Source organism: Cryptomeria japonica, chromosome 2 (assembly GCF_030272615.1).
Source record: "Cryptomeria japonica chromosome 2, Sugi_1.0, whole genome shotgun sequence".
In the NCBI taxonomy this organism is placed as follows: domain Eukaryota; kingdom Viridiplantae; phylum Streptophyta; class Pinopsida; order Cupressales; family Cupressaceae; genus Cryptomeria; species Cryptomeria japonica.
In genome coordinates, this window is record NC_081406.1 from 639,064,666 (window position 1) to 639,208,844 (window position 144,179).

Sequence of the window (144,179 nt, forward strand, 5' to 3'; positions counted from 1 at the left end):
ATGATCTTTATCTCTTTGCTGATGTGATAGCTCAACATATGTCATTGTCATAACGTAGAATACCATATCCAATATCAAACCTTGTAATCTTCGTTACCGTTAAATTTTACTCTACTCAAATGACAGCTAAATATTTTAGGTTGTTGTCATTCTAGAAACTCAAGATTTATTTATTCTAAATGTTAATGTCATTAAAGCATATGATTTCCTCAAACCTAACTTTAGTAATTCTTATTGTTATTTTTTTCAATGAATTAGATCGTATATTAAACATCAAACTTAAAAAATAGGTGGTGGCAAGAATTTTACTTTAAAATTAATCCATAAAGTTGGGAGATGAAAGTGAAAATTATAGTTATAAAAAGAAAATAGTCATCAATGTTACATTTTTATTATAAATAGAGAATAATGAAATAATAAGAGCAACAAAATCAATAGGGGTTTTGTTTTTTAATTGTTGAAAGTGGTCACTTTTTTCACTTTGGAGTCTTATGTCAAAAATTCTTGCATACACCTAATAGTCTTGCATATCTAGCCTCACCTAAACAATTGTCTGCAAAGAGATGTTTAATGTCAAGTGAAGTACCTTGCATTGATCTAGACAGACACTGATTTGTGCCTTTCAAAAGACAATAAAGTGGTAATCAAAGGTCAACAATCTATCATAGTGATCATCTAGATGAATCTATTCAAAAAACGGTGGACCAAAACCTCATTATTAATTACAAAAATAATATTAAAAAATGTTTAAAAATACACTATATTCAATAAATAAAATATCATAAAACATACTTTATCATAAAACCAATCTTATTATTTATTTTAACATTATAATATAATCATTATCTAGAAATACTTTTAACATATAGTACGAAATGAATCATACCTCTACAATACAATATAGAAGACTTAACCATCAATCCCACTCTTGAGACATCTTCCTCACCTAAGTTTAGGATATGCATGCTTGAAATAAAAAATTATAATCAAATAGAGAAGAGGTGACACTAGCTTTACTAAAATATAGCTTGTTTCTTAGCAAACACCTATATAAAGCAAGTGGGCTGATATGACTTAATGAAAGGAATGAAAATATCTATCCTCTAACATCATGTTTAAGACTTTAAAAAGTGAAAGTAAATTATAATCAAATCCTTACAAGAGATTATAAAAGTATGATAATAAATTGTATATATGAATTTTAATATTTTTTATATTTTATCTAATGTTATTTCCATTTTATATTTATTTTCTAATATATATTTGGTGATATACAAATTAAGATAGTCATTTGGATTCCTCATATTTTATATTAGCTCTAGAAAAAAGTTATATTTCAAGTATCAAGATTGTTAATTAATTAAAAATATTAAAAATAATAATAACTTGATTAGCATCTTGCTTGAAACTCAACAAATCCTATCTCAAGATAATCATAGAAGAATTACGATCAAAAGCAGTGAATTTTCAACACTTGAGAAACAAAAAGAGCTCCAAATAACAAATTCAAACACAAAACTATAGATATTAACCACTCACTCATTTATAATGTTCCACCATGTGCATTTAATTTTTCATTGTTGCCTCAATTACTACTCTTGGAAACAAACCCATAGTCCTTAACAAAAAACTAATGGGCCTATATACCCCTCAACTTGCTTGATAGCCTCGTGAGAAGATGAAGAGACAAAGGAAAACAAAAATTTAGAGAGATCGAATATTGGAAGGAAACCCTTCTCACCACCTTTAACAACAAAAACCTACAACTTCTCCACCACCTAGCAAAAACTAACAATTTGGCCTCAAGCTCTATGAATGATGCCATGGAAACTCGATCATGAAAGTTCCCCCAACCATAGGCAAATTTTGAATGGAAATAACCTCTAAAAACTCCAACACTACCTCCAATCCTCCTCTGAATTCCTTCCTTCCAAAACACTAATTGCAAATCTTTCGTACTACTTTATCCTTCACAATATATAAAGTGTTAGAGACAAACATGGATACCATCTTTAAATCCATTCTAATTTTAATCTCTACCTCAAAATAGTCAATGTCAAACACCTACATGCTTGCCTCATCTTCCTTGACAAAACCACAAAAATAGTTGTCAAGCTTGCGTGAAGGATTGACCTTCCAAAAGTCATTTTCCTTTCCTCAATGAAGAATTTTTTTGGTTCTATCAACCCTAAATACCATGGCTCAATAGTAAACTCCCCTTCCACTAGTCACCAATGCAAGTTCTAATAGATCAAAAGCCCAACCCACCACTATTGTCGCTTCACATCATTGACACAAAATACAAGTGAAAATCTCTTTGCAAGATGATTCATAATTTTCTAACAAGGAAATCAATATAATTACTTAAACAGAGAGATTGAGATCCCTAACATGATCCAAATATTTATCTCTCCTAAATCATCTGACCATTCAAAGAAAATTAACAATAATAAGCTCGTCATTCAAACCAATAATATAATTGTCCAAGAAGTTCACATTCCAATTAGCCTCTCTATAACAATATTCATATGACAAAAAATTAAACAATCCCAACAAAGGCCAAACAATCCTAAGAATGTTGTTTGGTTTCCCATTATCATATAACCTATTTTGAATTGCATTGAAGATTACAATAGAGATATTCTATGATGATATTAGAAATTTCACATTAAATTCTCACTAGAAAACCAACTGTAATGCCCCTCCATGTTTTGCTTCATATACAGGCTACTTTGATTTATTAGACTATGTTTAATTCATTTTATGTGATTCATTTCATTGATCTATGTGGATGATTACATTCATGTGATCCTTGTTGTTAGACTATGATATGTTACTCGTGTATTTCAGGACATGATTAATGTTATATTTCATTGAGTTGGATATTGATGTTGGATTGAGACACTTATGTAATGGACTCTATTTTTATGATTTATTATGATGCATTATGATATTAATCTATGTTCTAATTATATCATTTGATTATTGTTGATGTATGTATGGTTTGCTTGGGGTTTAGGGTGATAGGAATGATTTTGTATTACTCACTCGTGAGCTCCATATGACGTCATAATTTTCTATCACTAGTTGGGGATTAGAGATTTATATGTATATATGTATATTTGTACACAACATGTTTTGGAGCAAGTTTGCAAGTACTAGACATCGACTCCACCCAGTTCCATAGGTCTGAGCATGTCTTTATAATTCCCAATGTTGGTAAAAGGAGATAGTGCAAGGCCCAAATTATATCTAACCCTAGCCATTGTCCTAATTTAGGGACAATTATCTAATTTTCATGTATCCAATCAAATTTGTCATATGGATAATATTTGATTACCCTATTGTTAGTAGCGAGTCTTGTTTAGATGTTGGCACTATTTTATAATTTATTTGAGTGTGATGCATTTTGTGTTTATGTGTTATAAATTAAATTAATGATTAATTAAAGGTTATTGTGACTTTAAATGTAATTTTGATCTATTTAATTTATTTATTGTTGAATATTTATTTAGTATTCATTATTGCTTATTATGGTTTTATTTATTGTTTATTATTTATTGGTTATTATTTATTATTTTTAATTATTTATTATTTATTATTTATTGTTTAATAATAGTTTATTGTTTATTATTTATTATTGTTTAACTATTTATTGTTTATTATTTATCATTTATTGTTTATTATTTAGAGTTGTTTTATTTATTGTTTATTATTTATTGTTGTGATTTATTATTTATTATTTAATGTTTATTATTTATTGTTTATTGTTTATTGTTTATTGTTTATTGCTTATTGCTTATTGCTTATTGTTTTTTGTTTTTTGTTTTTTGTTTTTTGTTTGTTGTTTGTTATAATTGCAAGTGGTTATTTTATTATTTATTTATTTTGTCTTGAGGTGGAACTACCTGTTCAATCTAGAGGGAGACTAGTTGTCTTATTTTGTGGAAAATTATATTTTAATTATTTATGTACTTATTTATTCTATTTTCAAGTTTTGAGGAATTAACTTTATATAAAATATTTGTGATTGGTGTTTTATTATTTGTTAATATTATTTAATTGTTTATTTATTATTTAATATTTTTAGGTTTAGATTTTTTGCTTTTCCTTATGCACTTTATTTAGGAAATTGTGTTTTAATTATTAGGGGGGATTGAGAGTTGATTATTATTATTTTTCTATTCGAAGTTTTGGAAGAATATTTGAGGACAGGATTTTGCAATTACAGATTTTCTTTGAAGCATGATTGGAATTTCTTGAGCTTGATTGTTTGAAGACTTGATTGTTGGTTGAGAAGATTTGTGTTTTAGAATTAGTCATCAACATTCTCTTCTCTCTCTCTTTTTCTTTCATGGGTTTTCAAGTAGGTTTCATTTTGCTCTTGATTTATGTAATTTGATTTTAAAAGATTTTTAGGGGAGTTAGGGTTTAATTGAATTATACTTATCATATGTGATTGTGTTCTAATTATTGTCTCCAAGATTTGGGTTTGCATGAAGTTATAATTTAGTTTTGTAAACTATGTTTGATTTTGAGCCTGTGTTGGTCTTTTATTTGTGGATTGAATTTTTGCTTGAACCTTAGGTGATAGGTTAGCTAGGTACACATAGGAGTAGTAGCTCACTATGGGGGTTAGGGCCCAAAAGTGATTTTCAGGGTAACCCATAGGTGAGTTTCATAATAAGGGATAACATTAATAAATTATGGGTTGGGCTACTAATTAACAAGATAATTATGTGCCTCACTCATGCCTCGTGTGCTCGTATAGGCAAAGGGTGAGAATGGGAAGGCCTGGCCGTCTGTTGAGACGTGGAGCTGGCAAGCCTGGCCATCTATTGAGACGTTGAGTTGACTAGATCGTGCATTGCCTTGTCCTCACGAAAGGAATGTATGGTTCCGCATGAGTTGTCGAAACTATGCGATGACACTCTTCCCTTTGTGTGTCCTAGTTGCCTATTGTGTCAATCTTATGTAGAACCCTCTAGGAATTTCTTTGGATTCCTTTGATGGTCTTGTGTTTTGGTATTTTCTATTTTTTGAAAGTGTGCATGTTATGTTTATTTCCCCTGGCATGTTAATTTGTGTTTGGGGCCTTGTGTATATCTCCTAGCACTAGGGGTGGACCTACGAGTACCACAAGGTTGGGTGGTGATGCTTTTTCCACCCATTGGGAATACTTCAAAAGACTTGCATGTGAGCGGCTAAGTGGACCTATTCTTTATGTTTTAGAGTCTTCATATCTTGGTTATGAGATGGTCTTCCTCTATGATGTAATTTGTAATGTATCTTCCAGAATATTGTAAGAGACATGTAATTTGCATAATTGTGTTTGTATTCAGAATTGTTGATGTTATTTCAAAAGGAAAAGAATATAAAATAAATGTGTATCAATGGATGCTTTGCATGTTTATGGTTTATGTGTTTTGCATGTGACTCTTACTATTAATATATGCTTATCATAGAAATCTTTTGTTTCGTGTTTTAAAATAAACATAAAATAGGTAATTATATGTTAAGTTAGAAATTTAATTTTTAAAATTTTAAAAAATAAAAAATAAAAAATAATTATATTTAAATTGCATTATTAGTTGTTTATTTTCTAAGCTCCCGAGTGGGGTGTTACACCAACAACCAAAGAAATGGCCACCCATTTCATTATTTGTCCCATCCGCCAATTTCATAAAAGTAGCACAAGGCAAATACCCAAGATAATCATGGTCACACCCCCTACTCCGCATGCCCTCGAATTGGTATAGGAGACTCCATCTAAATTCAACTTTAAGGATCCAATAAGGGTAGAAACTTATTGACTCTTTCTCGAAAGATGTATTTTAATTAACTCACCTTACCCAATTAACAAGAAAGAGTTTTAATACTATCCAATACTAAAGAACCTCTTTATCCCATAAAGTAAAAACTTTATTTATTTGTGACATCTCATCGCTTGAGACATAACCACTTCTAAAACAACTCACTTCAACATGATAATCGCCTCATTAACTAAAAACAACTTGTTCTCATAAAATCTTCATATTCCTTTCTTTCCAAACACATGTTAAATAAGTATGAAAAGGTAGATCGCTTAAAGAGAGGAAAATCTGCATTTGGTTTAAGAAGCATCCAACCTCAAAATAATTGAAGTAAACTTTTGGATAGATTGAGGTAAATATGCACCCAAGCCTAAAATCTGAAAGAAAAATGGTAACGAATAAGAAGATGAGTCATTGATTTCTCCTCCTAATAGCAAAGGATGTGCCTAGTTGGACCTATAAAGACCCATCTACTTTGATATATCATGTGTAAGTATTCCCCCATGCATTCTTGTCAAAGAAAAAATACAAATATTATGGAGACAAGCCTTACTCTAGCATTTGGAAACCAACCAATTGAACTACATAAGGGGTTATAAATTCACTAAGTATACAAGCTTAGCTTTGTACCTTCCACATTTTTTACCTACGCATCAAATCATGTCATTTCACTAATGTCTTTTAGCCAATTTTGCACCTAGTATGTGTTTTTGAACCTCCAAAATACCTAAAGACAACAAATCCCATCAATTCAAAAAAAAATTGCTTGTCCTCCCTAAACGATCAAATAATCACACCTTTCTCCTACAATGGGTAAACATGATTTCTTTGCCTTCATAAAGTTCCTCTCTTTCCATCAAAAGGTAATTCTTCTTCCAATATCATCCCAAAAGTTTAGTAATCTCCCAAGAGAAGCGTTGTGTAGAAATTGACCACAAACAAAAAAAATCCATATATGTCATCCTTTGGGAGGATTTATTGTGAAAGTACTCAATGGATCTTTACAATAAATATTTTTGTAACGATTTTCTCCATTTGACAAATAGTTGAGAAATTATTCATCACACCAATTTAACACCCAAGGCTCTATTTTTCCTTTCCAAGTTCCTTTGAGTATATTTTATCCCATGCAATAAAGGAAGTTTATTTTTCCTCTTTAACCTTGAACACAAAAATTGCCATATGATCTATTATAAGTTGCTTAAAATGCATATCAAAATATCGAGGGTGCACATTTGATAAATTGGCAAAGCATTCAATATTGACTTAATCAAAAGTATCCCACTAATCAAAGAAATTCACTTGCATTTCCATGAACGAGTCACTTACTTCAAAGATATCCACCAACCACTTTATAAAAATATTGACCCACTAAGACAAAAAGGGAAACTCCCAAGTATTTTATTAGCAAATATCCAACCTAAAAGCCCTGCACATTGGCTATTTATCCCTACATCAAAAAATAAGTATTAATAAAAAATAGATTTCCATCATTGATTGTTAATTCTAAAGTTTCAATGTAGTTTGATAACAAATCTTAAACTTGAGACCTACTTCAAGCCAGCTTCCTCATACAATAGAATATCATATGCCAATTATTAGTGAGTGAAAGCATCCAATCCTCTACTAAATACTATCCCCTTTAGCCACCCAAGAGCATTAGCAACTTGGATGGACCTAGCCATAGCTTCTATCATGAAAATGATAAAGAGGACAAGGGAACTCTTTTCCAAAGTCCAAACTCCTATCAAGGAGAAATAAAAATGAATTCTCACCATTCTAAGTTAAAATAAAATATTTCTATAATCTTGATCAAGCAACACCAATTAACATTGTCCAAGGCTTTGCAAATATAATATCTAATCAACATGTGTAATTTCATATTGTTAGCCATAGTAGACTATAAACTGATGTGAAATCAAAATATCTTTAATTTTACTCTATCGAAAATAAAGCCACCTTCTTCCACTAAAATGAGCTCAAAAAGAATCTATCTATTAGCCATAGATTTTGAGATAACGTTGTAAATAGTGTTACAATGGGATATTAGTTCAAACTCTATAAAAGAGGATGTAGTAGCATAATTTGGAATGAGTTATAAAAGTACAATTGAAACCTTCTGAAAACTTCTAGTCCATCTAGAATCTTCAATTACCAACCACACCTCCTTACCAACAATATTCCCAAAAAAAGAATGAAAACTAAAAGAAACCCATCCAAACCATGAACCACGACTTTCCCCATTTGAAAGAGAGAAAATTTAATCTCCTCAGTAGAATTATTCAATGAGATTTTTTTTTTTGCACTTTTATACTATAAAGGGAATGTGTGTGATAAATTTTTATAAAAAAAATTTCTCCACCAATTTCAAAAAAATAGCATAAGTCAAATACCCAAGATAATCAAGGAGCATGCCCCCTACTCCTCAAGCTCTCAAATTAGACTAGGAGACTCCATATAAATTCAACTTGAAGGATCCAATAAGGCTAGAAACTTATTTGACTCTTTCCCCAAAGATAATTTTTAATTAACTCACCCTACCAAAATAACAAGAGAGAGTTTTAATACTATCCAATATTGAAGAACCCCTCCTTCCCATGAAGTAAAAACTTTATTTTTTTATTAGCCATAACCACTTCTAAAACAACTCCCTTCAACATGATAATCCCCTCATTAACTAAAAAAACCTTTTCTCATAAAATCCTCAAAATCCTTTCTTTCCAAACACAAGTTAGGTAAGCATAAAAGGGTAGATCACTTAAAGAGAGGAAATTCTTCATTTGGTTTAAGAAGCATCCAACCTCAAAACAATTGAAGTCAACTTTTGGATAGATTGAGGTAAGTATGTAGACAAGCCTAAAACTTTAAAGAAAAATCGTAACGAATAAGAAAATGAGGCATTGATTTCTCCTCCTAATAGCAAAGGATGTGCCTAGTTGGACCTATAAAAACCCAGCTACTTTGATCTATCATGTGTAAATATTTCCTCATAGATTGTTGTCAAAGAAAAACTACAAATCTTAAGCACACAAACCTTACTCTAGGATTTAAAAACCAACCAATTAAACTACATAAGGGATTATAAATCCACTACGTAAACAAGTTTGGCTTTATACCTTCCACATTTTTAACCTACACATCAAATCATGTCATTTTATTAATGTCTTTTAGCCAATTTTGTACCTAGTATGTCGTTATGAAGCCCCAAAATACCGAAAGACAACAAATCCCACCGATACAAAAAAAAATTGATTATCCTCCCTAATTGACCAAATAGTCACACCTTTCTCCTACAATGGGAAAACAAGATTTTGTTTGGCTTCCGATAGTTCCTCTCTTTCCACCAAAGGATAATGTGTGTTCCAATATCATCCCAAAATTTTAGTAATATCTCAAGAGGGGCATTATGTAGCAATTGGTCTACAAACAAAAAATTCTAGACATGTCATCCTTTGGGAGGATTTATTGTGAAATACTCAATGGATCTTTAGAGTAAATATTTTTGTAACAAGTGTCTCCATTTGATAAAGAGTTGAGAAAACATTCGTCACACCAATTTAACACCCAAGGCTCTATTTTTCCTTTCCAAGCATCTAATACCACACCTCTTTTCTTTGAGAAGATTTTAACCCATGCAATAAGGGAATTTTCTTTTTTCCCCTCTGACCTTTAACACAAAAATTGCTATATGATCTATTATAAACTGTTTACAATGCCTTTCAAAATATTGAGGGTGCACATTCAATAAATTAGCAACGTATTCAATATTGACTTAATCAAAAGGATCCCGCCAATCAAAGAAATTCACTTGCATTTCCAGGAACAAGTCTCTTGCTTCAAAGGAATACACCAACCACTTCATCAAAAAGATTGACTCACTAAGACAAAAAGGGAAACTCCCAAATATTTTAGTGGCAACTATCCAGCCCAAAATCCCAACACATTGGCTATTTATCCCTACATCAAAAAATAAGTATTAATAAAAAATAAATTCACATGGTTGATTGTTAATCCTAAAGCTGCAATGTAGTTTGATAACAAATCTTAAACTTGAGACCTACTGCAAGCCAACTTCCTCATACAACAGAATATCATATGCCAATTATTTGTGAGTGAAAACATCCAATCCTCTACTAAATAGAAACCCCTTTAGCCACTCAAGAGCACGAGCAACTTGGATAGACCTACCCATAGCTTCTATCATGAAAATGATAAAGAGGACAAGGGAACTCTTTTCCAAAGTCCAAAGGATAGACTCCTATCAAGGAGAGATAAAATGAATTCCCGCCATTTTAAGTTAAAATCAAATCTTTCTATAATCTTCATCAAGAAACACTAATCAACTTTGTCCTAGGCTTTGCAAATATCATATTTACTCAACAAGTATTTCATACTATTAGCCATGGTAGACTATAAAATCATGTGAAATCAAAATGTCTTTAATTATTACTCTATCAAAAATAAAGCCACCTTCTTCCACTAAAATGAGCTAAAAAAAGGATCTATCTATTAGCCATAGATTTTGAGACAATCTTCTAAATAGTGTTACAATGGGATATTAGTTCAGACTCTATGAAAGAGAATGGAGTAGCATAATTTGGAATGAGTTATAAAAGTAAAATTGAAACCTTCCAAAAACTTCTAGTCCATCTAGAATCTTCAATTACCAACCACACCTCCTTACCAACAATATTCCCAAAAAAATGAATGAAAACTAGAAGAAACCCATCCAAACCATTAGCCACGTCCTTCCCCATTTGAAATAGATAAAATCCAATCTCCTCAATAGATTTATCCATCCAGGCTCTTTCTTTGTACTTTTATACTATAAAGGGAATGTGTGTGATAAAAAAAAAATTGCTCACCAAAGGAGGTACCTCCCAATTTCCAAGAAACTCTCCAAAGAGCACGATAACATCCATTATAATGTCAAAAATGTATTCTAGAAATCTACCTAATAATAAAGAAATTGAAAAAATGTAGTTTGAGTTCCTTCATGCCTAACTCCACCTATAATGTCAAAAGTATCTCCTAGCAATCTGCCTAGTCTTAAAGAAATAGAAGAAATGTAGTTTGCATTACTTCACACTCATGGAATTGAGAAAGAATTTAGTATTTATGATTCTCTCCCTTCATCCATGCCTCCCTAAATTTGTCTTTCTATAAAATCTTCTAACTTCTAATTTTTTTAGAATTCTACCAATAACCATTTTTATCTTGAAGACGGGAGTCTCAATTCATACCAACCAATAGAAAAAATTCACTCAACAAACCCAAACAAACTTCTATCCTTAGTTTCTTTGAAATAAAAATACAATGCTCCTTAATCCACTCCTTGCGATAGTCCTTAATAAAACATTTTTTCTGGACATTATAAACATCTTAGAACCTCTGAGTTTAGGCATCCCTTCCAACCATAGCTTGTCAAATCATCAAAATCTAAATCCCTAAACCATGCCACTTCAAACATAAAAGAGTGATTTCGAGGAGGGTAGTCACTAACAATCTCAAGGTAAATCAAAAAATGACAAGAACCAAAACCTTCATGGAATCTACATTCTACAGTAAGATCCTTATTCAATCAAGAATGAAAAATAATAATCAAAGGTTGTGAGATTTAAACTCTATCCAAATAATCAATCAAAAGATAAGTTACAAGGCTCTAACTACTACAACATGAAAATCTAAAACTTATATACAAAACTAAAATTAAGTTGCCTTAATATGGAATTAACATGCTTAGATCCTTCTTCTTTACAACTAAAAAATAGTCTTCAAATCATGCTTATTAACACTAACTAACATGAACTTATAATAGCAATAAACAAAGCATGACATCACTAGAAGATAGGTGCAATGAGGCACAAATTAGCAACATAAGGGAATCACATAACACATGATTTACATAAAGAGATCCTTGCACCAAAACACTCCACCAAGAAGAGAGGTCAAGTATGCATTATCAACAAATAAATGTAATTACAATACATTCATTTTCATTATCCTTGTTGCCTTCAACGTGGCAAAACCTATACATACCTGTGACAACCTCCCTATGCTTCCCACGTATCCTTGTTCCTACAGAGTAACTCTACATTCAATTGGTCCTCCTTAATTTCTACATCCAAGGAGTTGTTTATATAGAATGACAAGAGCTACAAAAACACCAAACAAGGTATACAAAGAATTCTCTGCATTACAAGCATCCCCAACCCTTGGATTACCTCCACGAAATGTGAAAGGACAACAATTTTGGCTCAAATAATTTCCCTCCAACTTGAGCATCCAAACATAGAAAATAAATATTACATTAAATATAATAAATCACAAAATATCGGGAGACGCCTATTGCCTCTTCCAAGTTCCCACTTGGAGAAGCCCAAAGGTCACTCATTTTTCCACTTCTCATGTCATTAATTATCTCACTCTAAGAATTCACATGTGGGGAAAACAATATTAAATAATTGTGTTTGCAACCCACCTTTACCAATGCTAGCAAAACCCATCACCCCTTATGAATGTCTTACAATATAGTGAGAATAAATATTACAAATTGTTTGTCCACTACACCGTAAATGCCTTAGGACACTTTCTAAGAATGTTGGAACCATGCAATAGGATTAACAAGGTAGATGGAACCTTAATCCTAACATTCTCCCACTTGACATCATACATTGTAAGTACACCCATAGAAATCACAAACAAGAGAAAAATATCATTAGCCATCCATGTACCACATAAATCTTCACCATGCTTTCAAGCTCCAATAAGATACCTACAAAAGCAACCATGATAAGTGTTGGCAGGAAAGTGCAACAGTTTAGATACAATCAAGAAAATCCTATTGCATCTTTTCTTCAAAAAGCTCGCAAAGCATAAGATTCAACAGATGCCATCTAGGGTAGGGATGGGATAGATGAGTCATGTCCCATCCTCTAAATATATAGAGAGAGAAAGATGTATATGACAGAGTATGAGGACAGAGGATTTAACTATGATAAAAATGTGTATGGAATGAATATAATAAGCTAGATGAATATAGAATAGTATAGACAAAGATATGTGATGTAAAAGGAGATATAAGGATACATGAATATACTCAATTGATATTAATAATACGAAGATACCAAAAATTATACATGTAATGTGTTATATGATATTCTTTATGTTCAATTAAACAATTAGTCTTCTATACGATCTAATCCATAGATTTGTATAACTGAGTCTAGGGTATAAACATCAACACTTAGAAAGTACTTTGGGCTGAGAACTTCAGTCTATGTTCCCCAGATTTCTTGTTAATAATAACCACCACAAGCAAAAAACGCATCACATCCTCCAATATACCACCTACTATGACGTTTTCACACATAGCCCCATTGCAAATGGGGACCCCCACATTTTTTTGCTTTCAAGGTTAGTTGTAGTGTCTTTGGCTATTAACATTTCACTTGTAGGAGGTGAGATACCCTAGGTTGTCAAAAGTTGTTCAAGTCATGTCTCTCTTTTCGAGTTGAAGTGAGGTCAGTTATCTCTCAAGGCTTGGCAATGAGCAATTTTGTCATCATCGTCATCTTATACCTTCAAGGTGAAGAATCTAAATATTGATTCATGGGGATTTAGATGATTGATGCAATATGAAGGCTCAGACTGTGTGAGAACACTTTAATAGTGAATAAGGACCTTTTGAGTTCACAAGATGAGTGCTTCTATTCAAAAAAATTGGCTAAGTTGAGTCATAGACAGTGACCCCTTGAATCCACCATTGTGCCTTGGTTGACTATTAGCGACCCCTTCAATCCCCCGTTGTACCTTGGGTGACAGTCAGTGACCCTTTGAAACCCCATTTGTGCCTTGGCTAATAGTGAGTGACCCCCTGAAACCCTCGTTGTGCCTTAGTTGTCAGTCAATGACCCCTAAAAAGTACGAACTGTCTCAGTTAGTACCCCCTCCAAAGTCTAACCTCTCTTAGTCAGTGGGGTATGAAAAGTATGATCTCTTTCTTTCTTAGTTGGTGACCTCTCCAAGTCCAATCCATGATGGAGATGTCGTGTGCTTAGCAAGATGAACGTTTTGAAGATAAATGTTTGATATTTGATGAAGTGGAAGTGATTGAGGAAGTCAGGCAAGCAACTTTTCAGCACAGTCAATGCCCTACCAAAAGCCCGACCTTTCTTGATTAGTGCCTTGTCTAATCCTCGAACTCATTTAAAGCTCAGTCAGTGCCAGGTGAAATCCCTCACCCGAGGATGGAAGATGTTCAATTTTATGATCAAGCAAACAATGAAGGGAGATAAATCCAAGGCATTAAGCATGAAATAAAGATTAAGACTGGCCATTATAAAGGAAAAGCTATCAGCATCTCCAAAGCATGTGTAAGCTCAACATCAGAAGGAAGAAAATTTTCACAATCTTGAATTTCCTCCGAACATCCAAGAAATCACTGCTAGAATAGCAAGAGTAATTAGGGATGGAACTTCCAAGGTGGAGGTGATCAAGTCAAAAAGATGTTGTAGTTTCAAAGTATCTCCTTCCTTCATCTCATTCCCTCCATCATCGTTGCAAGAGCTTGGAAATGTTGAGTATAAAGAGATACGCCTCAATCACCTACCTTTCTGATGAGTTACAAGGACCAGCTAGTTGAGGTGGTACCCAATCAACACTTATCCAATCACATTATTTCAAGCTAAGGTATCCAGATTCAATGCACCTAACTAATCCAACAAGGAGGATAACTACCACATGTGGGCACAAACTCCAATGTACATACTCAAATCATCTATTAGTCAATCAGTCAAAGAAGGATGTGTGTCCTACTCAATGTAATTTTGTCATTGGTCAAGCATTAAATACTTTGTAATGGGTATAACAAACACTAATTAGGGTTTTCATCTTTCAATCTCAACCACTGATGTGGATTTGAACCTGGCCCTTCATTGTAATGAGAGCACTATATAAGGCTCCATTTTTTCATTTGTAAAGGTCAATAGATAGTAGAAAGTAGCAAATAATAATTAGATAGCAGTTAGAGTAGAGTAGGAGAAGAAGGCAAAGATTGTTGCCAAGACTTTGTTGTAAGAAACATGTAAACTTCATTGAAGTTATGGTGAAATTCATATGTTGATTCAACAATTTGCATGGTCTCTACTTATCATTTAATTTTCATGTTGTTAGATGAATGGAAGAAATTTGTGCATGGTCAATGGTGAGCTTGATAAATCCATCTAGTACTACTAACACCTTGCTGATTGTAAAGTGTCTTGTGTAGTCAGTTAGATCCATCTTAGCCAAGCTTAACTTCAATTACTACTTCGTTGATATGTTTCGTCTTCAAGGTATCCATGCTTGTGATAGTGATTTGAAAATCATCAAGTTATCTCTAAAAGATCGCACTAGCCTTGTGCAGATGGTTGTTGCATGTCAAAGCAAAGCTCAACCAAAGATTGTTCATCGCTCTTACATTCCTAGGATTAGAGTAGCTTCCTAAACCCTATTCTTTTTCCCTTTTTTTAAATCAAGTTAATTTTCACGTTCTAGCAATATTCAAGCATTCAAGATTCAACGTAAGTCCACCTTGTGATTCCAGCAATATCACATCAAACAACTGAGTCTATCCAAGAACACGTCAAGACCTGACATTCAGAACCTTTTACTCATCCCATTTGATCACGTAGTTTAGCACTTGGGGAGATTTTTTTCAAAAGAGGATAAAATACTTAGTAATTTAATTCTATGTGGCATTGTGCATGAAAAAGACATCAACAGAATTGGCAATAGAAGGAGGGTTGACAGTGAATACATGAATGCAAACTCTTGAATAGGTGAATTCAGTGGAAGATCAGTGGAGGGTCATCCTCAACACTCGACAAAGGTATCACAAGAGAAAGGAAAGAACATTGGGTTGTCAGTTGGACTTGCAACTTAGAAAGGAAGCATTTCATGTAGCAGGAACCAATTGAGCTTTCAAGCTACATTTGAGATTTGCAAGGTATGTTTTATTCCAAAAAATCCAAAAAGTTGAAAAGTTGAAAATCAAAAAAAAAAAAAAAAAAAAAAAGAAGATTTCTCAATGGAAGAGTTGCCAAGATGAACAAGAAGTTGATATTCTTCAACTTTGGAGGAAATTGAATGCGCAACTACATTCATGTCGTTTGTCTTAGTTTGCATCGCCAAGGCAGTGTACAATCCATAAAACGAATGAACACGATAAAATGCATTACTTGGCATTCCTATCAAGGATAGAATCGACATACAAGGAAGGATCTTCTTTTGGGATGTCCCCAAGCCAGAGGCAAAATCAGACAATTTCAATGTTCCAATGAGCAGTGATACTCTTTCACGTTTCATGGGGATAATCGAAAATTAGCTTGCTCCGAAAGGTAAACTACACTTAGAAAAAATATTGCTACCATCATGGTGTAGGATTCACAATGCACCCCACTCTGAATTCACTTGCTCGTGTTGCAAATAAATTATCAATCAAGTCAGATGCCAATTCGGATTGTCGATCTTAACCTGGGACGAGTATGTCGTCGATAGATCTTGGAGTGCTTACCTTGCAACTAGCAAGTATAGAAGAGTATAAGAACAAGGCATTGCTATATCATCCGACAATGAAGGAAGGCAGTAGCACGTTGATGACACAAGTCTACCTAATGATCAATGCATTGGAGTGGATAGCTTTCCATACCTTGCACCCAAAGAGAAGTACGCTACAAATTCATCCCAAGACGAAGAATCACAGGAAGATGGTGTAAGTGAGCCAGTTGAAACAAAAGTAGTGGCAAGTGATGATCAAGGTGTCTGCCTGGCCATCAAGGGAGACAATGACTCGCGACCATTGCAAGAGAAGAAATTCTTGGAAGAATCCTCACCCATGCTACAAAAGGAGATTATTGAGAATGAATTCCAAGAAGTTTCAAGTAGCAACCTTAAAGGAAAAGATAATCAAATGGAGATGTTGAACAAGGAATTGCAAGTTAACATGAGTGAGCCCAAATATGAAGAAAAGTTTGAGGGGGCACTCAAAGATATCATCACCATCATGCTATTTGAAGGGGCATTGGAAGGTCTCAGAAGAAGTACAAGAGGAGTCACTATCAATATTGTTCTAGGACAAGCGAGTTGTTGCAAGGGGCATCATTGATCATCAACTCTAACCTCCCAAAGTATTGTTGGAAGAGTGGCCAGTTGATAGCATGATTCAACTTGATACTCAATGTGTTATAGTGAGTGATAGCTTGGCATACCTTGTATACAAGGAAGTGGAGAAGAAATGGAAAATGTTCAAGCCAGCAAGATAAATTAAGTGAAGATCAATGCTTGGTAACATAAAGGTATGAAATTCTACAAAAAATGAATACTTGTGAAGATCATCAAGAGATTGAGAAGGAAGATGTAGCAGAGAGCATAGTTGACTTAGAGAAAGCATAAGGACTCAATATTGCTCGACACTTCAGCATTTCAAGAACAAGGAAGCGAGCACTCATTCTTGCTACAAGAAGAATAATCAAACAAGGAGCTTCAAGCCATCCCAAAGGAAGAAACCTCCAACATTATTAAGATAGATCCAGAAGATGATGAACAATCTGAGGTTGCACTATCACTTGAGATCATAAATCATAAGTAAATTGAAGAAATTTTTGAAGATCGAGATATGCTTATGAGATTTCATAAGGATGTCTGGTTTATTCAAGATATTGAACTTGATGTTACCACAGAAGAAAAGAATAAAGAGCAATTTGAGGTTGTGCTAACCCCACTGCTGAGGATTCAAGAAGAACCGGCCAGTAAGAATTTGCATGTCAAGGATGGAAGTAGAATGATCCATCACCAATGGAGACCCCCTAAAGCGGCTAACGGTCTCTCTTCCTACGATGCACTAGTGGATAGCGAGCAACAATCTCTATTTGAACACGAGCAGCGTCAGGTTGTCTCTTTCCTTAATCTTAGCTTTGAAAGATATTATGGTTTTGACTATGGGGACTTTGCGAAAACAACTTGCATATGGATAGATCATGGACCCAATGAGCTACCCCAACTAATCATTTTGAGTGGAGGTTTGCCCGAGTATGAGACTTGCCTTGTGAGAGCCTGCTTCTCCAAATTTTAGGATGAGTTTGCTCAATGTCGAACCATCACCATTGTCACGCTCATGCTGCATAATTTGAGAACTCATGTGAAGCCATGTAAATATACCCCTTCTTTAAGTCATGTCCACTCTAGGAGTCTTGTATATAGTTTAGAGTGTGTTTTCTTTCAGTGTGCTTTAGTTTAGAGTTTTGTTGAACCAGGTAGTTAGTTTGCCTTTAGTTATTTGACTCAAGATCCTTAGGTAGCTCAGGTAGTTTACTTGTTTGTTTTCTTTAATTTAGTTTTTTTTAGCTTGCTTTGGGGTCAGTCATTTTGCTTAGTTTAGATGTCCTAGGTGGGAGCCCTCCGCTTGTGAGATAGGCGTTTGTGTTGTCTCACGGAGTAGCTCATTTTGGACCATATGTTAGGTCCATTTCCTAGAAATCTATTCATGAAGTGTTTTAGAATTTGAGGTTATTCCTCTCTGACTTCATCATTTGGTTAGGACTTGTGCTTGACTCAAAAGAGAATCACTTATCGTGTCTTGATACCGACATCTTTCAATTACTATGTTTCACACTTCATCTATTGCTCTAAGTCATTGTGATTTCTTAGGTGAAGTCGTGCCTAATGAGAAATCTAAAATCCTACTTCAAAGCCACTGTAATTTTCCAACCCAAGTGAGCTTCATTTCTTACGAGCCAAATTGCAAAGTGTGGAAAATAGTTGAAAAGGAAAGCACTATCAAAAGAAAGAAAGAAAAAAATGAGAAAGAGAAGAGGAAATCAAGAAGAAAAAAAGAAGTAAAAAAATGAGATATCAAAGTATTTGGCTTTGGGAATATGTGAGTAACTCCATCCGGGGTATGGACGTTGGATTGGCACCGAAGCAATATGTAATGCCCGCCTAAATACCCTAGAGAAACTAACCAACTAAACAAGAAAATAGAGATTTTTTTTTTTAAAAGGAACTAATACAACACATGTAACTCAAGATAAACATTTACATTCAATTAAGTATGATCATATGAACATAGATACGCAACTAAAATAACTTACATCGCATAGATTCACATTCCCTAGGGTATTCCAACATCATTACTTAGAATAAAATTTAGAACATAAAAAACATCATAGAACTCTACCACATCTTTTCCTACATTAATCCTAATGTTCATTTTAAGTAAGATCTTAGGAAAGTAATCCATTTAACTAAGCCATTATGCTCTCATGAAATATAACCCATTAACAATATCCATTGTCCACATTATCATTAGCTCATGAATTTAAGACATAGTAATGCTACTAATATGAAAGGTTCATTTTAAAGCACCAAATCCAAATGTTCCTACTCAATAATATCAACCATTAGACATCCATAACAACTCTAACCATTAGATCCTAACACCGCAAAAATAGCGCTTCACGCTACTGCAACTTGTCCCGCCCATGGGGCAACTTCAAAATCTGGAGATGGCGCTTCTGCAGCTTGTCTCGCCCAAGGGGCAATTTCAAAATTTGGAGATGGCACTTCTTGGCCCTCGGCCTTTGTCGGTCCTGTGGGGGATTTTGGTAGCAAGCGCTCTTCCTCGGTGGCCGACATGGATATTTCGTCACGCCCTTGTGCCTTTGTCGCTGGTGTTTTAGTGGGTTCTGGTAAGTTGTCAAACGCAACCGCATATGTTGGGCAGAGGCAGATTGGTGAGGCCCTGAGGTCACGGCTTGGGAGACAATCGTATGGTGGGTTAATTCTTGCAACTAATGCCATCTTCGTTAATCTGAATGCAGAGACAGCAAAGGAAATAGATCATAATGCTTTTGTTCTCTACTTACATGGTGTGATCTGTCAGTTTACGGGGCTTTGGCCTTCCCTCCTTCAGTTGCACACTTGGATCTCAGAACAATGGGAGCCTCTGATTACTGGTAAGCTTCATATTTTCCTCATTGCTAAGGGGTTTTTTGTTGCTAAGTTTGATAGTACTTAGGATAGAAACAAAATCTTATGTGATCATTTTTTTAGCTAAGAGGATAGATTTTTGTTAATGACTAAACCTTGGCACTCTGATTTCAACCCTTCTTCTGGAACGTTTAATAAGATCCTGATTTGGGTTTGGCTTCCTAATCTCCCCCTTCATTTATGGGTTGATTCTTTTTTAGAGGAAGTGGGAGATGGCCTTGGAGATTTTTTTATGATGGATGATGAATCCTCTGATATCTTTCACTCCACCTTGCCCACATATTGGTTGATATGAATGTTTCAAAAGGGTTGCCTACTGAGATTTTCCTCAAATCTTCCAAGGGTTCTTGGGTTCAATATTTGGACTATGAAGGGATTCCCTTATGTTGTAGAAGATGTTTTCAAACAGGTCATGTCGCTACACAATGTGGATTTGAGAAAAAGGCAATGGCGGCTACATGGTGGAAAGGTGCTTCTCAATAGCATTATACGGTTTAGAAGAAATTTGATCAGCATAGGAATTTTTCTGAGGTGGTTGCGATGGAATCACAGGATCTAGGGGCATCCTCTCTAAATGTCACAAATGGTGGGGTTGTTGAAACTATGCAAGACTCTCCTGTCGAAACCCCTAAAGTAAGAGAGAATGGGCCTCTAGCTGGTAATTTTGGTGATAGTGCTCTGGCTATCATTTTTGGTGGCTACTCTGATAAGGCCATGTCTGCAGAGAGGAATACAGATGATATCTCTAAGACAGTGGTTGCAAGCACTCATTCTCAAGATAATGGTGCGTTGGTGTGGCATGACAAGGTAGTGCAAGTGGTAGAGGGATGGATTTTTGTTAAGGGCAACAAAGCAAAGTTCTCTAAGCCTTCTTTTGACATGACTCTCTGCTCCCACAAGAGCACCTAAAAATGTAAATCTTGATGGTTCTTAGTTGGGGGCTGGCAATTTTTTTAAATGGTTGTTTGTGCTTTCATGTTCCTATGTTTGGACAACGCTTTGGTTGAGGGTTTCAGATCCATTCAAAATCTGATTGTAAAGGGTTTCAAGTCCCTTCAAAACTTATTTTTGTTGTAATCAAAAACAACTCTAACCATTATCATTAACCATTTCTCAATAAAGACGACCACATCAAACCTTACATATTGCACGACTCCTATTACAATTAATACAAATAACATGAATTACTCAAACATGAAACCGTAATCTCTAATTACAAGAATTATTGTCCCAATTAGATAACACGCCTTTCTCAAAGGATCATCACCTATATACAATATCTACTCCAATAATGAATCATAGTCTCATGCTACATTATTAATATCTAAAGCACATAAGATTACAATGATATTTTCCAATCACAAGGAATACATGATAATCTGATCCAAGAATCCAAACTCAAGTTGAAGAGATGAAGAATCCTCATCACGAACACGAACATCCATGAAGAGAAAATCCCAATGGAAGAAGGCATCAAACCACCTGACCATGTGGAACCAATAAGATCCACCCCCCACTCTAAGCCTAGGCTGACACCTAACAACCAAAGGACACAAACATAACTAAAGACTAGCCACAAAAACATATCCAAATCCACAACACAAGGCTCAACCATCAAACTCACCTCGGCACCCGTGATGCCCATGCGGAACCGTCTCAACCTTTGAGAGAATCAAGGGAGTTCAGTCATGCCTATCCAAGGCCCTCCCAATCTCATCTTGAGCTTGTACTAGCACTCCAGGTCATGAGTAGGGCACCACAAATCATTTATTATCTTATTAATGTGAAACCTAGTACCCAACCCATATAAATTAATTTATTTAAGATTATCACTTGTTTAGAAAACAACCTCCAATGAGATTTCCTAGTGGTCTAGAACCCGACACCCATTACAAGGGATTTCCTAGCGATCTATCTCTCATGAACCCAACACCCACTTGGAAGCCCACTCCCCCAATCATGTTCCTAAACCTTGGGTATAACATAACATACTCATGCAAATAAGGCTCTTCCAAACAAATCACATAATATATCCATCCAAAAGATCCATATCCAAATCAAAATCAAAATCATAATAAATCTAAATCCATAATGCCATAATGCAAAAGCCTAGTAAAATAATAAGCCAACCGTGGAATCAAAAATCTCAAAATCATGATACATCAAAATTGATTTCAACAAATCACTGCAAGGGTATAACAGTACTTCTCAAGACCCCGGTACCCACTTCAAGGGATCTCCTAGCGGTCTCTCTCTAGGCCATATTGCGACATATATTAGATCCTCAAAACCAAATGAATCAAAAAACTGGAAAACATCACAAGGAAGCATAAAAAATCTGAAATCAAGCCTCCAGTGCGGCACAGACTCTGAAAAACAACTAGTAAAGATCATAAACAACAAAATGGTGCCTAAGTAAAATCCTCCAACGCATTTACACATCTCTCTAGAACCTTTACAAATTCTTTTGGCACTTTTGCAACTAAAAGTAGCGCATTCAAAACATAAGATGGTGCTTATACTATGCAAAACGACGCATATACCATATACTCTGGTGCATGTATAATTAAACCGATGCAAACATAAATTAGAATAGTGCATCCATGGCCCAGACCAACGCATATGCCAATCAATATAGCACCTCTATTAACCAGATTGGAGCATATACAAAAAAGTCTAGCGCATTTGATGAGCAGAATAGCACATAAACTATAAGAAACAAGATACAACTCAGAAAGAAGCAAGGTTTAACCACTGACTCTAAAAATCTCGAAATCGAAATTACGAATTAAGCAAAATACAACTAGAAGGTTTAAAGGTCGAACACGTGAGCTAACAATAAAAGAACGGAGAATACACGCTACCAAACTCAACTACGAACACCATTGGACAAAAAGATTGGGAGCTCTGAATTCCAAACTCTAATTTCCAAAATTCATAATATTGAAAAGAAGACTAAGAAAATCGATTTAATAACCAACACGAATAAGAACAACTTCCAACCACAATCATAACTCAACATACATGCAAGGAAAACACAACTCACTAATGTGCTTTAGATATTAATATCTAAAACACAACTCACTAATGTTATCCTCTCTTTTTATCCAATGGCAAATACAAAGAGAGGATAGCATAGAACTTCCAAAATACACAAGAGACATTTTTCAAACATGAAGCATGCAATCTTTCATTTAAATAAAAATACATAAAGAAGATCCAGACAACCGACCTAGAATACAGAGAAATGGACAAAAGAAAATTGAAGAAGAATTTTGAAGTTGTCAACCAAAATCTAGCAAACCCTCCCCACCCAATGCATCAACAAAGAAAATCCAAAACCAAGCCCCAATCCTCAAGCATTCACAGAAAAATCCATTGGGAAACCAAATTCAGAAAATACAATAATTTTCAGCCAAAAGAATTTCTTGACAATAATCAAAACTCCCCATTTTAAATTATCCAAAAATCATACTTCATCGCAACCCAAACCAAAAATAATGAAAATAATAATACAACCTACCAACCATTCCCAAAAATCAAGATAAAATACTATTAAATAATATTAATCTCCAAATACAACTCCCAAGGACCAATAATAAAACAGAGTAAGTAAAATAAATAAATAAAACAAATAGATTAACATTTAAATAATATTATCTCACAACCACAACATCCAAAAGGTCAATCATAGCAAGAGGAAAGTAAATAAACAATAAAAATAATAATTAAATAATCAAAACAATAAATAATTAAATAAACAATAAATAAACAATAATAAACCAACAATAAATAAATAAACCAACAATAAGTAAACAATAAATAAATACACAAATAAGCATAAATACTTAACCAATATAATTCCACCAAATAATCATCAATTAATTACAAGCTCCCAAAATAAATAAATATTTATATTTATTCATACATACCATCATTTAATAATTTACACCAATGAGCTATATATAATAATTAATTAATTAATATCCACAATTCCAAATAACCAATAAAATAAATAATCAAATTCATATATAATCATAAATGCTCCAACAATATAGTTTAAACTTAATACCATTAATATCTCCCACATACATATAAAATATAATACATAAATAATCTTCCATGCATTAAAAAAGTCTGATCTAATAATCCACAAAATAATACTATTACTTTAATAATATAGAACTTGCAAAATTTCCACACGAATAACTAATTCTCACATACAAGGCTATGCATAGTGATATATTCTATCACCTCAATCATAAATCAACAATCCAGCAAGGACCACAAAAGAACCCAACAAGACAACTAAGGATTAAACACTAAAACTAACAAAACACCAACTAAGCCTAAAGTGTGATAAGACCTTATGCCATCTCTGATCAATTTGTCATTGGGATTAGAGACACGCTCAAACCTATGAAATCGGGTGGAGTTGATGTCTAGTACCTGCATCCTGCGAAACACTACACGTCTATACAATAACATATACACTTGCATATATCATAGATAATCAAACAAGTGAAAGGGAGTTGCGACATCACACCTTGGTCATAAATGAGTGGTATAGCATCGTCTCTTCCATGTTCATAGTAGTAATACAATCATGTCAACCACAACATCATCAATAACCTCAACATATCCAATAAGAGCATGAAGTAGGGTTAACACATAACATGATATCATCATCCGCATAAAACCATAATGTATCAACTGTCAATATGAAATGTCTAGCACAAGATAAATCATTATAAGAAATAAACATGAACCACATGTCCTAAATAACGAAATAATCACGAAGCTAATCATAAATCTAACTTCAACAATTATTCTAGAGCATAGAGTCAGCATCGCCATAGTAATCATAATGAATCCACTAATGTCAAAGAGAATATCAATATAAAGAATGAAAAAAAAGGCATCAAGAAGATGAACAAGTCCATAAGTATCTATCACATCCTATCATAAAGGATGAATCAAGGAGGGGAACTACACAATATTCATGAGATTACAACGATAACCTCGTCGAGGCTATAGACGCTCACTGGCAACAAGGCTCTATCTATGATGCTTTTGAAGTTTGGATAACCACATAGCTAGTCACAACAGATTATGAAAGTTACAATGTTCTTGTGAGCCGGAATGAATACAATTGTACACTCATGGGTTATCAAAGACTAAGTGCCTTGATCCAGTTCGAGACTCTTATTCAAAATTTGAGTATGCTTCCTAGTCTCTTGATAGGTTAGGTTGAATTTTCTAGAAGATCTAAGTATGGATTTGGTTTTTATCTTTGAAATGTTCAGGAACATTTATTCGAGGTGGCGCTAGATGTTGTGACATTTTCACACATCGTCCCATTGCAAATGGGGACCCCCACTTTTTATGCTTTCCAAGTTAGTTGTAGTGTCTTTGGCTATTAACCTTTCACTTGTAGGAGGTGTGATACCCTAGCTTGACAAAAGTTGAACAAGTCATCTCTCTTTTCGAGTTGAAGTGAAGTCAGCTAACTCTCAAGGATTGGCAATGAACAATTTTGTGATGATCATTCCACTTGATCATCATCATCTTATACCTTCAGGGTGAAGAATCTAAGTATTGAGTCATGAGGATTGAGATGATTGATGCAAGATGGAGGATTAGACTGCATGAGAACACTTTAATAGTGACTAAGGACCATTTGAGTTGGCAAGACGAGTACTTATGTTAAAAAAATTTGGCTAAGTCAAGTTATAGTCAGCGACCCCCCGAATCCCCCATTGTGCCTTGGCTGACAGTTAGTGACCACTTGAATCCATCGTTGTGCCTTGGCTAACAGTCAGTGACCCCTTAAAAGTCCAAACTTTTCCAGTCAATGCCCCCTCCAAAGTCTGACCTCTCGCAATCAGTGGGGTAGGAAAAGTCCAATCTCTCTCTTGCTAAGTCTGTGGCCTCTCCAAAGTTTGATCCATGATGGGGATGCCTTATGCTTAGTAAGATGAACGTTTTGAAGATGAAAATTTGATATTTGATGAAGTGCAAGTGATTGAGGAAGCAAGGCAAGCAACTTTTGAGCATAGTCAATGCCCTACCAAAAGCCCAACCTTACTCAATTAGTGCCTTGTCTAATCCTTGACCTCATTTGAAGCTCAAACAGTGCCAAGCGAAATACCCCGCCCGAGGATGGAAGATGATGTTCATGTTTATGATCAAGCAAAAGATGAAGGGAGATCAATCCAAGGCATTAAGCATGACATAAAGATTAAGGAAGATCAACAAGTTTGGATCCAGTCAATGATCCCTAGAAAGTCTGAACTTTTCCAGTCAGTGGGGTACCAAAAGTCTAAACTTTCTTAGCTCTCAATCAATGTTACCTCAAAGTATCAAATTCCTTGGATGATTGTCAATGCATGCTAAGAATTCCACCCAAGGTTAAATGAAAGTATCTAAGTCAATGATCAGGTTAGTGGTGGAGGAAGATCAATTCAATGCGTCAAGCAAGACAAAGAGAGATCAAATGAATCATCGATGAAGTGAGAGTCTGATGTGCTAGAGATTGGAAGTCTTTGCTTTCACTTGAAGGCCCACACTATGACTAAGGCATAGTCAATGCCCCCTTGAAAGTTCGGCCTGCCACTGTCAATGCCACCTCCAAAGCCCAATCCAACTTGAGAGCATTTTCTTTGCCACCTAAAAGTTTGACATGCTCATGCTAATTATCAATGGGTGTTGAAAAGCCCAAACTTCCTGAGAGGTTACATCCCAAACCAATGCGGATCAAGCATGTCTCAGACCTGAAAACTATCAAATCAAACATGAAAACAATGAAATCACACTTGCAAAATCAAAATCAAACTTCAAAGATAAAAATTAAAGATTAAACAAAGGGAAATCAATTGCAAATTTGAAAAATGAAGTTGTCCTCTTCTACATTTTGATCAAAGGTTGTTTGTTTCTCAGGTTATGGACGCAGGGAAGAATGAACTTCATCACCTGAAGAAGATAAAGACATGCAAGGAATCAACTCCAAGATAAAGGATCATCAGCTCACATACAACATCAAGATCACACCGTATGACTTCAGCATATGAAGGAGGGTCCAAGACATTGCAACAATCTAAGTTTCAAATTCATACAAGGCAACAGATAGGATGACTTCCATCATAAAGGATAGACACTATAAACTTGTTTCATGGAAAAGATATCAGCATCTCCAAACATCAAATGGAAGAAAAATTTCAAAATCTTGAATTTCCTCTTAAAATACAAGAATCATTGCCAGAATAGCAAGAGTAATCAAAGATGTAAGCTCCAGGGCAGAGGTGATCAAGTCAAAAAGATGATGCAATTTGAGAGTATCTCCTTCCTTCATCTTGTTCCCTTCATCATCGTTGCAGGAGCTTGGAAATGTTGAGTATTAAGAGAGATGCCTAAAACACCTACCTTTGTGATGAGTTACAAGATCAGCGAGCTGAGGTGGCAGTCAATTAGCACTTATCCAATCACATTATTTCAAGCTAAGGTGTCCAAAATCAATTTACCTAACTCATCCATCAAAGAGGATAACTGCCACATGCGAGCACAAACTCCAATGTACCTACCCTTATCATCTATTCAAGGAAGGACATGTGTCCCCCTCAATGTAATTTTGTCATTGGTCAAGCATTGAATGCTTTGTAATGGGTGTAACAAACCCTAATTAGGGTTTTCATCTTTCAATCTCGACCATTGACGTGGATTTGATCTTGGCCCTTCATTGTAATAAGAGCACTATATAAGGCTCTAATTCTTCATTTGTAAAGGTCAATAGATAGTAGAAAGTAGCAAAAAATAATTAGATATCAATTAGACTAGAGTAAAAGGAGAAGGCAAATATTCTTGCCAAGACTTTGTTGTAAGAAGCATGTAAACTTCTTTGAAGATATGGTGAAATTCATATGTTGATTCAACAATTTGCATGGTCTCTACTTCTCATTTAATTTTCATGTTGTTTAAATGAATGGAAGAACTTGAAGATGGTCAATGGTGAACTTCGTACATTCATACTACTGACACCTTGTTGATTGTAAAGTGTCTTGCATAGTCAACTAGATCAATCTTAGCCAAGCTTAACTTCAATTGTTACTTCTTCGTTGATACGCTTCATCTTGAAGGTATCCATGCTTGTCGTAGTGATTTGAAAATCATCAAGATATCCCTAGAAGATCACACTAGCCTTGTGTAGATGTTTGTTGCATGTCAAAGCAAAGCTTAGTTGAGTTCCACCAAAGATTGTCCATTGCTCTTACATTCCTAGGATTAGAGTAGCTTCCTAAACCCTATCCTTTCTCCATTTTTTTAAATCAAGTTAATTTCCATATTCTACCAATATTCAAGCATTCAAGATTCAACGTAAGTCCGTCCACCTTGTGATTCCAACAATGTCACATCAAACAATTTAGTCTATCCAAGAACACGTCAAGACCTGACATTCAAAACCTTGGAGTCGTCCCATTTGATCACGCGGTTTATCACTTGGGAAGATTTTGTTCAAGAAATGATAGAATACTTGTATTTTATTCTATGATGCATTGTGCATGAAAAACACATCAACACCACCTATGAAAAAAATATATATAAGGTAAAATATATCAATTGTCACTAAAACCTACACCAATCTTTACAAGAACACAAGCATCAAATTTAAATTCTAACAAAGGCTCTAAGTAGCCTCCTTACTTATACCAGTTGCAATAGCAACCACAACAAATTGCAATTCATCCAAGCTAACCATGCCTCAAACCAGGGTATACCAACATAGATAGAACATCATGCCATCAACAAATCAACTATAAACTGCAATCAAGTCTATTTATATCCATCCTCCTATCTTAATGCAACATATCAATGCACACAAACAAGACCAACTAACAATGTTTGTATTAACAATAAAACAATGTCGTGGATATAGATAGTCCACATTTGAATCATCCCACTACAATCAATTAGGTTATCAATACACACAACTACATAACTCATAGATCCTAATCTAATGAAGCATGCAAACTCATTATAACATCAATAATCAGCAAACCAAGATATCAAAGAGCATAACTAGACACATATCCAAAAGTTCTCATTGCACCAGTAATGTCAAATCTGAAAATAGATAAAAACATACCAATTCTATCTATAGTACTTCACATAGAGGATGTGGTAAACACCTCTATTACATTGAGTCAACGAAACATACAATGACATGCAAATCCTACAACCAAATATCCTGCAATACCTCTCTCACCACTAAAGGAAAGCAAATAATCTTTTATAGTACATGATACCAGCAATTTGTATATCGGTCTACAGATGGGTTAAAGCAATATGGGACTACCTCGTACTCCTTGCGGGAGGTACCTAACTGCACTACAAACAAGGCGTACATACCATACCCCTTATGGGATTTGAAGTTGTGACCTCTATTTCAAGAGCACAAGTTCTCCACCACTAGGCCAACTCAGGTTGCACTCCATATCTCTCCCAAGTTCTTCACACTCAACCATATGAATACAAACATCCAAGACTAAAGAGAGAACCTGCAAATCATACCATATCTTCGTTCACACACATGTATCATTTTGTGTAATGTAAGATCTCCTTCGTCATTCTCAAATTGAAAGGATATCAACATCTAACATTCAAAACAAATGGAACATAGCAGCAATAGATGTAAACCTCTCATGCCAAAGGTAGATCAAACAAACCAATCATTCCCACTCAAAACCATATTCCATTTCATGTACCTCTCCAAATAAGTCCTCAAAACTAGATTCATAGCTCAAGACCAACAAGGAGAACAACAAAAAATCCATAAAACCATGCAACTTCTCAGCAAGTCCTCATAACTATTATATTAAAGACTAGCTCACATGCAAGATACAACATAAAAAATGCATCTACTAACCAAGCAAGCTATACCTCTCAGATCATTCACCTATCAAGTAAACCAAGAGAGGCATACAAGATTATCATGAGCACAAAACACCAAGCAATAAAAACTTACAATGGGTAATCTTCTCTTTAGTCTATAAGCGATTCACATCCATGTTGGATATTGTTGGTCATTGTTGTTGCTAGGATATCTTGTTGTCATTGATGTCAACATATTCCTGTGATTTGCTCTGGTGATTGTTGATTGGGAAGATCTTATGAGCTGATTTTGTTGTGTTGCTTTGTTGATCACTATTTTGTAGAGTTCAGTCTTTCCTCCAGTATATTCCTGTGTGATCAGATCTTGTGCTGAGATTTTGAGATATTGTTTGGGATGGTCTTGTGTATCTTCATTTCAGATGGTTCATGATTTGGTGGTCCGCAACTTATCTTTCTTCGTGACAGTTGCTGATTAGTTGTATTCTCGAGTTTCAGATGTTGATCGATGAAGATTTGATAAGTGGTGTTGGTGCAGTTGTTATTGATAATTCTAACGTTCTTGTCAGTGTTTCCTGGTTGTGTCCTATTTGTTCTGGTGATCCGCATTGATCATTGTGCGAGTTTTTTTTGGTTTCTATGAATCGGTCCTATTTCGTGTTATGCGGTATTTCTCGTGGTGTAGCGTGTTGCAGTTGATCTTGGTGTGATTTCAAGTGGAGTTGTGTGTTTGGGAATTTGAATTAGGTCCATGGTATGCTATGTAAATCATTATATTGGTCCAGTGGTCAATCTTTGTATCATGTGATGTAATTTTGTAATTGAGGGTTCGGGGTTTAGCCAACCTTGTTGTCAAGATTGATGAATTGTATATATAGGTGATATTGTCACGCAATTTAGGTGTCAATGTTGTGTCTGCATTATCAGAGAGTGGTGTAAGTGCGAACAAGTGATTTATCCTTCGGTATTGTGATTGTGTGGAGGTTGGTGTTGCTGAGCAAACAACTGTACTTAACTGAAACTGTAATCAAACATTCGGAGATGCTATTCCTTCGGTTCATTTCTTCCGAATTGTAGTCTGAATCTTGTTGTAAGTCAGTGAGACTTCCCTGAGGGTTGTAGCCTTCCGAGCCATTATCTTTTGAGCAGTGTGCCTGAATGCATGTGCATTCCCCATTATAATATTTCACATACTACTGATTATGGGCTCTTGGATCTTTCTACTAAAAAGAGTAACCTTCTCAACACGTGATCCCAAAAACCTGAGATCTCTTAGCCTCTCCCTAGTTTCTCTAGTTTCCATGAGCATCCACCAATCAATCCATGTCAACTTCAAATGCAACCCTACAAAATCATGAAGCTCCAAGCAAATGATTAATTCTCAAAACCAAAGAGAATAAACAAAACCATTGTCAAAGTTCCAATTGCAAAATGAAGAACACAAACATAACACCGCGATCTCGCATCTCCTCCAACGAGATCATATGCTCAAAAGAACATACCAGAAACTAACACCTCACCAAAAACTCAAGAGTCCTCCATGGCAAACCAAGATGTCACTATCTCCAATCACATACAGGTAACCAACCATTCTCAAATGGTAAATCGTCATCACTACCAAAACTTCCACTAAACCATGTAACCAAGCTATCCAAGCATCATGATTATTATCTTTTAATTGAAGATCATTTGTGTCCTCAACACCAAGAGCTCCTAAGGGAAGAGTCAAACCACAATTTCCAAACCAAGAAAATACAATATTGCACATCCTTTGTCAACAGAACCAAAGATGTCAAACTCACACTACAATTGAAAGGCATAATACAAAAACTCTACATGACACCAACAACCATTGCAAAAGACTATCCATCTTCCCAAAATTATCCATGGTTAACTACACACTACAACAACAATAGCTTAAAACCAAAATTTTGAAAAAACAAAGATAGAACACGTCATTTAACTACATAAAGCAACTACACAAAGTAATACAAAGTTATATATGGTATGATGACCAAAATAATTACAAAAGTGCCAACCAAAGTGAATAGATCTTCACAAGCATCATAAACTACAACTAAGATTGAAATGAACTATATCAAGTACTACCAAAAAATTATTTTCTCACTACAATCAACATACCAATGTGATAATGGTGTCCAACAATAAGACCTACCAAACAAAATCCACATCAAACAATTTTACAAGATTTGAACATATGTAACATCGCAAAGGAGAAATATGTAGTCAATGCTCCAATCTCAAAAAGCCCAAAAAGATCCAACCCCACATCAATATCATGCACAACAGAGAAAATCGGGAATTACATGTGAATTTTCAAGACTCAAACACTAAGATCTATCCTAGACCTAATTTGCAAAACCAACCCACATACGAGTAAACATTAATCAATAATGAACCCTCCAAGTAACCATGCAAACCTGTAAAATTCTTCATCTATAACAACCTAAATATAGTCTTATTACGTATCTATATACCACAGGTTTTGGTTAGAATGTAAAACTTGCCAAACCATCTTTGTAAATATGAAATCTACTTGAACATTCAAATATACACATCAAACATGTCATCTCAACAATGGAATGAGCACAGATCTACAAACCCGACAACTAAAAACAACAAAAATTTGCAACCTAACAGGAAAACCAAGTTGTTTAGGAGCTTATAACACATGAAACATATCGGCTCCACAACTCAAAAAGAGGTCGATGAATTATCTTCCAATGCTTTTATGTAACAATGGGCTGAAACTATGAACCCAACATAAGCACTTCATTCTATAGTCCAAATTGTTGATGTTTCTCCATGTAACTAGGATGTCAAAGGTACCCATCCAATATGAACAAACTCACTACACATGACCACAAGGTAAAAGAACAAAACCACCAAACAAGAGGATACACATATTTTAAACAAGATCTCCAAGTTACCAAAACATAACGAACTCCATAAAAATCCACAATCGTGGACTTAAAACATTCATCACAACGTCATAAGCCTTTAACAACCTTTAATTCCTTGTAGCGAATTTCCACAAGCTTGTCAAGTCGAAAAATCAAGCACAAAGGAATAAGCAAAACCAATTAATCTTCACCTCTAATACCAAATGTTGAGAAATATGTATGTTCTAATATCCAAGTTTGTGACATTCAATCTCTATCCAAATAATCAATCAAAGGATGAGATACAAGGCTCTAACTATTATAACATGAACATCTAAAGCTTATATACAAATTTGAAATTAAATTGCCTTAATATGGATTTACCATGCTTAGATGTTTTTCTCTTTATGATGCTAAAAAATAGGCTTCGTGTCATGTTTTTTAGCACTACCTCATGCGGACAATAATCAAATATTATCTAGGATAGAAGGTTCAAAATAGACCCTCCCCGCCCAAGTGCTCTTTACTCCAACTTTTGCGTGTGTGCCCCCTAAGACCTCGACTCTTGGTTCAATGTACACTTCTACCAACACGTCTCCTTCACTTGATGTTGTCAGTGCATCCCTCTTTCTAGGGATTGTGAGTGTTGTTGGGCCTCCTTTAGTGGGCTCTACCACAAACAAAGTCGTCCATATGCCCCCCTCATGTGCAACTCTCCCAATTACAGTAGATCTTTCTACTTTTGCTATTCGTTCTTCCCAGCCTATGTAGGGAGGTGTAGTACCTGTTCAAAAAAATTCTACTACGGTCGGGTCTTTGAGTGGATGTAAGGTTGTTCCTGTTGGCTTTGTTCATCCTCCCGGAGCTATTGGCATGCGAAGCTTTGCTCAAGCTGCCAAGTTTGTTCATGTATGGCCCACATAACTGCTTCAGCATCTTCCCTGTGCCAAGACTTCACCTATGATCATTTGTGGTGGAAACGTAGTTGAAAATGAGGATTTCTACCAAACCTTAGGCTTAATGTGTTGTTTTTGCAATCTCTGGCCTTCTCTTTTGAATCTACACAACTGGGTTCCCTTTTCCTGGAAGCCTATTATGTCGGGTAAGATTGAGCTTTTCCCTTGCACCAAAGGTTTCTTTATTGCATATTTTGCTTCTTTTGAGGATCATGATTTGGTCTTGGTCAAATTGGGCTTGGAGAGAACACTCTCTTTCCATTAAATCATTGTCCTCTTCTTCCAATCCCCTCACTATACCACTTCATGTGCGTCCCACTTGAATCAGACTACCAAATCTCCCCCACCAATTTTTGGAGGTCTCTTGCTATGAGGCCATTGGCAACTTACTTAGTCGTTTCTTGAAAATTGATGATTCAACTTCTCACATAGGTCATTCCATCTCTGCTTGCATTTAAGTTGACATGGACACCTCTAAACCTCTCTCGAGGGACGTGGTCCTGTTGGTATGGGATAGGCCTTGGACACAGCAGTTGGATAATGAGGGGCTCCCCTTTCATTATCATTGTTGCTTTGCTACTAGCCACTTGGCCTCAAACTAATCTCTTCTAAGGCATAAAGAAACGCCCATTTGATGAAAGAATGTTAAACAAAATCACATGACCTTTTTATGTTCCTTCATTTTTCAACAATTGTTTTTCTCAAGATCTTTATGAGTGTCTTTCTCCAAATATGGTTCTCTTGTGCCCAGATGTACCAAGTATGGTTCCTCCAACTTCATGTCCTCATATTGCTTCAAGTGCTTCCTTGCAGCTTCTACCTTCTCCTTTAGTTGACGACAATGTCTTGCCCAGTAATATTCTCCCCTCTTCAATTGTTCTTGATACCCTAATGGGGTCACCTCCTATGTCCCATTGTAATGGGGTCGCAGACGATAGCATCGCCTAGACTGTAATTCTTAAGAGGAAAGGTCCTTCTTCTATGCGCTCTTTGGGGTGCAATGAAAGAGAATTCTAATGTACAAGGTAGGGAGCATTGTCTCTCGCCAATTCCCAACTCTGGTGAAAATATTTCTCTCTTCTCGTTTTCAATCACACCTCTCATGAGATTTGCTCTATTCTCCTCGATGGCTAACATAAAATGGGTTTGAACCCTTCTTACGCATATCTAATTGAAACATTGCCTTATGTGAACTTATAATAGCAATAAACAAAGCATAAGATCACCATAAGATAGTGGCAATGAGGCACAAATCAACAACAAAAGAGCATCAATAAACACATGATTTACAAGGAGAAACTCTTGCGAGAAAAAAACTCCACCAAAAAGAAACTCAAGTATGCATTATCAACCAATAAATGTGATTACAAGACATTCACTTTCATTCTCTTCTTATCCTCCAACATGGCAGCACCTATCTACTTACGAACAACCTCCTTATGCTTCCCACCTATCCTTGTTCTTGCATAGTAACTCTACATTCAATTGGTCCTCCTTAATTTCTACATCTAAGGAGTTGTTTATATAGAATGACAAGAGCTCCAAAACCACCAAATAAGATATCCCAAAAAGGCTTTCTTCCAAACATCCCGAACCCTTGGATTGCCTCCACAACATATGAAAGGACATGGGTTTTGGCTTAAATACTTTCCCTACAACTTGGGCACCCAAACATGGAAGATAAATATTACATTTAATGTTGTAAATGACATAATACCAAGAGACACCTATTGCCTCTTCCAAGTGCCCACTTGGAGAAGCCCAAAGGTCACTCATTTTTCCACTTCCCATGTCATTAATTATATCATTCTAGGCATCCACATGTGAGGAAAACAATATTAAATAATTGTGTTCACAACCCACCTTTACCATTGCTAGTGGAACCCATCACCCCTTATGAATGTCTTACAAACAATAGTGAGATAGATATTACAAATTATATTTCCCATACACCCTAAGTGTCTTAGGACACTTCCAAAGGATGTTGGAACCATGTAATAGGATTTACAAGGTAGATGCCACCTTAATCTTGGCAAAGACAACTCCTATCTTATCTTTGGCCAAAAGAATAAAATTAAAATCGCCACCTAGAAACGCTAATTATTCTCAAACTAGACAAATTAACAAGAAACTTTCCAAAACTCTCTTCTTAACAAGATGTTCAATTCGTCTCCTGAATCTCCCCCTTCATTTTTCGGAGAGCTCTTGTTTTGAGGTCATTGGTAACTCTATCGACTACTTCTTGAAAGTCGATGATGCCACCTCCTCCATGGGTTCTACTTTTGCACACATCCTAATCGATATTGTAACCTCCATTCCCCTTCTTGGAGATGTGGTTCTCATGGTTGGGAATAGGTCGTGGACTCAATTGTTGGATTATATGGGCCTCCCCTTACGATGTTGTCATTGTTTCCCTACTAATCACTTGGCGACAGATTGTTCTCTCACATCGTAAGGGCGTTGCTACTTGGTGGAAGGAGGCTAGTGATTGATTCCTCCTGGGACGATGTTCCTCTTGTTATTGGTTTGGCCTCCTCAGACGCCGTGAATCTCTCTCTACCTCTTGTTGTCGATGTGGCCCCATCTAGCCCCACGGACCGTACTCTACTTGTTGCCCTTGTTCTACTCCAGCCTTTGGTGCAAATATTTCACCTTGTAAGCATTTTGCTCCCTATGCTGACAGCCTCGCCATGGGGATTCCCCCTCTTGAACCCCCTTGCGATGTTGTTTCAAATTATAGTATTGCTTGGACTAATGTTCCTTGACAAATGAGAGATCATTCTTCCTTCTCCCAAACTCTTCCTCGAGTTCTAGATGTTTTCTCTCCCCACCCTTGATGTGGGTTACTAGTTGTTCTGCTAGTGCCTTGTAAGTGGTATGTTTGAGCCTGTGTTGTCAATAGCTTGTTCTTGACCAATTGTTTGTGGCCTTTTTGGTATGTTTGTCAAATTTGTTGCAAAATAAAAAAACAACCGACTTGATTGAGATGGTGAGACAAAGAAAACACAATCCACTAAAAGCTTCATCTACACTTGGAAAATTTCCTTTCCACCTACACCACTTCTTCAAAATAGAAGCAACACTTTCCATGTTTATTTCAGTTTTTGTAAGTAACATCTACTTTCTACACTAACAATTGATAGAGCTTTTATTAAGGGATTAAAAATCCTAGCATTCCTTGAAAATTGACGTAGTTGCAAAGTACGGTGTTGCACCCTCCTAGATCTAAGACTCAAAAAAATACTCCTATTTTTCTTCTTGTCTCCCAAAATATCCTTATAAATTATCTTCCCTAGATTTCCTATCCCACTTCTACTGGTTTCACCAGAATATCTCTATAAAATATTAGTGTCGAATCAAGCCATGAATGTCAAGAAGTTGCACTCTCTAATACCATGTTGGGGAAACCAACATCTAAAAGCACAAATGAACCTTCCACTAGTGAACAAAATTTTGCACAATAAAATATCTATCATATAATATAAAGAGAGAGAAAATATACAATGACAGTCTTTTCATATATATGAAAGTTAGAGGAAGTAAGAAGGTAATATTGAATGACTGACTATCCTCTAAATGTGTAACACACTAAGATCAACAAGAAAGTGTTTGAGCCTGTGTCAAGTATGCATGAACTCTGTGTCTCAATAGGTGAGTACGTGTCTCAACTACATGAAATGAGGAAAAAAGCTAGAAGTCGCTAAGTGCAAACTTAATTCATCTAAATAGGACTCTCCCATAGAGTCCAAAAGCTAACTAGATATATAATGTCACTATTTCCACCAACTCACCTTTCAACCCACAATTTAGCTTAATTTTCACTTTCTAATAAGAGATGGTCAAAATCTTTGAATGAAGTTCTTGTTCATCATTTGAGCTCATTGACTCCTCTTTGATGCTCTTGACATTGGACCATCTCCTAGAATCTCCCCAATGATATTAAGAGGTTAGTATTTAGGCTTAGACAACAAAATATGTTCTTTCATATAGAAGCATTTTTTCCTAGAATCTCCCCAGTGATATTTAGAGGTCCATCTTTAGGCTTTGACAACAAAATATGTTCTTTCATATAGAAGCATTTTTTTTAAGATTCAACTGAATCAAGCTCAACTTCATAAAGCATTGAGGACAATTTAAACACCAACCTTTGCAAGAATTAAGTTATATTGAGTTAGTAAAATAAATAAAAAATCTTAGCCATCAAATGATCTCGTATTGGGAGAATGGATGAGGAGAGCCTTTGAGATCCCTATCCACTATCTGCAATACCTAAGCTAAAATCCTTTCTAAGGGATCAATTGTTTAACTCTTCTTCATCCATTGCCTCTTAAATTCCACCAACTAACGTAGACAAATTTTCTAAATGTCCCAAAATGTGAAGAGAATTTTCTAAATGTCCCAAAATGTGAAAAGAGAAAGTTTAGCACTAATCTTTCACAATCAATCGTTTCCCACCATACACCAAGCTTCAATTACAAATTAATGATACTGGAAGAGACTTTGAAATACAATTTGACACATGCGAGCATAAACCTCTCGCCAACCACTTGAAAAGAATTATCTAAAATCAAAATACTCCAAGGCAATTACAAATTTTGGTAAGCACACAAATATCCCAATATTAAGACAAAAAATTGTGTAATTTAATACAAATTGATGTTTAACCCCACACACATTAAGTAAAACCAAAAATTGGCTACCACTCCTTTAAAAAGAGTCTAGCTTCATCTATCAATCACAAACTCCCATTCACATCTCATTCCTCTACTAAGTATATGAACAAACCACTATTAAGAAGGCTCTTAGCAAAGAATTAAAGAATAATTATCACCCCTAATGCCATGAATCAAATTCTCCAAACCCTACAAAGTTGCCCAATAACTAACAAATTTCTCGATGAGATGTATCCTTGCAAGTCCAAATTTTGCATCAAACCTTTATAAAAGGCAAATCAATACAATGTTGTAAATTCAAATGGAATTGAGCATTGAATGCTCTAAAACCCCAAAAGAAGCACTTATGACCCAAAGGTATGGCATTTGCACCTGATGTCACACTAAAATTGAAGAGGAGATCCTATCATTCATGGGAAACTATTGCACCTTAGCAAAAGGCCTTGTCCTCAACAAGGGTTCCAACTGAACTCTCCTCCCTGACAACATGGTTATGTAAAGGCCCTTATGTAAATCACACTACCTTGAACCCTTCATCTTTGAGATCTCAATGCAAGTCTCTTCCCTAACACTATGGTTATGTGAAGAATCATATGCAATCACAACTAGGGTTTCAACAAACCTTTTACTAGGTTTTACCTTTGTTGAAATCCTCGAGTAGTTTTATGACCTTATTGTAGACGATTTGTTGCCTAGGTGTCCTATAAATGTGTGTTAGGGTTTGACGATTTGGGGAAGACCACTTTGTTTTATATGCTTAAAGTGTAGAATCAACCTACACAACATAATGAAGCTAATGAAGTCAAATTGAATAAAAGGAGATGCATAAATTCAAAGAGTCATACTTTTGCAATGATAGTAGTAGCAACATTGACTAGTAATTGCATATAATGCCATCTTACTTGATACAAACAAAGATGGAGCAAACTTAGAGGGTTAGACAGACATGCACTTTGTGTATGGGTATCTTGAAGTAAAATGTGTTAAGGTACTTCTTGAAGCTAATGTCGATACACTTTATCACCATATAGAAGATCTTATGGATGCATTGTTAGGAGAGCCTAAGAAGATTACTATGTCAAGATGAATGATCAATTGCAAATATTTTAAGAAGCCCACACTTTGAAGGTGGGAAGGAATTCAGTATAGATAAAATCTCAAAATGGATGATTACCTAGTTAGCTTGGGACTTTGTGATCTTGGGAATCATACCTTTCTCAGGGTTATGAGACAACTTGATGGAGCTAAATTAGTATATCTCAACATGTATTATCGTCCAATGGTTCCAAAGATTTGTGATATGGGTGTTTGGTGAAGTGGTAATTTAGGAACTTGGGAATTCAACCTAGGAGCCAAACCTTTACGAAGGTTTGAGGCAACTTGACGAAGCTTCTACTTAGTGTATGGTTTGTTTTCAAAGAAAAGCTTCTAAAGAATGGCAAATTCATGGTCAGGATGTTTTTGGTTTGATATGTTTTGTTTTCAATGACATAACCCTTAAGGTGGATGTATTAGAATAATATTCAATTATTAGAAGATAAGGCTTACAATTGTAATGAAGTCATTAGTGACATTTTTTTTCTATTTTTTAAATCTATTTTTAGCATTACATGAGTCATGTCATGTTTATCGCTTTGCACAGTTTCATCCTCCAATCTCTATATAAGGAGATAGATCAAGAGAGAACTTGGAAACTGAAATTAACTAATAGTGAAAGGTCAAGAAGGTACATACAAGCCAACTAACAAATGGATAGGCCAAGGCTACCACTAGGTCTACAACGATTTTACAAGAGGCAAGACATTAAAGCTAGGAAAGCTTTGGTTACAAGACTCATCAACATACATTAAATCAACAAAAATAAATTCATAGCTATATATAGGCCCTTAAGCAAATCACGGTATCTTGAATCCTTCCTCTTTGAGATCTCAATGCAACTCTCCACCCTATCACCATAGTTATGTGAAGAATCCTATGTGTATCGCATTTCCTTAGATCCTTGTCAATCGAATGTCAAAAATCACCCACCTCCACACATTATATATTAAGTATAAAATTATCTTAATTTCAATACAATGTTCACAATATATTATTATAATAATTAATCTTAATTTTAAAACAATGATCACTATATATTAATGTAAAAATTAAACTTATTTTAATACTTATACTATAATGATCACTATATATTAATGTAAAAATTAAACTTCTTTTAATACTTATACTATGATTTGAGAAATATATGTATATGATTGATTCGAATCTAAAACCTACAAATTATGTCATTCTTCAATCTAGTTTGACTTAGAACCTTCGAGTTTGATCCTTTACCGACTCTCCTCTCTTCTGTTCTAAAATTGAGCACAAATTCCAAGCCTTACACAAAATTGAATTCAGACGAATGGTGGGTGAAAGGAATTCCTTAAAAAGGAATTTAAGCACCGTATGTACGTCACAAATTAATTAATAATCATTTAATTAGTAATAGATGGGTAAGTGACCATGCATATGATAGTAGTTGCAACTAATGACATTATTATTTTTTGTAATTAGTAATTGATATTGAAAATTAGCTTCTAAATTTATTTTTCTTTATTTTAAGGCAAAAGATTCACTTAGAAAAAAAATATGTTTTAGTATTTGAACGATGAATGCAATCCCCTGAGGTAGGTATTTTAATATTTTACATCATTGGAGTTGAATTAAACACGATGTAGTGACAAGCACCTGCCTTTGACTTTTTGCATTTTCTGATTGTGCATATTTGATAATACATTTTCCGACTACTGTGTAGAGATTGTTTAGGGCTTTAATCAGAGCGCGATCTGTAGTGCTACCATTGGAGATTTTTTAAATGGTTACTGCTACACTCTCATGTATTACAGACCGTGTCATGAAGTTTGGACCCATCCAATACAATCTTCCTAAAATCTTGATTGAATTTTACAGCAGAAATGTTTAAATATGGTCATACAGATTTAGGCCTTGCAAATTAGCTGATAGGCCTCTTATGTTGGCATTCACGCTTGAAAATCGCTCATACTGGATTTTTTAATTTTGCCAGAATCGTTTAAAATTGTCGAAATTATTTGAGATAAAGATTGTATTGAATATATCTCTATCACCCACAACTGTATATCTGATCAGATTCGTGGTAGGACAATTCATAACTAGGCATATCAGATTGGATTCATAGTAGTTGGACAATTCATAACTACGCATCCTCCCACAATGTTGATGGATTCCTGTAAGTAAATTGCTTGCTTTATCAAATTTGTGGAGTCATGAATCTTCTCCAGCCTCGGTTCTGCTTAACATAGGCAAAAACACAGTTACTAAATTCGCACCTCCATAGGTTGTAAGTTGCAAGCTTGTGACTTGTGGGCTGAGTGAGCTTTGTTGCAGGCTAGAGGTGGTAGTCATTTGAAGTGCAGACAACTTTGTGTAAGCCCATGCAGAGGCTCATTGCAATTGTGAGATAATTGAGTTTTATTTTGCTGCCTGACTTCAAGATTCACACATTAGGGTTTGCACTTGGAGATTCACTAAATCATGTATTCTTCTGCCAATCTCGCTCTATATTTTCTTCGTTTTCCAAATTCCTTTGATTGAATGCTCTTCTATCCTCTAGCCCTGAGTTTATAATCATTGTTGAAATCTTGCATTCAAGATTACGAACACATGAAATCTGGGCTTGATCTAGAAATCTCATAGGATTAATATCTTGATCTGAAACTGAATACAAGTCTAAAATTAATACCAACTGAGCTACATTAATGTTTTATTACTTTTGAATAAATCTAACAAACTTATTAAAAGCATTATATCGGCCCTAATTTACCTGAAATTTTGGAAATGATCTTGATATCCATCTAGATGCCACCCATTTTTTTTAAAGTTAGCTTTTATTGCCTTAGTTTTCCACCTTATTAGATGTGACAAGGTATAATCAAAAAATCAATAACATCAGAATTTTGATTGTAATTAATGTTGAAGTACTCCTGACAAAATCCGGATGTAACTGAAAATGAACAATTTTGTAATCAAAATAAGTCCTATGTTATTCAAGCTGCAATCAGTCACAATGCAAAAGTAGTTTTGATATTAACCCAGATGTAATCCATTATAAACCCAATTTAACAACTCATGAGATAGAGCATCTCAAATACTTCATATTGTGAACCAGGGTGCATCCCAATGGATAATCTATCAAACCATAGTGCCTTGACACCACCATTGTGTGTTATATTCAAGATTTAGTGTCTTTCCAAACTCTTAAGAGTTTATTGTGAGTCCTCCTTTGTGCTAGAATTTTAAACCAAGGATTAAGGCTTATCTGCATTGCCCACTTGGGCATGGAAATCATTTTTATCATCTGTGTAAGTATGCACATAAATATATAAATTGCTATCAGTATAACCCATAGTAGTGAAAATCGTTTAGGGAAAAAATTGGCAAACCAAAAGTATAAGATTTTTTGGAAAAATCGGCAAACCAAAAGTATAAGATTTTTTGAAAAAATCAGGAAAAAATCGAATTTAAAAAAACATAAAAAATTGTAGAAAAAGAGAAAAAACTATTTTTTAAAATAACTTCAGGGCATTTCCATAGCATAGAGATATAAAGAGCAAATAAAAAAGAGTTTGACCCGTGAATTGTAGAGAATATTTTTTTGTTGTTCATATTCATATTACTGATTACATAGGCAAATAATCAGTTAACTTTTTAAGAGGGCAGTCACTAAATACACCAAATAGTTGTCTAAGTCAAATCAAATATTAACTAAGTCTATGAAGTAACTGAGATCAAAAGTTAACAGACAAATACTAAAAGTGAAAGCCATTTTGAAGTGATCCAAGAATTTCATTGTGATTGAGGCAAGGAGTTTTGTAGGGTTAATTCAATATTTTAGAAAGCTTATCAAATCATATTCCACAATTGCAATGCTTTATATCATACTAACAAAAATCATTTGGAGAGAAAATCGGCAAACCAAAAGTATAAGATTTTTTTGAACAAATGGGTAAAAAATTGGATTTTAAAAAATCGTAAAAATTTGTAGAAAAATAGACACAAACTAATTTTTTTTTTTAACTTAAGGGCATTTCCATAGCATAGAGATATACTGAGTAAATAAAATAGAGTTTAACCCATGAATTGTAGAAAATAGAATTTGTTGTTTATATTCATGTTGCTGATTACATAGGAAAATATTCATTTAACTTTTTAAAAGGGCAGACACCAAATACACCAAATAGTTGGCTAAGTCTATGAAGTAGCTGAGATCAAAATTTATCAGACAGAGATCCAGCAATCATTAAGAATTTAGTAAAAGTGGAAGCCATTTTGAAGTGATCCAAGACTTTCATTGTGATTGAGGCAAGGAGTTTTCTAGGGGTAGTTCAATATTTGAGAAAGCTTATCAAATCATATTCAGTTTATCAAATCATATTCCATAGTTGCAAAGCTTTATATTCCCTGATGGCAATTGGTAAGTCTTTTATATGGGGTAGAATTCAACAAAAGGCATTTGTTTAGCTGAAGTAAAAGATTAGCAAGTCACTGGTTTTGGCAATACCTAGCTTGCAACTACTATTTTAGGTACAGACAAATTTTACTGATTGCGTGTTGGAGGCTCTTTTATTACAACTCTGTAAGCTTGTTCATTGTCATTCAGATTTATTACGTGGAGCACTTTAGATATATTGCTCACATAATGAATTGTATGTCTTTGTTCGAGCAAAAATTAACTATATCAATTATAAATTAAAAATCATATATCTATATCTACATATATTAAATATGTCTTTGAACGTTTAGTGTTGTGGTAGAAAAACTCTATTGGTGAGGTAGCCACCAAGGTTCAAACCCCTACTAGGCCATTGAGCTCATGGGTTTTCTACCTTTGTTGGGTCGTGTTGTGACCTTTTCACACATCGCCCCATTGCTAACGGGGACCCCCTCTTTTCTTGCTTCTTGCGTTGGTTAGTTTAGGGTTTTGGCATCTTAGCAAGCAATTTTGAGTTTCTCGTGCCCGAGTTTCGCAGTTTTGATCATATGCCTAGTGTCATTTAGGGTTTTTGAAGTTATAGGATCAAGCACGTAAAGTTGAGATTTTAAATGATCCTAAGTTTGAGTAAGTGTAGACCTTTTGAGCGTTAACGTGTTTTTGAACGTCCACGACAATGATTTTAAAGTGCTAAAGTATTCCAGGAACTTTTGGAGTTGTTTTCTCACTTAGGACGTTATTCAAGTTGATTTTGCACTTTATCCTGATAGGTTTCCTTATTTTTCGCTCAAAAATTTTGGCAAATATGCCCAAGTCCAAATAAGATTATCTTGAATTTTGAAGTTTCCTAATGATTTTGAGTGGAAAAATCATCATTTTCCAAATGAAAATCCATATTCTAAGGGTTAAAAGGTCAAAATTCCACACTAGAGATGCTTTTCCCTTCATATTCTTGACTACCCATGATTTTCCCCACTCAAAATCCAGATTGGACATGGATTTCCCCTGAAATCCAGACTTGCCTCATTTTTCCACCACTGTGAATCCATACTAGGGTCGATTTTCCCCTGGATGCATTGAATTTTGGCTAAGTGTTGGGATTTTATCCTCACTACCCTCGTTTTTCCACCGGGAGTATGGATGGGATTGCGGATGACGATTGTGATGATTCCACACCTGGGTTGATTTTCCACCAAGACTTTTGTGACAAGAATTTGAGGATTTTTGTGCGGATACTCATTCCTAACTCAAGGCGATTTTCCACTGAGAGATATTTTGATGTTTTTGAGTCCGGATATTCATCCAAACTAGGGTTGATTTTCCCCTATGGGAATATTTTGATGATTTCAAGTGATTTTTGTTAGGATTTTTAATTCATAGATCAATTTTCCCAATTGGCCATTTTGGATTTAAATTGGAATATTTTAATAAATGAGCCTCTTTTTGATTGTTTATTTTATGAAAAGCAACTATTAGTTAAAATAAAAGAAAAACACTTAATGATTTGCAATAAGAATTTAATGTTTTCAACCTTCTAGAAGCAAATCGGTTTTTTGCCAAGCAAGTATAAGAACAAGTTTTTTTTATCCCACATTGCTTGTGTGGTGAAAGTCGATGGTGAAAGCAAGTTCAAAAGGAGATACCCTAGCATTATCTTATTACTAAGTGTATCCATGTAAGGGTGATTTCCTCTCCAGTTGGCGATTTTTGGTAGAATGTCCAAGTGAAGCAATTGATTGAAGACTATCCACATTGCCATTCTTCTCCATTTTTTCCAGCTTAGCGACATGTTTGGTGGCTGCCATTGATACCATAGTGCCACGATTTTGGAGGTAGCGCCATTTTGGGTGAAGTTGGCGATTTTGGTGATTGACGTTTCCACCTCTACCTTCAGCGATTTTTCCTTGATACCGCCATTTTAACTTGCTGTTATCAGATTTGAATTGGCAGATTGAAGTGCATGTTGAAGACATTTTCAGATTTATGTGAGGTGGCGCCATAGTTGGAGAAGTACGACTTTGTTTTGCAAGTGTTTTTGTGCCATTGTTGAGTGGATTCCCTTCATGTTTGGTGGCCGCCATTATCCCTACTTGCTGCGATTACTTCGGATCTGAGTTTTAATGCCATTGTTACAGCTTGTGTGACCTCCATTGTTGGCTGTTCATCCATTTTCAGACTTAGATTTTCATTGCCCAGCCAACCCCAACTTAGGCGATTTGCATTTGGGGGTATTTTGGGATCATTTTCAGTCAATTCTCAGACCATTCAAGCATTGTCACAGGTCTGCAACTTCATTATTGGCTGCTTGTCCTCAGAAAATTAAACTTTTACCAGCCATTCCCGAATTTGATTGCTTTCGTCATCAAGATTGATATCCATCAAAATTGTGCATATTTGGGTGATTGCAACATGTTTTGAGAGATTAAATTGTATATTTGCAGGTTGTCTTCAGATTTGCTGGCAGCCATTGTTGACTTCGAAAGGTGTCCTCAGACTTAGTTTTGTGTGAAACACAACCTTTCACATCTTTTCCTTAGTCATTGTTGATCCGGTATACTCCTTTGCATTCTAATTTGAACAAAATTTCTAAGTATAAGCAGGTGTTGATTTTAATGAATTTCATGAGGGTTTCATACCCTAACTTTGTCACATTTTGTATTTAATTGTCGAAATCCATCAAGAGTGTGGATTATTTTCCTGATTTCCATACCCAAATTAGTCTAAATCATTAAGAAGTCCGGAATTTTGCCAAGAATATTTTCATTTTCCTAAGTTCTAATTTCAAGCTTCGTGTAGGTGTGATGTCGAAGTCCAGACTCAAGGAAAGGAGAGAACAACAAAAGATACTTGAGACTGGATTCTATCATGAATCCAAGATGTCATCCAGATGGAAGGAGATTACGGATACGAACATGCATTTCCTGAACATGAACCAGATGCGACAACGTATGTTCGAAATTGGAAGCCAAATTCCTTCCCCAGCCTATGTGAACATTATGAAGAGTCGCATTTATCAAGCCACTGGATTTCCACAATCCATACAGTGCAGTGAGCTTATCCTAGAGTGTACACGATGTTATGATCCTCGCTTTCGAATGATCAAGACTCCTAAGGGTGTCGTCATTGCCTACCTTGCTGAAGATGCGATTGTTGAAGTGTTTGGAATTCCACATGGAGCAAACATGAAGGATACAACCAAGGATGAATATGAAGACCGATATAAGAAGAAGATGGATGTGTGCAAAACCGTGGTGAATGAGGAGTGGATGATTGAGCCTAGAACTCATCATTCCAAGGCTCCCAAGACACTCATGTGCACCGATTTCAAAGAGAAATATAGTGATTTAGTATTCCTGCTGAACTGAGTGATGGGGATGCCGCAAGGTGCAATATATGATGGATGGATGTTCTATTTCATCCAGGATTGTCTAAAAGGAACATTGATAAATTGGTCTAGAATCATAAGTGACAATCTAGACTTTTAGCTGAGGAATGTGGAGTGGTCCAAGTCATTCACCATGAATTCCTACTTGGTATACCTGCTTGCACGGTTTGTTACATACAAAGGATTAATATGCAAAGGTGAAGTCGGGAATGGGCAAGGACAATTCAGGAGTTATGAGTGTTTTCCACAGCTAAACATGTATAGAATTGAAGATTAGAAGAGAGTGAATGATGTATTCACAATGTACATCACACGGATGCTACAAGGTGGAGTCCACAAGAGGTTGTCCAAAGAGGCAACGGAGCTGATAGAGAAATATGTATCGTGGTACATTCAGTTTCCCACTTTCACATACCTTAGGATTCACGGATCTCAATCTGAACCATACAAGCTTCCTAGGTATCCTTCCGACAGAATGATCTTGTTGGAGGTGGTGAGACAGCTTCTGGAGTTTGATTCTATTCAGAAGAGAAGCATAGGACAAGCATGACATTCCCTATTTCAGTTGGGAAAACATTGGAGGTTTGTCAGTCCGCCTTGGCAACCAGCACAGCAAGTGAGGAGCTTGCACTCTATCGATTTGCAGCATATAAGAAAAGAGAAAGGTTTGATCTAGATAAGAAAGTTGGAAGGATCGAGGGAGAAAAGTTCGTCCACAAGGTAGACATAGAAGATTATTCAGCCAACCTGATGGACAAGCAGGCAGTAAAGAGACGAATGTGGTCCAGGATGTCAGTGGATTTCATGAGGAAATGTGGACTTTTCCTCATTCCTGATCAGGTGTTAGATGAAAAGGATCATACACATCCACAATATGAAAATGAAATGAAGAAGGCAATTCTATTGCCTAATTGGTCAAAGTCAGAAGAAACAGATTTGAATGTATTGATGAGAGAGGTCTTGAGTTTCTCCCGAGCATGGGTGGATATTCAGATGAATTAGTTGATATGGGTGTTTCCTTCACTTATGAAAAGATGAAACCGGATAAATCCGCTTCCGAGGATGATCAGAGGACTATCAGTGATGTCAGGATTCATGCAGATAAGGAGAGTCAAGCTCCCAAGAGAAGGAAGAACACACCGGGAGAAGTCAAGGCTAGAGGGAAGAAGATTGAGGAGGTCAAGAAGAAGAAACAAAAGACTACCATTCCTTCACCACCTCTAAGTGTCTCATCAATCAAGGAAGTTGAAATGCCAGAACAGAACAAGAAATTCGAGCAATGTTCCAACACAGTCATACTACTAGAGAATATTCAGGATTTACATGCCACAGCGACATCTACTCCACCAAATGACGATGATGATCAATCGGGATCCCAAACTGTCCTTTTGGAGGTTAGTTTGGGAAGGAATGTATATGATTTGACCAAGGATAATCCTGATGATGATGATGATGTTATCTCGGCATTGAGAGGGCTTGATCGAGAGATGTGTCTCGATGATGGTATGGAGATTTCCGCTATTCCTAATTGGCCGATAAAGAGTATGGAGAAAAGTAAGAAAATGATAGAGGTACAGCCTATTGAAGACATTGATGACTACTTAGCTAGGAGCAATAAGGAGAAAGAGCCTAAGAGAGCTGAGCTTTTGTCACACATAGCTAGAGATGAGACAGGAATGCGGATTGCGCAGGTGGTTGTTCCTATTGGAGGTGTGACAGCAAACATTGCTACGCCCATGGATTTCCAGATTACTTCAGTTGCTCTTGGTCGTACTACAAGAGAGCAGGAATTTTAGGACGTTGGTGATAACCTTAGGGCAATCAGTGCAAGATTGGATAGAGAGATTGCAGAAAAGGAGAAGTACAGAGAAGTGAATATCAGACTTAGCGAATACATTGCAAGGATAAGGCGTGAGAATCCCACCTTTATTTCCCCTATTGCAATTGATCTTGGACTACATTCACACAATGAGGCAGCAAGAGATACACTCTCGGAGGTGGAGAAATGGATTAAAAGTGCAAGAAAACAGGCGGATGATTTCTTTACTTAGTTTGTCCAGGCATATGACAGAACAACAGGGCTCATGTTTGAAATCCAGTATTTGAAGGGAGTTTGGGAAGAATTCAGACCTATCTAGGAGAAGACTATTCCACGCCTCAGAGCTTTGAAGAAGATTCCCAAGTCCACATTGATCAGACAGAATATTGTGCACAGTGGAGATAGATATGATTTCCATGGCTGGTATTGTTCATTAGCCATGAAGAAATCAACTTATGATAACGCCCAGTTGAGTTGTACAGAGATGGAAGGATCAATTCATGATATTCAGTTGAGGATCCTTGCCTCAATTGAGGAGTTATTGGGTGTTGATGTGAGTGATGCTAGTGGTTTACACTTAGCTGAATTAAGAGACAAGATGAAACTTATGTCTTTTTGTCAGTTGGACTCTTTGAAGAAGAGTCAGACAGATAATTTGGTCTCTTTGTTGATTCATGTTCATAGTTCGCAGAAGCTCATGCCAAATTGGGAGAACACTTTGGATGGTTGCTCGGATGCATTGGACGTGATTGATTTACAGCAAGATACCTTACCCAGCATTTCCATGGAGGAGTTAGATTCTCTATTGGCTAGATTCTAAAACAGTGTGAGACACGCAATGGATTTCAAAGAATCGATGTTGTTCAATTAATCAAGGAGACAAAGCTCCTTTAAATAGAGTTACAAAGACGATGTTTCTAAGAAAAAATCGTTAACTAGAGGCGAAATTAGAAACAACTTAAATGACCATTAATAACACAAAGAGAAAGATATTATTCTAATACCCTCCCTTAATGGTCATCGTTCTAACTACCAAGAGAAATAACAGAGAAGGTTGCCCCCTTCTTCTCAGAACACGCTGCAACAAAAGACAAGAGCTTGCCACTAACTCTGCCACTTGAGATGAGTCTGCCACCAACCCTCCCAGAAACTGCAGAACTTTTGGAGATACCCAAAACAACACCAACCGTCCAACTTGATGTTGGAGAACTGTCCATCCCTGTAACCAGAGACACACCAAGAACAACTGTCACGCTTTTGAGGAAAAAATCGGCAAACCCTCCAAACTATTGCAGATGAGCAAAATGCCCGGAAATAGACTGCAAATAAGAGACTAGTGCAGATGTTCGCACAACAACTCCAGGTGCGACGAAAAACAGACTGCAACAAAGTACAATTTTTGAGGAAAAAATCATAAACCCTCATGATTTTTTTTTCAGGGACAAAAAATATTTAAAAACCCACAGATAATTTTTTAGGACAAAATTATTAAAACCCACAGAATTTTTTTTAGGTAAAAAATATTAAAAACCGAAACAAACATCAATGCCCATAAGCCATCTTCACGCTTTTCGAGGCACGAAAAACAAGGTACTGAGAAGATGGTAAGTGCACAAAACTTGACTGCCTTCCAACATCAAGCTGGTCAATGACACCATCTTGCACGTTTCCCAATGCACGAAAAACGAAAAAAATGAAAAGAGGTGTTGGCATAGAATTCAAAAAAATTGAATCCCAATGCAGGAACAGAGGCAGATGCAAGTACAAACTTCAAAAAATGAAGTACGGCTGGCACGAATTTCAAGAAAAAAATTCGACTAACCCAAAAAAATCCGAAGAGAACCCAGAAATCCTTGCAAAAAACCCAGAAGGAATCTGTTGTCGAAATCTAGATCCGCTGGCTCGAAAATCGAGGCACCCAAAACATTCTGACGACAACCCAGTTGAGATCTCGAAAAACCCACCACGAATCTGTACTCAGAAAAAAATTTCGACTGAATCTGGAGAGTCAAAACCCTAGCCAAAAGTCAAAAAATGCGGGTTTGACCAAGTTGTAGGTTGCAGAAAAAATGGCGGGTCTGTACCGCGCCAAAAAATGCCGAAAACCTTTGCCAGACAAACGCAAACAGGAAGAATCCCGTTACTTGGCATAAGCACAGTCCAAAACGGATTTTTGAACAAAAAATTTTCGAAAATCTGCAGCAAAACTAAGAGGCCCGAAAAATCTCGGAAAAGAATTCACAAATTCTTTATTCAAGCTCTGATACCATAAAACAATGCAGGACACGCAATGGATTTCAAAGAATCGATGTTGTTCAATTAATCAAGGAGACAAAGCTCCTTTAAATAGAGTAACAAAGACAATGTTTCTAAAAGAAACAATCGTTAACTAGAGGCAAAATTAGAAACAACTTAAATGACCATTAATAACACAAAGAGAAAGATATTATTCTAATAGATTCTTGGAGTATGCTAGAAGAGAGAGATGCCGGGAGGAATCTTCTAGAAGATTCCCTATTCGATGACTAGGTATCTTTCTATTGGGCCATATATTGGCACCATTTTTTATGTAAACCCTAATTAGGGCAATTCTAGGGTTTTCTTGGCATGATCTTGGCCCATGATTTAGTTTTAATCTTGGCCATCCATTTTGTATCAGACTCTATATATACCTCATTGTCTCTCATTTGTAAGGGAGAGTTTTTGTAGAATTGTTGGTATATGCTGCAGCTATTTGAATATAAATCATTGTTCGATTTGATGGTGATTTTGTCTTTCAAATGTTGTTTTGCATTCATGGTTCTCAATTCCTCCAAGTTAAATTAGAATTTTAGATTAGAATTTGCTTTTTATGTTTGTTAGATTGAGTGGAAGATTTGTTGAGTATATTTGTGTGAAATCCTTAATCCATACCCCTAGCCTCTTTGTCATTAGTAAGTGTGCCTTGTGTGGTCAACTGGAAATTTATGCAAGCTTAACTTCAATTATTGTGTGTCCCTTGATATGCATCAACTTGGATGGTGTCAATGTTTGATGGCAATAATTTGAAAATCAATAAGTATACCTTAGATGATTGCACTAAGCTCGTGTCAAAACCTGTTTGTGAGACCTTGCCTAGTTTGATTCCACTAAATTTGTTCATCATTTCCTACATTCCTAGGCTTAGAATAGATTTCCTAAACCCTATTCCTTTTGCCCATTTTTTAGTAAATCTTAAGTCGAAAACTACATTGCCATATCCTAAGTTATCAGCACACCCATTCCCTATCCATGATCTATGAAGTTAATTTGAACATTTGTGTAAGTCCCCAAGTGAAAACAGCAATTCACATCGATCATTGAGTTACCCACTCGTCAAGACCTGACATGTATAAACCTTGGAATCATTTTAATTGATCTTACCCTTAGCATCTGAGGTGATTTTGTTCAAGAGAGGGTAAAGTGCTTTGGTATTTTATTCTGAATGTTATGTGCCTAAAACACACATCAACAGGTCGTTGAGCTCGTGGGTTGTAACAAGTGGGGAATGATGAACCCCCCCAAAATGGACAAAATGAAACACTTTTTCAAAGTTGATTCCACATTGAATCTGATTTTGTCTCAGACCAACCCTGTTTCTAAGCAATTCAGTAATTTCACGTGTTTTTCTAGGGTTTTGCAAGTTTTTACAATGATTTTTCACTTTTTTGCCATTTTAGGGGTTTTTAACATGATTTAAATGCAAAAAATCTTTGAAAATTGTGTCAACGCTTGGTCGGCTAGCTCTGGGACTCAGGATTAATAGGGTATAATCGTGATTTTTTGCAGACTATCACTTCATTGGTATAACCATTGCACCTCATTCTACTGCAAGTGCTAGTTTAAAATAAGCGAACATTATGGATGATGGAAAGGAAGGAGGAAAAGTGGCATGAATCAAATTTTTAATGAGTTGCTTAGGGAATGAACCAAAAAAAAAATTGTTGGCTTGTCTCACCAAAGCGAGGAAGGCTCAATAACAGATCATCTTGGAAATAGTAAAATGGGAATTTCTAGCAGTACATCTGTGTGAAACCTGCTTAAATTGTTGGACACAACTTTCAATATGATTCTACTTTAATCATACATGCAGCCAACTAACTAAACTGTTACGCACTGACCTGCATGAAATGCTATGATCAGTAACAGTTGTTGAGTAAATTGGCACCTATACTTGATATGAGTCATCTACCTAGCCATTCTTTTATCCTTCTCATTCTGTAGCAGTCTCCTGATTCCATGGCTGTGTTTGCAATTTGTCAACTTTGTGTCCAAGGTGCTCAACTGCCAATAATGTGCGAATACCTTGGAGGTCGAAGCTGGAATTCTGGTTCTTGTGGAATTATGATATCAACAAACAAATGATAAATTATTAAAATGTAAAACTGACAGTGAAGAACTTATTTGGGTATTCTCTGAATAATTGTTTGTTGTAGCAGCAGCTGGGTTTTAATTCTTCTAGTTTATGTGAGCCCTGTAATTGAAGAAACATTCAGAAAAAGTTTTTACAAATATTTAAGGATGATTGCTGCATCTTTCATTGCAACTGCACCAATAAACAATTGTGCAGAAAGACTGTTCCATCTATCACTGAAATTGCACCAATAAACAATTGTGCATGATATGGAACGTAATGAAAATACAATTACCTTCCTAAGTTGACCTTGAAGACAAACCATTTATTTAATATACCTATGCGATGTGCTTCTGGTTACGAAGCCAAAAATTATAACCTTTTTAACTTTTATTTTATGTCTAGCTCATCATCAAGGATAGAAAGCTCTGCCTGGTACTTTGGTTGTACACCGCTGTGACTGAATCAGGGTGTCCACCAAACCTGCCTTGCAGTCCTTGTTCAAATAATATTAAATACAAATTCACTGGCCTTTCCCTATCTACTTCCTCTCCACCCATTCTGCCTTTTCTCACTTCACACTTCTTGCACTGCCTTCCAACTTCATCTCAAAAATTGCATCATAGAGGAAAATATCGAGTTTTATCACCTCTTTTGGAAATTAGTTCCAGATATTTCTGTTAATTGACAAAATGCATAGGAATTGAAGAGGCTTTGGGCATTGGAGGAATCGTGATGTTCCCCTTCAATTGATAGAGGTCCCAGCATCAAGACACCAGATCATCAGGCTTGATAGGTGAATTTCTCAACAATTGTTTCCGCTAGCATTAGTCCAGGTTTTGAATGCTTGGTGATGTGAATTTCTGTTAGCTTGCATTTTTTCAATATTTTCTATAACCAAATTTGATTTTCTATTTTTGCTTTCTGAAAAAGTATTTAAGTACTTCTGAAAATTTGGGCAGTTTTCCTCTCATGCAATAATAGGTCATCATTTACTGGGAAAATAGAATAACTGCTAAGTTGCCGATTCAGGTACGGGTGTGGGTACAGATATGGCAAGTTTTTTTTTTCTTTGGGTATGGGTGTGGGTACATCCTAACATATATACATATAAAATAAGTAATACATTTAAAATGAGTAATAAATAATATTAATAGACAAAAATAGTAAAATAAATATATAATAATAAATAATAAATGTACTTAATAGTGATAATAATAGTATATATGTTTAAAAATTAATTTAAATTACTATTATTAATATATATTATTATAAATAATCAATTTAAATTTTACATATTTTAAAATATTACATTTTAACATATTGAATATTAAAAAAATTACATATTACATTTTAACATCTTAATCAATATGGTTCGATGGAGAATACATCCACTTCTTTCCTTCCTTTTCGACTTTCTCTTGGCAAGAGGGACTCGCCGTGAACGGCACTTGAAACAGCTGAGCATTGATGCACTCCACAACATTACGGCACATCCCCTAGGTTCACCTTCATTCATTCAGATGCAATTGTTTAGGTCTGAACTTCCGGTTTGCAGGCGGAGGAAGATACAGAGGCAAGACATGATTTTTTAACCTGCTGAATACTACAATCCGAGACCATCTGAGACGCACAGGGAAAAATCATTAAAAAAAAATACCAATTTTATTAGAGCCAGCATGGGCAAACTGGCGGCAAACCCAGGGCCACACCTGGCTCAGACTCAGACCCGGACCTGGACCCGGCTCGAACCAGGACTGTCACCCGGGTTTCCGATGCCATTTCCAGTAACTTAGAGAATAAGCAGTGATTTCAGAAGTGTAGGATACTCTTTTTCACTAAAACATGTGTTAGTTATTTTCTGATAATATTACATTAATACTGCAGAATGATAAGGTATTCTGGTTTAACTTGATAAATGCTAAGCTAAGTGAAAAATCATCGTTGCCAATAAGAGGTGTTTCCTCCACTCATTCTGCCAGGGACTTAATGCATGTTTTAAAAAGTTCAGCTATCACCAAGAAAGAAATTCATTTACATCATACCATAAGAAGAAATGATAACAAATGTGAGATCATCTTCTTTATATAATATATATACACTTTACAAAGGAAAGAGGCTAGCCTTCATTACATAAGATGGCAACCGGACAGCTATGCATACATATTTATATGTCCTACCAACTTCCCTTATCACTTGTGCTTCTCAAACTCTTATGAAATGAGTTCCAAAAGCAAAACATCCTAACAATCTCTCACCCATGCCAAGATTCCTATTATACCCGAATATATATACACACACACTTTACGAAGGAAAGGACTTAGCCTTCATTACAAAATATGACAACTGGACAGCTACACATCCATGTGTGTGTCCTACCAACTTCTCTATCATTTGTGCTTCTTCTCAAACTCTTAGAAAATGAGATCCAAAAGCAAACATCCTAACTATCTCTTGCCCATGGTAAGATCCATTATACCAGAATTTATATTCATTATTACATCATTAATTAAATATCATATTAATTATCCTTTGTGGCCCCCAATGGATATGTTAATGCAAAGTACAAATAATTGTCAACTTCATATGGGTTGCTTCTTGACAAATTTTAAGTGAAGAGATTAATAACATATGCGATTATATATTGAAGACTTGAAACAATCCTCTCAATGGATCACACTTTTAAATTCTACCTTGTAGTCATAGTTTATCTTGACCTTAAATCAAGTTTATGATTTAACTTCTTTAACCTGTGCTTAGTTGATGCTGAAAAGATACTCTTTTTAATTTCAGAGCCAGTCTGTTGAATTGACCATATAATTGTTGGTTTTGTGCATTTTTATTCTACAATCTATTTTGGATTTATTACTCCAGAAAATGAGACAACTCATGTTTCACAAAACAACTAATTTTAAGAAAGCAACAACCTAGAAAGGATAAAAATAATGTTCCAAGACAAACTTGTTAATTTACCCCAAGAGTCGAAAACAATCATCTCGATTGAGATAGTGAGACAAAGAAAACCCAATCCACTAAAAGCTCCGTCTACACTTGCAAAATTTTCTTTCCACCTATACCACAACTTCAAAACAGAAGCAACATTTTCCACGTTTAGTTTAGTTTCCATAAGTAACATAATATCTACTTTCTAAGATTCAATTGACAACTTCTATTAGGGGATTAAAACTCCTAGGATTCCATGAAAAATGGCACGGTTGCAGAAAAGCTCCGTCTACACTTGCAAAATTTTCTTTCCACCTATACCACAACTTCAAAACAGAAGCAACATTTTCCACGTTTAGTTTAGTTTCCATAAGTAACATAATATCTACTTTCTACGATTCAATTGACAACTTCTATTAGGGGATTAAAACTCCTAGGATTCCATGAAAAATGGCACGGTTGCAGAGTAGGGTGTTGCACTCTCCTAGATCTAAGACTCAAAAAAAATACTTATAAATTATCGTCCCTAGATTTCCTACATCACTTCTATTGGTTTCACCAGAATATCTCCACGAAATGTCAGTATCAAATTATTAATGAGCCATGAATGTCAAGATGTCACACTCTCTAATACCATGTTGGAGAAGCCAAGATCTAAAAGCACAAATGAACCTTCCACTAGTTAACAAAATTATGCACAATAGGATATATATCATATAATATGAAATGTTAAAATATACACTAAGAGCCTTGCAAATATAGGCAAGGTAGAGGAGTTAAGAAAGCAGGACTAAATGACTGACTACTCCAAATGTGCAACACATCTAAAACTCAAGTGACAAGTATTTAAACATATGTCGTATACATGAACTAGGTGTCTCAATAGGTAAGTACATGTGTCTCAACCACATGAAATAAGACAAAAAGCTAGGAGTCCCTAAGTGGAGACTTATCTAGTGTGAATAGAACTCTCTATGTAGGCTAAAAGCTAACTAGGTAGATAATGTCACTATTTACACCAACACCCCTCTTAACTGCAACTTAGGGAGTAATATATGCGAAGATGATGATGGGTCCCAACTACTAGGTTATGCTAGGTAACCATGTCAAATTACTCATAAACAAAGTAAAGAAGAAAAACCCCTATCCAAAAGAGAAATGATACAATGAAAATGTAAATATGAAGATAGGAGATAGAATGAGGACTCAGGACAACCACAAGAACTACTTCTAGCACAATGTACAATAAACATTCCAGCCCCATATGAGAGAAACCCTCGCTATGGAAGAAAACAAACTCCACAAGCTACTAAAGAACATAGCTTTTGGGGAAAATATCAAGGAAGAAATGCCAATGAAACCCTGCAAAAATTTGGATTGAAAAATGCCATGACACCCTCAAAAAAGCCAAAATAGGCCAAAATCCTAAAAAAATTGACCAAAAAGGTGATGGGTAGAGGACGATTTTGGCCCTCCACCCAAAAAAAGGTTTTTCTAAAACTTTTCTTTACTGTATGGATTTGTATGGTCCAACAGGGAATAAAAATTGCAAATAATTTGAAATTACTGAATTTCACCAAACAAAAAGTTATTCTTCGTTTCTTGTGCCTTCTAGACAATGACATAGTTTGTTAACTTTGTTTAGCTCCACAATGCTCCAATGATAGGGCTAACTATTGAATTCACCTTAGTGTGGGAAGAGATGTGCATTCATAAACAAAACACTAGTATTCCATAGGCCAAGAAGAACAAGCAATCTCACGCCTCACAAAAATAAAATCAAACCAAAACCTTCAACAAACCTCACTCTAATATACCATGTTGATTTCACCAGAATCTCTCTATGCAATGCCAATATTAGTCAAGCCGTGAATGTCAAGCGATCACACACTCTGATATCATGATACCATGTTGGAGAATCCAAACTCTGAAACCATAAATGAACCTTCCACTACTCAACAGAATTATGCACAATAAAATATCTATCATATAATATGAAGAGTGTGAAAATATCAGAGTTCCCAGACTTGCCGCGAGTTCGCCAAGTTGGCGAGTCGAGCCAAGCTCGGCGAGTTTTGCTGACTCACGGCTCGAACTCGGCGAGTTTTGCCAAAACTCACCGAGTCCGAGCTCCAGGACTCGGCCGCGCGAATGAGCAATTTCGATTTTAAAAAACAAAAAAAATAAAAGCTTTTTCATTTTTTTTTTTAACTTTCTCTTTCATATAACCCTAAAAGGTCTTCTAATTGTTAGTTGTGAGAAGAAGAGAGGAAAAGTGAGAGAGAGGAAGGAAAACAAGAGGCCATAGGTTTGCAACCAGCAAGGAAGAAGAGCATCAAGGAGACCACAAATCACATTGGGGAGGCCATAGGCTTGCATTGAGAGCATCAAGGAGTCCAAAGCAAGACTTCTCAACTCATTTGAAAGAAGTAAGGTAGATTTTGTTGGTTTTTTAAGGTATGTTAATGAATTTTTTTCATTTGTTTGTTAATTTTTTTTTAGTTTAACAGTTAACTTTCCAAATCTTGAATGTTTTTATTTTTTTAGCTTAATTTCAATGAGAGAAGTAGAATAATAGCAAAGTGCAAACCCTACATTTTTTTAGAAAAAAATTGTAAACATGTATTTACAATTTATTTTTTTTAAAAGTAGGGTTTGCTGATTTTTTCTATTAGTTTATAACTTTATTAAATTTTCTTATTGCAGCAGCCTTCACATTTAAAAAACATTCATTTTTCACAATGCCTAAAAAGGATGAGGCTTGGAAATATACTGAAGACTTTATTGACAGACAAAAAAATCAAACAAAATGTTTTTTTTGTAAAGAAATTAATTTTGGTGGCATCAATAGATTTAAATACCATATTGCCGGCATACTTGGCCATGATATTGAGGTATGCAAATTACAAACTCCTAAGGCAAAACATTTCTGTTATGTCCAATTAGAAACACATGAACAAGAAAAGGTAACTAAGAAGAGGCAATTGGAAGAGTTAAGTGCTATTGGCTCCCATGCACCCACATCCGCATCCACATCTGTAGGCTATGTTGGAGAGGGTTCTTCCATGCCTCCCTTTCGCCCTAGTGCTTCTGCTAGTGCTAGTGCTTCTACTTCTACTCCTCCTAGTGGCACTATTACCTTTGGCCCTAGAGTTCGGAAATCCAGGTTGGATAGTTATTTTGTGCCGCGTAGTACTCCTGGGCCACAACCCTCGCTTGAGAGCATGGGTTGGAACAAGGAGGTTCATGATGCTGCAAGAAAACAAATTTGCAAGTTTTGGTACTCTTGCAACATTCCATTTATTGCAGCCAGGTAATTCTTTTTGATTTGATTGCTTTAAGTTTAAAAGTAAATTTATAGTTTGAAGTTGAGCTTGAAGTTGAGCTCTACTTTGTCTAATCATAATCTATTTGTGACAGGTCTCCTTATTGGCAAGGCATGGTAGATTCCATAACCATTTGTGGTGCGGGGTTTAACGCCCCTACCGATGCTGAGTTAAGTGGCCCACTCTTGTTACAAATGGTTGAGGATATGAAAGTTGAGCTAGAGGACCAACGACAGTCTTGGAGCCAAAAGGGTTGCACCATCATGACAGATGGTTGGACGGATAAGAGGAATAGAACACTCCTAAATTTTCTTGTTTCTTGCGGAGGTGATTGATCATGATTCATTCTAATTTATACTTCCCTAAATGCATTGAATAAATTAAATTTTGATTTGTTGAAAGTTTGTAACTCTATTTTCAGGATCCACCATGTTCTTGAAGTCTATCGATGCTTCCTCACATGTGAAAAATGCCACATACTTATTTGAGGCTATTGAGGAAGTCATACAAGAGGTGGGGGAAGAAAATGTGGTGCAGGTGGTGACAGATAATGCAGCAAGTTATGTTGCTGCAGGTAAATTTTGAACTTTTCAAGTCTTGATGGAGAGGCATCTATGATTATTTAAAGTTTTCTTAACACATCAAAATTTCTAATTAACTTAAAATTGCTGCAAGTAAACTTTTGATGGAGAGGCACCCGAAAAAATTTTGGTCTCCTTGTGCGGCCCATTGCCTTGACCTCATGTTGGAGGATATTGGTAAGCTTGAATGGGTGAAATCAATAGTTGAAAGGGCCAAAAATATCAGCAAGTTTATCTACAATCATGCATTGGTCCTTAGCATTATGAGGCAATACACGGGGCAAAAGGAGTTGGCTCGTCCTGGTATCACGAGGTTTGCCTCAAACTTCCTCACATTGAAATCCTTGATAAAATCAAAGGCGGCTTTGAGGCGTATGTTTGTTGGTGAGGAGTGGACTTCCTCATCCTATGCTACGACCACTGCAGGGATAGATGTGGTAAATTGCATTTTTGATGAGCCAGGTTTTTGGACCCCCTGTGGAGAAACCGTGCAGGTAAATTTATTACAATTTAACATTTAGTATCTACTATTTAGTAATTTAATTTTAATTTATTAACAATTTAACTTTGCAAGTTTTCTTTTTTTTTAATTTAATTTGTGACTTAATTGTTTTTGTTTAACATTATGTGTAGGTCACTGAGCCCCTCGTAGTTCTCCTACGAGTTGTTGATGGGGAGAAGCCCTCTATGGGCTATATATATGAGGGTATGGATAGGGCCAAGGAGGCCATTAGGTCCATATATGCAGGAGATGAGGATAAGTATGGCCCCATTTGGGAGATTATTGATAGGAGATGGCATGCAGCAGCCTATTACCTCAATCCGGCATTTCGATTCCGTGATGACTTCAAGGCGAATGAGGAGGTTCTTAGTGGCCTGTATACAGTGGTTCAGAAGTTGTGTACTGATGGCACAGCCTCAAGTACAATGCTCCAGCTGGATAAATATAATAATCGAGAAGGGGCAATCTTCGCAAACAGCATGTGCATAGAGGCTCGAACACAATTGCAGCCAGGTAGAAATATATGTAAACTTAAGATTCTTAAGTTTATGGCTTATGCATTTTAATTTTTGATTTTATAATCTAGCCTTAAAGTTGGAAATGAGTTTGATTTTTTTTTCTTTTTCGTTATTTCAGATAGATGGTGGCAAATGTTTGGGCCCTCAACCCCAAACCTTCAAAAAATTGCCATCCGTATTTTGAGTCAGCCATGCAGCGCTTCTGGATGTGAGCGCAATTGGTCCATGTTCGAGCACATCCACTCGAAGAGGCGTAATAGATTGTCTATGGAGAGGTTGAATGATCTTGTTTTTGTTCATTACAACCTCCGTCTTACGACCAGACAGATTTTGGACACTGACTCCTCTCCGATCACTTTAGCGGAGATCGATCCAGAGTCTGAGTGGATCACTGAGTCTACCGATCCCGTCTTCACTGAGGAGGACCATGAATGGGTTGACCAGGCAAACAGAGAGGCTGAAGTTGTGACTATGGCAGAGGAGGAGGATAGAGCACGATCCGGCACAGGCACCTCACAGGCGGAGACTATGGCTTCTCAATCATCCAGGACCTACCTTAGACGCATTTGTAGGAGGCAGACAAACTACTCTGAGGCTGAGGATGAGCTAGAGCCTGAGCCATAGACTTGTTTTGTTTACAGTTATATATATGCTTGGGAACATTTGATGTCATGGATTTTATATACATTTGACAACATTTATAACTCTATATATCTATGTTTTCTATTTCCTTCAGCTACAATTTACATTTCTACGCATGTGATGGATGTATGTTTATGTATGTGATCAAATTAGCTTCTATTTGATGATGTTATAGTGTCTTTAAGCTTTATTCAATAATGGGTGCATGAAACAAGTTTTAAATCGTTAAAAATCTCTAAATTTCAAGGGTTTTTTATTTTGTCGAGTCATAGCCGAGTCATCGCCGAGTCATCGCCGAGTCACGAGTCGAGTCGGCCTTGCCGAGTCCGAGCCGAGTCCGAGTCTGGGATCTTTGGAAAATATACAATGAGAGTCTTGTCTATATATGAAAGGTAGAGGAGGTAAGAAGGTAAGATTGAACAACTAACTACCTCTCTAAATGTGCAACACATCTAAGCTCAGCAAACAAGTGTTTATGCATGTGTCAAGTGTGCATGAGCTAAGCGTATCAATAGGTGAATAAATGTGTCTCAGCTACATTAAATGACACAAAAAGCTAGAAGTCCCTAAGTGGAGACTTAATTAATGCGAATAAGACTCTCCATGTAGGCTAAAAGCTAACTAGATATATAATGTCACTATTTATACCAACTCACCTTTCAACCCACAATCTAGCTTAATTTTCACTTTCTAATTAAGAGATGGTCAAAATCTTTGAAGGGAGTTCTTGTTCATTGTTTGAACTCATTGACTCCTCTTTGATGCTCTTGACATGGGATCATCTCCTAGAATCTTGCCACTGATATTAACAGGTTCATCTTTAGGCTTAGTCAATAAAATATGTTCTTTCATATAGAAGCATTTTTTTTTAGATTCAACCAAATCAAACTCAACTTCATAATGCTTTGAGCAAGGAGAATTTAAACACCAACTTTTGCAAGAATCAAGTTCTACTAAGTAGTAAAATAAATAAATAAATCCTAGCAATCAAATGATCTTGTATTGGGAGAATGAATGAGGGGAGTCTCTGATATCCCTATCCATGATCGGAAATACCTAAATTAATTCTCCTTTGTAAGGGATCAATTGTTGAACTCTTCTCCATCCATTGTCACTTATTAGATTCCACCAACTAATCTAGACATTTTCTAAATGTCCCAAAATGTGAAACGAGATAAAGTTTAGCATTAGTCCTTCACAATCAATATTTTATCCCCATACACCAAGCTTCAATTACAAATTAATGACATTGGAAGAGACTTTGAAATATACACTTTGACACATATGCAGGCATAGACCTCCAGCCAACCACTTAAAAAATCATCCAAAATCAAAATACTCCTAGGCTATTAGATATTCTTTATGTGGTTTGGCAAGTGTGGTGCAGAAAATGAGCAAATTTATTTAAGTATACATGTGATCAGCCACTAGGGGCACCCCCTAAGCTTCAAGTTCACAACATAGATTGTCACCCATAGAGTATGCTAGTGCAATGGTTGCATCCACCATATTAGTAATCCCTCTGACTTGGGGAATTCTCCGACAGCATAAAAAAAGGGGGCTCCCATACTCAAAACTTCATTTATTACCAAACAAACAGTAAAATCCCAAGTACCCGACAAAAGGGTTTTCACTTTTCCCTACCCAAATGGGGATTAGCTCCTAAATAGTCTTGTAGAACAACTGACGTAAATACTTTCACCCTCAAAACAAAACCAGTTTGTCTAAATATCAAGAAGTGCAATATTGAAAATCAATCTTCGATTTGCATAAGCCATGCTAATGGAGGTTGTGCATCAAAAATCGTCCAAGTAATGTTTTAGCTACTCTTTCTTGGTCTACACTCACTAACTTGCATGAGATTTATGATTCTATCCATTCAGTGAGTATTCGGTGAGCCCCTGAGTACTCGCGAGTTTCTTTTCCAGCCAGAGTTATTGCAAGAAAAGCTTAATGAGTTTGTGTGGTGAGTTTTACTGAATTCTAATAAGTAAATCTGCAAGTCTCAAGTGAGCACTCACTGAGTCCATGCAAAAAACGTGCAGTGCACAGGGATATTGAATGCAAGAAAAACATGGTAGATGCTGAAAGTACACAATTTTCTGGCTCTATAAGCCTTATCTACTCAAGGTAAAAAACACACTAGCATTTCACTGTTAAATAAATTGGAAGGATTTTATAGTGGATTTGAATATTGGTGTGGTCTCGAAAGCCTTCGTTTGCATTTGGTGACCAGTGTTCCGCCTCTCAAGCCTGCCCTATTCTACAATAGTGCTACCAGCACCAAACTTATTTGATACATTTTGAAAATTTATATATTTTTAAGAGACCTGAGTATTTTAAGATGCCAAGATTAACCAATTTTGTAAATTTTTGGTCTGCCAATTCCAAGTTGAGACTGAGTATACAAATTATGGTTTTTTGGTTGCAATACAAAATGTGAGGTCCATTTAATCTTTCACATCTATCGCAACTCCATTGCATGCCTTGACATCAAATTGTAGAGCATTTCAATTGGGCAAAGAGCATTTCAAAAAAAGAAGTAATATTTTGATAAACGTATAAAAAAGTGCCAAAGAATACAATTATTAGATAGCAATGCCATCTCCAAGTATGGTTGATCTGTATCCAGTAACAAAATGCCAGAGAATTCTGGAATTTTTTAAAGGGACCGAGCAAACATACAAGTTTCTGAGGTTGATCCAATGCACATAAGACTCAACTCTTAAGTGGGATAACATTAAATTGCTCATTTAGCAAAACTTTCACCGTAAGTTCATTTCACCAGCTCATGTAGAACAGCCTAGTAAAGAATATTTCTTTCTAGAATTGCAAACAGAACTTGAAGAAGGCCTGTGAGTTTGTCCTCTAAAGAAAAGCATGTCCAAGTTGGGTTACTGATTGGCTGATAGACAAATTTCCTCAACATACATGGTTTGATAGACAAATTTCTCTTAATGACTAGCACAAGTAGAGGATGATCATAAACTTGGGAAACTTAAAGACTGCAAAAAATTGAAGTAGGCATATTTAATGTCAAATTGCATATCATACCCTGCCGGACAAGAAATATATTTTAGATAGGAGTTTACAATGTTCAAACAACAACATTCACAAATTAAAAAAATATGAAGAAAAATCTATGTAGCATGCAGAAGTAGATTTGTACTCACAATAATTAATTGCTATTGTGCGTCCTTCAGCGTCAGGAGTTTGCCTAACATGGTGAAACCACAAGCTTGGCCTGGATTAACAGATGATGGTCCGCTTATGTAAACTACAACTGAAATCTTTATAAATAGTTCTGAAAGATTTGTGTGCTACACTTATTAAATTCTTTAAGAAAAATAAAAAAATCTCTTACCCATCAGTAATGAACCAAAAAAAACTTTTAAAAAATCATACAATGCTAGACCTCAATTCTTTTTATATATATGTTTAGAGTTTAGACTAAAATCATACCCTCAGATTGAATATTCCTTTTGATGGGAAAACAGGTTTATCAAACAATAAAAGAATAAAAATGCTGTCAAGGGAAATTGTAGTCCTTAGAAATGAAAGGTCACTTGTTGCTATATGCTGCAAAAAGCCTACTGGAATGTTGCTTTACAAAATCAAATCTCAACTGAGTGTTTGATTTTCACAAAACAGAATAGTTCATAGATCAAAATCCAAGCAAATGATGATAAGGCTGAGGAGACTTACAGATAAAGAATCTCGCCTGCTTGAACTGTACATTCAAAAGGTTTTGGGCCATTAAAATATCTGGGAAACAAAATTCTGCTTTGTTCAACTTCTGAGGATGGTGGATATGGATCAATGCTAGCCCATGGAACATACTGTGGAGGATTATCTAACTCTATACTAAACTCTCCAGTTGCCTGCAATGCATTTTGAAGTCAACTACAATATAAGTTCCTGCTGGCTGCATGCTTACATAACAAATTAATGCATAATGCATCCCTGAATCAACTATTAAGAGTTAAAATAAATCATCATATCATGTTGTCTAAAGGTAAATGTCAATATCAGTGTATCATAACCAATTGTTGCAAAAATAACATCAACCAAAGCATAAAAGTAAAGATCCCTGTACAAGAATTGAATATCAAGAAGAGGCTAAAGAAAATTTTGCTCCAGATTCATGGTGCAGCATGGATTTTCTTGTGTTCCTGTGCAGCTGTCTGGTGGTCACATGCCTGCCTTGCTTTAGGTACTTGGGGAACAGTGCTGTTGTGTAATGCTTGCAGTCCCTAACCATTTTACTGATCTTTTCTTCTCTGGTTTTGTTTTTTGCAGCAGGGTTTAGTTCTGGGTGAATGGTGGTAGTTGTGGATCCAGGGGAACCCGCCATTTTATCCTATCAAGAACCTGTTAGATTGGAAGAGCCTTCCTCATCTGGGCAGAACATTGCTATTTGTTTTTTGGTGCAAATAACAAGACAAGGAGGATCAGAAATCTGAAAATCATATCAAGTTGAATGCCTGCCTGGAGAAGAGTATTGATAGGCCCGTTTTGGTCATCAACTAGGATCTAATTGTTGATGCTGTCTTGTATCTTTCTGAACATACTCTGATCTGCAAGTTTATGCATATTTGAATTTCCCTACCTTTATTGGAATTTTGGGCTCAGTAAAATACTAAAATTGGCAACCTTAAGAGATATAGAGATTATTATTGCTGTGATTGGGTATTTCTTTGTCGTTTTTTCTAAAATGACTGATCAGAATATAGTTTTTGAGGGTGGTCCATGCTTTCATAATCAAGCTGGTCTATTCACCAAACCCTAACATGTGGGTTTGGATCCGATGGAAGAGCTTTCATCTATGATTCCTATTTAGGTCCACCTATTGCTGCTATCCTTGGATAACCCTCAGGCCTTTTGCATCATATGCTTGAAAGAAAGGTAACTACCTATGCATGTATCTGATTGAAGTTGATTTGAATAACCCATTGCCTAATTCTTTAGAAATTAGATTATCAGTATAAAAACCTTTTACTTTTCAAAAACTTAATGAATCACAATTGCTGTAATGAACCCAATTTGAGAAGGGGCCAGTCGGCCACCCAAGCAGTGTTTACTAACACCCAACCTTTTGTGCTTTTCTTTAAATATCAATAAATTGGAAATTTTAAATAAATGAATTTATTGTATATTTGATATTTCCTAATATCGGACCTGGGGCCGAATTCCTAAACATTGATTTGGTAAGTTTAAATAAATTTATAATGTTTGCTGTTTGAGCCAACTTGAGGTCGGTTAATCCTCCATAGACCGGCACAGGATGCCTATATAAAGGAATTGATCGTGGGGTGAAGATATGATTGAGATTTGGAATTCGCCTTTGTGCCCGATCAGCTGTGGAGATGATCATCTCACAGCCTGGGTCAGGTAGGACGTTCCTCCTACATCTGTCCGCCAGTTCTTGAGCTTGTATGTTACCAGTCCAAAAATCTTATGTTCATTATTCATGCCCGTGTCCGGTTGTGAAGCAGGGAGTGATCGCTGGTCAAAGGATCAAGTTAGCAGTCTGAATAATACAGGAACAAGGAGCATTTGGAAGGCTATACTAACTTGGACAATTTGGGTAAACACCAATAGCCCTTGCCATGTCTTTGACAGGCAAGGCCAAGGTTGGCAATCAGGACAGAGGCATTTCGATTGGGCTACAGGCAGAGTTGCTACAGGAAGTGGCATAGAAGGAGACATAATGTGTGCACAGCAATAGCTGGAATCAACCTATCGAAAGAGATATTGAAGGGAGTCAAGTTACATTGTTTTGGAATACTGAGCGCACCTATCGGATATAGCTTGCGACTGCAAGCGCAAGCATTAGGAGAATATCAATTTCAGAGTGCAGGGAGCTGTCAATCAGCCTGTACATAATATTCATATCTGTCATTATTTGTGAAAAGAATGACTGTCTGAAGTGAAAGATCTTATTTGTTAGTCCTACACCCAATAGATATTTGTACTGGCAATTGGAAGCCAAAGTATCTTTTGAGAAGTGTGGCAATTGTTTATTATGCTCTGAAGTCGTTTGTTTTCTCAATAAAATCACATGCATTTAGTTTTCAACATTAGAAATATTATTCATTGTTTGATCAATTGCACAAGTGAGGATACTTCAGTTGCAATACTTCAAAACGTAATCATCCACGACAGTAACATAAATGCAAGATCAAGCAATTTAGACACAAGAAAAACACACAATTTACATGGAAACCGTTGCGAAAGAAAACCACAGTAAAATATTGCTTTTGTATTAGAAACTCCTTACAATCTTCATACACACCAACCCACAGAAGACCGTAGGCACCAACCCACTAGAGACAACAATCCCCACAACTGAGCACCAACCCAGCAAGAGACACCAATCTCTTTTAATCAAAGGCACCAAACTCTAATAATAAAATTAGGTCTTCTTAAAAATAAAGCTCAATCAAAACCAGAGAAATGAAAATTGCCCAAAATCGCCTGGACTCAACGAGTCCTGAGCCGAGTTAGTCTCGGCGAGTGCAGGGGGCTTGGACTCGGACTCGGTCGAGTCTGGGGTCCAGACTCGCCCAGACTTGGGCAGCAGTAATGACATTTTAAGTTTAAAAAAAAGAATTTACAATATGTTTTCATTTTTATTTTTTGCCGACACAATAACTTTGCCGAGTCCAGCCGAGTCTGAGCCGAGTTTTTTTTGCCGAGTCCGAGTCTCGAGTCGAGTCGGCCTCGCCGAGTCCGAGTCCCATTTCTATGATCAAAACTGCCTTAAATCTGCCTTAAATGGCTGCTCCATATATCTTCAAGATCTGCCTTAACACACTCTCAAAAAAATGCTCAAAATATATAAAAATATATGCAATATTTCTGCTCAAGATCTTGCAATAATTCTCCTTAAGGTCTGCTCACAAATCTGGATTAAATCTTCTCCAAAATCTGCACTTTTCTTCTTTAGATCTGCTCTGTAAATAAGAATGATCTTCAATGAATTGCTTGATAAAATTAACCCCAAATGATCTTTCTTTTATACATGCAAATTGCACCCCTTCACCAATGGTTACCTCTCTTCATGCTGATCAGCCAAGATCAGAATTAAATATTTTATTTATTTTTTATTTGCTTGCCCAAGTGAGCACCCAAACCAAGTGGGGTCAGCCATACGCAAAAAAAAATTATTTAATTTATTTGTAGCCCTCAAGTTAGGGCGCATCTCTTAAGGGGTTTGTCCCTCTTAAAATAATATTTAAATCCATTTTTTACTTCCCCTAATTGGGTCGACTCCAAGAGGGGGGTCGGCCACAACAATAACAAAAACTATTTCGCAATTTTGAATCCATACGCAATTTATCTCCTCCTTGCTCAATGAAATCTCGATCATAGTGCCATAAATTTGGCATAAACTAAATTCCATCAAATACGCCACAAAATGCACTTTGACATCAATGACAATAATCCAACATGTTGTCCAATGGTTCAGGAATATGAGGAGGTTGTAATTCAGGAGCTTGAGAATTCAGCTCAAGAGCTACACCTTTATAAAGGTTCAAGGCAGTTTGATGGAGTTTCTACCTAGCATATGATCTGTTTTCAAAGAAAGCCTTCTAAAGAATGGCAAATTCATGTTTTAGGGTGTTTTTAGTTTTATATGTTTTGTTTTCAGTGAAGTAATCCTTAAAAGGGGTATTAAAATAATATTATAAAATTATTAGAAGATAAGGCTTACAATTGTAATAAAGTAACCTTAGTGGCAAGTTCCTTTTTTTTTTGTTTTTTAGTTCGCTACTATTAGCATTGGGTGAATCATGTCATGTTTATCCTTTTGCATGGTTTGATTCTCCAATCTCTATATAAGGAGATGAAATTCTTTGTAGTCGTATCCTGTTATTTAATAAAATATTATAATATTGTGTCATATTAATTTTTACAATAAGCTCTAGCTTTGGACTCACAATTGCACCTTTAGTTTGTGGATGATACTACATTGATAAAGTTTTATAAAATCTGTGAGGCAATGAATTTCAGAAGTCTTGGACATTTATTTGACTACTTTTGGACAACAAATTAATGAGGCTGAGTCCAACTTTTTTTCTTCAATACTCCAATGCTTATCCAATTAGGAATTGCGCTAACTTTTCACTTTAGGATAATGGTTCTTCCTTCGGATGATTTAAGGATTCCTTTATCTACTAGAAGTCGTAAAAGAGAGCAGTTGAAAAGGATTTTGGATTGATTTCATATGAGTCATTGGGCACTTGGGTGGTCGTCTTTTGTTGGACAACTAATCCTATTAAAATTTGTTTTGTAGGCTCTTCCTATTCATTGATTCTTGGTGCTCTCGACTCCAAAAAACTTTCTCAAGGAATTTGACTCTCTTTCTAGGAAATTCTTTTGAGTAGGGAATTTAAATTCCCGAAGATGGAGTTTGGTTAATTGGGATCAAATCTATAGGCCTAAGCAATTTGGTAGCCTTGGCCTTCAACAGTCTAAGCTCATAGCCAAACCATAGCTGACAAATAGTACTAGAGAAAGTGCAAGATTTCAAATAAACCTTAGGCTAGAATACTTAATTTCAAATAATTGGGAGAGTACCTAAGGAGGATGTTCCTTGAATGGATCTTAGTGAAAAATGTTCATGGTTTGGACTACCATTAAAAAAGGTGTCACATATATCAAGGATGCTCTCTTATGGATCACCAAAAATGGTTGTACAACTTTATTTTGGGATGATTCTTCAAACCTCCATCCACCAATTCTCTCCTCATTCCCCTTCTTTAGTCCTTGGGTGAACTTTTTCAAGCAATAGGGTGGTCAAAAGTTGTTGATTTTAACAGTTTCATTTGTTTGGTGAATTCTTAGATATATCATTGGAAGGATTCTAGTAGCTAGCTTGGGAGGGATGCACCTGAAGCCAGGGCTACTCACTCTTCCATTCAAGATGATGAACCTTATTGTTCTCTAGAGGAAGCCGGTTTTCTTACTTGAGGTTATAATTCTAAAGGTGCTAAGAGATTTCCCTTGGTGGAAAAAAATTTGGAATAAGTTATATTGGCCTAGGTGCAATTCCTTTATCTAGTTATCGTGTCACAACAAAAGTATTACCTAGGATCATATAAAACGGAATTGATTCTATTAGGAATATTGCATCATAGGATGCATAAAATAAATATAGTATTGTGTTATGTTGAAACAAAAGTGAGTTACAGTAACAACTCACGTAGCTATTCTAGGTGTCATAGTAATTGGATGTTATTATATAGCGAGTTGTTAAAACAACTCATTATATTTAGATTAATCATTTAGGGAGTTTCATATAATGTAGGATCTAAAAAATCCTATAAATATGTATTGAATGGTGCGTGGAAAATAAGAACCTTGTATTATTTTGTGTTGAATTATTTGCAGCTTCATTGATCGGATTTTCTCTCATGGTATCAGAGCAGAAACGTTTATATGCCTATTATTTAGTAATGTGGAGCCTGAAATTTAGAAACTATTGATCTATGTTAGGAAAGTGAAGATTCTTGATAAGCATATCACTAAGGCTATAACTAAGCCAAATCCTAAGCCTGCTGCAAAGGCGATTTGATAGAATAGCGCAGCATTATGGGTGACATGGAAATACAAATATTTTGAAATTAAAGATTTCAATATTTGTTTAAATTTTTGTAGCAAGGCAAATTGTAAAAGGGGAGTGACTACTCTCTAGTCATTCCTCTTTCTATTACGCCAAATTCAAGATTGGAGGTTACCATTTTCTCACTGATGAACAATGTTAGTGTGCAAGATTAAGATCAAGAGCACAAAAGAAGTGTGCATGAAGAATTCTATCATTCTTTGCTATTTTGTTTGAAGACAAAGTCGGCAGCTACGTTTGTTGCAAGATTGGATTTCATTGCAAAAGCTTTCCGACAAGATCTCTCTAGAGAGATAGGTGGTAGTTTCTTATTTCAGAATTTGTGAGGCACTATGATCGGGCAAACTTTCAATGCGTCTTCCAAGCCTAATGGCAACACCAATGAATGTGGTGTGAACTGTTCTATCCATACTATGCACAATTCAGGGTATTAAGGTTTGCAATATTTAGAGCTACCCTGGGAATGAAAATCCCCTGTCAATTATTGATGGAGAGAACAACACGATTTTAAGTATTTTGGGCACACTTTTTTGTTGATTTAGAGGCTTTTGATGTGGATCTGGCCGTGGAGCAGCTTAAATAGATTACTCACTGTGTCAGAGTTTTTGGGAAGCTATAACAACCATTTATAGTTGAGAGTTTTTAAGGGTAGTTTATGAAGTCTCAATCAACAATTTCTATTTGAGATTGTCAACCTTATTGAAGACGAACAGTAGGCAACTCCCACAAGGATGAGACACACTTGCATAGGAGAGAGTTGCAAATCCACTCCAAATTAAGGCTGGTGATAAGACTTCTCAACACTAACTACGACGTAGGAGGTCCCATGTGTGCTATTGTGGCGTATTCTGGTGCCAATATTATAGACATCACCATTAATGATTATCAAATGGAACATGCTCGAAGTCATAACAAGAAGGTTGGCCTGGACGGACTTTGTTAGGTGGTGTGCGGAAACTTCCTTTGCATGCCTTTTAATGACGAGTCTTTTGACGGTGTATACTTTCTTGAAAAGCCATGGAACCAGCTCAACCTTTTTGACAAAGTAGATTTACCATTACTAGCCACTTTTAGTTGTTAACAATGTTGAAGAGTGTAGTAGTCAAACTTTTATTATAGATATTGTGTTATAGTCCAAAAGTCTAGTAAAAATATTGTATATTTTCAAATTCAAGGTGTGTCATTTTGTTTAGAATAGAGTCTATTTAGGAGTCATCATTTGTCACAAAAAAAGGGGGTAATATTATTTTAATTGTATTTGGGTGCACTCTCACTTGTACACGACATCCAATTTGTGGGGAGGCATTCTAAAATTGAGCTCCAAAGTCAAATTTTCTAAGTAGCAAGTCCACTGGAGGTTGGAGGCACATGAAGTTGGAGGACATTCAACAACCTCTCGTCAATCACTAGTGACAGGGTTGTGAAATTGCATTAGTGACAAAACTATTTGTGCCAAAACAACTAAAGCCAAGATCATTTTTCAGGTGGCAACGGCAACTGTCTCATATCATTTGCGATCAAAGTGGCAATGATCTATAATGGTGGTTGCATACGTGACAACAAGGGCTTGGTTTTCAAGATTTTTATGTAAATAATTGGATGTGTTTGTCCCCAATCACTATTGTTGGTTGTTAGTGAGTGGATGTGTTTGTCCCCATTCACAAGATGATGTAAATGATTAGATGTGTTAGTCCCCAATCACAAGAGTTGGTAATTATGGTTGGATGTGTTTGTCCCCATTCATAATTTTTGTGAGCAAATGTGTGTGTCCCTATTCATAACCTTGATGTTGGATGGATGTGTTTGCCCCTATCCAAACTTGATGTAAGACCTTGGATAGATGAGTTAGTCCCTATCCTTGGTTCCATGGGTAGATGTGTTTGTCCCTATCCTTGGATGAAAGTACACTGAGCATAGTAAGGCTAGTTCCAGTATTGCCTGTCACGAGTAGATGTGTATGTCTCGACTCATATCATATGATGAACTACTAAAAGTGGCCATCATGTAATGTTGGTCCACTCTCCCCATTTGGAGAACGATGCAATATAGGGCGGTGTTAGGAATATTGCATCATAGGATGCATAAAATAAGTATAATATTATGTGATATGTTGAAACAAAAGTGAGTTATAGTAACAACTCACGTAGCTATTCTAGGTGTCATAGTAAATGGATGTTATTATATAATGAGTTGTTTTCATTGTATTTAGATAAGTCATTTAGAGAGTTTCATATAATGTAGAATCTAAAAAATCCTATAAATATGTATTGAATAAAATGTGGAAAATGAGAAGCACGTATTATTTTGTGTTGAATTATTTGCAGATTCATTGATCAGATTTTCTCTCAAATTCAGAGCCATTCAAAACGTATTGTGTGGCAACAATGAAGAGATTTTTGCAAATCTTTTCTTCAAATGCCCCTCCTTGAGTATTTGGGGGCAATGGTGGCAACGATGGAGCCAGCCTCTCATTCATGCTACTTTTTTATTTCAAGTCTAGGCTACTGTGTTTTGTCCTCTTGCATAGTCTTATTTCCTTGTGGTTTCCTAGGATCTTGGTCCTATTTTTATTCTTTGGCAAATTTGGTTAGAGTAGATTCGTTGGATCTTCCAATATCAAAGTCTCATTATGCAAGTTCGGCAGAAGATTATGGATTTGATCAAAGAAATTATTGCTATCAATTGTTCTTTTGAGGGGTCCCTATATCCTTTGAATTCTCTTCTTTCAACTCGCTTGGAGCTTTCAGCTTTTCAATTTCTATCTGGATTCAAGTCAAAGCCTTCTAGGAAGATGAATAGGGATGGTGAGTGGTGTCCTCCCCTTCTGAGTTTTTCAAAAGTAACATTAATGGCTCTTCTAAAGGTAACTTGGGTGCTGTTGGGATCAGAGAGGTTGGCCATGTTAGTTTTAGGATCAGACTGATAAATTAGAATCACACAAATGATAGCACTGACATAAAACCAAATAATGAACACTAGAAACACCAACATACCCTGGGAAAACCTCCCTCTTTGAGGTGAAAAATCAAGCTATAAATCTCAGATCTTATTATGCAATAGTTAGTCAGTATCTTTACAATTTGGCTTCAACACTTGAAGCATTTAGAACAGCAGTATATGCACAATAGTATAATGAAACCAAACTAGGGCACGCATAGCAGAATAATGAACTTATCTGCAGTATACTTGAATGCTAATCAAGGAAGACAGTTTGATGACCATTTGCTGATCATTGACACCATTCGCTGATCAAAGGAGACAATTCGCTGACTATAAATGAAGTTCGCTCCTCCAAAGTCAGTTCGCTGTTATTGAAGATGGATTCGCTGATCTTGAAGTATATTCACTGTCCTTTGGGAATAGTTCGCTGCCCTTCTGAAGGAATGTATTTTGCCGATGCTCTGCTGAAGGAGTTCACAGAGTACTTAGATGACTTGCAGGTTGATGTGCAGAGGTAAGTCGCACATTAGAGAGATAGATGATTCGTTGATCCTTATGATGCAATTTGCTGTCCCTGTGGTTATGTTCGCTGACTGGATAATTTCGCTGCTGATCAAGAATGTAATTCGCATGTTGTGTTTATTGATTATGCCATGCAAATGACTTGCTTATATACTTGACTTGAGGTGTCAAGTCTCAAGTTGGCCTGCCTTATTAATTATATAATAATATTATGTATACCGCTCAAATAGGTTTTGACCTATTAAGACGTTATTGCTTGTTTGCCTTTACCACCCATTTGGGGCTCACATTAGGAGTACACATTATGTTTAGGTCCTGGCCCAATTACAATAAGTTGTTTACAATAAGATTGCCATTTGACAACATTTAAATGTCAATCCGAACTAGCTATTATTTCAACAGGCCATGCTAGTTATGGGATGATGATTTTTGTTTTTTCTTATGCTAAGGGCATTAGCACTAATAACTTAATGAAAGCCTAGATGATTCTTGTGGCTCTTCAGAAAGCTTGTGAGTTGGGTTGGAAGAAGGTATTTATGAATTTAACCCCTTGATCTCGGTTTCTGTTTTCAGGCTAGCTTCTTTTGTAACAAATCCTTCAGCTCACTCCAAATTTTGAGGCTATCTCTTTTGTTCATACGCCCAGGGGGGAAGGGAATGCTGTAACAGATTGTCTTGCTAAATGGACTTCAAAGGATATAATAACTGGCATGCTTGTTAGTTGGGGTCTTTACCATCTGATAAATCTTTGCGGCATATTCATAATGATCGGACTAGAGAGGAATAAGGGGTTTCAATCCTTCAAAGAGTATGGCAGTCATTTAATTTATTCTATTTTTTATTGGGAACATGATAGTGGCAAACCTCCTTGGGTTTTCCCTCTTCTTGCTTCAGCAAGGGCTCTTGCCATTTGGAGATCTCAATGATGTAAAATGTGATTTCTTTCTGTTGTTTATACAAATCTCTTTTTTGCTATTTTAAAAAAGGATCCTTGTACAATATTTCATGCTACAAAAACAAATGCTCGTAGGAAAAGTAAGAGCAAAGATTTCCACATCCTCGTAAATGGAAAATAGGAAAATGTTCCCTTTGATAGCAGGATGTAGCACACTCCACTTCCGAGAACACAGAAAGCTGAACAGCATATGCTACTAAGGTTTTGTACACACAAGATATATCAATAGGATAGGGAGTCCGGGTTAACATTTGTTGAGGATGACATAAGTAACCCAGAGATTGAAGACCTTGAACAGACAGAAACCTTGCAGGATAGATGTTGTAACTGTAGAAATTTGTGCTTCACTAAGTCCTCTTTAGAGAAGAACATGGAATGATGGGGAGGGGTAAAGGAGTGCTTAGAAGTTGCCTCAAAACCTAAGTATTAAAGTTTGCCTACTATTCGATGCAATAATATTTTCACACTTTAACCAAAAAGGTCCGCCAACAATTTGACTTAATAATTCTCCACTCTTTCAATTTGCTGGACTCAACCTCAAGGGGCTGGCAGCCTGACAGATGAAATGGAAAGCCTCTCTCAAAAAGACTGAAAATAAAAATAAAAACTTCAAATAGACTTGACGTATAGGGCAATTGTGCCAGAATTGTCTTCCGCGGTATGCATTGAAAGAGTCTCTTAAAATGTGCAAATCCATCATGATAAACATTTCCGTTCACCAATGCCACAACCATTCCAAGTAATGCAATTATTTCATTTTTTTAAAGTTAGGGCTTATAGTACCTGCGATATTGTATAGTGTGCAGCAGGGTGATCCCGAACATACATTCTATGCACATCGGTGGGGGGCATCAGAAGAAAATGTTTCTGTCCCGAGACAACCGCGTAGAGATTCTCATAGTGATCCTTGTGAAATGACGTGGTGGCTCTCTCGTTCCCTATCCACAAATTGACCGCATCGGGTTTCGTACCCAACGCCTCCGTGGCCCAAGGTATATCTTCCTCCACATCACCTGCCAACAAACTGTACTCCGAGAAGAAACAGCCGTTCTGTTCCTGCGCGTAGGCCACTCCCCTCTCCCCGAGTTTCGAACCCGCAATGTACTGCAGCGCCTCGGGGAAGGGCATGCGCTCGACGTACGCTGATACGAAGCAACTAGGCCATTCATTGTTATTGTGTTGATCAGGATTTTTCTCGAGGGAATCAGCTCGGCCATCTGGAGTGAAGTGAAGACTTACTGTTTGGTGTTGCAAGAGGGAAGATAGATAATGGTTGCTCCATTTGCTCAGGGCGGGCCAGTGATGAAGTGAGTCCGTGATTATGCAAGGCTTGTTGGGCATCACATAATCTCTGAGGAAATGAAGGGGAGACAGTGGTCCGTGCACGCGCTCCACCTGGGAACCTGCCCCGAGAGACAGGTCTCTAACCTCCTCCCATAGCTTTCCTAGGGCAAATCCTTCTCCTTCCTCTCTGGGAATGACGTTTTCGTTGCCTCGGTTGTATTTCTGATGGAGACCTGAATTGATGGCCTCTGCCATTTGGGAAAAAACGGGCCTCCTTGATGTAGGTATACATAGGGAGGAAAGGAAGTTTGGAATATTGCTCAATTCTTTTTATGAAAATATTAGTTTTTAGTTAGATCAATGGGTAATGAGAATTTTAAATATTGCAACAACATTATTGAAAATATTTTTGACGTTCAATGATTTTTTTAATTATGATTTTTTTTTAATTAATTTTGTAATTAATTGTTGTGTAAATTATTAGTGTAATGTATTGTGTAGTACATGAGGTCGATTGATAGGAAATTTTATGAATGGGGTTGTTTTTGTAGCAAAAGTTTTAATGGAGAAGTGATAGCTTAAAATCAACTATGCATCCACTTACAAGGATCCAAACATGATTGACTCAAAACCATTGAATGAGGAAGATAATTAGTCTCCATTATCAATAAGGTCATTTTATGTTTGCAATAGGGAGAGAGAGGGGGGGAGAGAGGGGGGACAGGGAGATAGATATAGGGGTAGGGATAGAGAGGAAGATAGAGATAAATATAGAAAGAGGGAGAGGAGGGAAGGGATAGATATAAAGATAGGGATAGGAAGTGATATGTAGAGAATTAGAGAGAGGGGGGAGATATATGTGTAGAGATAGATGGGAAAATAATTAGAGATAGACGTATAGGAAGAGGGAGAGGGAGAAGGATGGATGGATAGAGAGAATGAGACATGTCTTGTCCTACTCTCTTTAAGCATCTATATCCATCTCTTGTCCTATTTAAGTCCATATTTGTCCATTTCATAAAATTTCAATCTTGTCCATCCTTTAAATTAATAGTCCTATCATGAAGGGCCTTAATGAACTATTTTATTTCTCCCCTCGATAAATCCAACCCATATGGTGAGCTTCAAGACAATACTCTCACCCCATTCACTTGGATCTCTTGCACATAATATTCGACATGAATCTCAATCACTACTTTAGAGATTCCTTAAATGTATTTATAAAATACTATTTAAGCATTATTTGCCATTCCAAGAGTCCTCTTATAAGAGAGTTGTCCTTTTGTCATTAATATCTCATTATAAGTAGTTTGAGATTAGTTTTTTGCACTCTCTCATAAAGTTTCATATTCTTGAGCCTTTTGGTGTATTTGTAGTGGTTGGGATACTTAAATCTTCATTGTCATCTAAGTATTTAGTTTGCAAAATTTTAACCCACTTTGCTTGTGGTTCCTTGAACATTCTCTATGTAAATTTGGCCCCTAAGGCCTTGTTTTAAAGGATGTGTTTCCTTATCCCCATGCCACTAGCCCCTCTCGACTAGCAAACCTTCTCCCAAGCTATCAAAACTATCTTTTGTTCTCCACATTACCTTGCCCAAAAAAAATTCTCATTTTTTCATGCATTTTATTGTTTGCCTCAACAAAAAGCAGAAGACAAGATAATAAATATATTGATAGGCAGAGATCACTACCTTTAGCATAGTAATCCTATTTGACCATGATAGCCACCTACCCTTCCATGAGGCCATATTGCTAGATATTCTCTCTTAATGCATCCCATAATATGATAGATCTTATCCCCCTGACCAAGGGCAGTCCTAGATAAAAACACATGACAATTGCTCCTTTTAATATCTAAGCATCTTTATGATTTTTTGTTCCTTCCTTTCAAGGGTGTTGAAGAAATAACCTTTTGATTTTACCTTCCCTGCTTCTTAACCTGAAGCTACTAAATAAAGCTACGACATTTTCTTGAACTCTTTAGCCTCTTGTCTCTTAGCAACTCTTGAGAGCATTGTATCGTCAACAAATTGTTAATGTGATATGGGCGGCGGGTTGCTTGTAACTTTTAAACCTTACAATTTATTACTAGTTACTACTCTCGTTAAATATCAAATTCCTAATTCTTAAGCTATTATAATGAATACAAAGGGAGACAAAAGGTCTCCTTGTTGAAGGCTCCTTCACACCTCAAAAAATCCTTTCGGTACATCATTTGTAATAACTTGAAATTCGGGACTAGAAATGAAGAAAAAGATGAATTATATCCAATTTTGGGTAAAGCCAAAGGCCTCTAGTACCTTCGTAAGAAATCATCGGTCTACCTTATTATAAGCCTTTTTATATCTAATTTTATCATCATTCCTTGTTGCCTAGTCTTTTGGATCGAAAGCATAGCTTCTTGAGCTATGATTACCACATCCATGATCGATCTTCTTGAAGCAAACCTTGTTTGCTCCTCAAATATAATGTTGGAAGGACCCTTTTCAATATGTTTGCTACTACTTTGGTCGTGATCTTATACATGGCATTGCATAAAGAGATAAGTCTAAATCATCTAACTTTGTTGCTTGCTCTTTTTAAGAATGAAGAATAATTTAAGGTGTTGTTGATTTCCTCTAACACCTTCTTTGATCTTCTAGATCTTCAACAACCTCTATTTGTTCTTTTCCAATGATCAACCAATGTTTATAGAAGAAAATAGTCGAGAACCCATCTGACCCTGGTGCTTTATCTGGGGCCAGCTAGTCTACTACCCTTTTGATTTCTTTGTCAATGAACTTTTCATTGAGCATTTTATTCAAATGTTCTCTTACCGAGCTTGGAATTTGTGCCAAAACTTCTCTTTGTGCTGGTACATACAATCCTTCCCAATTGTTAATGAAATTCTTTAAAAAAAAATTGTTCTTTCTCCAACATGATCTTATTCTTTCACTTCAATCCCATTTTCCTACTTGATCTTTGGTATCCTATTGACATTCTTGCATGCTTTCATACTATTGTGAAAGAACTTGGTATTCTTGTCACCATCCTTAACCCACAACTCTCTTGATTTATGTCTCCAAAATGCCTCTTCCTTTGCCAACACTTTCTCATATTCTCCCATCAACTACTCTACTCTATTAAACCTTTCATCATCCATCCCAATAGCCAACACTTCTTTGTTGAGTTTCTTCAAATCCTCTTCTAAAAGTTTTTTTGCTTCAAAGATATATTTGAAGTGTATTATATTCCACTCATTGAGATTTTGTTTTATATATTTCAATTTAAATAATAACATATACATCTTAGTTCCCTCTATTAAGCCTTCCTTCCACCATTTTTCAATCTACTCTAAAAAGTCCTCATGTTGAAGTCACACATTCTCAAACTTGAATGGACACCTCCATTCTTTACTTTCTCCTCCAATGCTTAATTGAAGCGGGTAGTGATTTGATCCTGACCATGGTTGAATTCTACTTACCATTATGAAGGGAAAAGCATCATATCACCCTTCCAAAAGAATTTATCTAAGTTCTTAGCTATAATGCTAAAACCAATTATCCTATCAATCCAAGTATAAGAGGGTCATTGTTTGTTTGTATTTCAATAAGCCAACATCTATCTACCCAGTCTTCAAAATCTACTTGAGACATACCTAGATGGACCTACAAAGGACACGCCTAGATGGACCCACAAAAACCCAACTTCTTCAATCTATCATGTGTCAATATTTTCCCATGGGTTGTTATCAAAGAAAAAGTACAAATTTTACTATAGCATTTGGAAACTAGCCCATTGAACTCCATAAGGGGTGCTAATTCCATTAAGCATACAACCTTGGCTTTGTACCTTCGACTTTTTTAACCTACGCATCAAATCAATTTATTTATTGATGTATTTGAGCTAATTTTGTACCTGTGGACAAGGAAAATGAGAATGTTACTTTCAAAAACCAAGACATGCATGCAATCTATCTAAGCTAATCACAAAAACTCAAATTGCAAGCTAAAATTCCTAATCCTACCAGCAAAGTAACTGAAACAAAATATAAAATAGATGCAAACTATCCATCGCTTCTTCGATTAGACCTCGTTGCTCTTCCTTTTGGTTCTAACGTGGATATGTCACTCTCGAGAAGCTAAGTGTATGAAACGGCGAAAGTGAAGGAGCTTGATATGTGAACCTTACTCGGAATGTGTGATTAAAGATGAGTTATTCATGATTATCTAGACAAAATGGCATTACCTAAACAAGATGAATGCTCGAAAATAGGACAAAATAAGGATGCATAAAAGTTAGATTACCTGGACAAATTGACAAAATAAAAATGCTAAAGTTAGATTATCTAGACAAACTAGAAGAATAACAATGCTAAAGTTAGACTATCTGGACAAACTGACATAATAACAATGCTAAAGTTAGATTGTCTAGACAAAACTGACAGAATAACAACGCTAAAGTTAGATTATCTAGACAAACTGACAGAATAACAATGCTAAAGTTAGATGATTTGATTGAAGGGGAGTCCTCAATTTATAGAAAATCGGAGACTCGATAGACGGGCAGGATCGAAAAGATTTTTGATCAGGTGGATGGACGAGATCGAACGCATGCCAGAGCTGCCATTCGGGGAAGGATAAAGGAGAAGAAGGAAAAAGCGGCAAAAAAAAAAAAAGAAGAAGCAACAAAACAGATTTTTTGGGATGCATACCTCATTTTTTAATAAAAAATTGAATTTAAATGAGATATTAAGATTTTTGAAAATCAAAGATATTTCATGAGACAAAGTTGCCATTTTTGAAAATTGGGAAGATATTTTCAATTAAAATTTGAAAAAGCAGATATTATCCTCATGTGAGAAGATAATTAGGAAAATTAAATAAATGAAGATATTTATTTAATTCGAAGACATAATTAGATAATTAAATTATTTAAAATGAATTATTCAACTATAGGTTAAAATGAATGAACCTTTAATTAATCAATTGAGATTATTTAATTAAAGGGATAAATCAAAATTAATCAAATAATGTAATATTTAATTAATTTTAAAAGGGGAAGGGGTTTGATGACAAGTTAGGGCAGAATAATTAATAAAAGAGGGTTTAATTAATTAGTAAATAAATTAAACCTAAATGGGAAAATTAGTTGAATTGACATCCAAGGACCTAAAAGGGGTCAAATTAAGTCAATTTGGGTCAAAATAGGAGATATTGGAAATATTGGGAAAGTTTGGATGGGAAAAAAGCTATTCGAGTGAAAAACTGCAAATTAGGGTAAACCAAGTAAAACCGAGTCAAAGTGGGTCACCAGACAGAGAAGGGATAATGCAACGCCATGGGACTGGAAAAGAAGTCAAAATGCAACTTTTGCATATGACTAGGTAGGAAAGTGGATCCAATAGGATAAAAAAAGGAAGGCGGGAAGCGACAAACCCCTAAAAAGCAGGCCTAAAAACCCTAAAATTGAGACGGAGAAAATGGTCAAAATGGACACCTTTGAAGTGAGAGGGGAAAAATCCAATGCAATAGGGTTGAAGAAGAGGTCAAAATGCAACTTTCAAACCAGGAGTGGGAAGAGAGGGGAAGGATCTGGATAGGCATGGAAAAGGTTGAACAGAAGGACCGAATTAGGGGCAAAAAAACCCTAATCAAGATGCAACTCGACAAAATATCACTGTAAGAGTGACAAGGGAATGATCCAACACAAAAGGGACAATCTTAAGGGTAAAATACAATCCCAAACCTAAAATGGGAAGACAAGGGAACAATCTAATCAAGGAACGAATGAGACAGAATCGCGCAAAATAAAGAAGATTACATGCGCGATAAGGTTGAAAATGGAGAACGAAGATGATGCAAATTTTAAGTGTCTATAGTACCTATTGTGTGTTGTTGAACCTCCAAAACACCTAAAGACAACAAATTCATTCAATTAAAAAAAAATTGCTTCTACTTCCTCAATGACCAAATAATTACACCTTTCTCCTACAATGGGAAAACAAGATTTCTTTGGCTTCCTAAGTTCCTCTCTTTTTATCAGAAGGAAATGTTTGTTCCAATATCTTCTCAAAGGTTTAATAACCTTAAGAGAGGCGTTTTGTAATAATAGGTCTACAAATAAAAAAATTTATATATGTCATCCTTCAGGAGTATTTATTGTGATAATGCTCATTGGATCTTTAGAGTAAATATATTTTGTAACAATTTGCTCCATTTGCCAGATGGTTAAGCAAAAATTCCTCACACCAATTTTGCACCCAAGGCTCTATTTTTCCTTTTCAAGCCTCTAATACCACACCTCATTTGTTAGAGTGGATTGTATTGCATCCAATGAGGGAATTTTATTTTTCCACCTTAACCTCTGACACAAAAATTACCTTATGATCTTTTATAGGTTGTCAACAATGCCTATCAAAATATTGAAGGTGACCCTTAAATAAATTGGCAAAGCATTTAATACTGATTTAATCACAAGGATCCTTCCAACTAAATAAAGTTGATTATATTTCCATGAACTTAGGCTCGCTTGAAAGGAATCCACCAAGCACATTGTTGTCCTCAATTTCGACGCGGCCTAAATCGTGAGGCAACCCTACAAAACTCGTTTGTTTCGTACCTCACGAGCTCCGGGAAAGTAGTTGCTTTTTGTTTTATGTCTTTATGTTTAGTCATTTTTGAGTTATTAATTTTCTTTGTTTTTTACTGACAGGTCGGGTTTTAAAACCCGACGTGTCAGTTTGTTCCTGTCAGCACATTAGACTTGTCCGATGTGCTAGTTGGCCTAATTGGCAAGTCGGACTTTAAAGTCCGACCTGCAGTTATGTTTTGTTGACAAGTCATACTTTAAAGTCCGACTTGCCAGTGTCTTGTGGTGACATGTTGGACTTTAAAGTTTGACATGTCAACACGAGTTGCATTTATTGCAACTCGTGTTTATCTTTCGGTTAGTTATAAATCGCTTATGGCCAATCATTTGAGCATTCTAAGTTATTTATTCTTCTATCGAGGCGTCTCTTCCTATGTTCTTCCTCCTCCTTTGCATTCTAGCGATTCACCATCAGATTTCTCCACCTCATCAACGCATTTGTCATTATCAAGTAGGGTTTTCATTTATTTTTTATTTGCTTTGCGTCAAGTTTTTGCTAGGTTGCTAGGGTTTTGTGTGTGTTAGTTTTTGGTTTGTTTTCATTGTTTTTCTTTTTCCTTCCAGTCGAACAGAGGTGTGTCGGGTTTTGAAAACACAACATACCTTTGTCTTTTCCTTTTTTCCTAACCTCTCATGTCGGAGTGTGAAACCTGACATGAGAGATGTTTTATCCGATTTTCCTCAAGGATCCTAGCATGTCGGGCTTTAAAACCCGACATGAAGGTATTTCGTTCTTCCTATGACTTACATGTCGGGTTTTGAAGCCCGACATGCAAGTTGACAGATTAGCCATCATTCTTAGCTCACATGTCAGGGTTTGAAACCCGACATGTGAGGATGAAATACCCTCAATTCACATGTCAGGTTTCAAACCCCGACATGTGAGCCTTTCCTAAATACTTCCAACTAACACATCGGGGTTTGAAACCCGACGTGCTAGTCAGTTTGGTCACCACTGACACGTCAAGTTTTAAACCCCGACCTACCAACGACTTTCATTTCCTTTTGGGTTGGCAGGTCAGGTTTTGAAACCCGACATGCTAGTTCCTTGACCTTGCAACTCGCACGTCGGGTTTTAAACCTCGACCTACCAGTTTTGATGCTTTTTCCTTTGAGCCTTATTCAACCTATATTTTTGTCCTGTTTGATTCTGGATCTCCAGTTTGTTCTTCTAATGATGAATATTGATCGTGGGCCTAAAAAAACATGTTCTCTACAACATCTTTGCAAATGTCCAAGTCATCTACAAGCAAACCAAAGGCCTCTCCCAGTCACACAGATCCATCACCAGGCAAACCTGTATATAAAAAGATGAAGTACAAGTACGATAAGTACTTGAATATGTTCTCTGAAAGCTTGGTGGACTCTAATGTGGTAGAGATCAAAGATACTGAAATTGGGCATGTGGATATGAAGGAGTTTGAAAACAAATGCAAGAAGGCTCCATCCCATATGACAAATTTGACGAGGTTAGAATTGCACAAATATGCATGTTTTCCTGTTGCAGCTCATGATCCAAAATTTATATTGGTTGTGGCAGAACACTTCAACCTGAACACTTGTAAGGTGAAAGATGTTGACAAGAATGTGGTGATGACACTTGATAGTGTGTTTTTTAACAATCTTTTCAAAGGTCTAAAGGAAGTTGAAGTTGCTGATATAACCATGGATAGTGCACAAGCATATTATGAGAAACACACAGATAAGTGCAAGAAAATAATCAACACTATGTTTTTATCTACTTCACGTGATTCAACTGTCACTAGATGGCCAAAGTACTTTCATAGAAGTGATTTCCATGAAGAGAACAATGACATGGTTACAATGCTTGCACGAGTTAGAGGTTTGAGAGATTCCCACTACTTCCAAGATTGGATGTGTTACTACATGAAAGTCATCAAAAAAGGGAAAACCAAGATTGATTGTGGAGAGAAAATCAATGATGCTCTCTGTATTCAGCTAAAGGAAGTCAAAACATCATTAAAATTTTATGACTTCATATCTTGTGTATGCAGCCGCCTCAATGAGGCAATATCCAAGACTGTCTACCAAAGGAGATAGAAGCTTGTTACCCGTTTGGGATTATTATGATCAGCTAACCATTAATAATCAGGGATCTCATTTCGAAAGAGTCAATGATGCTTTCTTCACAGTATGGAGATGTTTGTTCAACAAGAATCTGCACGAGGAGAGAATTTCAGAAGCAACATACGACTTGGTGTCTTATTTTGGTTATGGGTTCTTACAATTTCCTACTTTTACATATATCCGCATTGGGGTGCTTTACAGGTGAACCATTCATGTTGCCTCAATACCCATCGGATAAGATTGTCCTCATGGAATTGTGTCATCAATTGGTACATGTACATGCCAAACAAGCTTCTGCTCATAAGACAAGTCTCAAATGGCCTGTCTATTGGCCGATATTCAGTGCTTACCATGCCCGAGGCCAAGAATATGGAGAATGAAATGTTATGGGTCACAATGAGGAGGTTTAAAGCTCAAGAGAACTTTGATTTTCGCAACATGAGAGGCAAAATCAAGAGGAGTTATGTGCATGTACATAGGCTTGAGGATGTTTGGGTGGATTGTAAAAGTGTTGAATATGTAAGAAGGATGGACTATAGTCGTCTTACATTAGAGAAAATAAAGAACTTGGACTTGGTTAATATTCCAGATACCATGGAGGATACAAACGATATAGTGGATCCTATCTACTATGAGCGAAAAATTGTTGATACTCCTTTACCTCTAATTCAATGGTCAAAGAAAGAAAGCAAATCAATTTCAAAGAGGTTTGCGAATATTGTGGCTAATACAAACCAATGACTACCGAAAAGGGAATCCAAATGAAATCACACCCTGCTAGCTCTAATGAGGAAGATAATGATGGTCCAGTGGGGAAGACTTTAGAGTTAAGAACGAAGAATAAAGAAGATACTCAGGTACCCCCACCATCGGTTTCACCAACAAAATATAAGGGAAAGGCACCAAAATTTAAACTCGCAATTAAAGGCCCGAAGAAAGGGGAATCCTCCTCTGCGGTCGTGCAATAGGAATCAACCCAAGGGCCTAATCAAACCAAGGAAGAAGAACAAGAACAAGAAGAGGGAGAAATTCCTCATGCTGGAGAAGAACAAGAACAAGGAGAAAGTTCTACTCCAACCACCTCTCAAACATCATCACCTATTCATGTTGAGATTCATTCTATTGACTCTGATTCTGATGAAGAAATGCAAGAACATGATGAAGTGAGAGAATATATTGTGTTGGATGATGAATAAGGTCAAGCAGGGGGCAATGAAGAATTTGTTACTCTTTCTAGAATTCCTAGCTTTTATGGCATTCCAACTTCCATGATTGAGTCATCAATCTTGGATTTTAATGAAGCCATGGAATAGGTTACTCAGGAGCAACATGTAGTAAATCTGCCTACTTTTGTTGCCATCACAGAAACTCCACCCCTGGTGAGCACAATTGTCATTTATGCAACAAAAAATTATGTTATTACATCAACGCCACCAGTAGATACAACAGTTGGGACAATTAATGTCTTACCAACTTCTATGCCACTGCCACCACCAGTATCAGTTCGTACAATTATAGTTGTGACTACTTCTATGATGCCTATTACTAAAATGGCCTTGGTACAAGTGGGACCATCAGCAACAATAGTATCTTCAAGTCATCCACCTACTAGTTTGCCTGCAGTTACCCAAGTGGAGGTCACTACTCTAACCACGCAATCAGCCTTACCTCCTTGGTTGGACATAGTGGCGCCAAAAAGGAAGAAGCAAGTTGTCTCACCAGATGACTTCAACTTCGAGTAGTTAGCTCATTCGAAGGAAAAGGTGACCAAGAAGCCAAAGACAGTATCAAGGGTGTTGGTTGATCATGTAAGTAAAAGAAAATATGTCGAAGTGATTGTGCTAGCTGCAGGTAGAACCAAAGAGAACATTCAATCGACAAATTATACAGTTCAAACTATCAAGCTTGGGAAAGAAACTCATGAGAGTGTGAAGCAGGATTCAAGAGCTGCGAAAGAGGCTATCATGAGAAGACTTGATGAGGAACGTGCTGAAAAGATGAAATTGAAGGAAAAGTGTGAGCAACTAACCAATGTTTTGATCAAAGTGACCCAAACCTCTCAACAGGTAGAACCAATTGTTTCATCCATCGATGCATAATCACTCAAGAGAATGGAACAAGTGGGGGTTAAGGGTCGAGTGGTGGATCAATGGACTGAAAGGTTGAAATTTGAAGGCTCCCTCCTCCCAGATTCAACCATCAAGTTGTTGAAAGACTTTGAAATCATGCAAAGTCAAGTACAAGGAATCAAAACTACTTTCACACAAGAGATATATGAGAATGAAAGGAACTTGCAGATGTGGAGAAAGATGGAGGACTTCAACATTGATTTCCTTGTAGAGAATAAAGTGTTAGAAATAAGAGGAAAGTATGTTCAAGTTTTGTCTCTACTAGCACACAGAAATGAATTGATCAAGCATATGGTCATAGATCTTGAAGGTGAGATTAAGGGTTGTGATAATGATATTGATCAAATTTCAGCAATAATACCTAATATCCCTTGCTTCTTATATGGTAAGGATAATCAACAATTAGTCACAAGTGATACCATCATCCAGGAATTCCACTCTCTAATCTTACGTTGGGCAAAGCAAGATTTCACTTTGAACGCTTTTGATAAGATTCTTGAAATATAGGTTGGTTTAGAGTTGCTTGCCTCTTTGCTCAAGGATGGAAAGAAGTAGCATGTGAAGACTAGAGATGCTATATTCCAGATCAATACTATATCAAGTTCCATTGCATATAAGAGGCATACACATATAATGAGACAATAAAATGTAATTGAAAAGCTTAATTGAAAACTAGATTAGAAATGCAAACCATAAGCCTTCCTTGAAATGTCCCATTTTCCTCTATTCTCGAGGACCTTGAAGGTGTTGGATTGATGGGCTCTCAGTGGAGCAATGACCTCCAAAGTGACAACTCAAGAGTTGAGTAGCTATTTGATCATGATTGACTATGGAGATGATATGAAATGCACGATTTAAGAAACTAGATTAACATGCTATGATAAATCCAAAAGCTAAATGCTAGATAATTGAAATGCGAATTGCCTATAGTAATGATGCCTAAATTGATATGAGATGGGATCCTTATTGCTCCAAAATGGGGGATATTTATAGGAATTCCAAGGCCAAAGTTGAGGTGGCAGGAATCGACGGTCCAAATTTGATCTGAAGATATCAAGGGCCAAGATTGAGGAAGTTGGAGAAGAGGTTGGAGGAAGGGACACTTGTCATCTTTATGGTGACAAGTGTCAAGGAGCCTTGCTCATGAAAGGGCAAGTGTCCAAGGGAGGAGACATGTGGCAAAAGTGAAAAGCTTAATTGAAAACTAGATTAGAAATGTAAACCATAAGCCTTCCTTGAAATGTCCCATTTTCCTCTATTCTCGAGGACCTTGAAGGTGTTGGATTGATGGGCTCTCAGCGGAGCAATGACCTCCGAAGTGGCAACTCAAGAGTTGAGTAGTATTGGTTCGATAGGATGCCCCAGCCATTGATTTCTAAATTGTGATACGATGATGCCCCCTCGAGAGATCAATTGAGATAATTGACCTTTGGAGTTTTTGGATCTTTGCGAAATTGATTTCCCGATAGATTATTGGATGATTCCAGCAACTATGGTTGATGAAAGTGTGAGTTCTTTGATCACTTTGATGTGGTTCTTGATGTGATGATTGATAGAGTTTGATTGAATTTATAAGATTGATTAGATTGATGAGATTGAGATGAAGTCTAGTTTCAGGAATGACATCTCCTGTATAAGACAAAGATGATCAAAGCGTCTGGTTTCAGGAACAATATATCTTGTATAATACTTGATCAAAACGTCTGGTTCCAGGAAAGATTCATCTTGTATAAGACATGATAGAATAGATCAGATGAGATCGACTGACAAAATTGATAAGATTGATTGGATAAAGAACTGACTATTTGGTGATATCATGTTGCAGGAAGATTCATATATGCTGATGTGGGTTCATATTTGAGGGGGTAGCATAAGATTTGCGTTGGGTTGACAATATTTGTAGAGAGGGGAGCCATCGTTCTGATTGTGTATACACCTATGATGATACATTGATGATTCCCGTGATAGATTTGGCCTTGGATAAGATGAGATTTTTTGTGATCCCATGAATGAATGAAATAAAAACTAAATGCAAATGCAAATGCGAATGAAATGCAATGCGACGATTGGACCAGTCATGGAGTCATTGCTTTGTTTCATCATCGAGCCTTTAAAATGTGGGAAGTGAGTGCAAACATTGATGGTATAATTGAACCATGATGACCTGAGCACTACTTTCCTGGGTTTTGATATTGCAAGTTAGCACAAGCATCAAGGTATAATTGAACCAAGATGACCTGAGCGTTGCTTGCGTAAAACAGGCAGTATTAATCATTTCTATATGCAAGTTTGAAATGTCTTCTATGATACTCTGATGATCATGTCCCGAGACAACTTTGCACATATTAACGATTAATTTACAGACAACAGACAAGAAAAATATCATGTTCCTTCCTTGTTCCTCTAGTCAAAGACATCCTAGAGTTACTCAAAAATCATGATAGCGAAAATCAAAATAAAATAGTTGAGCCATTATTGCCAAAGTGTTAAAATCGTGAGTCAAGATATATCATCCATTGATATGTGTTTTTGTCATGTTTAGATTGATATGTGATAGTTAATGGTTGATAATGTGATCTCATGTTCAACGTTGGATGTGTCTCAGTTTTTTGCTTGACCAGTGTTGTCTAACTGTTGTTCTACCTGTTTGATTAAGCTCAAAATGATCGAAACTTTTTGCCCCCAGCCAGGTTCAGGATTTTGCTCCCAGCCTAGAAACAAAGCTTTATTATGATATATATAATGATCCAAACCATGACGAGAAATCACCTGGGATGCCTGCATATGTACAAAGGCTTTATGATGGATATGAATAGCGTTGACGAAAAATAATGTAAGTGGAAGGATGCATGAACCAATAGATGGAAGAGCTAGCTGACAGATTACGCCTATTTGCCAAGTTTTCACCATTTGTTTTTATTGCACTTTTTCTCATATTTGATTTTTGTTCTTTTATTGTTTTTCATTGTTTTTTTTTGTTTTTTTGCTTTTTCACTATTTTTTTTTTTTTTGCTTTTGCACTGTTGTTTGATTTTTCTGCTTTTGCACTGCTTTTTTGATTTCGGCTTTTGCACTGTTTTTTGATTTTCTGCTTTTTCACTATTTTTTGATTTTTTGCTTTTTCAGACATAAACTTCTTCAGATGCATGCTATTGATGGGTTCCTTAATCTGATCCCCGTCTTGTGTTGATAGTTGATATGCTCCTGACCCAAATACTGTTGTGACCACAAACGGATCTAACTAGTTTGGTTCAAATTTTCCTTTCTTTTCTTGATCTGACTGGTTTCTTAGATTTTCCTTTAGTACTAGTTCCCGCACTTGAAAGACTCGCGGTTTGACCTTGTGGTTATAACTTCGACACATTCTCTATTGATATACCTTTAAATGATCAAAGGCATTTTGTCTTCGTTCATGGATTAATTCTAACTCTTGCAATCTAGATACTCGTTGTTCTTCATCGAGGATAAGACCTTTTAATGATACTTGTAGAGAAGGTATCTCTACTTCTATTGGTAGTATTGCTTCTGATCCATAAACAAGAGAGAAAGGTGTTGCACCTGTTGATGTGCGGATACTAGTGCGGTAGGCCCATAGAGCAGGGTTCAATTGAATATGCTAATCTCTACCAGCATCATTCACTGTCTTTTTGAGGATTTTCAAAATCATTTTGTTTGATGCTTTTGCTTTCCCATTCCCTTGTGGATAGTAGGGTGTGGAAAATCTGTGTTGGATCTTGAATTTCTCACATAGCTCTTGTACATCTTGATTTTTTAATGGTCGTCCATTATCAGTGATAATGGTCATGGGTATTCCATAGCGACAGATGATGTAGTTCGAGATAAATGCAACAATTTGTTTTCCTATGATATTTGTGAGAGGTACCGCCTCAATCCATTTTGTGAAATATTTGTAGCTACAAGGATGAATTTGTGACCATTGGATGAAGAAGGATTTATCTTTCCTACTAGATCAAGACCCCATTGGCAGAAAGGCCAAGATGTTGCAAAAGCATGAAGTTATTGTGCTGGTGCATGAATTAAATTTCCATGGATCCGACATTGTTTGCATGCTTTAGGTATCAGAAAATAATCTTGTTCCATAGTTGGCCAATAATAGCCCAAGCGTATGAGTTTTTTCGAAAGGGTAAGACCACTTGAATGAGTACCACAAATATTGTTATGGACTTCATTTAAGGCCTTCTCAGACTCTTCTTGTTCAAGACATCTTAAAAGAGTATCGTCTAGACCTTGTTTAAAAAGGGTATCCACGACAAGAGTATAATGAGAGGATTAGCGAATAAAGTTTCTCTTTTGATTTTTTGACAAGTCAAGAGGGAGAATATCATCTTTCCGGTATGTGTAAGTTTGGCCATAGTGGGAGGAATCATGCCCAACAAGGGGACAAATAGTTTGGGAATCACGACAATTATGTGCAAGGTAAAACAACTCTTCCACCAGAAATTCGTAACACTCTTGATTTTCTTGTGTCTGCAATAGAGAAGCAAGTGTTGCCATGGCGTCTATTGCTTTGTTGTCGTTCCTCAAAATCTGCTGAAAATTTATTTCGACAAAGTATTTATTGACATCATCAACCATCTTTTTGTAAGGCATGAGTTTGTCATCCCTTGTTTGGTAATCATCATTGATTTGATTGATGATGAGCTGAGAGTCTCCAAAGACCTAAAGTTGTGTAGTGTTCCATTCTATGGCCATCTTTATTCCTGTGGCCAAAGCTTCATATTCTGTTGTGTTATTGGTACATGGAAAGCTTAATTTGTATGCTTTTGGAATTGTATGACCTTGTGGTGTGATGAATAGTATGCTTGCTCCTTATCCATATTGTGTTCCATTATTGATGCCTTCTCCTGGACTGATATTCAGGTGAGGTATTATAAGATTTGGATCTAACCCTGGAACGTCTGCATATGACCAGGTAAAATTGATTTGCCATCTTTTGAAGGATTCCAAATATTTATGCCCTTCATGTTTTTATAGAGAGATTGTTGGATGTAGATCAATTGTGCCAATGGTAACTGCCTCTGTTGATTCTATCAGTAGAGATGACCTCTTTTGATAGAATTCAGGTAAGGTGTCAAATATCCCATCTTCCGGCACCTCGAGGAGGTTTTCACCCTTAGATGCGTCCTTTATTTTTACTATTTTCCGGTCTAATCTTGCCAAGAAATGGTTTTCAACATTAGACCTAATATTGTTTTCTTTATTTTCACTTTTGCGACTAGGAGATTTGGTACCCACTTGACTCAAAGATATGTTAGCAGAATCCCTGGTGAAAGTTGTTGTGGGCTCGATTTCATTGATAAAAAGATATGGCCTAGTCATTAGGAAAGGTATCAATGGTGGTATGTCCTTCATTTTCCCAATCCATAGGTTCAGGATGAATTAAGGATAAAGGGTCCTCATGTTGGATTATGTCAAAGATATTAGAGGTCATGATAGAGATGTCAAGGCTTTCAGTATGTATTTCCATGTCTAGAATGGTACTCTCGTCAGAATGACCTCGCGCAAGAAGCTCCTGATTGTCCTCGGTTAAGTCCATGTCAGCTGAATGTGATTCTAATTCAAGTAGGCTAGTTCCTAATGTTTGTCCTGCATACGTGTGAACTATATCAACACCTACATCTGCTTCTTCCATTTCAATTTCAAGTTGCTCTTGTTTGTTGTTCCATGATAATAAATATTCTTCGTTCCCTCGATCTCTTAGCTGCATTTGTTTTTCCATGCTTGATAGAATTGATGCAAATGATTGTTCTGTGGATTGTGTGCTTGAATATGCTGCCTCTCTGTTATGTGAAACTATGACCTCTTGAGCTGATTTTAGATTACTACAACACTGCAATGGATTTGAGTCTGCTGAGATTGTGCTTTCCTACCCATTATAGGGAAACTTTAGACACTGATGATATGTTGATGTAACAGCTTGTATGTCATGTATCCATGGTCTTCCCAAGATTATGTTGTATGGCAGGTCCAAGTCTAGAACTTGGCATGCTATTTCTTTCTGCAAAGGTCCCATGCTGATGGGTAATATCACAATTCCTTTAGAGTGATGTTCTTCTTCACCATATGCTTTGATTTTGATATTTTTTAGGGGATCAACTGCATCTTCTAAATAACCCAAAGCACAGACAAGACTCAAAGAGCAAATGTTCAAGCCAGCTCCCCCATCTATTAGGACACGTTTAACGAGCGTTCTATGAATGAGGACTTCAATTTGCAAGGGAGCATTATGGGGATGTTGCAAGGAATCAATGCTTAGATATGAAGGAGATGGGCTTTGAATAAGATCCTCTAAAATAGGTTTGATGGCCATTATGGATATCCCTTGGGGAACTTCATCTTTGGGTGTATTGTTTGGTGAGGATGCTATGGAAGGTTCTTGCAAGTTTTTAAGAGGTGTAGGAATAGATTCCTTTGGAGAGTCAATTTTCTTATGGGGGGGTGAGCCATTGCTAGACATAGGTGCGTGATTTTGATCTTACTCAGCAAAATCCCTTAGGGATCTCTTTAAGAGTTGCATAAAAGAACCACCTTTCTTTGGAGGTGCATTTGAATCCTTGTGAGGTTTTGACATTGTTGGATTTTGATTTGGGACTTGTTTGATTGCTTTGATATGTTGACTTGTTAGGTCTTCTTCTTGTATTTTGCTTTGGTATGCCATGTTTCTATGATCTTCAGCTATTCTGAATGTTTTTGTTTCCGTTGCAAGGATTTGATTGTCTAAAAGGTGTTTCGATAAGTGACCAACTATCAAGGTAGATATGATAGAATGATATGGCACGAAAAGACAATTCAAGTATTTGTAGATTTGTAAGTTTTTCGATCTTAGTTTTGGAGTGCAAATTTTGTGATTTTTGATATGACCAAGTTCAATAGGAAAGATATATCCTATGATAGAGAACGAGGTTAATTTGATCAAGCGTTGTAGTTTTGTGATAAAGGATGATAGATCTTGATGAGAAACTATGTTTGAATGATCAGTTTATCAAAGAAAATGTGATGTTGCACTTTAGGATGTTAGATCTTGAACTTGTTTGAGATGAATACTTGAGAATCTTTAGCGTGTCTAGTCTTGAATCTGTTTTAACAGAAGATAACCTGATTGAGTGACCCAAGAAGATGACCTAGTCTTTATGTTTGGTTGTCTGAGAAATGGGTTGCTTTTGTTTTCAGATTTCGATGCAGTTTACCAAAAACGCTGACAAAATGACCAAAAACACTGCTAAATTGACCATAAATGTTGCTATATGGACCAGAAACGCTGACAAACTGACTAGAAACACTGACAAACTGATCGAGAATGTTGCTATATTGACCAAAAATGGGTTGTTTCTGTTTTCTGCTTTTGGTGGGGTTCCAAAAATGCTAACAAAATCACTAGAAATGTTGCTATATGGACCAGAAACACTGTTATATGGACCAGAAACGCCGCTATACTGACCAAAAACACTGACAAACTGACCAAAAATGCTGACAAACTGACCAAAAACGTTGCTATATTGACTAAAAACACTGACAAACTAACAAAAAACGTTGACAAAATGACCAGAAATGCTGAGGAACATACCAAAAATGCTATTTTAAAGTGTAGTGACTCTAAAGTTCAAAACAGTGCTATTTAGAATCAGCAAATTGGGTGTTTGAACTTAGGAGATTGTTGTTTTGACCTAACTTTTTGATTTTCAGACTCAGATAAGTGAAATTTAGACCTAGCAAGCGCATACTAGAAGATCTAGTGTTGAAACATGAGCAATTTGACATTCAACCCAAAAGAGCTGATGTTTAGACTAAGAGAGCTGACATTTAGACCGTAAAGAGCTGACGTTTAGACCAAGAGAGCTGATGCTTAGACCAAGAGAGTTGATGTTTAGACCAAGAACTCTAAAGTTTAAACTAGTGATGTTAGAACTTAGACAATGATTATTTTGACCCCAAGAGTTAATGTGTAGAATGAGAAAATTGATGTTTATACCTAGCAAGCTCAACCTTGGAGAGTTAATGTTGAAATATGAAAAATCTAACATTCATACCAAGAGAGCTGACGTTTAGACCAGAAGAGCAACTATTTGGACCGTAGGTGCGACTGTTTGGACTGTGTGTGCGACTGTTTGGACCGAAAGACCTAATCTATAGGTGCGACTGTTTGGACCGTAGGTGCGATTGTTTGAACCGTATGTGTGACTATTTGGACCATATGTGCGACTGTTTGGACCGAAAGAGCTAATTTGTAGGTGTGACTGTTTGGACCGAAAGAGCTAATCTGTAGGTGCGACTGTTTGGATCGTATGTGCAACTATTGGGACTGTGTAGAATGAGAAAATTGATGTTTATACCTAGCAAGCTCAACCTTGGAGAGTTAATGTTGAAATATGAAAAATCTAACATTGATACCAAGAGAGATGACATTTAGACTAGAAGAGCAACTGTTTGGACTGTGTGTGCGACCGTTTGGACCGAAAGAGCTAATCTGTAGGTGTGACTATTTGGACCGTAGGTGAGACTGTTTGAACCATATGTGCGACTGTTTGGATCATATGTGCGATTGTTTGGACCGAAAGAGCTAATCTACTGTTAAATGTAAATTTGACAATTTGAGGTTTGAGTTTGCAATTTTTGTTGTATTTCAATGGATGATATCTTGACTTGACTGAAAGTGCAACTGTTTGGATTGTAGGTGCAACTGTTTGGACCATAGGTGTGACTGTTTGGACCATAGTTGCGACTGTTTGAACCGTAGGTGTGACTGTTTAAACCGTAGGTGCGACTGTTTGAACCATAGGTGCGACTGTTTGGACCGTAGGTGCGACTGTTTGGACCATATGTGCGATTGTTTGGACCGAAAGAGCTAATCTGCTGTGAAACTTGTAAATTTGACAATTTGAGGTTTGAGTTTGCGATTTTTGTTGTATTTCAATGGATGATATATTGACTTGACTTACAAACACAAAATTCAGATTGTATTTTTGTCCCAAAGGACACATAAAGTGTATGTTCAAGAAGCTTTAAAGAAAGCCCAAGTTTTCACGGGTTTTGAACAATTGAAAACACATCAATCAGTCTATCCTAAGGAGATTGGCTTCATTATTAGTTCTTAGCCCACAACTTGGTACCCTGTCAGCTCACACAGCCTTGTCACCCCTTAAAGGGCGCCTGTGTTTTTGCCTTTGCGAGAGCTAGTGGAGTCCCATTATGAGCCTAGCAATAAGGTCTCAAAAGGGGAGTTTGCACATACGCTCAAGAGGGACATATGGTGAGTATCTTAAGGAGAGATTCTTCCCCCTCCATGCACTAAGAATTTAATAATGTTTGGAGGTAAACCGGGTAGCTTCTAATTTAATTGGAACTAGTAAGGGATCCGTTCGGCGCATCGGGGTATAAACTCAATTAAGAGGTCTCCCAGCCTTGAAAACCAAGGTTTGATATACCCGAAGGTACGGAGGAGATCTATTCCCGAGCACTGTTGTTGACTTGATTTTCATCAAATCATGTTTATTTTATAGTGGGTTGGAGTACTTGGTGTTAGTCGTTCCCACTTGGGTCGTTCCCCTCTCACCAACCTTAATGGCTAAGAGTTATTACTCCTCGGGAGGGCAGGCCCGCTAAAGATATGCACTATTGAAAGCAAAGGATGAGTTTGGCTTTCTGATCACCTAAGAAAGGTGAGAGCATACTCGCCTATCATCAAAACACATAAGACATGTTTGTTCATTTCCATTGTAATTAGTTTATGTGCCTAATTTAACAAATATAAGTGCAAAATCCTGCGGCTGCAAACAAAGTTAGTAGTTTATATTGCATTCTTTGACAACGAAATAGTTTATGACTCTGCTCTTTCACAGCGAAATAAGTACCTGCAAAACCAACAATCTGCAAATTAGGTTCGGGAAAGTGACAGTCCAAAAGTAGAAATGAGGAATGCAACATACAATATTTGCAAAATCAATAAAAAACTGAAAACGCCATCCAATTGACCAAAAACGCCATCATATGTGCCAAGAATGCTACTCTGCACACCAGAAACGCTGCTCTGCACACAAGAAACGTTGTCCTACACACCAGAAACACTGTTCTGCACACCAGAAACGTTGTCAAACAAACTGAAAACGCTAACAAATGTGCCAAAAATGCCACAATACATACCAAAAATGCTAAAGTATAGACTGAAAGCGCTAAAGTACAAGAAAAATATGAAAATAGAGTTGAGAAGTCTCCCAAAAATGCCATTTGAGGTGCCTGAATGCCACAATAAAGACCAAGAACGCGATTCGGGAGCCCAAGAGAGCTAATTTGCACTCTGAAAGAGCTAATCAACCTGCCAATGAAATTTCCTGCAAGCAAACTTATTAAAGATCAAAGGGGCTAGGCCCCACGGTGGGCACCAATTAATGTGATGCTAAAAATGTGGTATATAGGAGGCATACACATATAATGAGACAATAAAATGTAATTGAAAAGCTTAATTGAAAACTAGATTAGAAATGCAAACCATAAGCTTTCCTTGAAATGTCCCATTTTCCTCTATTCTTGAGAACCTTGAAGGTGTTGGATTGATGGGCTCTCAGCGAAGCAATGACCTCCAAGGTGGCAACTCAAGAGTTGAGTGGCCATTTAATCATGATTGACTATGGAGATGATATGAAATGAAAATTTCCTATAGTAATGATGTTAAAGCTATGAATGCAAGGGATGGATATGCCTATAGTAACAATGCCTAAATTGATATGAGATGGGATCCTTATTGGTCCAAAATTGGGGATATTTATAAGATTTCCAAGGCCAAAGCTGAGGTGGAAGGAATCAACAGTCCAGATCTGATATGAAGATATCAAGGGCCAAGATTGAGGAAGTTGGAGAAGAGGTTGGAGGAAGGGACACTTGTCATCTCTATGGTGACAAGTGTCAAGGAGCCTTGCCCATGAGAGGGCAAGTGTGAAAGGGAGGAGACATGTGGAAAAAGTGCCATGTGTCTCAACGAGAGAATATCCTGTTACTACTTATCAAGTTGCCATTAGTTTTATGTTCAAAGTTATTCTATATACTCTAGTCGGTTACTACTACCGAAATATTCAGTCAGTATGCACAATCCAGTCGGTTATAGAAGAAAGTAGTCTCAAAGCATAGTATACACTGAGTTGTCTACCGAGTATCATTCCATGTCTACTGAGCAACAAAGATGACACATCGAGTTGATATACACCGAGTGAAATGTGTTACTAGATTCATTGAACCTGGACATACATATGAAAACATGTTACAAGATCGAGGAACATCTAACCGTTATCACATTGGAAATTACACTTAAAGATTGTGTATGATTTTGAGGTCATCTAACCAATGAAATATTTTGCATGGATATTCATTCGATAAAATATATTTCTAAGATCAAAGCAATGAATGGATCACCGACATAAGAGATCTATTTATACAACATGGATTAAGATCATATATATACATGTAGCATGACAAAAAGGAAGATATAGAAATATATGAAGCAAGACATGTGAAAGCACCAAGTGTTATGACTGTTACAGAGACACAGAGGTCACCGAGAAGGATTTCAAAGAACAGTCAAAGAACAGAGTAAACAGAAGGGTTTACCGAGTTACTATATGGGTTACCGAGGTATGCTATAAGCAAGGTAATCTTATTCTGAGCACATAGAATTTGCTATAACATTCCAGACGTAAAGTTGCAGATATTTGTAATGATTTTATTATAATATTTTGAAGTTGTAAGAGAAACCTTTAACAGGGTAAAAGACTCTAATCAAGTCTATAAATTGTAAAGCCTCTAACCAGGTGCAACATTTAGATTAAGTGTTGTAAAATCCTTTAGCAAGGTAGATCTAACAGATCTCGATACTCCTAACAGGGTAAGCTATCAGAAATAGCTAAACATGTAGCTCTAATCGAGCAACCTTTATTATTGCAGTAGTGAAGTTGTGGGTGCCATCCCCACCGCAGTTTTTCTCTCTAACCAAGAGTTTCTGCATAACCAAAATATATGTGTTATGGAGTGAATCATGTATGACTGTTATCTATTTGTTTTAGCTTTATATTATGTTACTGCACTATTCGGTTTATGCATAACAGTAAAGTTATTATTGAAGAAAAGTGTTGAAGTACTGATTCACCCCTCCCCTCTTAGTACATTAGCTTTCCATATTGGGCCTAACATATCCACACCATGGGAGGTTAGGATAAGGAGGTTAGAATGTGCAAGATAGGATAGGGTTGGTTAGACCTAGGGTTAGGTGGAATGGGTTAGGTTAGGGGATGGCTAGGTTAGGTGGTTAGATGTTAGGAGCCATGTGCTCGTTTGAATTTAGAAATTCAAATAATTGGAAAATGATAATTAATCTCAACAAACTTGAGTTTGTTAATCTTAATTAGGGATTAGAAGAATTGATTTAATGGGGGGGATTAATCAATTTGGATAAATTAATCAAAGGGAACTGTTGAGATGAACCTATTAAATAAATCCTTAGATTTATTAATAAGTAGATGAAAGGGATTTAATCAAATTGCTAATGAATTCAATTAAATTGGGAAGGGGGGTTAACTAAATTATTGCTTATTTAATTAATTATCTTCAGACCATTTTTAGGTGTATATAGCTCGCCTCTTTGCTCAAGGATGGAAAGAAGTAGCATGTGAAGACCGGAGATGCTATATTCCGGATCAATGCTATATCAAGTTCCATTGCCCTGCCAGATGAAGCTGAGATGGAATCCATCTTGGCTAAATTTGAAGAATTTAAATCCAATGAGGAGGAGAAAGATGAATAAAGTGTCCCCTTTTTTACACTTAGTTTTTCATGCAGATGCATTTTTAATGTCGTTGCATTTTTAGGTGTTGTAAGTTTTCTCGTAGCTGCATGTTCCCTATATGTTGTAGTTGTAGTCAAGTGGGACTATGCAGTTGAAATAGTCAATTGTGCCCACCTTTTTCTCCTTTCTCTCCTATATATAGAGGAGCCTCGTTTGTAAATATTTATCTTTTATTATGCTAAGCAAGACTCTGCCGAATTTTTTCCTCAACTAAGACTTTGAGCTTTTTGTTGTGAAGATTCAATCAAGCAAATAAATAAAGCAATTTCATTTGATCTCAAACTTTGTGTTGTGTCAAAGCTTGTTTATATGAGTTAATGTTCCTATGTTCATTGCTTATATATGTTCTTTAATTCCTTGATATTGGTGATATTGTTTATGTGAGTAAGAGATCTTTCTAATTGTGATAAGTAGATTCTATGCTATTTGCATATTTGGGAAAAAATTTTATGTTAAGTGATTAGTGGTAGGCTTTGTATTGTTGCTATTACTTGTAGTTTTAAGGGATTGGGAAATTATACTTGAAGACTTTGAGCTACAAGTTAAATTTCTTATCATTTGTAATCATTAGCTTAGTTAGAATTACATTCAAGAAAGACTTTGTGCTTATTGATTGTAAGTTTAGTTTGTTCATTTCTTTAAGTATCAAAAGTGAGAGAATTATAACAAAGTGGAGAGATGAAAAAAGAGAGTTATATGCCCAAAACTTACCCACATATTTTAGTTTCTTGTTAATTAGAGAAGAAATTTCAAAGGGAACCTCCCCTTGCTGAGAGGAGAGATTAATTTCTCAACATAGCTGTGTGTGAATTATATATCTTGTCATTGGTACGCTAGTGACAAAATATTCACCCAACACATAAAAAAGATTGTCTTACCATGATAAAATGAAAACTCCTGAGTATTTGTAAGGCAAATATCCAACTCAAAAGCCCAACACAATGGCTATCTATCCCTAAACAAAAATAATTTAGATTCCCATCATTGATTGTTCGTCCTAAAGTTGCAATTTATTTTGACAACAAACCTTAAACATGAGGCTTGATCCAAGGCAACCTCCCAATAAAATAGAATATCATATGAAAATTGTTAGTGAGTGAAAGCATCCATCCTCTACTAAGTATCCCCTTTAGCTACCCAAGAGCATTAGTAGCCTAGATAGACCTACCCACAACTTCTATAGCAAAAATGAGAAAGAGGACAAGGGAACTCTTTTCCTAAGTCCAAAGCATAGACTCCTATCAAGGAGAGCTAAAAATCCATTACCACTATTCTAAACTAAAACCAAATATTTCTATAATATCTAATCAAGAAACCCCAATTAACTCTATCATAAGCTTTTAATAACACACCAATTTTTTAAAGAAAAAATGAGTTTTGTAGCTCATGTCTCTATTGTAGCTCACGTGGTTCCTATGTCTACTAATGGGGCTCCTTTATCCATGTGTGAGGCCTCTGGCCTCTTCCCTACATTTGTAGTGCCTATTCCAACCCTTGTCGTGGCCTTCTCCAAAGTTGCATCTCCTCTTGTTTTTTATCCAACGTTGGAGACTAGTGGCTCCCAACCCCTACCAATAGACTACATGACTTTCTCTATCTCAATAGAGGATTTTTGCTCCTATTGGCTTGATCGAGCCAAAGATCCCTATTCTTCTGGAAATGGTTTTTGTTATTAGGGGTAGCCCAAGGGTTTCATTTGGTGGTAAAGTTGTCCCAGGAGGTTTTGGGAAAATATCTTTTGCTAGGGCTCGTAGTTTTACCCAAGCTACCAAGTTTGGTATGGCTTGCCCTCAGCATGTGAACCAACTACTCCCTTATAATATAACTTATTTTGTGAACATTTTAAATGAAAATACTGCTAATAATGAGGAATTCTAGCAATAAAGGGGCTTGGTTTGTCATTTCTCAAGTATCTAGTTTTCCCTTGTTGATCTGTATAGTCAGGTCACTACATCTTGGAAACCTATTATAACTAGTAAGATTCATTATCTGCACTAAAGGTTTCTTCATTGCTACTTTCGCTTCATTTGAGGATCGATATTTAGTGTTCGGTCAATTTTGGACCTAGGGAGACCACTCTCTCTCTCCATAAAATCCTATTCAACTTCTTTAAATCCCCTCATTGAACCACTTCATATGCATCTAGTTTGGATCCGATCACCAAATCTCCCCCCCTCACCCCAACCCACCCCCAATTTTGAGAGTAGTCTTGTTATAAGGCTATTGACAACTTAGTTGAATGCTTCTTGAAGATTCATGAGTCCACTTAACATATGGGTCATTCCACATTTTCCCTCATTTTGGTTGACCCTGATATCTCCAAACCCCTCTTGTGGGATGTCGGTTTTCATGTAATTAAAAAAGGTAATTACATGAACTAACAACTAGCTATTTAAATATATTTAGAATGTCATTTTATTTCATGCATAAGATGAAGGAAGATATTGTTGTCCTCTTTCTTCAAAAGATTCTTGAGTGTACACTCTAGTTTTTTTTTAAAAATTTTGTTGTCCTCATTTTTGTTTTAAAAAAATGATGAACCATTACATAGATTTTTTGTCAAAAAATGAAAATTTTACTCTGTGGAACACTTCCCGAGGCAGAATTTTGCTTGACCCTTGGACTGGCTTTATCTTCATTCCATCCTCGAACCACGTTTCAAATTTCATCGCATCATGGGTTTGTTTTCTATGTCATTCCTTCAATTTCGGGTTTTTTCTCCCTGACTGCAGGTGGGAAATTATCCTTAAGTTGCAAGTTTTAATGTTTTCCTTTGTTTGTCTTTGTGGGGAATTTTTTTAGTTAGTTACAAGTGCACTTTATGAAAAAAGAACTTGTAACTTACTTTTTATTTCCCCCTTTATGTTTTTTGGCTTTTTAAGTCTTAATAGGGATTTTTTGGATAAGTTACAAGTTAATTTTAAATTGCAAATTTTAAAAGTCACTTGTAATTCTTTTATAAAATTCCTATTTTAGTGTTTTTGCTTGCAATGGGGATTTTATTCCCCTATTACATGTGTTAGTTATTAAAACTTGTTGAAGGGATTTTATTTTCCCCTTACAAGTTATTATAACTTGTATTTCTCTCTCAAAAACCCGATTTTGCCTAGAATGAAAATAAAGTGACATTTTAAACTTGCAATTGAGTTTTAGAAACTAGATTTGCTGCTATAATGAAAATAAAGGCATTTTGAACTTGCTAAAGGGTTTTTAAAACCCGATTTTGCCTTGTGGAAAGAAAAGTGACATTTTTAAACTTGCAAAATGAAAAGAGAAACCCGATTTTCATTTTTACATGCAAAAATAAAACTTGTTGCATTCTTCCAAGAACTCGACCAACTTCTTAGGTGAATTTGTTGAAAGTTTCCACTAATTTTTATGGAGATTTTCTAGGAGGAAGAAGGCTTTTTTAATCCATTGTTACTTTCATGCAATTCTAGACTCTCTTCATGCCATTCGAAGATCATGAATGTTGGTTTCGTGGTATTTGATAGCAAACACGTGTTTTATAAAATCCACGATTTTCTTCCACAAAATGCCACAAATCCTTTCTCTTCAAAGTCTTTTATGTTTCCTTCACTTAGGCGTTGAGGTTAAAGGAAGATTTGACCCATTCTTGTGCCATTATACTTGCATTTTGTGCCACGTTTTTGCTGTTTAGTCTCCAAATCCGAGTTTGGAAAACGTGGCTAGGGTTTTGGGAGTTCGATTTGTTGCTTATTTAAGGAATTGTCTTATTCATTCAAATATTGTTTCATCTTTTGAAGAGGCATTTCAGATTGAAGCAAGGTATGTTTTCTTTTCTTCTTGTTTCATTTTCTTGTTTTCTTGTTTTTTCCATTCTAGTTGTAAATTTGTATATATGTTGGTTTTGCCCCAAAATCGGTTTTGTGAGAGATATTTTCCCCTTTGCAAAGCAATTTGTGAATTGCATTGTTCTTCCCCATTTTCCCTCTTTACTTGTATTTGGGATTTTAAATCTCGATTACAAGTTGGATGAAAATAGTTGATCTTCCCTTATGGTTATAAGACTTTAACCATCTTTTGGTAAAATTCCAATTTGCAAAGATGAAAAACACCCATTCTTCCAAAATCTTTTAGAACTAGATTGCATGTTGAAAGTTCTTCTCATTTTCTTGAAAATGACATTCCCAAAATCTTCCCATTTTTATCCATCCATATTGCCTATATCCATACTTTCCATTCACGTCATTTCTCACAAGTCTAAATCTCATTTTTCACTCATTTCTCCATTTTCCGTTTTACAAGTATACTTGCATTCGGGTTTTAAAAATCCGATTGCATGTTCGTTCTTCCCCACTTGTATACTTGTAAAACTTTTCCCAAGATCCAAAATTGGTCAAAGTCAAATTTCCAGCATTCCCATTTATTTCCCATCTTTCTCTCACAAAATTGTGAAGTGCAAGGGCTGGAGTTCTTCCCATTTGAAGAAAGAAAAATGTTAGTTGCAAATGATTATGATGTTGCCTTAACACTTTTAAGTCTTTATCACAGTATACCAGGTTGTCCTTCAATGTCAGATTTACCATCATCTCCCATTCCAAAGAAGATGAAATATAAATATGACAAGTACCAGAATGAAGTTTTACCTTCGCAAGTTTCCTCTCCTTTGGATCACATCAAGGATACGAAGATAGGGCATGTGGACATGTCCGAATTCATTAAGAGGGTGGAGGATTCGCAAGATAGTAATATGCAGCGATTGTTGGATAGCCACATTCATCATACATCTTCTTTTCCAGTGGCTACCCTAGAACCTGAATTTGTTCTCGCTTGCGTCCATCACTTTGACAAGGAGACGAGAACCATTAGAAATGATGATGGTGAGGCAATAATACGCCTTGATGCAGATACTATTGAGAAAGTCTTCAGAATACCACCAACACCTATTTATATGGAAATTTCAAAGGATAGTGCAACTGAATACTGTGTCAAGAGGGAAAGGGACTACAAACGCCATATTAATAGGTGGATTCATGAGACACGAGCCACCTTCACGAGGTGGGATAAGTTGTACCATTGTGACTTTAAGTTGGAAATTGGCGACATCATTACTCTCCTCAACAGGATGATGGGTCTTGAACACTCTAATGTTTTTGAACCCTGGATGTATCAGTTTGTCTTGTTCATAAGGTAGTCCCATCATATATCATGGGGAGAGATTATTAGTGATGCTTTGTGCGAACAACTTGTAGCAGTCCCTACTACCATGACTTTCTACATGAATTCATACTTAGTGTATTTAGCAGCATCACTCAAGCATTTCTCTAGTCTTTCTACCAAGGGTGATCGCTCACTTATACCTGTGTGGGAATATTATAATTAGTTGCCTTTGAGACCCAGTAGATTACATTTCAGAAGGGTTCAAGATGCATTCTTTGTTTACTTCATGTGCCAGTTTGACAAGACTTTAAAGAACAGAAGGGTGTCAGATGAAGCATGGGAAAGAGTGAATGAGTATGGGTGCTTGTTTCTTCAATTCCCGACTTTCACTTATGTAAGAGTCGGATGCTACAATGGGCAGCCATACATGCTTCCTAGATGCCCGACTGATAAGATCATTCTTATGGAGTTGGGAACACGGATCATGGTTGTGCATGCTCATCAATCTGTCAAACATAAGGTTAGAATGAGGATTTCTACAACAAACCCATTAAAGATTGGTCGGTATTCTCTTGTCACATCCGTCAAAGCCAAAGCTATGGAAACTAAGATGCAGGAGATTAAACTCAAAAGGTTTCAATCAAGGGCAAATTTTGACTACCGGGGTATGAAGGAAAAGATCAAAAAGTCCTTTATACATGTGCATCGTATTGAAGATATCTGGGTAGATCTTCGTACAGAAATTGAGGTTCTCAAGATGGACTACTACATGCTTACTATTGAGAAGGTTATTGATCTAAACCTAGTGGACATTCCGCAAGGAATGATTGATGATGGTAATGTGCTCGATCTAGAGTTTGTCTCACGAAGGGTTGAGGAAGCTCCACTTCCTTTAATCCAATGGTCACATAAAGAATGCACTTCCATTCTTGAAAGATTTCAGCATATCTTAGCTAACACAAACACTTGCCTCAAAGGTGATGGTGTTAGACTCATCAAGATGAAGGTTGGAAAAAAAGATGACTCTGCAGGGCCTCTTGGACATAAGTCTGAGATTTAGGTTGACAACAAGGAAGGTGCATCATCTTCAGGCACTAGGATCAAATTGCGGGTTAGTTGGGCAATAGTGCTTCCTCCTGAGGAGGCAACAGTTCGTGGGAAAGAAAAGTCTTGACTTCACGTTCATGTGATCGATCCTGATAATCCAAAAGAAGGACAATAATTAGATGATGCACCTAAGTCACTAGCTTCAGAGTCACCCCATGAGATTTCCTCCTCAGTTTCCATGGAATTGCCTCTATCTCCTCCTGACATAGTAGTAGAGGAGTCTCCTCGGGATGTCATCCTTGTTTTAGTAGTTGAGCCTCCTAATGATCATCAACAAGAGAGTTTGCTGGAAATCTTCGAGGATACTCCTACATGCATTCATCTATCAGAGATTGATACCTCTACTTCTAACTTTGAGTAGTTTATGAACCAAACTTCATGTCCTCTGGTTACGGAGCAAGCCATGGTTGCCATCCAGACAGATACTTCCCCCAAGATGACCACGGTTGCTCAAACAGAAATTGCTTCTCCTTTGCTTGCAGCTGCTACCGAAGGAGAGTTGATGGCATTACCTCCATGGTTTATTTCTTTTACCCCAAAGAGGAAGAAGCAAGAAATCTCTCCCGATGCCTTTGATTACCAGCAACTTAAGCAATCTAGACCCAAGGTTGCTAAAAAAGCCAAAAGAATCTCAAGGGTAATAGTTGATGGCAGTAAGATGAAGGTGGCTAAAATTATTGAACCTCTTGCAGATAAGCCACATGAAGAGATGTCATCTTCTAATTACAAAGTCACAAGGGTAGAATTGGTTAAGCAAATGCATGAGGTAGTAAAGCATGATGCCCAGTATTTTGTAGCTTCACTAGTACAACGATATGATGAGCTTCTAGCCAAGAAAGACAAGCTAGAAGAGGACAATAGGCAATGTGTTGCAGTTGTTCGTAAGATCACAAAACCTGCTGGTGAAGTGAGTAATCCTTCAAGTTCTACCGAGACACGAGAATCAATTCAGGGAGTTGAGAGAGTTGCTCAAAAGGTACATGCATTGGAATCTTGGGTTGATCAGCTTCATAATCTATGTGCACAAATCTTGAAGGAGGTTTTCCAAATGATGGTCAAGTTGAAGACCATTGAAGAAAAATTGAACCAAGTTTCTGATACTATCAAACGAAACTTGGAAAAGGTAGAAGACAACTTGACTATTTGGCTTAAAATTCCTCAACAAAAGATAAGTGTTCTTATAGAAGATCGGGTAATTCCTTCAAGAGTTGTGTACTTGGAATATCAGGAGCTCTTGGAGAACAAAGCCCTTGTTCTTAAGTCACTTATTGAAGACATTGATGATGCTATGAGCCTGTGAATGGAATTTTTTCAGGATATGATCTCTCATTGTCAGAGAGCTTCTTGCAACATCACGGGTCACGATGGGAAATTATTGGCAGAAGAAAAGGTTCTCTCTGATCTGCAGTTGAAGATCCGTCAAGAGTGGAAAAGTGAACCATTTTCAGTAGCATCCATTCAAGCCTTAGTGACTTATCAAGCTTACTTGTGGGAAATTCAGTCTTCCTTTGAGAAAAATAATCATGAAAACCATGATCATGGCCAAAAATACCAATGAACTGCATATTGACGAGCTGCAAATGATTATCCACAAGTTCGAAGGATTCATATCTTCTCACACTACAACTTAAGTGTTTTTCAACACTTAGTTGTATTTTTCAGAATTGTAATCTCTTAGTTGTAATTTTTCTTTTGACAAGTTACATGTAAAAACATTTTGTAAATTGCAAGTCAAGTTTTTACTTGACTTTTGTATTTACATGTAAAGCAGCTACAAGTTGTATTCGGTTAGGACTGTAGTTGGAATAAGTCATAGTTAGTTATTGAATAAGTCTTGGTGGTTGAGGGAGTCTCTCAAGTTAGTTAGCATCCTCCCACCTTTTTCTCAAGACTCTTATTCTATAAACACTTGAGGGGTCTATTGTAATCAATATCTTTTAGAAAGCAAGCAAAAACACTTCCAAATTTACAACGAAGAAGTCTTTAAGCTTTCATGTGTGAATTCAAGAATTGGAAGAAATAGAAGAAAAATTCTCAAGCTTTGAGTCTTTGTGCTACATTCTTGAGTTTGTGTTCTATATTGTCTTTCTTGCAAGTGTTTCTTTAAGAGACTAATCGAATTTGATTTGCAGTCTCTGTGCTGCAAGTATTGGAGATTAATATAAATTAGAGTAAATATTCTTTTGAGAGGAGCTGTAAGACTTTGTGCTTGCACTTGTTCTTAAGAGAGTTTAGAAGCAGATTTTGTAAGAAATAGTTGTGAGTCTTTGAGCTCGTACTAGTTCCTATTGTTTTATGTAGAAAATAATGAGATATTTCAGTCTTTGTGTTGTTATAATTTGTTCTTGATAGCATTAGTATAGAAAAGGGTAGATAGGACTTCACATGATCAAGACTTTGAGCTTGATATTGTTGTCCCATCCCGAAGGAAGTGACAGAAGTCTTTGAGATTTTAGGAAACTTCATTTCCTTTCTCTCATTTCATTTCAAAAAGTTGTTATTGTTGTTTTATGTTAAATTGCTATCAATTTTTTGTGAAGAGAAAAGGATATTGGCTTTCTTGAAAGAAGAAGAAAGATTGATGTCTCGTCCTATTTTAATTTTAAGTTGTAGATAGATAGGGGGATCCTTCCCTTAATTAGGAGAGTTTAACTCACACACTGTTGTTGAAACCACAATTTTGTATATTTCCTCAAGTGTACAAAAATTTCAACCAACAAATTTAGATTCTAATTGAAGAGCAACATTTTATAACTAGACAACTATGGAAGCTTCAAACACTATATTGGTGTTACCAATTGATTGCCTAATCACCTCTATTAAGTAGCCATATTTAATTATCACGACTCTCAATTCGGTGACCAACGAACATGATATAACATGTTATTCTCCTCTACACTTTAGGCTCAGCTAGACCTAGGGGGGTTATCCCTTGTCGCAATATCTAAAAAGTACAACCCTTTTATATAGATATATTGATCAAGAATAAATTCTCTCACAAATTTCACAAAGACTTGTATGATTATTAAAAATTTGGCTAGATTATTAGTAGTTTTTCATTGCAATTCTCAAGAATTGCGTACATTATATCAACTTTTAAAATATAAGAATATTGAAATGATTTATTTCAAGGTTTTTATTTATGGGTTTTGGATCAAATGTATCTCTAATTGGTACCTATTATAGGGTACATAGTCACGTTATTCCATGCACGTGTCTCCTTTTGACATCCAAGCTTCGAGAATAATTGTATCACTACCTTACAATGACACATCTAAGAATGGGTATTTTCCACAACTCTTCTTAACAATCATTAATGCAATACACATCCCTTCACATCTCATTCAAAGTATTTTAATCTATTACTTGAATAGAAGTAGAAAATGAGATATAAAATGCAACAAATATGCATAGTTAAACTTAGAAACCCTTGACCTTTTTTATTTATAACAAAAGTGTATACATTCAAGGAGACATTTGCAAAAAACACACACTGAAAGTAGTTTACATATTGCTTTATCTGAATTGAAAACATGACATAAAGATATTTTTCACTTACATGCAAAATTCCTTCTACAACTCAAAATATTTATCTTTCAATAAAACCACCCACCAATAATTGGAATTTCTCTAAGATCCAAAATACAAAATCACGTTGGCCTAAAACCTAATTACAACTTTTTTCAATTACATTTTACTTTTCACTCAATAAAAGATACATGGGGACTAGTGCCTATTACAAAACAAGATATAAATTTAGAAAAAAAAAAAGTATTTATAGATCACATGTTACTAACGATGATCACAAATCCTAATAATTTAACTCCTTGCTAAAGCCAAAATTGTTCACCACTCCAAGACTATCACAATTAGGTCATCTATTGGTTTAGGTTTTAATTGACACGACACAATGACCCATTGAAATGCAAATATGCTTAATCATTGTAATTATCTTCCCATGATGCTCATATCTTATTTGAATTTCATTGGAAAGAGAGTACCTTAACTACTTTGTCATCATGTGTGTTAGAGTTATCTTGTATTAGCTAATAATTATTTATTTAGCTAATAAGTATTTATTTAATTATTAGTCTATTATACTCTACGCTTAAGCTAAACTTAGGCATTTAATGATATTGTAAGTATTTAATAAATATTCTAATTATTAAATACACTTTATCCCTTTAGGGTTTCTTTAGGGTTGCATATTCTCCTTTTATAAGGATTGTATTGTACTTTTTCATTGAATTCCCTCTCTGAATGATAATCTTCTTCTTCATAACCATTATTGTTTTTTGTCTCCATTCTTCTCTAGTGATAGGTATTTTGCTTGCAGGTGTTCTTGGGATCTTTGAAGTTGTATTTCTTAACTTCTTCATGGTATTAGAGCCTAAATCTGCTGCTACTTGTTCTTGATTTTTCAGAAGATTTTTTGGAGGAGGGTTTCAAGCTTTTTCCGAGTTTTATTTATTTATTTGAATTTGTGGTGCTTCTTTGTTTCTGGGCATTTTGGGCTCAAACAAACCTTACCGTTGAGCTTAGAACACCCAAAAACCCCCATTTTCATATAAAATTTGTCCAATTTGGAAAACTTTGGCTCTGACACTTTTTTTCTTATTTTTGCCCTTATCATGTTTTTTGAGAAAAAATAAAAAATAAAATATTTTGGGCAGTTTAACGGCTTGCCCAGGCCAACACAGTCACTGTGACAGCCTTGGAGCCGACGCCGGTCTCCAAGACCGCCATGGTAGCCCTTGGCGGTTACTATCGGGGTTTGCAAACACCAGAGGTCTTTAAACAACCAGCCATCGTCACTCAACAACTGCCCGACCCTGCCACCCAACAATCATCGTCCAGCCCTGCCGCTGCCTGGAAACCTCCATCGCTCAAGCGAGTCACGGGGAGGGTTTTTTTTTTTTGGAAGCCTTTTGACAAGGGGGTAGTTTTTTCATCATAACTTGGGCAAATAAAGTCAGATTTTCAAAAACGAATAGGTGTCGGAAATCTCTTTCCGAGCTCTCTTCAGATATGGAGGTTTATTCTTCTTTTTTTTTTTTTTTTTTAATGTCTTTTTTTGATGTAAAAGCCAGAAGTTATTTTTTGCACTCCGAGAGGCATATCTTGAGCATCCGGACTCCGTTTTTGGCACACGAGATATCGTTGGAAAGTTGGTTCTATGCACCTTCTAGTGGTATGGGTCTTCTTTCTGAATTCTAATCCAGGTAAATTTTATTTAGTGTTTTGCATTTATGCACTCTAGTGAATATCTTGGATGTTTTCAGCTCCTAGGATCCTTTTCTTTGTGTGGGATGACTCATCTTTGGTTATTATTTCTGTGTTTCTAGCCTTTTGTCTTTTTTGAGCATTGTATACATCAATTTGTAAGCATTTATTTTTTTGCAAACACACTGAGATAAAGTGCCACTATGCCTTGTATGCTTGGGATCTTGCACATCTTGTGCCTTATTGTACTCGCACTCTATTATAAAGTGTCATGGGGGGTTTGATGTTTGCCTTGTTTGTCATCTACCTTTGTCACGTGAGTTTTTCTTCCACGACATTAGCCTTGTGATGTGTGTCAAGTGAGTGTTCCTTCCACAATACTAGCCTTTATATGTGTTTGTACTTTTTGCTACTCTCTGGATGTTCCTGGTTCTTCGTCATGCAGTTTTTCTTGGCATTCAGTTTCAGTGTACTTGTCACCTCTCCCTTGTCAGCATTATGGGGGGTGGGTTTCTCTTGTTGGTTGTTGGTTCTAATGCTTCCTTGGTTCGTTGGAGTGAGCTATGTATTCATTATTTGTTCCTATGTACTAGGCGAATGCAGTGGCTAGTTACCTATGCATTTCGGTGAGATAGATCATTTCCCATGTGGACACTCTTTCATCTCTATTTTTGGAGGCAACCTTACATCTTCGATTGATCTTCTCTTCAAACTTTGGTGTTTTTTGCCATCTGTATCTTTGAGTTCAGTTGTTTGCCTTTGTTTGCCATCTGATTCGAGTAGTGTTATTTGAGGGCACTCATGCAGATTACAGTCTTCTCTACTTGATCATCTTCTATTTCAGTGGAGGTTCTCCAAATCGACAGTTATTCTTTGACAGTGTTTGCAAATTCTTCATGCTTCAATGATTCTTATGCTCTTCTTTTGTTCCTATTGTAGACACCCAAAATTGTCATGTCTAATTAAATAAATATTTTATTTATTTAATTATCTAATCCTAATTCTTCTATTAATTAAATAAATTTTTATTTATTTAATTAATTCATTTATCCTCTTCTAGCCTTATTTCTCATTTAAATAAATACATTTATTTATTTAAATTATCCATTTCTTAAATTAAATAAATATTTTATTTATTTAATTGTCCTATTTCTTCTATTAATTAAATAAATCTTTATTTATTTAATTAGTTCATTATCTTTTTCTACACATGACATATGTCATTCATCTTTTATTTCCTACACTACCTACCTCTTTCATTATTTTGGTATTTCTTATACCTACCCTCTAATCCTAGCCGACCTCTCTTTTTACACCTCTCAATCTTAACTCTCCATTTCTCATTGTGTCTTCTATTTAAGGAGATGCTTTCTTCATTGTCAAACCCTAATGACATACCCTAATGACTAATGACTGATTTTGGAGGACTAGGCTACACTACAATTCTACTTGCAACCACATTCCGTTCTTTGTTGAGCTCTTGTGCATACAAAAATCTGAGAGCAAGCATATCAAACAAGATCAATGGAGATAGGAAGAATGGAGATCAAAACCCTAGTGGACATGTGATGGTATAATCTTTGTGATTTTGAGTTATTTGCATTGTCTTAGGTTATCTTCATATGTTATGGTGGATCTTTGTTCATTGTTAGGCTAGGGTTTGGTGGTTGAATCCATTTTAGTCTTTCAATATTGTTGTTATTGCTATCCATTTTCACCATATACATTTTGGCACGCCCGGTGGGACTCTTGTCCCTTTGCATTTAACATTTTTGTTGCAGATTTTGCATTTTTGAAGTTGCAGATCGGACGATTTCGACGACATTTTAGGTTTTTTTCGCGTCTGCGAGTGTTCGGATCGCGTTTTTGTATTTCAGAGGCGTCTGTGATATCTTTGATCGCGTTTGTGTTTCTGTCATTTCTATTTTTTTGCAGGTTTCCGAAAGTCGCGTCTGTGATCCCGAATCGCGTCTGTGAACCATCTGATCGCGTCTGCAGAATAAAGAGGCGTCTGTGTTCTGAGACCGCGTCTGTGAATAACAGAACCGCGTCTGTGTCAGACAGACGCGTCTGTGTCTGGTATAACAGCGTCTGTGCATTCTGTTTTGCAAATTTTTCAAGTTTTTCGATTCGGGTTTTCGGATTTTTGTACTTAGGGTTTCAGATCTGGTTTATTTTTGGCTAACTTTTGCAGATCTAGCTAACCTTGTTTGTGCAGCTTGCTTTGGAGGCAAATACGTTTTGTTGAAGGCCCCTTTTCACAAAGTCTTTTTGGGTTTTCTTAAAATTTACCTAACTTGTGTGCTTGCAGGAAGGGGTTATCATTTGAAACTGTAGTCACATAAATCTGTCCACTTAATTAAATGAATACTTAGTATTTATTTGATTATTTAACCATCAATTAATAATTAATTAAATTAATATTTAATTAATTCATCTTAACCCTATTCTCCTATTAATTAAATAAATTATTCAATTTATTTGATTTAATTCACTTAACCAAATTCATACCATTAATTAAATAAATAAATCATATTTGTTTAATTAAATCTTCTCTCACATTTAAATAAATTAATATTTATTTAAAACCCCCAAAATCCCACCTCTCACATTTAAATAAATAAATCATTTATTTAAATCACCTTTATCCTCCACCCACTTGTATTTTCCTACAAAAGCAAGTTGCACAATTATTTTAAATAAATAATTTATTTAAAACACCTTTATCCTCCACCCACTTGTATTTTCCTACAAAAGCAAGTTGCACAATTATTTTAAATAAATTATTTATTTAAAATCCTATTTATCCTCACCCACTTGAAACCTTTAATGGTTTCCCTTAAAGTATTCAAACTTGATGGCTTTAAAGTCTTCAAACTTGATGGCTTCCTTCTATAGTCTTCTTAAGACTTTAATGGTTTTCCTTAAAGTCTTCAAGCCTTTAATGGTTCCCCTCAAAGTCTTCAAGCATTTTAATGCTTTATCTTCCTTTTTCTCATTTAAATAAATTAATATTTATTTGAATATTTATCCAAATACAACTTGCACACATTTATTGAAATAAATGAATTTTTATTTTAATAAAATCCTATTTTCCCTCACCCACCAAATCCACTTGTATGCCTAAACCCTTTCTAGATTCTTCTAAACCCTTCCTAATTAGCCTAATCCATCCCCTAAATATTGTCACATTCCTAAGCAAAATGGAGTCACTTCTCAAAGCCTAAAAGTCTTGGATAACCTTTGAAAGCTTTCAACCTTCAACCACTAAATGTCTCAAAGTCTTGGATAACCTTTGAAAGCTTTCAACCTTCAACCACTTAATCCCCAAAGTCTCCAATAACCATTAATGGTTACCTCAAACCCTCCCACATGGTTAAAACATTTGTTTTGACTCAACCTCTACCCAACCCAAGGGTCTCATCAAGCCTTTAATGCTTTGACCATGATTATCTCTTAATCATTTGCACAAAGGTTTATCCTTGCATTAACTCCTAATCTAGTGGGTAATCCTAATTTAGACTTGACCCTTACCTTCTAGATAACCATGAGGTCTTCTCAGGCCTTTAATGCCTCCAACCTCTTCTCTCAACCCAATCCTATGTTGACACTTGTCACCATTTTATTGGTGCCAATTGTGCACATGGATCCCCAACTTTCAAACTTGGCCCTTGATTAAACCATTCAATCTTAACCCTTCATTTCCCCATTTCTTCTATAAATAGAACCCTTCTCCTCAAGCAAAGGAGAAGCATTTTAGAGTATTGTTGTTATACTGGCATTAGCATAGAGCTTTTTCATAGCATCACTATCTACTCTTGCATAGTATTTGCTTATCATATTCAACCATCTTGAATCTCCATATGGCATCCATGGCTAGTGCTAAAAGCTGAGAGCTACACTCATTTGGGACTTGGAGAGGAGAGGAACAAGGGAGGAGCAACTATGAGCATCTTGATTAGCTATTTCATTCTATGTTTATATGCTTTCTATTTCATGCTTAATATCTCTCTTGATATGCCTGTTTAGGATAATCTTTTGTTGCTAACACTAATGTTTGTTTCTTGTGCTCTTGTGTGTGTTGCCATCAAACAGATTTTCTAATCCTTTTTGCAGAGCATCAGAAACAACCCAAACTACTAACAATTTTGTTGCAGGGCGTTAGCTAGGGTTTTGTAATTTTATTTGTGTGCCTTGTCTTCATAGCTTAGCAAACACTTCAATTGGTGCACTAAAATTGAACCATTGTCTTTTGTGTCTTGAGCAATAGGCTCTTTTTGTTTACTCTTTAGAGGGCCTGTCTTCCCGTGTGGTCATTAGGACTACTAGTGAGAAGAGAACGACCCAAGTGGTAGCAAAAAAAAAGTCATCTTCTTCCAAGCCACTATAATCAAATGTATTCATGGTGAAAACTATGAATAACGTGTGCTGATTAGTTCATACCGACACTATGTCTCCCCATAAACCCGTTTGATCAAATTTATTTGATCATTTGTAGGGCGTAACCCCTACCGGTTGGGAGCCTTCTGTATTTACAGAGCTGAAAGTGCCGCATGTATGGCCACACGAGCGGATGCCCTTACTAGCACCATTTTGTTTTAGATGCCCAAATCCTTCTAGTTGTTGAGGTAGGAGGTCGGACCTCTGGTAGCGGCCCACACACATACGGTTCTTAGTAGAGATACAAAGTTCGCCATGGGGAGTTTTCATGGGGACTGATGCTTGGCTGACCCGAGAAGTGAGTGCCGAGGGTGGAGCCAGTGAGGTCAAGCATCTAAGTATCCGCTCTGAATAGCGTAGCCTCGGGGGTAAAACCCCATGTGGGATCAACAATTATTGTCCTGGCCAGCCATAAGAATTGTGCTTGACTTATGATAAACATTCAAACAATCAAGACAAAACAGCAAAACATTGTGTCTTTTGTGTCTTCAAGTGTATACAAAAACTTTTTACATCAAACAACACACTTTTTGGAGTCTAAACAGTCTGCAAACATTGGGTCATCAACACTGTGTCCTCTTGTCACGAAAAACAGTCGAAAAATCAGATTTGGTCACAGCAAAACAAATTCACAGATAGGAAAGATTGCACTAAGGTTACAGAAACGCGTCTGTGTCTGTTCAAACCGCGTCTGTGTCTGATAAACGCGTCTGTGAAGTACAGAATAGCGTCTGTGTTTTTATCAGCGTCTGTGTAGAACAGAGACACGTCTGTGTCTGGAAATCGCGTCTGTGAAGTATACAGGTGCGTCTGTGTCGACAATTGCAAAAAACTGTTACAGTCCCAACAAACATCAACAGGAAATCTCAGAATCACGTCTGCGTCAAACAGAATAGCGTCTGTGTCTTAAAACCGCGTCTGTGAAGTATACAGAGGCGTCTGTGTCAGGATTTGAAAAGTTTAACAGTCAAGTAAACAAAGAAATCAGTTTCGGCATACTTGAGCTTCCTAGGTCGTCTCTTCAGGTTTCATCTAGCATTCAGCCTGTTCTAAGGTCTTACACAGTCCATCATTGCTTCATACCTCATTTTACATTCATACTAGTCTAAACTTGAGTCAAAAGGTCACTTGCTTGTCCTCACTATACTTTGTCAACACACTACATACTACTACACTTTGCTAAGTGGTCCCTCATCAAGGTTTCTTACCTTTGGGTCTCATTTGGTTTTACTTAGAGTCAAGGTCAGCTTACCTCATCAAGAGAAACTATCCTCTCTTTGGAAGTCACACCTACTCTACTACATACATACTTGGTCTTACACTTTGGACATTGCAAGTAAACTTCAGATTCATTTACATTCCATACAACTCTTGGTCTTACATACTCTTGTCATTTTCGTCTAGTCTCTCACATATTGCTAAACACCTAGTTCATGGTTGAAACCCGTCTTCAAAAATCTAGGAGAAAAGCTAAAGAAGCTCAAGGGTCCGTAAACATGAGTTCTTATGAGTATGACAATGATGTCTTCTACAATCCTGAGCACACTACATTACCAGACATGAATGTTTATAGACACAATCCAAATATGGAAAGCGCAAACGCTATACACAACGCTACACACAATGATAATGTGGACAATTCTTCAATACTTTCCGCAGACATACAAGAATCTATAATGGATCCTCAATTCAATAGATTGGTTGAAGAGATAATGAGGAGAGATCGTCAATATTTCTTAAACATGATGGCACAAAGTGGAGCTAAAATACCACATGATTTTGACTTATCCCAACTTATGGAAAGTAGACCTTCACAACAAACTCAACCTAATAGTGGAGGACCAAATAATATGATGCCGGAGTCACCATCAGTTTTGCTTCAGAAACCAGCAATCCCACATATACAAGCTCAAATGCATGATACTTACACTCAAAGACCATCATGGAGGCCCTATGTTCAAACACATGCTCAAGATATGGGTCAACCAAGACAAATGGATACTCAAGGACTTCCTCAAAATTTTGACACAAGAAGACCTCATGCCAAAATTGGGGGCAACACAATGGAAAATGAAAGGCCTATTGAATATGGTTTATATACACAAAACAGATATGGGGTCCCTCAACAAGAAATTATGCCAAGTGCTCCATACATGTCGCAACAATATAGACCTCCATATGGACATGTCTACGATCAATATCATCCATATATGCAACAAGCTCCTCCTCAAATGGGTGTTTCAAACATGGGATATGCTACAAGAAATCCATCTCCTCCCAAAAATAATTTGGAGCAACAAATTAGAGATCTACAAAAGAAAGTGGAAGACATGGGCACATCAAAACCCACATATACTATGAGAGATATATGCCCTTATCCCTTTGATAAGAGCATTCCAATGCCTCCGTTTCCTCCGCACTTTGTAACACCAAAATTCGACAAATATAGAGGGAGAGGAGACCCCAAGGCACACATAAGACAATTCTTCACAGCTTGCATTGAGGTAGCAGCAGAAGAAACATACTTAATGAGGTTGTTCCCACAGAGCTTAGGAGATCAAGCGATGGAATGGTTTTCTCAATTACCTCCGGGTATTAAGTCATGGGGCGACTTAGCAGAAGCATTCATTCAGCATTTTTCTTACAACATTGAAACAGATGTCTCAGTTACTACCTTGTGCAATACGAAACAAAAAGAAGGAGAATCTTTTGCGTCATTTTTACAAAGATGGAGAAACTTAGCTAGCAGATGCTCTTGTGAAATCCCGCAAAAACAAATGGTGGAAATGTTCACACAAAATGTTAACAAGGCTATTGGCTATGATCTCAGAAAAGCTTGTTTGTCTACATTTAAGGATGTCATTGAAAAGGGCCTAGCAACAGAAAAGGTCTTGATTGAACAAGGAGTTATCAAACTATTCAAAGAAAACAAAGAGGACTTTAAGGGAAAGGACAAACCAAAGTTTTGGAACAAGAACAAGAATACAGTTAATGATGGTGTTGTTGATGCCAACACAGTGAGACCAAAGTTCGTCTTTTCTGGATCAAGTTCTGCCAACAATCAAGTGAATAATCAAACGGCTGCTAAACCACGAAGGAAGTACACTCCATTGGGAGAACCACTTGAATCAGTATTCAAAAAGCTTGTAGCAAACAAGGTGATCACGGTCCCAGATTTTCCTCCATATGAACCAAAGGTAAAACCGAATTGGTGGAATGATGATGAATATTGCGAGTTTCATAAGAGCAAGGGTCACAAGACAAGTAATTGCCATCGATTGAAAAACATTGTACAAGATCTCATTGACAGAGGAGATATTGAGATTGAGGGACATTCATCTAACCAAGAGCATGAGGTGTTTAAGGAACCATTCCCAAAACATGACAAGGGAAAAGGCAAAGTCACAGATGATCAAGCCAATTACACCAGAGCATCTTACAATTATGATTCCACTATTAATCACATCTCAATGGACAATCATATTTCTACCATTACTATCAAAAACAAAAATCCTGAGAATCCTTCTCAAAGACCTAAAATTGTCCTAAAAGGTGTGGGATCTTCGTCCACATCTACCTCCGAATGTCATGTTACAACCCGTCGAGGTAAGATCACATTGCCAGGTACCTCTACTAAGAATACCAATCTTCCGTCAACTAAGCCTGAGTACGATCTTGTAGAGCAATTAGGGAAAACACCCGCACTCATCTCTATTCTTGAGCTCTTACGTATATCTCCTGCACATAAAGCTGTCCTTGACAAAACCTTGAGAGATACTGCTGTCCCTACTGATCTGAACGTGGACCAGTTTCAAGCCATGGTGGGATACCTATCTGTTCCACACTCCCTCACATTCACAGAAGCCGATGACGCCTCCATAAGTCAGCCTCATAATGCACCTCTACATATTGAAGCCTTCATACATAAACACCGAATAAAACGAGTCCTGATAGATGGAGGAGCAGGTCTTAATATTTGTACATTGAGCACCATCAGACAATTGGGATATTCTGACAAAGCTGTGAATGCTACAAACCAAATCACTATTAAGGCTTATGATGATGAAGAGCGTTCGTCCAAGGGCACGGTCATCTTACCACTAAGAATAGGGCCAGTCACAAAGGACGTGATTTGTCAAGTCCTGGATCTAGACCTCACGTATAACATATTGCTAGGACGTCCGTGGATTCATGAAATGAGAGCAGTCCCATCAACGTACCATCAGTGCATAAAATTTCCTCATAATGGAGTCGAGGTAACGGTCAATGGTGATCCAAATCCATTCATATATTGCAATAACTTGAGATCACATACCGAGACTATCATTCCTAGCAATCGTGAGGCTACTCCTTCTTCAGCATATATTGATCCTGAGTCATTAAAGCCCTCGACATCCAAACAAGGTGAACTTAGAGCCAAGTTTCAAGACAAAGGCATGGGAGAATACACTCTGAATCAAACAATGTTCTTACGACAAGTCATGAACTCCCCCAAGGAACATGGGAGACCACATCCTAATAAGCAAATCTCCATCATGCTCCTCAAATGGGATCCTACCGTCTTTCAAAAATGGGGCGAACTAGAGGAAGAAAATTTATATAAAATGCTATATAAGGACGCTGAAGATGATACACATGATCAAATTATAATACCCTGTGAAAACTATGGTAAAGGTTTCAAAATTCTGCAGAGATTCGGGTATGATGGAAAAAGTCCTCTCGGACTACGCAAAGAAGGTGTCATGGAGCCTCTACAACCTGAGCTAACTACAAGAAGGGAACGCTCCAAGGGGCTTGGTTTTCTAAATCCCAAGATTCAAAACAAGAGAACAAAACAGATATGGCGAGTCAAAGTGGCTGAAGTTCAACAAGAGGATAATTATTCCACAGACTCCAATGAGTGGGAATGGGGTTCAGACAAATCCTCCAGCGACTATGAACTCAATGAGACATTTAGAGAGCCAGATGAACCTACAGAGGAGGAGGAGTTTTACAAGAAATTCAGAGTTGGTCAAGAACAGACCCATAAGGATCCCGCACAAGCTTCGTTTCAAGGCCCTAGGTCAGGATCACATAGGATGAGGACACCTGTCCCTGAGGGTGCTACTAGTGATGATAATTTGGACTCACTCACGATCGACACTGATGAGGAGAGTGCCATTGACGACCTCGATGACTACCTTGACATACCTGAATATAACCACATCTTCACTATTAGCCTTGCGGACTCTAAAAACACTAAAGACCTTCCCCTCGTTCACCCCCAACTCATTGACTGGGATCAGGATGGACCACCACAGTTTGATACATTTCAAAATGACGAAGCTATTGTTGATTATCCGGGCATTCGCGATGATCTTCCTCTTGGAGACCATAAAGCAGGATACGCCATAGAGCTAAATAACATGGCATACTTTGGTGAGGGTGTCGGGCCTTCTAGTCGCAAAAATGTGAAAATAAAGACAAAACAAGGGTCTTATGGCGAAAATCACACTGTGGCGCTCTCTGACTCTAAAAAAGTAAAAAGAAAGGACGTATCTGAGGGTGAAAACCTCTCTGAGGCGCCCGAAGATGGAAGGCTTGACATTCTCCCAGCATCATACGAGGAAAAATCATCCATGTTGGTAGAGGAGACTATAAAGACAAACATTGGTACAGCAGAGGTTCCACACAACATATTTTTGGCTCAATCATTGACAGAGGTCGAGAAAGCAAGGTTCATAAGCTTCTTTAAGGAACGACAAGTCAACTTCGCATGGTCTTATGCTGATATGCCTGGACTAGACCCCGACTTAGTAATGCATCATTTAACAGTCAAACCGGGGGCAAAACCAGTAAAACAGAAATTGAGGAAAATGCATCCACAAGTGGCATTATTAGTCAAGGCAGAGCTGGAGAAATTACTAGATGTCGGATTCATACGCCCAATTGATTATCCTGAATGGATTTCCAACTTAGTACCTGTTAGCAAACCAGATCGCAGCATCCGAATATGTACAGACTTCAGGGATATCAACAAGGCTTGTCCGAAAGACGATTTCCCATTACCAAACATTGATTTAATTGTTGATCTCACAGCAGGCCATGAGATGTTATCTTTAATGGACGGATTTTCTGGATATAATTAGATCAAGATTGCACCTGAAGATCAACATAAAACATCATTCACTTGTCCATGGGGAACCTTCTGCTGGAATGTCATGCCCTTTGGGCTGAAAAATGCAGGTGCCACGTATCAACGAGCCATGACTACTATCTTCCATGATCTCATGCATGTAACGGTGGAAGATTATGTTGACGACCTTTTGGTTAAATCAATAGACAGAAATACACACTTGGATATACTTTCAGTTACTTTTGATAGGCTGGAAAAATACAAGGTAAGATTAAACCCAAAGAAATGTGTCTTTGGAGTAACCTCCGGGAAGCTCCTAGGATTCATTGTGTCTAAAAGAGGAATAGAAGCGGATCCAGCAAAAGTCAAGGCTATCTTGGACATGCCACCACCCAAGAATATCAGTCAACTTCGGTCTTTACAAGGGAGACTCCAGTCCATACGAAGATTCATAGCACAACTTGCAGATAAGTGCAATCCTTTCCAGCACCTGCTACACAAAAACATCAAGTTCAAATGGGATGAGAACTATCAACAGGCTTTTCAGGCACTCAAAGACTATCTTTTGAACCCGCCAGTTTTGATGCCACCAATTCAAGATCAACCATTGCTACTTTACATATCAGCTACTCCAACAGCACTGGGGGCACTCCTAGCACAACAAATACCTGACGGCAAGGAAAAAGCAGTTTACTATATCAGTCGCACGTTGGTGGGATATGAGCTGAACTACACTCCAATTGAGCGTGCATGTCTCGCTGTGGTCTTTGCTTCACAAAAATTACGACATTACATGCTTACTCACAAGACTAAGTTGATTGCCAGAATTGATCCACTAAAATATCTACTCAACAAAGCTACACTTACTGGGCGACTGGCCAAGTGGGTAATGATTTTGAGTGAATTCGACATTGAATACGTGGACATAAAAGCCATAAAAGGACAAGCCATTGCAGATCAACTGGCAGATGCTCCCATGATAGATGATGTTCCTCTACAGTCAGAATTTCCAGATGAGTCCATTCTAACAATATCACCTGCAAAGCCATGGCAACTATACTTTGATGGCTCATACACATAGCATGGGGCAGGAGCGGGTATACTCTTTATAACTCCCCAAGGTGATTCTATACCAAAGTCATACCGCTTATCATTTCTTTGTACCAACAATATAGCGGAATACGAGGCATTAACAACGGGGTTAAGAATTGCAGTTCAGTGGAAGATCCAAGAACTTCGTGTTTTTGGGGATTCTCAACTTGTCATCCGTCAAGCAACTGATGATTATCAAACAAAAGACGAAAAGCTAATGCCTTACAAACAACTGGTAGATGATCTGAAACAGCACTTTGCAAAGATAGAGTTTGAGCAGATACCAAGAGAACAGAATCGTGCTGCTGATGCCATGGCTACAATTGCTTCACTCATTGACCTACCGCAAAATGAGACCTGCTATGAGTTCCTGGTGGACAACCTGCTGATTTCGTCATATGAGATCACTCCTACGGAAATGATATGTGTTGTTGGTCCTGAATCCCAGTTATATGGTTCCATATTCACATACCTTCGCGACAACATCTTACCTCCCGATTTATCGAACAACCAACGCCGCACTTTCATCCGCCAATCCTCCCGATACGTTATCCTAGCTGATATCCTATACCGACGAGGTCTAGATGGCACCCTCCTTAGATGTTTAGAGAGTGACGAAGCTCAGATTGCGTTACGAGAAGTGCACGAAGGGATATGTGGTCCGCATACTAGTGGTCCTACCTTGGCCAAGAAACTCATCAGGACTGGATACTACTGGCCTACTATGGAAAAAGATGCATATCAGTTTGTCAAGAAGTGTAAGCAGTGTCAAATTCATGGAGACCTCATACATGCACCAGCGCAGGAACTACAGCCACTTGCATCTCCTTGGCCCTTTTGTCAGTGGGGACTCGATCTCATAGGCAAGATTCACCCTCCTTCTTCCAATGGACATAAATTCATTATCACAGCCACAGAGTATTTCACAAAGTGGATTGAAGCCGTGCCTCTCACACAAGTTACTGGGAAACAAATCGCTACTTTCATCCTGAACTACATCATTTGCCGATACGGGATTCCTACTTCCATTATCACCGATAACGGGCGTCCTTTCAAGAACCAGGATGTTCGTGAACTCTGTGAGCGCTTCCATATCTCTCATCGTTTCTCCACACCATATTACCCCCAAGGTAATGGCCAAGCTGAGGCGTCTAACAAAACAATTCTCAAAATACTTAAAAAGACAGTCGACGACGCTGGCCGTAACTGGCATGTCCAACTCAATCCCGCACTTTGGGCCTATCGTACCAGTGTCCGCACACCTACAGGAGCTACACCCTACTCACTTGTCTACGGTGCTGAAGCCATCTTGCCTATTGAGGTCGAGTTACCTTCTTTACGGGTCTCCTTGAGAAACATAATCAACGATGAAGACTACAGGGTCTCTCGCTTACAAGAACTAGAACTGCTGGAAGAACGACGACACACTGCTTTTAATCATCTCAAGGCTTACCAACAACGAATGAGTCACAGTTACAATCACAAGGTCAAGCCTCGCACATTTGAGGTAGGTGACTTAGTCCTCAGAGAGAACCCCAAGAATCAGCAAGATAGAGAAAAGAAGGGCAAATTTGAACCCAACTGGCTTGGTCCTTACATCATCACAGCAGTATATGGATCTGGGGCATATCAGCTCTCAACTACAGAAGGTGAACCCTTGGAGGATCCTATCAACAGCATGCACCTTCGCAGGTTCTACACATAGCTTTTCAGAATATCCTAATTCAAAAATACAAAAAAATCAAAAAATTCAAAAATACAAAAAAATTATAAAAACAAAAAAATCGTTACTTGGTGAAAACCTGGCAAACAGGCGCCTTGTGACAACAAAAAAATTGAAAAATCGAGAAAAGTAAAGAGAAATAATTTCGTCCAACGGTGAAAACCACTTTGGTGGCGCCCTGGGCAAGTACCATGGTGAAAACTGGGTCACCAGGGCCATGCGTAGGGACTTTGCTCCTCCCTCCTTCATGATTCACTTTCATCCTTTCACTTTGCACACACTCACAACTTATTCGCCCACAATAAACTTGCCCATTCCCATCATGGCTTGTTATTGATCTACCCAAGATTGGTTAGCCATCCATAACCCTCCCCTTTCACTCCATTTTCCATCCATAATAAATCAGATTCTATCTGTGACTACGGCCAATTCCTACATCTAGTAATGGGTGTGGAACTGAGAATATCACATGTTTCGAGGAGTACAGTTTCTTTCAGCTTTCTTCAGTCTATCCGCGTACAATCCACAATAAAAGTTTCGTCTTCTCCACAATAAAGTATCAGTTTCATGGATTCAGTCAGTTTCAAATGAGACACAACAGCAACAATGAGCTTCAACAAAATCAAATCTTTTAACAGACTCAGACAACATATGGTTCAGTGCTATCTATCCTTTTTGTGAAAGTGAACATTGTGACCACAATCGAATAAGACTTAAACAAGTGACAAGAGACACTAAACTTGAGGACTACAGTGGATGTTGGTGTCGAGTCTTGGTTTTCTTTTGATTTTATCTTTTTGGTGACATGTCTTTTAGCTTTTCCAGGATGTCTTTGACTAGAGATTCTATCTCCAGGATGTCTTTGACTAGAAAGGCGAGGATGGGGTATCGTCACCTACTTGCATTTGCTGTCTGTGGATTGTCTTTTAGTAATGCTATGACTTGTCCAAGGATATGAGGACACTGTGAGTCTAGTATGAACTAGGGCATTCCTTGTTTGTGACTGTCTTATCTCCATGCAAACAGGTACAATGACTTTCTGGGCCGAACAAATGCCTCGATTGTCATAACCTATTCTGCCATAATAAAGCTCAATGATGATAACGCACAAGAAGCTCTTTCACGTTCATATCTTCTGTCTTCCATCCCCCTTTCTTGATTGACTTCCATTGTCCTTCTCGAGTCCGCGTAGCCCGCTATCACATGACTGAGTATAATGACACACCAAAAACATTTACATTTCATATAGTTACACCTACATCACCACATATAAGCATTTCACACATACATATAGATATCACAATTGCATCACATCCTGCATACAACACCTGTTAGCACAATTTACATTTGCATTATCATATTCATTTGCATTACATACATTCACATTTGCATCATGCATCACATATACAACATAAAAGAACAAAGATGTATTGCATTGCATCATATAAGCATCCATATCATAAAACACGCATCACATAAGAACATCTCATCACATAAGGTACACATGCATATCGCTGCCGCAAAAATGAATCATCTCATATATAATCAAATGTGTCATAATACAATGATGTCAAAAGAATCATATGGCTACAAAAGAATCACCCGCAGGTGTCTACAATACAATAATGGTACATATACTGATACAATGGGAGCCCACTATAGCTATGAGGAACTCCCTCCCTCGGAGCCACCTCGCCTCGACGGAGTCTGAGCTATAGATGGACCCGCCCCTGGATCCCCCTGTCTCTCTGGTGGTGGTGGAGGCCCCATAACCCCACCGCTGGATGCCTGTCTCCTGCGGCTCCCTCCCGTAGCCGTCGCTGTGCGCGACGATCTATGAAAGCTCCTAGCCCGCTGATCTATTGGCACGGCTGCATAGTATAGATCCCTCCAGTAGGCGATCTCCTCTCCGGCTCTTAAAACATATGCGTAGCCTGCCCCTGCATCCTCTGCTGCCCGCCTCCCTGCCCTCAGAGCTGTCTCGACCTCTGTATATCTCTGGATGGCCTGATCTCTCTCCCGCTCTGTATCTCGGACCCTGATCCTGAGGTGGTTCCTCTCTCGAACCAAATCCTCAATCTCATCTGCCTGGCCCTGACAGATCTCCCGCAGCCTAAGCACCTCATCCTCCTCAGAGTCTCCGCTCTCCGTCCCTGCCTGTGGCTCCTCCTCTACAGGTGCCTGTCCCTGTGCCTCTGCCTGCACCTGTCCCTGTGCCTGTACCTGTCTCTGTCCCTCTGGCTGCACCTGTCTCTGTCCCTCTCTGGGACCTTGTGCTGCTGGCACCTGTAGGGGCAGTCCACCCCGTCCTCTAACCACTAGAGCTGCTCTCTCCTGTCCTCCCTCCCTCCGAGGTGCTACCCGTCTCTCTCCCACCACTCCCCTCTGCCTCCGTCGGCCCCTACCTCCATCCCCTCCTCCATCATCATCCTCTCCTCCACCCTCTCCATCCACTGGCTCTGCTGGATCTGTCAATCTAGGAAATGGATGCTCTGCCCAGTACGCAGAGTACTCTGCGTCCATCCCTGCATCATCTACCTCTGGCCACATGTCCCATGGCATCGGCATCATCTCCGCTAGCTGCATAACTGCCTGATCATAGGATAGCAGTGGGCCAAACTGCACCTGATCTCTGACCGTACGGGCATACATGCCCGAGCCTCGGGGCATCCTCTGAATCCTGCCATACTGCCTGCATACCCTGTCCACCAGTTGTCTCTCTAATATATAGGGCGTCCGCCCAATCAGGTACCTGTTCCGGAAGGTGTAGGGCAGCTCCAATGCGTCGTCCTCCCACTCCTCGCACCCCAGGTACGGCCTCCAGATAACCATGTCAATGTCATCAATGACTCTCCTCCAGTACTCCAATCTCCCAATCCGAGGTTGGGATGTAATCATGGCATATAGGTGCACAAAACTCTGTCCCTGTCCTCTGCCTCTGAAGTGAATCGGCCGGGTGATGGGAAGGTGCTCATAGGCCCACACCTGCAAGAGAGTCACACCGCAGCCCAAACCCACTGATCCATGGTATACAAACTGATGCAGCTCATAATACAAATGTGCTAGGACACATGGCCCCCATGCATACCTAGTGTGCTCTGCCATCAGCGTCTCCAAGGCCCCTCCCCAACCCACTGCCAATCCTCGTGTGGCCCTGTCTGGACACAAGTATCCACTGATGACTCCCCCAACAACTGTTGGCAATGCTAATCCTGTGGCAGTCATGGTGTCCCAGGCTACATGACCTGCTCGCATCTCCAACTCAGGATCCTGAAAAACCCGTCTCAAGGCCTCCCTGTCACCGTCACAGTCGTAGGGGATCAACTCTCCATCAATGGGAACATGTAATATCCTGTATACATCCTCCAATGTCACTATCATCTCACCCATCGGCAGGTGAAACGTGCATGTCTCTGAGTGCCATCTCTCGGCCAACGCAGTCAGCAACCCCATGTTTGCCCGAAACTCGGGCACATAGAGCATATGTGTGAGACCCATCTCCTCAATGGAAATCATGTCCTGGATAGACAACTCTGGTCGCAGTCTCTGAGTCGACGGGAATCTCTCCCGTGACTCCAACATCGGCAAATACTCCTGCAGTCAAGCAACTCAATCATGTCAGTTATAGCGGCATTCACTGTTTATCACAAAATGCTACTTGCTACCTAAATGCATAGGGTTATCTACCCTAGTGACACTCACTGTTCATCACAAAGTGTTGCTATTTATCCTAGTAGTGCTCCCTGTTCATCACAAAGTACTACGTGTGTGACATTCCCTGTTCATCACAAAGTGTCACTCACATTCGCACTCCCTGTTCATCACAAAGTGCTGCCTATCCTGGTGCTCCCTGTTCATCACAAAGTGCCTTGATCTATCCTAATCTTCCTAGAGGACCTGCTTGAGTGTATCCTCTCAGCAGCTTATCCAATCGACAGCGTATGTTCATCACAGAACTGCCGATTTGACCTAAAGGACTAAAACCATGCATTTAAACACACAAACACACTGTTTCAACACACACGCGCTTTTAACTCATAAACGCACTTATAGACTGCATACACGCGCCTTTGCAACACAGACGCGTTTTCTGAACACAAACGTGCCTATGCCAGACACAAACGCGACCAGGGAACACAGACGTCCCTACATGACATAAACGCTATTAAAAAGCACAGACGCTGCTACATTTCACAAACGCGTCCGCATTCAACACAAACGCGGTTCCAGGCACAGACGCGCCTGGATCCGACACAGACGCGCCTGTTGGACACAGACGCGCCTGGCGCTGACACAGACGCGGTTGCGCGTTTTTGCACTTTTAAACTATCCTATTCCTAGCGCATTTATTGCTCCTAAACATGCATTAATGACAAAACTCGAAATGCGTGAAAGTACGAGGAGGTTTTCGGGTACTTACCGGCTCTCCTGCATCGGCTGGTCGCTGGAATCGGCGGACACGGTCGAATCTATGAACGAATGCCATCGCTGCTGACTGCTGCTGCTCTTTTCTCGCTCTGCACTGTGATCTTCTATGGGTGTGGATGACAATGAGGATGTCTTTTGCCCGTGGTCTATCTTATAGCCTACCCTAGCCCTGCCCTTCATTTCCCGAGTCAGTCTTTCTAATCCCGTGACTCTGTCACATTATCCACTCAACCCATTCTCTCCCATCTTTCTTATCGAGAGATTGTCTGCAATCTTTTCAGACATTTTCATCCAATCTCTCGAGGGGGCATATCATTCCCATTCTGGGGCAACTCTGTATCAGTTCATCTTATTTTCTTTGAAACAACGCGACAAGCCGCATTGTCTCAAAGAGGGGCAAAATGTAGACACCCAAAATTGTCATGTCTAATTAAATAAATATTTTATTTATTTAATTATCTAATCCTAATTCTTCTATTAATTAAATAAATTTTTATTTATTTAATTAATTCATTTATCCTCTTCTAGCCTTATTTCTCATTTAAATAAATACATTTATTTATTTAAATTATCCATTTCTTAAATTAAATAAATATTTTATTTATTTAATTGTCCTATTTCTTCTATTAATTAAATAAATCTTTATTTATTTAATTAGTTCATTATCTTTTTCTACACATGACATATGTCATTCATCTTTTATTTCCTACACTACCTACCTCTTTCATTATTTTGGTATTTCTTATACCTACCCTCTAATCCTAGCCGACCTCTCTTTTTACACCTCTCAATCTTAACCCTCCATTTCTCATTGTGTCTTCTATTTAAGGAGATGCTTTCTTCATTGTCAAACCCTAATGACATACCCTAATGACTAATGACTGATTTTGGAGGACTAGGCTACACTACAATTCTACTTGCAACCACATTCCGTTCTTTGTTGAGCTCTTGTGCATACAAAAATCTGAGAGCAAGCATATCAAACAAGATCAATGGAGATAGGAAGAATGGAGATCAAAACCCTAGTGGACATGTGATGGTATAATCTTTGTGATTTTGAGTTATTTGCATTGTCTTAGGTTATCTTCATATGTTATGGTGGATCTTTGTTCATTGTTAGGCTAGGGTTTGGTGGTTGAATCCATTTTAGTCTTTCAATATTGTTGTTATTGCTATCCATTTTCACCATATACACCTATCATTTGGAACATTCTTGTTTGGAGGCTTCTTCAGTCCTTCACTTGTATTTCATCTCTTTTTGGAGTAGAGTTTTTTCCCTTGAGGTTTTCTCTATTTCTCCGCTTTACAAAGATCTTTTGTACTTGGGTACCTTATCAGCCCTTGTTGCCAGGACCCAAATTTGCCTTCATCATGTAGATGCATTTTTTGCTTCATGCATTTAGTTTTTTAGCTACTTCCTAAGTTCATCTTAAGGAGGGGTGTTAGAGTTATCTTGCATTAGCTAATAATTATTTATTATATTATTAGTATATTATACTCTACGCTTAAGCTAAACTTAGGCATTTAATAATATTGTAGGTATTTAATAATTATTCTAATTATGAAATACATTTTATCCCCTTAGGGTTTCTTTAGGGTTGCATGTTCTCCTTTTATAAGGATTGTATTGTACTTTTTCATTGAATTTCCTATCTAAATGATAATCTTCTTCTTCAGAGCCATTATTATTTTTTGCCTCCATTCTTCTCTTGTGACAGTTATTTTGCTTGCAGGTGTTCTTGGGATCTCTGAAGTTGTATTTCTCAACTTCTTCAATGTGCAACATATTTTGTATCCAAATCTACTTAGTTTCTTTAGTGAAACTATCAAAAATCACCTCTAGGGAAAACAATTCATCCAATGTGGTATTCAATAAGCTCACATTCAACTCTTCATTGACACACACAAAAGATGAAATATTAGGACCTACTACACCAAATTCACATTTCCATTGATCTAAGGAACTGATTTGTCCTTGATCATCCAAGATATTTGACAATACACTTTTCTCCATTGTTTCAACCAAATTCATTTTATCCTTGATTTTCTTATCAAGTTTTAGCACATAGGCAATAATTGCTTCAAGTATCATCATCATCGTATCATTCATTTCCTTTATTTCTACAAGATCTTCTAAATCAAATCTAGCACATTTATATATTTGCCTTATTATTGTACTTATGGGCACCCATCTATCTATTTTTGCTTTCAGGTTGTCTTTATCTTGTGAATGCTTGGAAAAAGTTGCTTTCAAGTCTAAATAAGCCTTCCATGTATAATCAAATTTGCCAGTATTTTGGATAACCTGTAGTCAATTAAATTTGCAACTAATTTGACAATCATTTTCATTGTATCCTCCTTGGCACCCTTCATATTGTCTTTCAATTCTTTGATCTTTTCAAGTAGGTCCTCTTTATTTGATACGAAAGGTTTGTAGAACTTGATGGATTAGAGACAATTAGTATCGTGGTGCTTGGGAATTCAAGTTGGAGAGATCTCAATTGGTTCAATTCCACAACTACCTTTAAATACTACTCGTGCAACTTGTCAAAATCAAACTACAACTTCTTGATAGTAATTTCACTAAATAAAGTTGTATTCACTACCAATGATGTATCTTGGGGGTAGTAGTATTTGATACTCTTCTAATAATCAAATCACCCTTGGAATCATGAATGTTGTCAACCACTTTTGGCTTATTGGTATTTGGGGCCATACCCCATATTACCAAGGTTTCAAATTTAGTGCTAGATCTTGATCGTAAGAAGACTTTCTTTGCTTGTTCTTTTGTAGCAAATGCTTCCTCATTCTACCTTATAATTATATAAAAAACCAGTGCAAAAGTTATACCCTTCTCTGGAAGCAACAACAAACCACTAATCTGCACTATTTGTCTTCCCTCCTCATAAGTGATCTTGTCAACATCAAAACTTTCCTCCTACAACACCTTTTGAGACATTTCATTCCATTGTGAGGGATCTTATTTATTCTTTACAACCTGTAACAACATAAATTGTATTTGCATACAATTTTGTCCTCGCCTAGACCTCACCTTGGCGCTTCAACTTTTGATGCTCGAGGCCTCTTTTGATTCTACTCACACTGCCTGCAATCCTGCAATTTCATCTCCTTCTTTGCTTTCCCTCCAAGCCTGAGTCCTGATTGTCAGGTGCCTTGGTCCTCTTAATCAGGACACATTTTTGGTCCTCACAATGGTCATCTCAGATGAGCAAAAATTTGATCTCATGTTGGCCTACTCTAGAAATTCATTTAATTTTTGGGCAGTCAAGTATAAAAGGAGGTCTCACCCTCTCATTTGAACTTAATCCACTAAGCTATCTGAATCACACTCTAGCGAATTCAATTGAGAAAGAAATAAGCCATTCATCAAGCATTGGAGAAGAAGTGAAGTCGAGTTTATGCATTCAAGATGGTATCCATGATCAACCTTCATTGAAGACGTTCTACAAGACATTCTAAAACCCTTGCATGAGGATCAAACAAAACTTCATCAAGGTATACATTTCAATTACAAGCATTTTGTTTCAAATCTAACCCTTCCCTCAAAAGGAAAGCATCTTGTTGTGATTTCTGTTTCAATTTTAAGGTTAATTTGGGTTTTGACCTAAGGCAAACCCCTATCCACAACATCTTTCCCTCTCTTTTGTGTGTGCAGGAAACAAGCTTAGGAGTCGTAATCCCGAATTTTGATAGAGTTGATGATGACGAACAGGTTCAACTTTTGACGGAGTGAAATTTGGAGGACCAATGCAAATCTATTGGAGTAATTTTAGGACAATTATCTAATTATTTATAAATTAGGTCCTTTAATTATTTTTTCATTCAAGCTAGACTTAGGTGCTTTATTTTATCTAGGTGTTATGCCTTTTTAGTCTTAATTCACTTAGAGGCACTTCTAGTTAGCTTTTTTAACTTGTAGTTGAGCTTAATTGAGCTCCTACATTGCATTATTTTAGTTCTTCTAATTTTAGGATTAGGGCATCTATTGCTTTCTATAAAGCAAGTCATTCATTCACTGTAATTGCACCTTCAATATTATTTTATGCAATAATACATAATTCTCTGGTTGTTATAGATCATACAATCTTTGCTTGATCTCTTTTGTCTGATAGGTGTTTTGCTTGCATATGATTCTTGGCTCTTGTGGTTGATCATTAACTTCTACATGGTATCAGAGCGCAATCTTAGCTCCTACATGGTACCAGAGTATTTTTTCTCAAGTTCTTGTTTGCATGCTTGAGGTATCCAACCTAAGGTAATTTTCTATGCACATTGGGTTCAAATGGAGGTTGTCATCGCGTCCGCAATGTCAAAAAACCCCAAGATCGACTATTGTTTCATCAAAATTTGATGTTGAAAAAACATCTCAAATCGGCTAAGGGCAAATCAAGGCAAAACTTGGAGGTATCAAAAAATATGGGCACTTTGATACAAAATGAAGGTCACTATCATGTTTAGAAAGCCCAAAAACCTTAAGATCACCTGTCAAATCGCGAAAATCGAAGATCGAATTTTTTTTGTCAAAAAAATTTACTTGCATGTTTTAGAAAGTAAGAAATCCATACAATTGTAATATTTTGGGCATACTGGTGTACCATTGTGCATCAACAAAAAAATCCCATGCACAAAATAATTGAAGGTTTCTTTTTTGCTAAATTTTTTATCAAAATTTTGCATAGAATAAAAAGCATTTTTAAAATTTTTAAATAAAATATTTTGAAAAAGTGGGGTTTCAAAATTTTTAAGAAAAGGTCAAAGGTATGTTGGTGTTTCCTATAAATCAGCCTTAGTACCTCCATACTAGACCCGTAGTACCTGCATAGTGCTGATCTCATCGTACTTTGGGTTATTTGTGCTAAGTTTGGTGATATTTGGCTATTTTTTGCTATCTTCGCTATTTTTAGTGAAATATTTATACTTGGTTGGGAATCATTAGAAGAATATTTCTTGAGGCAGGAGAATATTCTAGTCTTTGACATGTCAACGGAATCTACCTAGTCACCAAGCCAAGTCAAAACTGTTAGAGTATTCAAGTATTTACTTGATTAATTAAACAATATTTGTTTAATTATTTAAGTTCCCTTTATCTCTTTTACACTTAAGCTAACTTTAGGTGCATAATAATTAATTATTTTATTAATTATTATGTGCAAACCTAGGTTTTCCTTTTTAGGGTTTCTTGACCTATTAAAGGTTGAGTTCTTTCTTTTCATTGTAAGAAGGAGGATTATTACATTACATTTTGTGAATATTGTGCTCTCTCTTTTTGAACATATTTTCTGTGTATTTCTTTCTTCTGTGATTTGCTTCCTTGCTTCTCCTTGTAACAGGTTTTTCAGCTTGCAGAGATCATTTGGGCTCCTGTGGTGTTGTATTTTCTCAACGGAATCTGCCTAGTCATCAAGCCAAGTAAACACCTAGTCAGCAAGGAATCTTGTCAACATCATTGTTTAGTTGACTAGTTTTACCTTCCAAGCCTTAAAAGTTGTCATTGGTTTTTTGCTCACAATATCATCACATAGAGTCGAAATTGGGTAAACAAGATATCATTGAAAATTTGGTTTTGGTGCTGATCTTATTTTGTAGGTGGTTTGATTAGATTTTATAGCAATTTTTTGTACTAGCTATCCAAAGTCAGCCTTCAATTTCGTGCTTCTCGATCCATATCTTGCACGTCCAGACTCTATTTTTCAGCTTCCATACATTGTCAAAAAGATCTCAAAGTCCTTTATTAATATATCAAGTCCTTTTCTACACATTTTTTATCGGGTACTCAAAGGTATCAATTTGTCCTATTGGGGTACATGCAATTTTGGTCTATTTGTATTGTGGGATTCTGTTTTTGTATCACTTTTGGAGATTATTTCAAGGAGTGAATCACGCATAAGGTTTGTAGGTGTAAATATTATGGGAGAAATCAAAATGGACATGAAACGTGTCCTAATTTATCACATCTTTCTTTTCAACTCTTGCTTGAGTGTGCATTAAAATCTCAAGTTTCTCCTTCTCCACCTATAGAGATAGTTCTAGTATCTTCATTGATCGAGACTCTTATTTCTATTAAGTAGGATAACTCATACATTTGTCTTCCTGATTGGGATTCCTATTTGACAAACATTGCTTCGTTGTTCATGGAATCTCACATTTTAGATTTGGAGGACATGTTCAAATGTTTATCTCTCTTATTTGATTATAGTTGTGTTGCACCTATTGTGACATCTCATTTGTCTTTGGAGCTTGTTAAAGATCAGTTCGCAGTGGTTCCTTATTTGTCACCTTCTTTTGTGATTGAGTATGCACTTGATTGGTTTGCAACATCATCTTTGAAGGACTTGGTGACACGAGAAGTTTTAAGAAACATCATAATATATTTGGATTTGGATCCCTACATCTTCTAATTTATGGGAGTGGCTTCTCATATCTCTAGTGGATTGGTTTCTTTCGAAGGGGAGACATGTTGTTTGCAGGGAGTGGATAATGTTTCGTCTTTGGGCATTCATCATTGGTACAACATGTACTTCTGCATTAGGGTGATTCTTATCCTAATTCTTTCTCTTATGGGAGGATATCCATTGTACTTCTATGACCAATTTAGTACTTAAGGGGGCACCTGGAGTCCTTCATCTTAGTCAAATGTAGTACCCTTTTCTTTTTCATTGCATCTCTCCCTTTTGGAGAGGGGTTTTTTCCCATGTGGTTTATCTCCTTTTCTTTGTTTAGAGAGACCTCATTGGTGTGACTTGCATTGCTTTTGCATTGATTTGTAAATGGGTGCCTAATCATGTAATACTTGAGATTTACACAAGATTTACATAATCATCTTAGTCACATGTCGTAGTACTTGAGATTTACCTCCATCATGCTTCTTGGCATGATAGTAATTATAAATCTTAGGGGTGTAGACATTGGTTGGATAACCTCATGTTCTTCCCTTATAACATTCTCTGCAATCTCCTCAATCACTATTGCTTTCCCTCCACCTTTTAGATCAATGTATTCTATCTTTTTTGCAGGTTACTCCTTAGGGGCAGCAACCACTTGAGATTTCTCATGAGTTATGGACTCACCTTTTGCATGAACATATTATGGGATTGGAGCCCTACGATACTTTAAATTATAAGTGGGTCTATCCTCTACTCCAAGGCCTTTCTAATTAATGTCTCTACATTTTCAATCATCTTTTATATCTTCAGGATTGGATCCTCCTCATTTGCATAGGAACTAGGGTAATCAACATGAATCTTCTTCTTTTCTCATTTACCTCTTTGACGGTGAGGCAACTTCTCGTAACATCTTCTTATTATAATACCTCATGGATAAATGTAGGTTTTTAGATGCTTATTCTAACCTGATTTATGAAACCTTCAGGATCAAAGATCCTTGTATCTCCCAATCTCATTTTATATGATTGAAGGATTTGACAAGCATACCTATATTTAAAAAATATATAGGTAAAGGATGCTAAGAGATATCTTAAAAAATCTAGATAGAAGACGAGATTTCAAAGAATAAAGTATGTAGTATAGAGACATGGAAAAAGGTATAATATATGAATTGTTTTAAATTCATAAAAAATTATAACAACATAACTTCTGTCAATCACATCATTGAGAAAACCCTTCTTGACCATCATTTATCCTTCTCTTTTTTGTCAGTGTTTTAATCAAGAGTTGTGGGGTTTTGATGTTAGACTCATGAGTATCATGAAAGAACAACAAAACTTATAAATTTTTATTTGAAAACTACTAAATAATTTAAATAAAATCTAGATAACTCACTACGCAATTAAGGAAATCCCATTTAACACACTGTCAAAATCCCTAGGGGCTTGGTGTGTCTCATGAGTCTCTTCGATTTATTGGTCAAAGTTTTTCAGTGCAACTATGTAATTTACTGTGAGTATGCTTAGTCTCATACTCCAGCTAAAGTGGGGGCTAAATGTAGCATCGTAAATTATATCTACATACAATTTCATTCTCACCTAGACCTCACCTTCATGCTTCAACTTTCGAAGCCTAATGTCTGTTTTGATTATGCTCACACTGCTTGCAATCCTACATTTTCATCTCCCTATATGCCTTCCCTCCAAGCTTGAGGGAACTGGGTGCCCTAGTCCTCTCAATTAGGACCAATTTTTGGTCCTCACAACTGTCATCTCAGATGAGTGGGAAATTTGATCTTGTGTCAACCTACTTTGAAAATTCAATTAATTTTTTGACAGTTAAGTATAAAAGGATGTCTCCCCCTCTCATTTGAAACCTAATCCACTAACCCATTTGAATTACACTTTAGCAAATTCAAGGGAGCAAGCAATCAAATATTCATCAAACATCAGAGAAGAAGTGAAGTCAAGTTTATGCATTCAACATGGCACCCATGATCAACCTTCTTTGAAGATATTATACAAGACATCCTAAAACCCTTTCACGAGGATCAAACAAAAATTCATCAATGTATACATTTCAATTATAAGAATTTTTGTTTAAGATCTAGCCTTTCCCTCAAAAGGAAAGCATCTTGTTGCAGTTTCCATATCAATTACTATTTCAATTTCAAGATTAATTCCTAAACTATGTTTTGACCTAAGGCAAACCCCTTTCCACAATATCTTTCCCTCCTCATTTTGTGTGCAGGAAACAGGCCCAAGAGTTGTACTCGGGGCTTTCGATAGAGTTGACGATGACGAACAGGTTCATCTTTCTATAGAGCGAAATTTGGAGGACTAGAGCGAATTTGTACTACCCAATCCCAACAAACCATGTTGAACTTCTTGGAATAGGTTCTAAATTTGTGGTTGCGTGGGATATCTGTAGTAGTTTGTTTTTGACAATTTACTTTAATTATTAATTATTTTACCCTAATTTCACAATTACCTTCCAATTTCAACTAAGAAAGAGGGTAATTAATAGTAACCATTGAATCTAACCTAATTTTGAACCCTTTTCCTATTTGGAGTGCGGGTAGATCTATTGGATTCACCCCCCTTTCAATGTGTTGGCTAATTTGGCTTGTGATTGGTTTTATTATCTTAATTAAAACCCTAATTCAAAATTACACCCAATAAATAACCTTATTTTGATATTCATCTCTTTTTATTCTCAGTTCAAAATCTCTAAATTCTAGGGACTTGACAAATTCATCATCTATCATAAATTGTTGACAAGCAAGAGTCCTCGTATCATCTATATCATCATCAAAGTACTTGAGATTTATCTCCCTCATGCTTCTTGTCATGGTAGTAATTAGAAATCTTAGGGGTGTAGACATTAGTTGGATAACCTCATGTTCTTCCCTTTAACATTCTCTACATTCTCCTCAATCACAATTGCTTTCCCTCCACCTTTTAGTTCAATGTATTCTATTTTTTTTGGAGGTTGCTCCTTAGGGGAAACAACAACTTGATATTTCTCATGAGTTATGGACTCACTTTTTGAATTAACATATTGTGGGATTGGATCCATATGATCCCTTTTATAAGTGGGTCTATCATCTACTGCAAGGCATTTCTAAACAATGTCTCTACTTTTTCAATCATCTCGTATATCTTAAATATTGTATCCTCCTGTAGTCACATAAATCTGTCCACTTAATTAAATGAATACTTAGTATTTATTTGATTATTTAACCATCAATTAATAATTAATTAAATTAATATTTAATTAATTCATCTTAACCCTATTCTCCTATTAATTAAATAAATTATTCAATTTATTTGATTTAATTCACTTAACCAAATTCAGACCATTAATTAAATAAATAAATCATATTTATTTAATTAAATCTTCTCTCACATTTAAATAAATTAATATTTATTTAAAACCCCCAAAATCCCACCTCTCACATTTAAATAAATAAATCATTTATTTAAATCACCTTTATCCTCCACCCACTTGCATTTTCCTACAAATGCAAATTGCACAATTATTTTAAATAAATAATTTATTTAAATCACCTTTATCCTCCACCCACTTGCATTTTCCTACAAATGCAAATTGCACAATTATTTTAAATAAATAATTTATTTAAATCACCTTTATCCTCCACCCACTTGCATTTTCCTACAAATGCAAATTGCACAATTATTTTAAATAAATAATTTATTTAAATCACCTTTATCCTCCACCCACTTGTATTTTCCTACAAAAGCAAGTTGCACAACTATTTTAAATAAATTGTTTATTTAAAATCCTATTTATCCTCACCCACTTAAAACCTTTAATGGTTTCCCTTAAAGTATTCAAACTTGATGGCTTTAAAGTCTTCAAACTTGATGGCTTCCTTCTAAAGTCTTCTTAAGACTTTAATGGTTTTCTTTAAAGTCTTCAAGCCTTTAATGGTTTCCTTCAAAGTCTTCAAGCATTTTAATGCTTTATCTTCATTTTTCTCATTTAAATAAATTAATATTTATTTGAATATTTATCCAAATGCAAATTACACCATTTAATTGAAATAAATGATTTTATTTTAATTGAAAATACCAAAATTTCTCCCACTTGCATTTTCCTACAAAATCCACTTGTATGCCTAAACCCCTTCTAGATTCTTCTAAACCCTTCCTAATTAGCCTAATCCATCCCCTAAATATTGTCACATTCCTAAGCAAATTGGAGTCACTTCTCAAAGACTCCAAAGTCTTTGAAAAGCAATTAATGCTTTGTGTGTTCAACAAATTAACCCTCAAAGTCTTGGATAACCTTTGAAAGCTTTCAACCTTCAACCACTTAATCCCCAAAGTCTCCAATAACCATTAATGGTTAATTCAACCCTCCCACATGGTTAAAACATTTGTTTTGACTCAACCTCTACCCAACCCAAAGGTCTCATCAGGCCATTAATGCTTTGACCATGATTATCTCTTAATCATTTGCACAAAGGTTTATCCTTGGATTAACTCTTAATCCAATGGGTAATCTTAATTTAGACTTGACCCTTACCTTCTAGATAACCATGAGGTCTTCTCAGGCCTTTAATGCCTCCAACCTCTTCTCTTAACCCAATCCTATGTTGACACTTGTCACCATTTTATTGGTGCCAATTGTGCACATGGATCCCCAACTTTCAAACTTGGCCCTTGATTAAACCATTCAATCTTAACCCTTCATTTCCCCATTTCTTCTATAAATAGAACCCTTCTCCTCAAGCAAAAGGAGAAGCATTTGAGAGTATTGTTGTTATACTGGCATTAGCATAGAGCTTTTTCATAGCATCACTATCTACTCTAGCATAGTATTTAGCTTTTCATTTCATATTTGAAGCTTAGTATTAAATCTCAATCCTCCATAAGCATCCATAGTGCAAAAAGCTGCTGAGAGCTACACTCATTTGGGACTTGGAGAGGAGAGGAACAAGGGAGGAGCAACTATGAGCATCTTGATTAGCTATTTCATTTTATGTTTATATGCTTTCTATTTCATGCTTAATATCTCTCTTGATATGCCTGTTTAGGATAATCTTTTGTTGCTAACACTAACGTTTGTTTCTTGTGCTCTTGTGTGTGTTGCCATCAAACAGATTTTCTAATCCTTTTTGCAGAGCATCATTTGGTGAACCCGACGTGAATCCAAACACCAAAAAGATCAATTTTTTTTTTTTTTTTTTATTTTTAACCAATAACATGTTTGAATGTTGAAAATGTCACACAGGTTGCGATTTTGACACTGTTTTGGTGCGTTTGGCATTATTTTGGCGCTATTCCCCTTGTTTCAGTGCTTTTCCCTTCTCTGTCTTTCCCTTTCTTTTAATACGTTTGTGTTAAATAGTGCCTCTGTTCAAACGCAGACTAGCGCTATTGTAACAAAACGTTGTACAAATCACTTTGTAACAAAAAAAAATAAAAAACCAAAAAAAATAAAAAAAAATTTAGGCTTGTAGAAGCCCACCAAATAGGCGGATTTTACTAACTATTTTTCTCTTTTGTGCAGATTTAAATTAGATTAAAAAGTAGATTTATATTTTTTTACTAACTTGTTTTTGAAGTTGGTTTTAAAAATGAATTCACTTTTTATTTCGGTTTAAAATTAACTTCACATTCCAAGTTTGGGCTTTTAAAAAAGAATCACACATTTGTTTGGGGCTCTTAAAAAGAATTTCATTGTTCAAAGGTAAAAAGAACCACAAACTTATACAAAAACAACTTTATTTTTTTGCAAGTTAGGAAACAAACTTCGTTTTGGTGCTTAAAATCAACAAGGCAAATTTTATTTCTTGCATCAAGATAAAACTCACAATCCACACTTCCATTTTTGGTGCAAATAAAATTCACAATCAACTTGTCTCATTTTCAAAGCAATTTTACTTCATGCAAACGTGTTTTTCATTAAGTTGACCAGGATTTCAAATTCTAGTTTACTCAAACAATTGCCTTTGAAAATTAAAAAGAACACCATGATTGTTGGAGCAACATCTCCAAATAGTTAGATCACATTGCAATGATAGATTAAAAAGAACAAGTGTTTTTCGTGCTTGGCACACTTGTGCAAAGAGTTGGTCGAGTGGTCCTACTTCTAACACACACTATCCTCTCCCTTGGCTTTCGTGGTCCTAGGTGCAAGAGAAAAGTGTTAGTAACACTCAAAATTTTATCTTTTTAAGAGAGGCCTGCCAAGGGATCGATACTCTTGGGAACGACCTCGAGCGGTAAATCCTTCGAGCCGCTATAGAAATCAGGTGAGAGCGAAAGCTGTAGCCTTGGGTATAGCTGTTCCTACAGTGTAACTGGCCGAAAGGACAAATGGGCCCCACCACTAGTTACAAGGCTCTTAAGTGAGTCACTGCAGAATGAACTTATGTCCAAAGCCATCGAACATGACTAAACACCTTTAAGTAGTAGCTCACCCGTTCTATTGATTGAGGATATTTGAGATACAATTTAGTGCAAGAGCATAGAAGGTTTTGCTCCCAAGATACTCACCATACATATTTCCTTGAGTAGAAACATAGCTTTTTGAAAAGTCACTTGTGACTTGATAAAAGTGGTGACTCCCCCATCATAGGGATCATCTATTTGTTATGCTTGTGCAAGACTTAGTATATCACATCCTTACCTGCCACGGCGGGATTCATAAGGTATGTAGTACCAAAGTCGAAGAAATATCAAGATGTGGGCTAAATTTATCACAACTGGCCATTTGACCTTAGGGATAAAAAGTGTTTGAAGTGTGTTCGTTTTACAGACCTAGTGCGAATTGAGCCGACTTCAGGCTTTGGAAATACACCTTAAAATAAATCTAAAGGAAGGGTCAAAAACAAGTCCAAGGATTGGGTTGATCTAGACCCATACTCATTTGTGCCTTTGAGGCTACAATTTTGTGTTTGTGTGCTTGCTTTGTTTTCTTGTCAAAGAAAAATCAGAAAATCAATCCCAAAAACAAAGTATTCATCCAACATCTGTCAACACAACCAAAAATACCAAAAACAAAGTGCAAACAACACAGAGTCACAACTTTTATGACCATTCTTCACATCTTGCGAAAGAAGAAGTGTCATCAGAATATTACCTTGAAAAGAAGACCATTAAGCTCAAAGGCTTTGATCAAAAGGAGGAAATTCTTCTATCTCAATAGACAAATCTTTGTCTCACATAGAGTCTTTGTACATCGCATGCGTCTCTATCTTCAAGGTAAAACAAACGAGTTTGATTCCGAATCATTGAACCGCAGAGCTTTTATGCAATATAGAGCTCTGAGTTATCACAAAAATCAAGGAGGAAAGATTAATCCCAACTTCTTCCCAAACATCTGTATCACCTACAACACAGCTCGAGAAATGCCACCAACGCCTGAAAGGGAAGAAGTAGAGTTTGTTCCATTTGTAACACAAAGTTTTTATTAAAGTTGAAAACAAAACATCCATCATCTCATTCATACATCATTTTTCCATCATCAATTCATCCCAAAACTCTCAAAACATTAAGAGGTTCTTGTCCCAAGATTCCTTTTTTAGATATTGCTTGAAATCAAACACATCACATCACTTTTAGATTGTTTCTACATCTAGGATAAGCTCATCCTAAGAGACACATCTACGCAGG

At 36.7% G+C, this 144,179-nt stretch overlaps 2 protein-coding genes across 10 annotated transcripts; one reads left to right on the top strand and one right to left on the bottom strand.

Moving 5' to 3' along the window:
• Positions 1 to 11,742: 11,742 nt before the first annotated feature.
• LOC131055291 (lysine-specific demethylase JMJ32) lies at positions 11,743 to 77,469 on the bottom strand. 9 transcript variants are annotated; one of them, XM_059216799.1, is made up of 4 exons: positions 76,681 to 77,469; positions 65,558 to 65,733; positions 65,023 to 65,096; positions 11,743 to 12,496 (listed from the first exon to the last, which is right to left on the bottom strand). In XM_059216799.1, the coding sequence occupies exons 1-4, from the start codon at positions 77,434 to 77,436 to the stop codon at positions 12,378 to 12,380; spliced, it is 1,125 nt and encodes a 374-aa protein (XP_059072782.1). In that variant the 5' UTR covers positions 77,437 to 77,469; the 3' UTR covers positions 11,743 to 12,377. The 9 variants fall into 9 exon arrangements, with proteins under 9 accessions (XP_059072782.1, XP_057845797.1, XP_057845808.1 ...); XM_057989814.2 differs by having other exon boundaries at positions 11,743 to 12,588; positions 65,026 to 65,096; positions 76,681 to 77,468; XM_057989817.2 differs by lacking the exon at positions 11,743 to 12,496 and adding an exon at positions 29,337 to 29,392 and having other exon boundaries at positions 65,026 to 65,096; positions 76,681 to 77,468.
• Positions 60,322 to 61,605, top strand: LOC131055377 (uncharacterized). Its single transcript, XM_057989837.2, has 2 exons — positions 60,322 to 60,684; positions 60,824 to 61,605. The coding sequence occupies exons 1-2, from the start codon at positions 60,352 to 60,354 to the stop codon at positions 61,256 to 61,258; spliced, it is 768 nt and encodes a 255-aa protein (XP_057845820.1). The 5' UTR covers positions 60,322 to 60,351; the 3' UTR covers positions 61,259 to 61,605.
• Positions 77,470 to 144,179: the final 66,710 nt, after the last annotated feature.

Coding starts and splice junctions, on each gene's coding strand:
- LOC131055377 (XM_057989837.2), top strand. CDS start 60,352: ATGTTGGAGGATATTGGTAAGCTTGAATGGGTGAAATCAATAGTTGAA. Junction 60,685..60,823: donor CCTGTGGAGAAACCGTGCAG/GTAAATTTATTA, acceptor CATTATGTGTAG/GTCACTGAGCCCCTCGTAGT.
- LOC131055291 (XM_059216799.1), bottom strand. CDS start 77,436: ATGGCAGAGGCCATCAATTCAGGTCTCCATCAGAAATACAACCGAGGC. Junction 65,097..65,557: donor GCAGGCGAGATTCTTTATCT/GTAAGTCTCCTC, acceptor CTGTTAATCCAG/GCCAAGCTTGTGGTTTCACC. Junction 12,497..65,022: donor AATAGCAATTAATTATTGTG/AGTACAAATCTA, acceptor TTTCTATGGGTG/TACTTACAATGTATGATGTC.